Here is a 129273-nt window from a genome sequence, read left to right as displayed (position 1 = left end):
AACCAAACTCAGTATAGACAAGCCTAAGGTAATGTCCTCTGGGAAGAATAAGTATAGTCAAAAATTGGCCCTGGTTTTATATAAGATGTAGTGGATAAGGAAAGGACATGTTATAAATGTTCATATTTACATGGTTTTGCAAAACTTTTGTCAGTGTTTAACAGCTGCATTAGGGCACTGCAGTGAAAAATTAAGGCACACAATTACTGCTGCTTCCTGACTTGGCATAAAATGTTTCCTGTGGTGCTTTTTAATATAGATTGATTTCTGCAAAGGTCCCACAGTATGTATCTTGAGAGAAGCTAACACTGTGCTCATGAAGACTTTGAAAATCTTTAATGCTAGTGTGTCTAGTTTCTAACCATATCTCTTTTTCACTTGCAAAGGTAGAAGTATATATTCAAAAGTCAAATCACAGTTTCAAGGTCTCTTTACACTTCTGATACTCAAGTCACCTAATACATAGAGTTTAAATTCAACACACCTTTGCAGTGGAAGGAAAGTAGGAGCATTCATAGGAGGGGTTGACACCAACAGGTAGTTTTGGTTTGCTGCTTAAACTGTTCTGAGCAGTCTTTCCAAAACTATTCAGTTCTCTATTAGAAAATCATTTAAGTAAAGCAGAAAGAAAAAACTTCAGAAGAGCCTTTTCTTTGAAATGGGAGTTTAGAGCATTGCATATTTAGCTGTGTTTCAATCAAATCCACTAATTTGCCTCTTTTTAGTTCAATAATACGTTGGGGGTTTTCCCTCCCCTTTTCCCTATCAGTCAAACAAGTCTTATATGCCTGACCTATTTCCTTCAAGTATGTTTTTTCATCTTCAGGAAAGTCAAACTTGTATAAAATGAGTATATTAACCTACTGATAGTGGAGTTAGCTTTCATTTTAATTGCTCCCGTGCAGGGATTCTCAAAATAACATGTGTTTGCCCAGTGAAATAACCCTGATTCCATTGACAACCATGATCTTTAGAATCCCTTGAGAGAAGACAGCAAATGTAGATGTTTGAAGGTATCTGTTGGCTATTTCAGTTTTCTTAGACAATATTTTTTCTGCAGAGTTAACCATTCAGCTGGTTTAGTTGAGCTTGAAGCAATGAGTTGATTTCAAGCTACTCTGTCCTCTTCTACCTCTCTGTTTCCTCTTGGGAATGTTTTATAAGCACCCATTCTATATAGGGTTCTGTGGCAATGTTTACTAAGTATTGCAGTTGAGCTAGAACGGCTGTTTAGAGAAAAATTGTTGGAGAAGATTTCATGTTTTATGTTTCATAATTAATTGTCTCACACTAACTCTAGTGCTGGGGATTTAGTATTTGTTTGCAATGAAGTAAGTGCACTCCTGAAACACATTTTCAGGTTTATTTTTATCCAAATCACATTCTCTAAGTCCTCTCTGTGATGTCAGCTGAAGTGCAGTTGGTGGGAAGTTTCTGCAGAAGCACACTCCTCATCCTGCATCGTGGTAAATACATGTCCTGTGGTATTGTAGAAGTCACTGTAAGATGTTCTGCTAGGACAGGGAGGGTAAAAAGTCCAAATGTATCTTTCCTAATTAAAGTAAAGAGTCAAAAGGTGGAGAGGTACCCTTACCCCTTGCTGTTGCTCACTGAAGAAAAGGAAGCAGAAACAATGATCCTTTATTTAGAATACATTATTAATTTGTGCCTTAGACGCAAAATCTCTCTTGTCATTCTTGTATATTAGTGCACCTGGCCTACTGCAGATCCCAACTACAACATATGTATCGGACATAGCATCTCCTGGAAAGACTCCCTCACCTTTAGAGATAAAACATCAACTTCACAGTGAATTACTTGCAAAAATTCAACAAAAACATTTATATACTTGAGACATTTATTTTTCCAGCTAGTTAGTTGTAGGCAAATTTGACAGTAGCTGCAAGAAGAATGTCAGTGTATTCAAAATGTATTCAAAATGTATTCAGTGTAGTCAAAAGCCTTGGAAGGACCCAGACATCTCTTATCTTTTCTAAAGTCTCTTATGTAGTGGGACTTTACCGTTAGCATCAGCCAGTTTTGGGAAAAATGCTGCAGCAAAACTGTGGTCATATGTAACATTAATTTATCTGCTTAAAGCTTTTGTGTTTTGGTTTGAATTTTTTTAGCTCACTTGGCTGTGAAAGAACTTGTTAAATATTGAATTCCCAATGATGCTTTTTATCACATAGTCCTGTCCAGGTGACGGCTGAAGTAATGGAAAATTCTCTTTATTATCACAAAAGCTTCTGCTCTGATTCTCACTGTCTTTTCTGTGATTCTGTTGGTTGTGCTAATGGTCATATTGTGGAAGGTTTGACAGGTAAGTATTTATTCTGTCAATAAGAAATTCTACCTGCAGTAGTCCCATATTATTATGGAAATGGAAGATTCACTGATCATTTAATTGTAGGCAGCAGCCTTGGTGTCACAATTATTTTAAATAAAACCAAATGCACCGGTAAAGTAAACAGTTTAACACCTGGGAAGATGTTCTGCCAGTGTTGTAAATTGCTGTCACAGAACACTGTGACTGGAGATTACCACTCTACAGGAGTGGTCTCGTGCTGCCTGTGGACATAAAATTAAGCACCGAGCTTAATGTCTGTTGTGCTGTCGTGCTCTCTGCATTCCAGCATGGCTGTGAGACGGGAACAAATCTGTGCCACACCAGAGGGCTCAATCAGTTCCAGATGTGCTACATTTGCTGTATCTGCAAGATGAAATGTCATGACAAGGGTTGCAGAACAAAAATCCTTAAAAGTTATTAAATGTTTGGAAGTAACAGCATGCTTATAAAGCTTGTGATAGCATGGTCTTAGCCTTGCTCATGCAGCTGACAGGAGCAGTCACACAGCTGAGTGTGATGGTAGCAGAAGGTAAGCCATCTGCTTCCTCAATACAATAGTGTAAAGACAAGTATGAGTCTAATTTGAGGGGTTACTGGATTAACCCTCCCAGGTGAGAAATAATAGCTTATGGCAGAGCAAGGTATTACCACATCTCTCTTGTGTCCTAAACCATTCTGAAACCAGATGCTCACAATTCAGGTGGGAACACAAAGCACAGAGAAGATACTGCATATACAGTGTCACTTGTCCCACGTGCTGTTGTATCTATTACTGCAATTCCTCCAGTTTCAGTTTGGCATGACTTCATTGTCATCCGTTGATATTAAATGATAGTCACATGCTGATAAAATTAATAGAACTTTGGTTTGAAATACTGCATGTATGCTCTCTGCTATCTTTGGTGAAAAGTTCTTTCCTAATGCCCCAGGATTTATAGAAAGGAATCATTAAACTAAATAAGAAGAAACTTATCAAAACAAGCCTACTCTCTGGCATTATTCAGAGCTTCTAGTGTAGGTGGTTTCTGGCTTCATTTACCCTATTTATCTTCATGCTTCCTCCCCTAAGCCACATCCCTTTCTGAGTAAAGTAAAACCTGTATGTTGAATGTTGTGAGACTGACTTTTTATTGTGACTGGAAACAGTTTGTCAAATATATTTGAAGAGTCTCTTCATGGTGTTTGCTGAATCAATAACAAAGATTTCAATAAGTGCCTCTTGAGTATTTAAGCCAAGATATCTATGAGTGGATTGGAGTTTGCTCTGCCCACACTTACTCCTTCATGCCTATCTGGCAGATGCTCCTACAGCAAGAATGGGAAAAAGAGAAATTTTCTCCTTAGGGTTGTAGGCCAGATGTAAACTGCGAGTGGCAGTGTGGCATCCATTATTTTTAGACAGTCCCAATTAACTTTCTCTTAGTAATATAACTGTTTGCACACCCCCAAAAAAACCTGTGGATATTCAGGGGGAAAAAAGCACTGGATGTGAATGACTAAACCCATTTTTGTCTCAGAGTTAGTGTCTTTGCTATGCATGCACACTGGCACGTGAGGAAGAAGGGCCTTGCTGCTTGGGAGACGATTACTGCTGGCACAATTGAGGCAACTGATCTAAACTCGGACACTCCTACCTTAAGTTCACCAACATGAACCCCCCTAGAAGGAAGCTGTAAAGTGGATTAGTTTACTGTGTACACTGTATGAGTACTGCAGGTTCTGTAGCATTGGTGTGACCTGTTGGGAAAGTATAATTTTGGTGTTTAATAACCATTGCGGAAATGGCCCAAGGATGTGCTGGGATTCTGAAGATCTTTAATATCTTAGAGGAAAAGCTGAGATAGTTGGGCTTGTTCAGCCTTGAGATGTCTGAAAGGGGGCTCATCAATGTCTATAAATATCTGCAGGGAGGTTGTCAAGAGGATGGAGCCAGGCATCTAGTCACACCTTTCTTCTTGGTGGTGCCAAGCACTAGGACAGGAGGCAATGGACAGAAACTGATGCGCAGGAAGTTCCACCTGAGCACAAGAAAGAACTTCTTTACTATGCAGGTGCACTGAACAGTGCCCAAAGAGGTTGTGGAGTCTCTCTCACTGGAAATATTCCAGAACCATGTGGACACAATCCTGTGCCATGTGCTCTGGGAGGACCCTGCTTCAGCAGGGAGATTGGAAGAGCTGACCCACTCTAGTCCCTGCCACCCTGACCCATTCTGTGATTCTTAAATTCAGATGTGTTGCTGATTTGTATGTGGGTTGTTCTGGCTCTCCTGAAGATGAAATGTGCTTTTTTGGGTGTCTTTTATCTAATGGCCTAATTCCTACAGAGATATTGTTAAAGTAAACTTCAGAGTTCCAAAATATCTGTGTAGCATAACAATATTGAAGTGGTGAGCTTTGCTGCCATTTTAATCAACTTGGCTTACCAGCATCACACACTGACAGTAGAAATTCCTTTTTTCTTCTTCAAGTAGAAACTTTTTTTCTTCTTCAAGCCAACCAAGTTCTGACTCAAAGGGTTTCACTCTAGTTTCTGCTTGACTTTGAGGAGGTGGGTTAGCTTGGGTGTGACTGTTGCCTTTATGGCTTATGAGCGTATTTCAGGAGATGATGAATGGCCTTTCAAGGGAGATCTCTGGGTGGCCTGAGAAAATTTAATGGATAGTGCAAGGTATTGGGGAGGATGTTTTACCTTTCTTTGGTTAAAAAAAAAAAAAGTCATTGCAGATGAGAATTTAATATTCCCTGTCATTTCATTGATTGTTTTGCTACAGCTTCATAGAAAGCAGCAAAATGTGCATCATCAAGGCCATTTTGGTGTATTGTTTTTAATCAGATTTGAGCCTTTGTTGTCTTCCTTGCAGTTTTTGTTCCTTTACTACGTCCTCTGCAAAATGAGTTTTGCTGTTTGGTTAAGCAAAGAAAATCTAAAAATATGTTTTACTTTTTATTTCCCTTTTGCTTTTGAGCAGGATGCCTAACTTTGAGCAGGATTCTTTGCCTCAGTTTCCTCACTATAAATGAGGCATATGAGACTTCATTACACAAATATTGGGAGGCTAAACTAACATTTACCAAGAATTTTGAGCCTTTTAGTTTAAAATGCCCTCACTTGGCACTGGGTTATAGTATTTCTTCCTGAAGTGTTCTTTTGATGATGCTTGTGGTGTAAGTAAACAGTGAAAAGTGCTGAAGGGCAGACAGTTCAGTATAGAGTAATAAATAATGCATCTAGTGAAAGCATCCGAGTTGTATGCTTCGCAGAAAGACATAGGCTGTTGATTTCTACTTTGATACTCTTTGTTGTGTTGCAAAATACTTGAAAATGCCTCTTAATCTTTGTCTCCTCCTTGCAGTGTGAGCATGAGGGCCTCTCCAAAGATCTAGTATCAAAACGAAGGGGAAAAAATAATTACTAAATTTCCTGAAAAGTAAACAGTTTGGTTGGCATTTGGGGTTTTTTCAGGGAGCTGGTCCCTCCATTCTTGGCCCTCTCACTGCTGGTGAGTATCTCGAGGATGGCACACACCTGCCTGCTGTTGTTGCGGGCTTCTCCCCGCACCCTACCTCCAAACCTAGCGGCCAGCGGAGAGAACTGGGAAGGTGCTGCTGGAGTGAAGCGGCGGTGGGGGAGCCGCTCGGGCTGTATGTGCGGGAAGGCGCTGCCCCAGGGCGGGGGGAGCCGCGGGGTCCCTGCGGGCCGGGGCGCAGTGCTCGGCGGCGGGCGCCAGGGGGCAGCGGCGGGCCGGGGGGCGCTGCGGGCGGGCCCGCAGGCGCGTCCAGCCGCGCTCCCGGGGCCGGCCCGGTGTGCCGCCCTCCCTATCCCGGCCCGGCCCGGCCCGGTGTGCCGCGCTCCCCATCCCGGCCCAGCCCCGTGTGCTGCGCTCACTATCCCGGCCCGGTGTGCCGCGCTCCCCATCCCGGCCCGGTGTGCTGCGCTCCCCATCCCGGCCCGGCCCGGTGTGCTGAGCTCCCCATCCCGCCCAGTCTGGTGTGCTGCGCTCCCCATCCCGGCCCGGTGTGCTGCGCTCGCCATCCCGGCACAGCCCGGTGTGCTGCCCTCCCTATCCCAGCCCGGTGTGCTGCGCTCCCCATCCCGGCACAGCTCCCTGCTTCCTCATGGCACGGGGCCGGGAACTACTTTTGCCTGTGTCCCGCTGCCCCAACCGGGACGAGGGAGTGGACTCTGGGTTCAAGGAGACTGTCAAGCTAGTCCTCCCGGCAATGGAGCCCGGCTCAGCCCGTATTGCGGGGTGAGTGCGGGAGTATCGCATGAGCCCTGTGCCGCGACAGTGCGCCGCTCTGCACAGGGGCTGGGCTGTGTTCCCTCGTAAGACTCTGGGCGCTCACCGCATCCTCCCAAAGGTTAAAAGCGAGCAGGAGGCGCGTCAAGGGCCTTTTTGAGCCCCTTAGCCTCTCTCTCCGCCCGTCTGGAACGGAGCTTGATTACTGCACGGAATGCAGCCCCAGCACTGAAGGCTATCCTGACATCTTCACATCCCGGAGGGCACTTTCCCTCAAACAGATTTTGGAGCAGAAACGGGCAGTCCCTGCTCCACTTTCGGGGTAGTGAAACCCCGCAAGGAAAAGGAGGCTGACTTGGTCCGTCCCTTTCCCGACGGTAATTCCACAGCATTTTCCTTCAGGCAAGCCGTAAGCTGGGGACGATTTCAGTGGCCGAGTGGTTTAAAAGAATATGTGAGGGGACTATGCAGATCTGCTTATCAGGGGTTATTTAGTCAGCGCTTCCCTCTTCCCTTAACGCGGAAAATACGAGACGAGCCGAAGGCTGGGCCGAGCCGTCGCCTCCGTAACGTGGGGAAAGAGGGAGAAGCGTGCTAACGATGCCCAGGAAAACCCTTTTTTTTTTGTTTCGAGAGTCGGCAATGGGAGCGATAGGGCAAAATACACCTGATGCTGCTAGCTGGAGAACAGAATGAACGTACCGGCAGATAAAAACGTCTGCCCGCCGTTTTATTGCAGTACGAGCTCCCATATACAACCTTTTCCTCTTTCTTTCCTTTATTCGTTCCCCGCTACCTCCGAAATGAAAGCGGAGACGTGGGGTTTGGAAAGCCACGGCTGATCCTGCCCATGTACACCGACCTTGAGCCTCTCTCAGACTTGCGGGGCGGTGTTAAAGCTCGCGTTGGCCCTGCATCGCCTCGCCTCCGCAAGCCTCCAAACCCCGGCGGGGCAAGAGAGGTGATGGACGAGAGGGGCGAGTCCGGAGCTGCTGTCCTCCTTGGAGGCTCCAAGCCCGTGGGTGGGCAGAATTACACGCCTCCGTTCTCATCCACGGACTTTCAGGGAGGGCTTAAAGCAAGGCAATGATCGCCTTCATCCTGTTACCGGCAAAGCGAGCGTGTTTTGCTGAGGCAGGGAATAAATCTGTGAGTTCCCGAGCACTCCGTCATGTATTACTGCCCACAGTTTGAGCACTTTGGGATTAGCTAGAGGCAAAACTCCAGGTTCACGTGGAAGTGCCCCGGAGACAATGCGCGTGAGGCAAGCGGGGAATGCAACAGCGGCGAGCTGCAGTGCTCGCTCTTTCGAAGCGTCTCCACGGGAGACATTGCAGCAATTTCCATATAACGAAAACCAAGTTAGGAGGAGACAGAAAATAGAAACAATTAGTGAGTGAGTTGGTACGTTTCGAGAAATGAAGCCTTGCGCGTCTGACACCATTCCGTGAAGGGTGCCGTAGATAAATCCCGCTGCTTATTTTCTTTCTTGTCTCGGCAAAGGCTGGCGAGTCCCTCCGATCCCCTCGCGTTTTCGTCGGAGGCTCCGTGTTCTGGAGCCCGGGGCAATGCCAAGAGCGGGTAGCGCATCACTCCTGCGTCTCGGAGCAGCAGGTCTCTGTCCCTGCCCCCATGGTGGTCACCCCGAGCGGGGAGTCTACGCTTCCGTCTTCTCCCGAGGTCCCAGGGATCAGCCCCGCCGAGTATCTTTTCAACCTCTTTTATTCCTGTCGACTGAGGCTCATACATCACCGATTCCCCCAGTGCCTTGCAAACTCTCACCTGGCATTGTCGTATCCCAAATAAATTTTCTAAACAAGCATTTGCCTCCCAAATACGGATATAATTTTCACTGGCTTTCTTTTTAATGACTTCCATTGAATCGATGCGGCAAAACTCTTTATCCGTAGTGCAATGCAGAATGTGGCGTTGTACACATATGGTTTAGTTCTCCCCCCGCCCGCCCCCGATTCCTGCGAGCTGGGCAGCTTTCAGCAGGGAAAGGCGTATTTACACATATTTGACTCCTTGCACATTCTAATACACTGGAACGGTACAGGATGGTTTGGGAGATATGTTTGGGTAGAGAGATTAAGCTAAGTCTAGGCAAATGTACTTTTAAAGCCGATTCCTAAGAAGTGAGTATGTCCTTAAGACAGAGCTAAAAATGCCCTTTGATTGCTGTTGCTGGAAATAGGCTAAACACGGATCCATCAATTGCCATGACAAACGGATCAAGAATAAGAATGAAGATGATGGGGGTGGGGGGGGGGGAAGGATTTTTTATATATAAAGAAAAAAAAAAAAAAAAAAAAAAAAAAAAGAGAAGGAAGATACGTGTAGAGTCTCTCATACGGGAGGATGCGTGCCGGGCCGGGAGTGCTGTGGGCGTGGGTCTGGTGTGCGGCGCGTACCCTGAAGGGGTGAAGGCAGAGGGCAAGCGAAGGGGGGAATTGTCTGGCAGCCTGCCCGAAGAGAACCCCAGGTACGGCCTCCTCGGAGCCCTGGTGGAGCCGACGACTCCCCGCCTGGGGAGGCGTTTTTGGGAACCCCGCGGCCGACACAAATTGGCACTGCCGGGTCCCTGCAGCTTTCCCCTCTTTTCCGGTCCCGGGAAAGCAGCGGGGCTGCCTAGGCTCCCTAACTTATCCCAGCTTGGAGCCTGCACCCGGGGGCTCGCCTGCCTCTCCAGCCGCGTGTGTCGCTGTGTGAATGTGTGTGTATGGGGGAGCGTCCTCTGTGTGTGTGCGGAAGCGCTGGGCTGCCATGTCTGTGCCTGCTTTCTGTTTGAAGGCATCTACAAGTGTTGTTTCTGGTGTCCACAGGACCCGCTGTCAAAGCAGAGGGGGTGAGTATGAGCCCCTGGTTGTGACTCCTCTTTCTGCTGTGTCTGAGCTGCCAGACAGTCTAGTCTGGAGTGTGATCTTTATCTTCAGCTGAGGAGGAACAGTTTACAGCGCGTTCTTCTTCTTCCTCTGAACTTGACAGGGAAGTATAGGTGCAGTTTTGTTTCGATCAAAGCAATGCTTGCAAAAGCGATGTATAGTTCCATCCAAACAGATAAATCCTAGTGAACTCCACTCTCAACTGTGCCAGCCCTTTCCAGGCTGAACTCAAGCTCCTTTTCTGACTTACAAAATCTGTTCCTGTCCCTGCCCGTCTATCTTTCTTTGGGGTTGACCTTTCTGAGAGAGGCAACCCAGGTCGGATTGTCAAGTATGTGTCCAGCCCTGTCCAGTTTGTTTGGGGTGAGTTTGCCTTCAACCCTCTCTCTCCACGAATTCGATCTTATTTGAGTAATTAGACACGGAAAGTCTCATCACCCTCCTGAGCACCTAGGGCTCCCAACCCAAAACCCAATCACAGTACTCAAAAGTCAGAGGATTTCTCTCAAGAAAGTATATTTTTATTTATATACATGAACACATCCATAGAAAGCTGCGAGCTGCACCAGCGTAAGTACTCCTAGGCATATTTGAGATAGGTTACCGGTTTATTGTTGGTTGGTTTGTTGTTTCGGGATCTTTTTCTCAGGAAATAAACATGAACTGATTTCTGAAATCGTTTTTCCCCCTGGGATTTCCCCCTGTTCTGTGATGTATGTGCCATTGCAAACGGGAGATCAGCAATTTCTAAATCTGGAATCAGGCTTAGAGGACCAGAAGAGTTAATGCCGCCAACCCAGTTCTCTTTCTAGACACACATGTTTTGGAATATGGCAATACGCTGACGAAAAGGTGCTTTCCGAAAGGACGAGCCTCTCGGTTTGTCCGGGGAACACTGTAGAAGGGAAACTGTAGCTGCGCAGATCCCGATCCGACAAGTTTGTTCTGTAGCTCTTTACAATGATTATTTCTAGGGGGTGCATGAAAACTGGAGGAGTCGAGCTCTTGCAGTTCCGCACGGGTTTACGGCCGCAAAACGTAAGGGACGGATCTGAAAAGCTCCCAAGAGCTGGTGACACATCAGATTTTCGTGTTTCTTGCGATGCCCCTGAGGTGTCTTCTCTCCAACGAGGTTTTAGGGCTTGTGCGCTCTGACGGTCCCTCGGGGGGAGAGAAGTATTTGCTAAGTTTGTTTTCCAATGCCGACGTTAAAACAAAAACGCGGCCTTTGAAGCGTCGCTTTTAAACCGCGCCGTGCAGACCTGGAAACCAATTCGCCGGGGATCAGTCGTGAAACCTAAAGAGGGAATGGGGAGCCTGCAAATCTTTGCAGCCGCAAAGAGAATTAATCGCATAACACCGGCTAGACGGCGTCCACCCGAGCCGTGAGTTTAAAAATCAAAAGAGGGAATAAAAGCCCGATGCGAAAACCAGAGAAGATGCAGCTACAATAAAAACGAGTCAGTAAAGCCTACTCTGCGCAAGCCGACCCGCATGCCCGGTGTCAGGGCGGAGGGAGAAAGTGTGACCCCGAGGTGTCACATCTGTCGGCAGGGCCTTCGCCGGGGTCCCCCGGGCAGGGGAGGCGGCGGGCGAGGCCGCGGCCACGAAGCGGAGCTGAGATTCGCTCAGCCCCACCGCTGGTGCAGCAGGCATGCGAGGGGAAGGAACGCCTTTAGACCTGCGGCTAAAGGCCCAGAGCCCCTGCCCCGGTCGTGACCGGTTTTTTGGCTTCTGCTAACTCAGCTCGGCCTTTTTAGCTGGTGGACGGGAGATGCCCGGCTTCTCTTGCTTTTCCGAACAGCGATTTCTCTTCCGCGGCTCTTTGGGTGATTCCTTCTCCCTCTTTGCTTTCTTACGCTTGTCCATTAACTTGAAAAACTTGGCGAAGGTTTCTGTTCTGGGGGCTCCAGATACATCTCCTGACACGCAAGAGCAGCGGTCGGATTTTCCCTTTCTCAGGAAACTGCCCTGCCAAAGGGGATTTCTTCTCTGCTCCAAGTTCAAAGGCACAGTCCTGAAGTAGTTAAGGGGGCAAAAGGGACAAGTGTGGGGGAGGCAGCGGGTCAGGGGCGCAGGGTCGAAGCCATTAGAGCACCCGCCTCTGTGTGCTTGCCCTTTACAGCCTCAGCATTTTGCTGCGGGCACCGTCCCCATGCATAGAACGAAGGGGCTTGAGGGACACCGGGTGGGGAAGGGAAATATCTTGGTGCTTCTTTTTGGAAACGCTAAAGGGATGGATGGCACTGAGGGCTGCCGAGCCCAAAGGAGTGACCCCGGCGGAGAGCGGGGTTTGAGAAGAGCGCGATTTTCCCACCCGCCCTGCTGCCTTCTTGGGATCCACGATCACTGGGGTACCGGGGCAGGCATATCCTACTAATGAATGGAATAATAATTTCTCTGCCGCTCCCGGTACCTGCTTCTCTCCGTCCACTACATCCCCTGTCAGCCCGAGGGTGTCTGCTGGTGAAATCTCTCCGCTGCCCTCTCCTCCTTCCCTGAAAGTTATTGGGTTACACTCGGCTGCTGTTATACGGGGCATGTGCTGGGTTGTTAGAAACCTCTATAAAAGAATAAAGACTTAGTGGCAGCTTGCGCCTGAAACTCGTTTACCTACACGTTAAAACACAGTCCTCAGGCACCGTTTAGAAGGGACGGGATTTGGGCTTGTAGAAAGACGAGTCTCCCACTATTTCTATTTGATCGAAGGAAAACCGTGTAAGGTGTTTCCTGTCTGCATGAGATTTTGAGCGGCACTTTAGGCAGGTTATTTCTCTGGAAAACAGCCATGGAGCCCATTGTCTTTATCTGATGCTTGAAAGATTGGGGAGGAGAGGAAGAAGAAAAATCATTGTTAAAAAACACTTTGAAGTTGTGCAACTGTTGCTGCTCAAATTTTTTTCTCCAGTTTCCAGATGCACCAGAAATCGTTACTTTGATCTCACAAAGCAGCAATTTATATTTTTTAATTTTTGAAAAAAATATGGTTGGGTAACTCAAAGCGTAATGGCAAACATGCCGGGGATGAGGTCATCGGGCCGCGCGGGGAGGCCCGGCAGGCGGGAGCGAGCGAGCGCCGAGAGCGCAGGAATGAGGCTGCGGGCAAGGACGGGGCTTTCTCTCCGGACGAGCCTGGCCGCCGGAACATCTGCTCAGGGCTTATCTTACATCCCCGCTCGTTCACAAGGGAGAAGTTCTGCCAGTGCACAAGGGGCTGACTGAGCGTGCGGTGGGACCTTCCCTCCCCTTTATGCTCTTGCCCGGGGTTGGCAGAGGGGCGCGATGCCACGGAGAGAGGCGCACACACATCGGGTTGCAAGGAGCCCAGGAACTTTTAAAAACCGCTGCTGGAGCCGTGGCGAGGGCCAGGACACGGCTTGGCAAATGGTCGCGACCCAATTTCGTCAGAGCGGGAAGGAGATTATAGAACCATATAATATACTAACTTGGAAGGGACCCGCAAGGATCATCGAAGTCCAGTTCCTGGCCCTGCACACGGCAGCCCCATGAATCACACCATGTGCCTGACAATGTTGTCCAAACGCATCTTGAACTCTGTGAGGTGCTGTGACTAGTTCCGTGGGTAGAACATTCCTGTCAGTGCCCAACCGCCCTCTGGGTGAAGAACTTTTTCCTAATATCCGTCCTAAACATACCCTCACAGCTTCAGGCCATTCCCTCGGGTCCTGTCACTGGTCACCACAGAGAAGAGATCAGTGCCTGCCTCTCCGAGGTGTGAGAGCCCTCTGCTTTCACTGGTGCATGGCCAACTCTCTTTGAGCGTTCCTCAAAGATTAGTTGCCCTTATAAAACCAGGAGCCTCGTGTTTGTCTCAGTGCTCCCAGCTCAGGGATACGATGCATAGGCTGGAGTTACCAAAGCCAACCCGACCCTTTTCCTGAGCCCGCCAGGGCGACTCGCTCTCTTCTGCTCCCTCCTTGCCCGGAGAAGCCTGGACGGGCATTCCTGTCCCCAGGGTCACGGCCGCCGGGCCCATGCTGATGGCAGGGACAGCGCTAAGATCGGCCGGACGGAAGCAGCAGATGACAGCTGCCTCCCTCGGGCCTCCCCCTCCCTGACCGAGCCACAGCCACCTGCCTAATGGCTTGAATCCCGGGAGGCACCCACCCGTGAGGAGGTCAGGAGTTTATTTTGCTAAGGAAAATCAAATGTGAGGAAGGGTAAGGGGAGTGTGTTTGTGTGGTGTACCCAAGAGACGCTGACCCCATCACTCTCCCACTGAAAACACAAGCCCGTGTTGAATCAGCGGCGTTGACTGCTCGTCATTGTCTTGCTGGGCAATCACTGCCGCTGCTGCCTGGATTTTCTATTCCAAAGATACCGACCCGGATCAGGTTGCTGACTCGACAGGCCACGCAAAGAATGAAGTGGCGTTCTTGGGAGCCCGTCGTACCCCGTGGGGATGTTTGCAGAGCTCTCCGGGTGCCCGCCCTGGGGGAAGCTCAACCCGAGCTCTGCTTCTGCCGTGCCTGGCGGCTCCCCGATCGCGCTGCGCGGAGGCTGCGCCCTTCTCCCTCAGCGCGGGTGGAAGCGGCTCCGCAGCAGCCGCAGGCGAGCGGCATTTCGTTGTAAAGGCCGCCTGGACCCACGCGAGCCGCTGGCAACAGAAAACTGGCTCTGATTCCCCTGCTGCCAAGGGGCGAGAGGGCCCGGGCAGCGGGTGACACACTTCCCGCAGGGTGGCTCCCCGGGCTGGTGTGTCACCGCCCGGGCTGCCCGGCAGTGGAGGCTCCGGTGCTGCCGCAGTCCCCGCTCCCCTGAGGCTGATCGCTGCCTCCCCCGCTGCGGGGAGGGGTGCGGGGAGAGCAGCACACGCCAGCGGAAGGGCGAGGTGCCCGTGGGGGACAGGAGACCTGCCGGCTGGCGGCCAGGCACAGGGCCGCCCCCACTGCAGCCTGCGGGCAGGGAAATACGTGGTCGCCAGGGTAGGGGACAGCCCCGTACTGCTGGAAGTGGCCCTCCCCTGGGAAATGGAACCGAAGTGACTCGAGGGTGAGGTGGTGGGATCTGTTGCATCCGTTCAAAACCCTTATTTTTAAAAGGGAAGAAATGCGGGGGGAGGAGGAAGAAGCGATAGAAATGAGATGCTGGCACTTAGAAGTCGCGGGGAGACATCAACAATCGGTGCCTATAGACCACATCAAAGCACTGCAGAGCAACAATAAAATGCCTTGAAATACTTCTTAATACAATGTTTGCATTGGGCGAGTCCGCAGATGACGCCGAATTTGCCATCACAAGAGAAAGAAAGCAGCAGATGAGGTTTAACCAATATTTCTCTGAAACCCGACTGTAGAGGGAAAAGAGAGGAAGGGAGAGGGAGAGATTTTTATAATCCTGAAAGGCAAGAGGAGAAACCACATCAACGCAGAGTGAGTAAAATGCGGCAGGGCAGGATTACCAAGGCACAGGGAGATCTTAACAAATAGACCAGTATGCCACAAAACATCTGTAAGGAAGACAACTTCCAGTCAGGATTGCTACGGAGGCACTTTTTACTCAGACGCTGTTTCTGGCCTTGCTATTTTGGAAGAGGCCATACTTGTCGCCCTTGCGCCCCCATTCCCCGGGCGACATGGAGGCACACACAACCTCAGTTTTGTCCCGATAGTTGGAGAGCTTTTCTGGGTGGGACGCCTCTCGCACGGATGGTGAAGAAGAAAAACGGGGGCGAATGTGTGTGCTGGCAAGGGGAAAGCCTCCTGGTTCCGGTCAGTCTCTGCCAAACAAACAAGCAGTCACACTCAGATGAGAGCTTAATTGCTATTGTGTTTTTGTTTTCCAAAGGCAGAACTCCTATTCCCCGAGCGCGGCTGCAGTGTGGCACAGGCTGGCTTTGTCTGGTTGCTGTGCGGCCGCTCTCGTCATGCTGGCCCCGCCTGACTGCAGCCCAAAGCCAGGAATACCTATTTAGCCTCCTGCCACCCACGCACGAGAGAACGGCTGGATGCAGTCGGCTGAAAACCCCTCTGCCCTGCGGCCAGTCTCCCTCCCTCGCTGACTGCTCATTCCCGAAGAGATGAAGCCCCGATCTGTGCTGAACTGTCAGATCCCGCTCTCGATTTCCTTCGTTGCCTTCCCCCGTGGGCGAGCTGCTGTCCGCTCTGAATTTGGCTCTCCCACCTCACTTGCCGGCCGGCCGTGGCAGGCGAGAGCCGGCGCCGGCTGCCGGCGCTGTCTTTCCCTAAGCCGGAGCCCGTCGCGGCTGAGCTTCCCGTGCTGGTTTCACGCGGAACCTCCCGGTTGCTGTACCCACCCCGGGGCTGCCTGCCCTAGGTCCGGCTGGCCGGGGGCTCCGCTCTCCCCTGCTAAGGAGATGTCCCTGCGGCTCGGCCAGCTGGCTGCTGCCCACCTCCCGCCTCAAAATATTGTTCTGCGGGAGCCTGAAAGGCGGCATTGCGGCCCTCGGGCTCCTCCTCCGAGTGTGCCACACGCCGCTCCTTGACCCGGGGCTACTCCGTGCCTACTGCCACAGGGCCGAGCGCAAGGCAGGGAGCGAGGCCTTGTGGCGGGGGAAGCATCGCACACGCTGCCGGGCTCGCTGCTTCGTGGTCGTGTCTGCCCAGGGGATGGAGGGAGAAGATAATTTCACTTGTATGGACCACGATAGAACGTGACCCTGACAGGAATGCGGCACCGAGGCGGGAGCCGGGGGGATATCTCTAGGCTTCTGCGGCTTTGCGGGGAATTAGCGGATTGGGCTAGGGGGAGCCGAGAAACCTGCACTGAGGGAGAATAAACGTTCAGCTGTATAAGGAGGTATCCCACAGCTTAATCGCTCGTCGCCCTCCTTTCGATTCGAAGGTTTCTATCTTCCAGGTAGGAGAAATCGCTGCGAGGCGTGCAGGTCACACAGCAAAAAAAGGGACCGCAGATACCAGGAGAAATTCCTCCCGCCAGCCCAAAATTTCGCCCTGAGAAAGCCCAGTCCCCGGCAGCTTTCTTGTTACTAGAAACTAATAAAAACAGTATTAGAAGCTAATAAAAGCTTGCTTAATAATAAATCTGGGTGAATTCCGGGCGCGGAGCAAGAGCAGGTGAGGTTTGAGATGCAGAAAGGGAGCCTGGGTCGGAGTCCGGTGGGTCACGACCATTTTCGAGGGGCTTGGAGCCGCCTGTCTGGCGTGCCTGCCTTACACAGCAGTCGTGTTTCACGTGGGTCAAAATAAGCCGTGTTTGAAGTCCCCAGTTTGTTCCACGAACGTATCTTGTGTGGAGGCCGGGGATCACTCTCCTGCTTCCGTAGTGGTGCACGCTGACAGCGCGGGAGGATAAACTTCTGTTTGTCGTAGTGGGACGGTTACATCCGGCGGCCACAGATCTTTTGAATAGTCCCATTAAGGTCTGCTTCGTTTTAGGTTCGGCCCTAAACGGGATTGTTTACAGTGTAACACATAATGTATGAGGTAGGGGAGCGCAGAGACGTCTCTTGGTTCAAAGAGCCGTGCCTTGAAGAGAAAAAAAAATATTCCCCTTATATATATATATATATATATATATATATATATATATATATTTTTTTTTTTTTTTTTTTTTTTTTTTTTTTTTTTACCGAACACACATTGAAATGTTGTGCGCATTCCTGCTTTCCTCCCTGGAAAACCGGGCTTTGGATCCCGTCTCTGTAACAAGGGGCCGGTTGTCCGCCTGCAGCGCCCCGTATGAGAACTATTGTGCACAAGACCCACAGCGTTTTCTGGGAAACGCCATTTTTTCGGAATGTGTAGGGCTTGGGGACAAGAGCGGGACAAGGGACAACGTGGCTGCCGGGTGAGTCCTGCCCGGACCTTGGGGAGGATAAAGCGTCCTTGGCTTCTCCCTCTCCTCTTCCCCGGAGGCAGCTCAGGCTGAGACTGCTGCAAGGTACCACAGGCCCCGTGCCTCCAGATCTCTCCACTCATCGCACTCAGTCCTGTGGATGTGGGAGCCGAGGGTTGCATTGTGCCTGGAAAATTAATCCAACAAAAAGGAAACAAATGTTATAACTGCCCCAAGTTATAACAGCAGCAATTATCTGCGAAGAAGAAGCTCTTCAACGTGCTGCTGTCAAAATGCTGTTTGCTACCAGCTTTAAACGGATTTATTTTACTTTCACGATGGAAAAGTAGTCAGTCTCCCTGCAAGAACAGTCACCTTTCTGACTGAAATCTCCCACGCCCGATCCTGTCCCGGCTTTTTCTGGTGCTCCTCGTGCGCTGATAAGGTCGGAACCATAGGAGTGCTGAGCCACGGCAGGTGGAGATGCTTGGCCGGTGACCTTCTCGGGACCAGTTCTTTGCCCAAACTTTAACAATGGATCTGGTTAAAGTTCTTGTCCTGGAGTTTGTCTAGATACAGCTTCACTGGCAGCTTTCCCCCGCTCCTCCCGAGGCCTCCTAACCCTCTAGAACTCCGAAATTCCCTAAGGGTCATTTATGTATAGGGGAAAAAAACCCAAACCCGGCCAACAAACAAACAAAAAACCCAACCTAGACCTATGAATCTCTTTGAAATCTCTCTCGGTCCCATCTCTCCGGCTAACACCACTCCAGAGTCCACCTGCAAAGAGGGGCAGGGGCAGGAAGAAGGAGGCCCCGAGGAAACCTCAGTGCGGATGGGGCCGGGGGAACGCGCAGGGGGGGCAGCGGAGCCCAGGAGCCCAGCTGCACCTTCTCCTCGGCACCACCACCTTGTGTGAGCGACTTAGGCTGGCTTTGCCACCTCTTCTCGGGGGTGTGAGTGTGTGCGTGCAAATAAGGTTGTCAGGAAGGTAATGTAGCGGGTGGCATGGCTGATTAGGCACCTCTGTCTCTCACTCTGAGTCCAGCGGTTCAGAGTTCTGTTTTGTTTTGCTTTTTTTTTTTTTTTTTTTTTTTTTGGGGGGGGGGGGGGGGTCAGCCCTGCTTTCCGGTGGTCTTGCCAGCCTCTGCCCTCCTTGGAGCTGCCTCCTGCCTCTCGCGATCCGAGAGCTGCAGCCAGGAGGATTCACCTGTCAGCAGAGACCTCAGCACAAGGCAGGGAGAAAATCGGCAGAAGAGGGAGGAAAAATAAATATCTTACAAAAAAGCTGGCGGTAGGAGCAGCTGGGATTGGGTCCGGGGCGCCCGTGGGTGTGAAGCCGAGTGTCCCGGGCGGGCGCGCCCCCAGGCTGTGCCCAGGGGCTGCAGCGCACAGGGAGCGCGGAGCAGACCAGCCCGCCCGTGTGTGTCTGCGGGTTTCACGCAAGCAGCGAGAGCAGAAAGCTGCAGAAACTCCACGAGCCTGCTGACAAGCAGGCAAAGCGGGTCTGTAGTCTGCAAATGAAGAGAGAGATCATCTAGTCCCCCGATTACCGTTCCGGGTTGTTCTGAAGTTTGGCGTGGTAAATACAAAGTGCATGGCTTTTAATCCTGCCTGTGTTGTTCCAAGTCAGTAGCTGAGAAGGCAGAAGGGTCTCTAGCCAGGACTTTGGTCTTTGTTTGCGAGGGGAACCTGTTTTGTGTGAATTATTCATCATAATTGCCTATTTCTAAACAGCTCCGCGGGGAGGCTCCGAAATGCAGTAGGGTCTGACTGGTGGCTGGAGAAAAGTGACTCCCGGAGCTGGTGGAAGTTCAGGGACAATTTTAAGTCCCCGATTCTCCTCCCCACCGGGAACACGGGGGCCAGGATGGGGCTGAATGGGGGGAGAGGCCTGGGGACAAGGGGCATGTTGTTGCCTTAAGCGCAGGAAACGTGCCGATGCGTTTCTGCTCTGTCTGATCTCCTTCTGCCGCCCCGAAAACAGCAGAGACAAAAATAATAGACATGCCGAAACAAACAGGGGAGAAGTCCTGTTAAATGGAGGGAAAGTAGTGGCTGTTTTTTATAGTCCAAGTGTATAATCGAATTTTTTTTTCTGTCCTGATAGAAAGCAGATAAATTTAGGAAGGGAGAGCTAAGAGAATAATTACAGGGTGAAGGTAGTTAAATTTTATTTCGAGTCCCAAAGGCAAAACCTGACATTTTATTGCAAACATCTGGCAGGCTTAAGAGACTGGCATGGTGTTTGTTTAAACACTAATAGAGATTTTTATTCTGTAAAACACAAACAAAGCCCATTTAAAAACACTTGAAACTGTAAATATTTTGCGGTGGTTCAATTCTCAAAGCCTGAGAAAACCGGGGGAAGGGGAGGGGGGAACGAATCGACAGCATAATAGGGGTATAATTATGAATTAGTTAATATACGCAACAATACCGTTTGTGCAGACTATAAAAATAAATTGCAGGCGTATTTTTTTCCCCAGTCATAATAACTGACCCCGCGCAGCACGGGAACATCACCTCGCTCGTGTTTCCAAGCGGCGACTTGTGCTTGCTTTAAACTTGCCTCTTACTAGATAGCCAGCTTCGAAATCCTCCGATCCGTTAAAAGATAATCGGCGCTGTATTAAAGCCCTGTAAACTGCTCGCTCACGTTATCAGACAGCCTTCGGCCCGCACTCACTGACTCGTTCTAACCTTGTTTTCAATTACTAACTTTTTTAAAAAAGAGAAATAATAATAAATCCACCGGCTAGATCTGAATGTAGTACCTTCGGAAAGGTTTTTCTTGCTGTGGAGCAGGGTTTGAAACTGGCCCTGCCCCTGCAAACAGCACATCTGGACAGCACTCCCACCCAGCAGCCGGCTCCCCTTATTTCTTTTTTTTTCCCAAATATTTCCATACATAAACAAATATTTTTCAGTCTCTCTCCACGACAACTAGAAAGCAGAAGTGAATGATTTCTTTATAAACCCCGAGGCCTGGCCCTGCGACCCTTGCTCCTGCCACTTTATTCCAGGGAGCAGTTTCCTGGATTTAATGGGAGCTACCCCTGCGAGTAAGAGTCTGGAATAAAGACCAGGCAAAGGGACGCATTAATCTCTGGCGGCCGGAGGTCGGAGTCGGATCTGAATCCAGATTAAGGCCAGGCCTTAATAGACTCGAGGTTTACACAGCTCGCCGCGGTGAGAGGGGACCCTGGCGTCGCTGCCACTGCGACTGAGATGAGTCCCGGGATCCGGGTGCTGGCCGCGCTGCGAGGATGCGTTTTGCTCAGTCAGATTTTGGTGCAAAGGCTCAACCTTTCCCATCCCCCGGCTCTGAGTGAACTCTCTCAGCGCGGAGGGTAGCGAACCCTGCGAGGGGGCAGCGTTGGCTCTGTGTCCCTCCCGCCCCCCTCATCCCTCCCCTTTCCCCCCGCACATCCAGCGGGGCCGCAAGGTCGCTGCAGGGTCTGCCCTCTCCCTCCGCTCGCACGGCGCAGCAGCAATGCCTTTGCGTTTACCGCTTTTGCACCGCCCGGCGCGGACGGGCATAGGGAGGGCGAGCTGTCCTAAACCTCCCGGGCACCAGGATAGGGCCAAGGAACGGGGAGAGGAGCAGTCGTCGGGGCCGTGAATCCCCGCGGTCCTGGGAGCGGTGTCTGGGTCCGCGGGGAGCTGCTCTCTCGCCCCTGGCAAAAGGGTCTGCTCCCTAGGGTTTGAGAGTTAAAGGCCGTATTGGCTTGGAGACTGCGCTGTGTTTCTTGTCCTTGCTGCAGAGGCTGTGCTCGGCCGCCAAAGCCGGGCAAAGCAGTGCTCGGGCACAGCTCGCAGACCTCGGGTGGCACAGGAGAGAGCCCCAAGGTAAGAGACCCAAAAGGGGTCGGGGCTGCTTTAAACTGTCCACCAGTAAAACCACACTTAGTGCTCTGGAAAACATATTTCTGAGTTCTTACATCAGTTCCTAAAATTCGCTTAAAATCTCCCTGCCTTTCCAGCACCATTTCTTTTCACTAAAACGCTAAAAATAATCGACTGTTTTCTTGGGCTCTTTTGCTAAAATCTCCCTCCAGCTTCTTTAAAAGCCTTCCTCAGTGCCTGCTTCGCAGACAAGCGTTTCCGAGGTTTTTGGAAAGAGGGGAAAATAATTGTTTTGGTGGGGTTTTTTGAGGGGAATTTTTGGGGGAATGTTCTGGGGTTTTTTTTTTGTTGTTTTGGTTTTGGGGTTTTTTTGCTTTGTTTTGTTTTGTTTTTTGAAACATTCCTTCGCCTGGAAAAAGACATACAGCTGTGAGACCCGCTGGAAATATATGTGTACTCCTCCGAGTCCCCGCTCTCACTGTCGGCTTCCTCCAAGCCCCTGTCTCGGTTGCCCCCTTCTTGTTGCTACTCCTACCGGCACGGCTCCCCGCCGAGCCAGGGAGCGGGCAGTGCCAACGTGGGGAATACACGACATCCATCCCGTGGGGCAGCGCCGCTGTGCCCGTCGCTGAGACCGCGGAGAGTGACCTGTCAAAGAGGTGTACTGGAGAGGAGGGGAAAGGAGCGACGGCGAGAGGGATGAGGGGTGTAGGGCGCGTGATGGAGACGTACAAAACCTGCTTCTCGGCCTAGACAACAATATTTAGCTTTTCCCGGATTTGTAGAAGCAATGGCTTCTTTCCTGCTTTTCATGTGAAATCAGTTCGTGGGAACCCCGGCGAGCTGTTGTCAATCGGCGCTTTAAGCCGGGGAGAGAGGGCTGAAGGGTTCCGCCGTACCACGCTGACGTGGGGCACCATGGATTCACTCTGGAAGCAAAAGGAGGTGTCTTTTTACCCTACACTCTCACACATGCCCCCTTCACTTGTTTCCGGCCCCATAGGAAAAAGCCGTCTGTGAAAAACCTGCCCTAAGCAGCTCTGCACCTTCGGGGAGCAACTGAGAAACAGTGGACAAATATAATCCCTTCCTGAAAATTTGTGTGTCTCCTTGCCCGCTTTTCTACCGTGGCTCTGTCCACGGTCCATGGCTAATCCTCTCTCGTACTTTATAATTATTTATATTTTATTTTGAACTTGTATCGAATTAAACCCCCGCGGCTTTTCCCGCTGTATTTTCTGTGTACAGAGTTTCGCTTGACTTCACCTATTTTTCCACGGTCCCACCAGCTAATGAAAACACACGCTTCTGTCACCTTCTCAAAAGCAGCCCTTGCTGTTTTCACTGCGAGGCCTCCCGCGCCACGCGTGACCGAGGGGCGTGGGAGCATCTACGGACCCGCCTCAGCCGGAGGATGTCAGGGCAGAGTGAACGAGAAAGCAGAAATAAAATGCTGACTATTATTCAGGCTGCCAGCCGGGATACGTACCTAGCGGCTTTGTTTTCGCAGTAGCTAGAGTAGCAAAAAGAAGCGGGAAAGGGAAAAAAAAAAAAAAAAAAAGTTTTTATTTAGATAAAAAACCCTTCCCAAAAAGAAGGCGCTCCCCATGCCCGGGGGTGTCTGGGTCTCCCAGTCAGCCCACGAGGCCCGCTCAGCCCCGCCGCTCCACGGAAACGCGTCGTTTTGAAGTGGAATTTCAACCCTCTCGGGACGTAGCTTCTGCTTCTGCCAAACACCGGTTGTGCTGGCAAGGGCAAGTAATACATAGCATAAATGAAGTTTTGAAAACACCCTGTTATCCGGCACCGCTGGGTGGTAAAGTACCTCTCGGGTACTTTGCGTGGGGATTAGCCAGCAGCAGCGTTTGGGAGACCTGGGTGCGGCGGAGAGAAGCGCGGGAGTTGTTACCTTTCGGTGTTTGGAGTTACGGGTTTCCTACTGGCTCCCCGTTCTTCAAACAGTTAATTCTCCCGGCCGGTGTTCCAGGACTCAGATGGCCAAAATTCCTCTCCCTCAAGCCCGAGTCCCCCTCCCCTCCCTATTGGGTCGCAGCTTTTGGGTCTCTCCCGAGCTCTCCCTCCTATTGGCCGGGGACTTCTTTTTTTTTCCTTCTTTTTTTTTTTTTTTTTTTTTTTTTTGACAGGCGCACGCAGCCTGCCTAACTCTTGGAGAAAAAAAAAAAATCCCAGAAGTTTGGATCAATCAGAGAGAGACAGAAGGAAAGGGGAGAAGGAAAAAAAAAAAAAAAAAAAAAAAGAAATCCAGCCTGCAGCCCCTCTGAGCAAGTGCTGGGACCTGGGTTGAGCACACCCTCCTGGCTCTGCCTGCGGAGTATCTGCAGCCTCATGTAGTGCCTTCAGGAGACTGAGGGCTGGTTCTTCTGGGGGTGCAGCTGGGGAGGGGTGGCGGGGGAGAAAGAGGCAAGAGGCTCTGCCTCTGGTCCCCGAGCTGTGTGCTCCCAGCCACTGGTCGCTCCTCTGCCCAAGGGTCTGGGCTGGGGGATAAGATGAGTGAGAGGCGAAGATCGGCGGTGGCCCTCAGCTCCCGAGCGCACGCTTTCTCGGTAGAAGCCTTGATCGGGACAAATAAAAAGAGGAAACTGCGAGACTGGGAGGACAAGGGGCTGGATTTGTCCATGGAAAGCCTCAGCCCTAATGGCCAGCTGGGGGACAATGAAGACCCGACTCAGTGCCTGGACCTCAACCCCGGTTAGTGCGACTCCTTACTCTTCGGGACCCCCCGCTCCTGCCCATTCCCTCCCAGCCTTTTGCCCTGAGTCCTGCCGGGAGCTGCCCGCCGGGCAGAGCGTCCCGGAAAACATCCGAGACTGGGAGTACAGAAAAAAAGAAGCGGGAATTTTGCGGAGATTTCTTTTGTTGTTGTTGTTGGTTTTGTGAGGTCTTTTAGTTTGCTTTTTTTGTTTGTTTGTTTGTTTGTTTGTTTGTTTGTTTTGTTTTGTTTTTTCCTTTCAGTTTATGGGGATTTTCTCTTACTCGCTGCGTCTCTTCCCACCACCCCCCTCTAAACATAGCTCCATGATCTCCCGCGAGGGACAGCATGCCCCCTCTGCTTCCTTTTTATCCCTCTCTCCTTCCACTCCCTCCGTGCCTGTCGATCGCGTAGTCCTTCCCGGGTGTCTCGGGACACGCGTTTTGTTTTGCCCTAGAGTTTGCTGAGCCCTGATCGTGGAGTTGCCGGGTGGGTCGGGGGCAAAGGAGTGCGGTGCGAGATGCACCCCACTCCTCTTTTCCGAGTCACCGGCCACCCCTCGTGTCCTCCTGACGGAGACAGTGCCGCCCTAAGCCGAGGTTTCGGAGTAGGAGCAGGATGTGGGCACCCAGGATCAGCTCTGCTCTGGGGCGAGGGTCACTGGCTCCTTGGAGCGATGGGGACCCGCTGTGTACTACCGCAGCTCGGGATCCTCCTCCCGGGATCGGACCCGCGGGGTTCCGGACGGCGCGGCCTCATTCCGTTCCCGGGACGCAAGCGGAGGAGCGGGGGGATGCGGAGAGGGACCAACCCTCTCCGGAGCCAAAACGCTCCCGGCAGGGAAAAGGACCTTAGCGGATCAGGGGCACTGCCAGGAGCCCAACTCCGCTCCCGAGCCTGGCTCCTCCCAGGAGCCGCGGCGTACGGACCAGCGCCCGGCCCGCCGTCCCAAGGCCGGCGGGACAGGGCTAGGGGAGAGGGAGCACAACACTTCCTTCCTGGGGTCTGTACTTTAAATTTTAAACTCTCGTTTGTTTATTTTTATTTAAAAGGGATCCAGTAGCTCGCAACTATAATTTGGCTCGAGCCAGACCCGCGGTCTCCCCTTGTCCCCCCGGCCGCGTCTCTCCGGCCTAAAACGACGGTTCCGCAAACGCAGCCGCGGATCCGCGACGAGCCCGAGGGTGAAAACGCGCTGGATCTCGCTCCCCGAGCTGTTCCTGTGCCCTTCTCGCTGTCCCCACGCCCCACTCCCCAGGGCTTTAACAAGGGACGGAGGCAGCGGCCCCTGTCTCAAAATTATAGTGTGGGGAGAACGTGAATTTTAGGTGATTTGCCTTTGCTTTTAATGTTCGGACGGGGCAAAGAGTCAAACGATTTTTTAGCGCAGCCCCTAAGAAGAAGGGCAGAAATATCCTCCACTCCTGCCAAGTCCATTCCGCTGCACTTGGAATAGCAAACACCTTATAAAATTTGTTTTTAATAATTTTGCATGACGTTCCCTGAGCTATCAATCAGCATAAGCTGCCAAAACTCAGAGTAAAAAAAACCAAGCCAACAAAACAAAACAAAACAAAACAAAAGCAAAAGTAGGGGAAAAGAAGAAAAAGAATTTTAGATCGAGGTATCAAAAATATTTGCTGTAAAAAAAAAAGATTAAAGTGTTTTTGAAGGGAGCTAAAGACCATTAAGACCTCGCCCCTCTACGCCGTCAAGGAACCGCATTTAAATTTGCTTTTAACAGCAGCAGACTTTTCTGGTGCGGATCCTGAGAAGTAGGTAAAATCTGCTGCCAGGGTCGTCTCTCTCAACGGAGAGGGGACAGCAGCGATCAACCAGTCAAAAAGTAGCCTACCGTTTCAGAGGCTTTCCTGCTAAAAAGAGTAAATACGCGACCAAAGACAAAAATCTTTCTATTAACAGCGTATCTGTGCACCAGTCTTCTTTTTTTCTAACTTTTTTTTTTTTTTTTTTTTTTTTTTAACTGTTTCTCATAAACTTTTAGCCGCTATGGGATATATTTTTGTACGGTCTAAAAGTTTAATTTGCCTATTTTCTCCGTGAATTCGGATTGGAAAATTGGAAAGCTCTCCGTGAGCCAGATTGGAGAGCGGGAGAGAATGGCTGCTGATGCCTGAAACCTCAGAAAGTAAATGTGATGTTTTTCATAAAGCAAAGGAAATCAAGAACATTTTTAGGAGGTTGATAGACTCTAAATAAAGTCCGCGACTATAATTTGCACAGTCACTTCATTAAACCTTATTCCTCCGCGGTGTACTTTTGCTGCTGGGTGAAAATTGATTAGCGGCTCTATAATGACCACAAATTCCATCTTTACAAGACCTAATTAAGAACAAACTTTACACCTAACGTATTTTAAACTCGCCAAATCTCCAGTGATATAGAAAAAAAAAAAATTAGAAAAGGGAATTTTTATAGCGTCCCAAAGGTTCAACGCTTAAAGCCGCTGCCCCCGAGTAGCAATGGGCTGGTACGGAGAGGCCACCAGTCGTACAGTACGAGCTGGGAAATTATGTCTTGATTTTCGTGGGATAACCTAAATCGGTCTAGCCCCATTTATCCATCTTTTCGCCTAAATTGCCTCTATTTCAACGCGGGAGGGCCTGAAAACCGTTCAGTGCGGGGAGCTAAACGCGACCACGAGTAGAGTAAGGCTTCGCTCTCCTTCTCCCAGATCTTTTGCGTGCAGGCGAGTGTGAGGATTTCTCTCCCAAGCGCGGGACGTCCTCCTGCAGGGTGAGAGGAGGCGGCGGGGCGGCCCTGCTTCACTCCCCGCTTCGGTGCGGATCTGGGCTGGACCTGTACAAACTGCAGCCTGGGGGGCAACGCTGCTTGTTTTCCCCGTTTTGGCGGAATCCCTGACCCCTTACGTGCCTTCTGACAGCCGTGCCCAAACTCTTCGGTGACGGTATTGGGGAGACCGAGTCTCCCCGAGAGACCTGCCCTCCCTCCGGGGCCGCATCTTCCTAGGAGAAGCGAGGTGGCAGGCTGGGAGGTGCTGGGTTGGGCTGTGGTGTGGGCAAAGGTGAAAAAAGGAAGCGGATAAATTCCCCAGGTTTGTATAAAACATCTCCCGAGCATCCGAGTTATTTATGTCTCAGCCACGAATTTTGTAGCCAGAGTTAATGTGCTTTTTTTACGAGACTCATTTAAAAGGGGGATAAATCTGGATTTTGATCATGTGCGGATTCAACCACGAAGTTATGAAAAGGAATTCGGGATTACAGCGGCTCTCACCTTCTCTCCCCCAGCCCGTGCATTCGGGCGCGCCGTGCGTGGGGCCGCGGCCGGGCCGGAGGAGGCAGAGCTCGCCCAGGGGCTCCGGAAAGCCTCCCCCGCCGCTCCGTGGCCCACGGCCGCGCTCCCACATCCTCCCTCGGCACTCCGTTCTCGCCGCCAACAGGCCAAAGGAGGAGGAGGAGGAGGAGAAGGGTGGCGGGATGCCCCTCCGTCGCCTTGGCAGGTTCGGTTTCAGGGGGCAGGAAAACAATGGGCTCGGATGTCTTCTGGGTATTTATAGATTTAACCTGAGCGGCGAAAAGGTCACGGGGGCCCCAGGCGTTGCCTCCTTGATGTATATATTGTTTACCGTCGTTTACGGCAGTGGCTTTCGTTGGCCCGTCCCTTTGCCCCCCCGAGGGCGCAGGGACAGACCGAGGCAGAGCCGAGAGCGCTCCCTTCCTCGTCGAAAGTTTAAGATTTTTCTGATTTTTTGGAGAGGGTGGGTGGGAACAAGGACGTATTTGCCTTCACAAAAATACATCTACTCCTTCAGGCGGTCAGGATCTCTTCATGGTGAGACGAGCGCAGGCTCTTCAGAGGCAGAACAAAAAGGTGCGGCGGCTAAATAGATAAACTTTTTCGGCTTTGGGACCTGCCTTTTCCTCACGAAGAAATACACAAGCGATTTTGTAAACGAATTTTACTGCCAGTGCAGTCTTTGTATTACACGTCGGTCCCATCGGTATTTTTGCTTGCGTATATTAAAAGTGCACCTCCTGGTTAAAAACATCCCTAAATCACCCGAAAACAAACAAACAACCCCCAAACAACAAATTGAGCAGAAGAAAAAAAGGCATTTTTAATTTTTAACGATTCATTCCTTATATTTATCTGAATCTACACTTGCGAACTACTGCGAGCCTCTGCAAAGGCAGAAAAAACACGGCACACATTTTAAGACCAACAATGTGTTTATTACATATGCTTATCCTTAAGATTAATATCCGGGAGTTTGACAAAGCCTTCAGTGGCTGACAAAACTTTCAGCTCTTTTAGCGCGGCGTGTTGTTTTTCTGTGTCTCCCGGGAGTTAGGGTCGATGTCCATCCCAAGCCCGTTCCGCCGCCGCGGGATTCCTGCTGCTCCTTGCCCACGGGCAAACCCCCTACACCGGCGGGGACGCGGGAGCCACGCGGCCCGCCCACCTTCCTGAGAGGTAAAGAGATTTTAAGAGCAGGAGAAAATGCGATTGACCCTTCTACGTACCCTTTGTATTTTTTTTTTTTTTTTTTTTTTTTTTTTTTTTTTTTTTTTTTAAATACCCTCGCTTCTGAATGCTTATATTGATGAAGTCCGTTCTTTGAGCAGTGGCTGTTAAACCCGTGAAGAGGGAGAGACTTAATTTGGTTTCTCACTTCAACTTTTGTTTGAGTGCTCGGTGGATGTGGCTAGGATTTCAAGAGATGGCAGAGCAATTTTTCTCGTCTCTTTCCTGAGGCAGAGCACCTTGGCAAACATCGTCCTTTGCATGTTCCTTGAGGCTCACAGATGAGCTGTGCTCTGTGATAACGAGATGTAAGACAGAGTGTCAGCTTTGCCTTTGCCTTGGGGCTGGGCATTACTGATTCGTCTTTCTAACGAATTTGTGTGTGACTGGGATGTAGGAATTCATTCCACCTGTTGTATCATCAGTTTGCCTCTTTGAGACAGGATACGGAGCTCAGATCCGTTGCTCCTTTGTGTACGTGATGGAAGGAAATACGAAAACTTGCCCATCCCAATACTTCTGTTCCCTCCTTACCCCAGCAGCAGAGCTCATGCTCTCGTCTTTTCCAGAGGAGACAATTGCAGGAGGCAGATGGAATTGTCCAGATGAGAGCCAGGAGAGCGAGGCCCTGTGGGGGGCTCGGGAAAGGATTGTCTTCATTAAGTTCATACACCTCTGACCTTGGAGCCCGAGGAGACAGAGAGCAAGGATTTGTTCCTGTGGTAATATGCGTCTTACTGGATTGGGGAACTCCTGCTGCTGGGTTTGTGAAACTCCTCCTGCGGAGAGGTGAATTACTCACGCTGTATTAAGAGGGCAGGTAATAGAATAATAGAGGCAAACCTTAAAGAACAGCAGAGCATTAGAAAAAATGCAGTACATAAATTTTTTCCTTTCTTTTATATGTATTTTAAATCTGCAGCATTTTTTACACAGGTTTATTCCATCTGCTGGTAAGGGGAAAGCTGCTGTTTCAAAAGATGTTTCTTGTCTTTGACAAGAACTTTGGGAGAATCCAAAAAGCTTCTGTTACAAGCAAAAGTCAAGTAATTCCTTACAAACCATCAATCACTTCTCCCTCCTCCCATTTGGGACTGAGCACTTATATCACATATCAGCCCAGCTAGCCTCTCCTCAGGCAGAAGTGTCCTGCTTTATGTGTATCTATCTTTTAGGAAAACTGATGCTTTTTTCAGATGGAAAAGTTTAAAGATGCCTTCCATGAGAGCTGCATTCAGGAAAGAGCATTTACATTGTTTTGCAATGCAGTTGGTGCCATTTGAGTCGCTTCTATCCACAAAGATCACTGTTCCTATTGTAATCCATTGATTCCTGAATGGATCTTTGCTTGTAGTCTTAGGTCTTCAAAGATCAAAATTTCTTCTTTTTTTTTTTTTTTTTTTTTTTTAATGTTTCTTTTTCCTGCCTTCTGGTTTAGATTAATAAGGTTACAATAGCTTGAATAATGCACTAAAACCAGTCTGAGAGTACTGGAAAAATTCCTGAATATATTGAGAGAGGATCAGATGGCATTTATGTTGTGCTTTTTGTAAAATTAGTAAAATCCATTCAGGTGTGATTTAAATAATCCCAAGTGTCCATGTTGACATCTGTAGTTTACGCTGGTGATGTGAAATCAAATTCAGTGAAAGAAACTTACATTTTCTAAACCTGTCAATGTTTCAGAGATCAACAGAGTTTCCCAGAGAGGCTGAACGTGCTAGTGCCTGTTGATGGAGTTGGAGGATTTTGTGCTCTTAGTTCTCTGACATTCTTTTAAATAATGTGATTAGTTGGCAGTAATGGGATGGGACCTTCTGTATAAATCCTGACAGAGAAGGCATCGTGGGTATACACACATATGGGCAATGTCTGTCAGCCTGGGAGCCGTGTGGGTCCTTTGGGAAGAGCAGCAGTGGGCACCTGTGTGTAGGGAAAATGCAGGCAAGTGGGATCTTCCCAGTTCTCCATTCCTAATCCTGTACAGTGCAGCTCTGTATAGCAGGACATAAAAAGATTTTGCTTCTATGGCTTTTTATTCAAACTACAGTTTTCTCAGAGAGTACCATGCAGCAATGCTGAGAATTTTTTTTTTTCCAGAGGGGGAAAAACCCCAGAGGTGTAGCTTTCTGCTGCTTATTTCCAATATCATTGAAAATAGGTTACAATTGCAACGTTTACACCTGCAAAGCATCTATTGTCTCAAAATACAACGCCATTGCATTCCCAGTGCTAAAAGCTGTAGTGTGATCTAGTGAGAAGTGCTGGGGAGAGATAACATAGTGGTACGGTAAAATTAAATTGAAATATCTTTGAAAGCAGATTGAGAATTTTTGAAACTAAGAAGAAATGGGTGCCAGTTGAAATTCTAGTAGCAATTTACATCCTGGGGGAATCTTTTAATTGCATATTCTTCAAGGTCAGAAAACAATGAATCAGTAAATCAATACCAGAAGTGATAAAAGCACTTGTTACAATAATATTTACAATAATATTTTCATATACCCTTTGCTTAATTGAGCTATTGATCTGAGAGCATTGTGAAGATGGTGAAAGGATTGTCTGAGTCAGAACCCTGTGGCAATGGGCTGTCCACTGTTTGCTGTGTACTTGCAAATGCAGCCTTGCAGCTGTTAGAGAGAGGAAGGATTCACCTAGTGAGTGATTTAGGCCCACACATTCTGATTCACAGCTATGGAGGAAGTCCGAGGAGGATTTTCATTTTGGGACTCAGCAGAAAAAAAGTGAAGATTCGTGAGGATTCACTTAGATTTAGCTTAGTAAAAGCTTTTTAAAAATTTTTACTTTATGGAGAATCTTTATGGAAAACTTAGGATTTGGCCAGTCTTTGAGTATTTATTTTTTTATTATCAAAACACCTAAGGTTTTGAAGTTGTATAACCATTTTAGAAATAGGTCCCTAGCCTCCTTGTTTCAATTAATTGAAAAGTAGTTTTAAAATAGATCATAGAATGAATTAGCAAATAAAGAATAAGCTTTTTTTTTTTTTTTTTTTTTTTTTTTTTTTTTTTTTTTTTTTTAATATAACACTCAAATCAAGCATTTGGACCCTTGTGCTTCTCGTTTTTTCTTTTCCCAGAAGTCAAAACTCTTTGGCAAATTCTGCAGGATTTAATGAAGTTTTCATTTCTTCTAAGCTGTATTTTCTTGGTTAATTTTATACATATACATATACATATACATATACATATACATATACATATACATATACATATACATATACATACATATATAAAAGAAGTTCAGTTAAACTCTTGCATGATAGAACTCAGTTCCTGTCATAGCAGATGGCTTCACTTCACTTCACTGCCACTGCACCTGTTCATTCTTCTCAAGGCTTTTGCTTTTTGGGAAAGAAATCTTCCAGTATTGTTAAATGGACATTTTCAACTATGTTCACATATGTAGCTCTTGGAAAGGAGCTTGGAAAGAAATTATTGCAAACCACCTTTGAAAGAATCAATTTAAAGTTTCTAAAGAGTACTTAACCAACTGGTTAAAAGCTGGCACGAATCATATTAAAAATCAGCACATTTATATGAATGCAGCCACAGCAAAAATTGTTTTAAAATCAGTGGGCCAGAGCACACAGAATAGTTATGAATGACTTACAGTTCTTTGACTTCACTCAGGGGCTGAATGCACTCTTGGCTAACACTGACATTTTTCCATGACCAATGAATTAACAAATGCGAGCTTCAGCTTTTAGGAGCATCAGGAAATAGAGAATTCCCTGATCAGAAATCTCCCCCAAAACCAAGGAGAAAGTTGAAGTGTCTTTGCTTTTAATAAGAATGAAGAACCGTGCATCACAGACTTCTTAAGAAGCTGCAGTAGTAATAGCAGCATCCCTAAATAAGATATCAGAAGTGCTGTTTTCTTGTGATACCAGCGTCTGTGTGGATACCTATGCAGAGAAAACAATTCCAATGAGAACATACATTTAGAAATGTATGGTGCATATGATGTGTAGGTTAGGGAGGCTTTACAAATAGGTTCTTGATTTACCCCTGAAATTACTGCAGGTCAGTTCTATAAGTCTGAGTTTAGTGAGGAAGAAGGAAATTTGGGAATAGATGGAGATTCACAGATAGAATTTTTATTTTTCACCCAATCACCATGCTGGATTTTCCTCAATCCTGCTCTGAAGATCCTGTTGAAAGGTCAATTATTAAATGTTCATAGGTGTTATTGTAAACATATTTAATGGCTTTTACAATAATCACTTTATTTGATGAAGAAATGAACCTGGTTCTGCCTGTCAGCACCCTCTTTCAGCTTTGCACTTTACACAGAAAAAATGCAAATGAATTTTAATTGTGCTCTAAGCAGCCTTTCTCACCAGAGTGAAAAAATAGTGGAAGAAGACCTATTGAATATTCCCTTGTACCCTCTCAGACTTAATGTAAACACTCTCACTGGCTTTTTAAAAAACAAACTTCAGCCTTTGGGTTGTGCTGCAGTCTGCTGCTGCCTTAACTTGTAATTAAATACCATGCAAGAATTGGGACAAGCAATACTAAATTTTCAGTTGCTGTATCCTAAGTGTGAAGGCTGTGTGGAAGCACTGCTAAAGGAGGGCCTGGGTCTTTGACATGCCAAGTATTGCACTTCAGAGGACTATATGGTGCTCATTTTCAAGGGTGCAACTTCTGTGACCTTATTTTCAGTGGTATTAAGAATGTGTAATTGCCATGGAGATCTTAACCTCTCCCTTGACTTCTGCTCTGAGATACCCTAAACAGGCTGTGATAGACAGAAAGTAGGCTCCTTCTCAGCACAACAGTAGGGATTGGAAGAATTCTGGGGGGGATTCCTTTTTCTTCTGCTTCAATACCATGTCAGTCTGTAGGAGTTAAATAATCATGTCAGTGAGGTTAATACCTGGGTGATCATTTTATCCTACAGCTGGATCATGTTTGCTCTTCAGACAAATGCCTGATAGTGTGAAAACAGTCAGATTGGATCAGATGCAGGTTTCTGGATTGTGCCTGTCTTTGCAATTTCTAAGTGCTCCTGCCATTTAATTGTGTAATATAATAATACAGTGCTCCATACAAGGCAACGAGGCTATTATTTTTACACTGAGAAGTTGTTTTTTTGCTTCATAAAGCTTAATCTTTTTATGCAGAAGACTGTAGCAAGCTATGAAAATACAGAATTCAGCCCATGACTGTGGGTGCTTAATGGTTTTTCTTTTGCTCTGGAATTTAAAAGATAAACAGAAGATTTATTATCATAGGATTTGGGGGTTTCCTGTGCCAAGCTCTTTGGAGCAAATAAAAAAAAAAGTCTTCATTTACCATCAAACAAGCCTAGCAAAGTCTCCATGTGCCTAGTGGCAAGGCAGTCACATTATTCACCTCAATGCTGGGGAGTGTTAGCCACATAAACTGTAACATCACAGGGCTGTTATGCAGGTCCCTGCAAAGCTGATGGAGCAGCAGAAAGCCCACACTGCCCCATTAGAGACTCCTTGGATTATTCTGGACAGTGCAATTCTGTTTACTCCGTAACTCAGGAAATTGTGCCTGAGCAGGGCAGCTCTGGAAATGCCTAGCAGTGTGCTCTTACAGAAATGGACAATAATTAATAGCTTTTGTGAAAATATAGCAAGTATAATGCAACTTCAGGGAAAAAAAAGCAAAACACCTCAGTCTGCTTCTCAGAATAAAAGATTTGATTGTGAATTGGCTGGTTATTAAGAACATTTTAAGACTGTTTACTCAAGTTACATTAAGGTGCTGAGCATCATTTATCCAGGGTAATGCTGCAATAATTTAGAAAAAAATGAAAAGAAGTTGGGTTGAGTACATACAGCGCACATAAGAAAGCAATCCAGTATGGTTACAGCCTTCCACAGAAAAGCAGTTCAGCCCCAAAGGGGAAGGGAAAATGTCTGGGACATTTTTTGCCTCTGTTCTGTTGCAGTGTCAGATGCCCTGCTCCTGCTTGTGCTCTCAGACACCTGCAAGACTGGAATGGCTTCTGTAGGTGCTGACTTGTCCTTGGGCTGAGAAATGGTAGAAAAATAGCAAATCAAGAATAATAGTGCTGTAGCCTAGCTGGATGAGGACTGGGTGTCCTGAACCCTTCTGAGGAGCTCAGACTTGGCCAGGACAAGGGATGCAATGCAACAGGGAATGAACTGAGTCACCATTGTGTCCATACTGAGTCACAGGTGAGCGTTATCCTCCTGGGAATGAAATGATGCTGAAATCAGGAAGATATGAGTCAATAGTGGCAAAGGAGTAGAAAACCAGCAAACTGATAGAAAACCAGAGAGAGGGATCACTGTTGGGAAGGAAGAAGAGAATGAGGTGGGAAAGGGAGCAGTTCAGGGCTTAATTTCCTACTCACCAGCTGCTCTCAGCATGAGAAGAAATTAGAAACTATTTTCAGACTTTCTCCCTGCATCTGGGCACCTTCCTGTGTTGTTTCTATTTTTTTTTTTCCAGAATAATGAATAGCATGGTTCCTATACATTAAATAAACTATTCAAAATGGTTTCTGAAAACAACTTAGGACATTATATGAGCAAATGTAAAAATTTGGTATAGTTTAGGTATGTAAGAGAGAGGAAAGGGAAGATCTCTCAATTAAGCAGAAACTTTCATGAAGAACAGCAGGTTTCTTCTCCATGGTTTAATGCAAAAAAGTTAGAAGTTTCAGGAAAAGTTAAAAAGACTCTTCCAGAGGAAATATTTTCTCTTATAGTCAATCCACAGGATTTTTTGGAATAATATTTAAAATCCTTTTTGCAACTTTTTCTATTTTATTTGTGTCTTTGGCCTTTCTATAATCAATAGATGTTACACATGGAGTTCAGTCTATTTTATTGTGCAGTTGCACTGGCTGAACATTTTGGATTTTCATTGAATATAAACCATGTATTTCACTGCTTTATAGTATTAATATTTAAATTATCAGTATACAGAAGATTTTTATGTGCCAGAGAGACTATGTTAGACTCATTGCAGCGAGTGTAGTTATTTATTCTATAGGTATTCCTAGAGGCAATTTCTAATTGCTAATTAAATTACACATAACACATTTCAGATGGATAAGATCATAACTAAACTCAATTTATAATAATCAGCTACTTCAGATAATTTAGTCATCCCCTTCTACTCAAAATTTGTACTTGCTATATTGTTTATTTGTGTGTTTTTCCTGGGGGCATGGCTGGAATGAAGAGGGACCAGCTTTTCTGCACGGCAACAGAAGTTTTTTGAAATGCCATTCTGGCTAGGACCCACAAACTTAAATGAAGAATTATGAATTATTTGCAGCTGAATGAGAATACATGTTTGGGAACTGACTCTCAATCATTTTATTCGTGAATATTCAAAAATTACTGAGTATTCATGATGATGCTTGACAGTCCTGAATTCAAGAATAAATAATTATGTCTCAGATAGTTGCTATTTGCTGTACCATTTACAATGATGTTTGCTGTGCAGACAAATGGGAAGAAAAAGATTATTATTATGGTCATCTAATGAAGTGTGTAATATTTATTTTGCACTTTTTTTCCTGAAAATTAAACATCTCTTTTTTAGTCTTCTCCCTGCCACCCTGCCCCATTTCTGCTACCTTTTTTTTCTTTATTCCACATTCACACTTGCATTATTTTTGACCTGTCTGAGTCGTGACTTTTCTCCTGTAAGTCAGGCATTTGTCCAACTCTGTTTCTAAAGCAGGAGGTGATTCATTGTTAGCATTTGGCTCTTTGCACATACTTCAAATGGTGACTCCTGGTGACAACCCAGAGCTGTCCTTTGCTCACATTTAACAGCACAGCAGAGCATCAGTTCACATCCAGGGCCTCAGGACATTGCAGCTATACAGAGACTAATATTTTGAAGGTGTTGTTGGTCAGTCACCCTCCTTTAATAAGACACCAACTCTTTACACTCTGATTGGCTAAATTTTTTCCCATGTACGTACTAAGATGTGAATCTTCATTGCATGTGCCAGAATTGCCTCTTTGAGCAGAGCAGGTCAAATGCTCCCAATTTTTCCCTGATATCTCCGTCATGAGGGGACTTCAACCAGGATTTGTCATTATTTTACTTGTAGTCTGAGTTTGATAAAATTTAATTCTAAATTCATAAAAATAGTTGATGATATTTGAGTAGGAAATCAAATCTCAGTACAGGGGAAACCCTAAATACAATGAAGAAATAATAACAGTAGAGTTTTGTGAAATAGAACAGAGGTATCGAGGGTTTTGGTTCGTTGTTTATTTGTTTGTTTTTTCATTGCACAATGAATTACAGGTGAGATATCTATTCATAAAGGGATATTCTGTGGAAAAATCCCTAGAAATTCCTGAACTATGTTTCCTCTTTTTTCTAAGATATTGTAAAAATTCCCCTTTATTCTTTTATATCTCAATAATAAACAAGGGAATAGGTAGCAGTAATTTCTCATTTGTGAGGGTAGAGCAATCTGAAGCTGTAGGTCTAGTTTGCAAAGTTTGTAGATCAATTAAACGCATCAGGATTCCCAGATCAAATTGTTGGCTCAAAATGCATCCTGATTTAATAAGGAAGGAAGAGGAATAATCAGTGATTGAGTTCCTTGCACAAGGTATTTGCCAAACTGGAGATCTAACAGTTTCATTTTCTTCAATCACATTTTGACTACCCTGACACAGGTTATTTTTTTATGAGGACAGGACTTTTAAAAGTTATTATAATATATTTGTTTGTTTGATTTTCTTCAGAAGAGTCTTTAGATACTCATTTGGGGCCAAATTCAGCAAGCCACTGGGTGCTCTAGTTTACCCATTTCCTGTGTTTAAACAGAAGCATAACAGCGGTGATGATTTGTAATTAATATTCCCCATTTTTAGTGAATATAGTTCTCCCTCTCTTTTTTTGCTTTTGTTCTAGGATTTTTTTAAGAACTGAGGATTTTTTTTTTTCAGTGAAGACATTCCAGCTGCTCTTACCAACTCAAAAAAAGTGGCTGTTTAATATTGGACAGAGTTTGAATCTCATTTTACTTACTATATACTTTATCCACATCATGTGCATATATAAGTCTCTCCCTCTCTAGATAGATCTAAAATATATACATGTATATATTATATATAATTTAAATTATTGTTTTATGCCTATATAATATATTCCTAGTATTGTATATAATATTATATATATATGCCTAGTATTATATATAATACTAGTATTTTGATATGGTTTTTATGTAGGAATGTAGTATAATATTTTTCTAGGAACACTAAAACACCGTATTTAAACATTTAACATATCTTAGGTATTATAGAAATACCATTCTTCTCCATTCCCTTCTTGCACTTACTTTTTTTTTATGGCAGCAAGTGTTAGATACTAGTGTTACATTTGATGGCTAAAAGTAAGAGAACTGTGCTTTGAAAGAGAGGCTTCATGCATTTGGTTGTGAAAGCTACTTTCATTTTGCCATGGAATTTTCACACATGTTTTTGTATACAGCAGCAAAAAAAAAAGGCCTTGCTTTTAATGGGAGAAGCATTTCTTTATGTATAGATTTGTCCAGTTAAGTTTGCAGCAAGTAGATAATGTTTGGGACTTGAAAGTAGAACTACCTTCTGTCTTTGAGAATCACTCAACAAGAGCATTCCCCTTTTTCCAGCAGATATATTTGTGGCAGCATGGGTTTCCCTCCAGGCAAAAGTGGATGTGAAATCTTCTTTTAAAAGGCAATTCAAAAAATTCGCTGTGTTAAACAGAAGTGCAAAAAACTCTTTTAATGGAAGACAGATTGAAAGTATTTGCCTAAGATTATCACTCTGCTAAACTGAAGCAGAGCAGCCGAAATTCCTGCATCATTTACATCCCGTGAGCAAGGCAAGGGCAAAAGCTGGAGGGAAAATATTTGATAATGTGCGAGCAAACAGCTGTGAGGAAGAAAAAGCTGCACTTTCAGTCACTGAATCTCTTGGCAAAAGAAAACATTAGTTTAGTCAATGCCAAATGAAGCAAGCCCTCGGCTGTGCCATGCCATAAATCCTTAAAGGGACACACTCTACTTGGATTAGAAAAAAAAAAACAACAGTTCTGATGTCCTTCAGTTTCTTCTCCTTTTAAATACTCTGTCTGGCAGCTTATAAGTGTATAAAACTTTGATTTCTGTTCATAGGATCTTTCCCTTTTTTATGTTTGCAAAGGTGGTTTCTGTTAACCTGTTTCCTCCTTGCTATCTGAGGCCCTGATCCTGCCAAAATGTATTCATGTCCTTTATTGAAGTGGGTCTCCCATCCAAATCCCTCCCAGCAGGAAAGGTGAGCTCACATTTATGTGTTTGTAGGAGCAGCGCCTAATTGTAGGAGAAATGGAAACTACAGAGAGTTCTGTCTGTGGCACAAAATAAACAGAGACTATGGAGACATTTCTTTAATATTTCAATTATAGATGTGCTAGATGTGATGTGTAACTTTAGTAAGTCCCTTCTGAGAGGATTGTAGTATTTCATCTTCTAAGAACGTAGTTTTAAGCTGAAATATCTATTAAAATAGTATATATTGAAATTATTTCAGTTGTGAGGTGAAGAATCAGATTCTTTATTTTCATCATATGTTTTCATTTGAATGTAAAACTGTCAAGTCTTTTTGTTGCTTGCCATGGAACTCCAGTGAGACTTTGATTTTATTTCCCTCATGCATGGTCTTGTTTTGCACATTAAGCAGTTCTGATGTTGGAACTTTAGGTAAGTCCATTCAGAAATTGCAGTATTTATTAAACCACCTTGTATGGTGTCAACAGAAGACAGAATGTTAAACAAAATTATTTTTGACTCCTTATATGGCCTTATTCAGAAAAATAGTCTCACTGAAGTCACTGGGAGCTGCAAAATACATCAGATGCATTTTAAGCATTTACTTGAACCTAAGAGCCTAAAATGCATTTGAAAATGTGTGTGGGAGAAAAAGTGTGCTTAAATTATTTACTTGCCTTCAAAGGTACATCAGGTTTTAAATGGCATTGGTGTGCATGACCATCACTGAGAAATCCAGGCTAGCCTTAAGAGGCTACCTCTACCTTGTGCTAAAGGTGGATGAGACAGACTGCAAACCTGTTGTCATCCTACAGAGCTTGGTAAAGTCACTGCACAAACAGTTAGACCCAACATGAAGAATGGGAGTGATAGAGCACTCAGCTGTTAGGTGAGAAATAAATTTTCATTTTTCTTTCCTTTTCCTTTTCCTTTTCCTTTTCCTTTTCCTTTTCCTTTTCCTTTTCCTTTTCCTTTTCCTTTTCCTTTTCCTTTTCCTTTTCCTTTTCCTTTTCCTTTTCCTTTTCCTTTTCCTTTTCCTTTTCCTTTTCCTTTTCCTTTTCCTTTTCCTTTTCCTTTTCCTTTTCCTTTTCCTTTTCCTTTTCCTTTTCCTTTCCCTTTCCCTTTCCCTTTCCCTTTCCCTTTCCCTTTCCCTTTCCCTTTCCCTTTCCCTTTCCCTTTCCCTTTCCCTTTCCCTTTCCCTTTCCCTTTCCCTTTCCCTTTCCCTTTCCCTTTCCCTTTCCCTTTCCCTTTCCCTTTCCCTTTCCCTTTCCTTTCCCTTTTCCTCCTTTCCCTTTCCTTTCCCTTTCCTTTCCTTTCCTTTCCTTTCCTTTCCTTTCCTTTCCTTTCCTTTCCTTTCCTTTCCTTTCCTTTCCTTTCCTTTCCTTTCCTTTCCTTTCCTTTCCTTTCCTTTCCTTTCTTCTTCTTTCTTCTTTCTTCTTTCTTCTTTCTTCTTTCTTCTTTCTTCTTTCTTCTTTCTTCTTTCTTCTTTCTTCTTTCTTCTTTCTTCTTTCTTTTCTTTCTTTCTCATTCTTTCTCTCTTTCTCTCTCTCTTTCTTTCTCTCTGTCTTTCTCTTTCTCTCTCTTTCTCTCTCTCTTTCTTTCTCTCTGTCTTTCTCTCTTTCTTTCTTTCTCTCTCTCTCTCTCTCTCTCTCTCTCTCTCTCTCTCTCTCTTTTTCTTTTTTCCTAAAAGTTGGGTGAAGGTGTTTTGCTATTACTCAGTTTTTGGACTTCAGTTGCAGGAAAGTTATGCAGAAGAGAGGTAATCTTTATTTCTCATTCTTTCTTCGTGCACAGTGGTGCAGCTATTTTACTGGAAGTTGTTTGCAGAGCACAGGCAAGATGTCATTATTTAGATCTTGTAAAATAAAATATGAACAAGCACATACCAGCACTTCAGGAAGATTGTATAAGCATTTTCCACCACAAAAGCCTCGTTTTGCTGTTCTCCTGGGCCCTGAACTCTTGAAGACTTTTAAAGGGTATTTCTGTGAAAGAAACAGGCCTCTTGCAAGCAGCTGAACAAATGATTTGCATCATTTTCTGATGTCACCAGAAATATTAGTTCATCTAGTTCATCTTGCCCCTTCCCCAGTGACTGTATTCTGTTGTTTACCAATATTTTCAGCTCCCCATACATTTCCCTGAACATCTCACAGCATCCCAGGTGCAGGTGAATGTTTTCTTCATCTGGCTTCTGTCTGAGGAGTTCTCCTGGGCTCAGCACATAGAGCAAGTAATCAAGAGAGCCTCTTCAGTGAAGGTGCTAATTTGTTTTTGATTTTCCCAAAATGTGTGGAGTTGTAATTAATTTGACACTGCTGTCCTTCTGTCAAAGTTGTTAAAAGCTAACTAGTGAGTCAGTTTGGATCAGTGGTTGAGAATATTAAGGGGAAAAGGAAGATTTAACAACTGTAAACACAACTGTTTCTGTGAGCCCAAATTCCTAAGAAGTACAGCTAAAATGTTTGATATGTAGACAGGCAATCTGTCCTCTTATTTTACAACACAATGTTCAAAAGAGATGCTTTAGGCTAGAGTTATTTTATGTGCTTATGAAAAGATGATGAAAAAGTAATGTTCCACACTTTCACACATTTTTTGTCATTTGTATAGCTTAATTCTTCAACTTTCAGTTCTGAGTGCCACTTCAGGAAACAAACCCAAACTGCAAAAAGCTTGTGAACATGCTGTTAAGAGATGTTGATTCTCTGTGCCACTTTATTCCTGTCATAAGTCTTTTAAACATTTCTTCTTTCCCAAAATACATATAAGGAGGTAGCTAACAAAAATCAGTATATCACCATTAGCAAACAAATTATAACCTGCAGGTATAAACAGAATATTGAACCTCAAAACTGCTGGTTTTGAGACTGCAGAGTCACACAGACATCCATAGAGTGGTTTGGCAACTTGGTTTAAAGGATGTTGCACTTCATTTTTCCAGAAGGAGATTTGAGTTGCTGCACATTCAGCTCATGTACTGTAACATTACTTTAATTCTGACTATGTCAAACTATCCAGGAGCATTTAATTGCTGTACCTCAGCTACTTACTGCCCCTTTTCTTGGGCTGTTTTAGAAGCCCTTACAACTCATAATGAAATGTTACCCCTTATTTAGTAAATGGTAACATATTAATAATATAAATGAATAGAATTAATTAATAATTAATACCCAATTAACCTCTCATAATTTTTTTCAACGTCTTGAAATAAATAGTTACACTCTCTGAGTAAAGATTTGCCTGTTAGGGAACTCAGATTAAGAACCCATTTACCAAATAAGACTAATTAAAACCCCATAATAAGAGTTCAGTATAGTTAGTTGGCTCTTGTGTGGAGCACTGGATATGAATTTCATCAGAATATTTATAGATACAACATTCCTCCTTTGTATCACCATCTGCTCACCACCTCTGATTCTCTAGCTGAGCTTCAGGGTCTGTACCAATGTCAGCGGAAGCTTTAAAATCTGCCATTAAAATAGAAACAACAGAAGAGATCTGCTGTTAAAATAATAGCAACAATATCCCTCTGTGGGATGCTGGGGAACACACAACTATGGACAGGCCTGATCCAGCATTCCTTTCCTGCCCTGGGAGATCTTTTGGGGGGGTAAAAATAAGAAAAGAAAGAATGCACAGGCTCAGCCTGTTTGTGCACAGATAGATGGAAATATGGAACTACTTTCTCCCATTGTCCTTCTAGCTGAACACTGGGGAGAGATTGGAACAATGCATGGAAAAGCCATGGAGGGAATGTAAAGAGATGCTCAGCAGATGAATTCAATATAAACAGAGCTAAAACCACTGATAAAGTTAATTTATACGTTTTCCAAATGTCTCTCCATGTAATTGTGACTAGGCCAGCTTTTCTGCATCTTACAGTCAATGGCAGCAGGATTGCAATTAATAGGAGCAGTGCTTATACTGGATTGTAGTGGGACTGAACTTAGGGGTCATCTATGACATGCTCTGAAAACACACACAAGTAGAGCTGTGAGCAAGAAAACAATGTTTGAAAATGAAAGTAGTGAATAAACATTGGCTTTGCTGTCTGGCAAATATTTAGTTGATTGTAAGCGAAAACCACTGAGCAGAGTAATTCGATTTGGTCTGTTGGTTGTTCTTTTTTTTCAAATGGTATGGTTGAGACATTCATGGAGAGCATCTCAGAAGACACACATGTCTAATGAATTCATATCATGTTCATCAGCACAACTTCTCAGCATATCTTCATGTGTTATGCTAGCAGAACTTCAGACACAATGTAATTCCTGACAAGAAGATACCATTGTGGTGGCTAGTTTGAAGAAAAAGATGATCACAGTGATCAGTAGTATATGTTAAGAGGCTTTACTTTTTGTATTTTGATGCTACTTTGGTAAAAAAAAATCGTCTGAAATGTAACATTTGTGTAAGCTTTTTGTAACAGAGAGAAAGTAAGGGCTTTAAAAATTACCTATTTCAACAGAAGAATAATTTAGGATAAGCAAATAAAGCTAACCATAACAAAAGGATAAAAAAGGACAAATCCTCAATATAGAAAGTGCCTTTATATGACTTCTTATGCAGAAAAAAGAATGTGAGTACCATTTGCAATAGATGTTAACAGTGTAAAATCAGTGGGGCAGTTTAGGTGCTTGGAGTGGGATAGGACAAAGTGCACCTCTAGTGCAACAAAACCTGTGAATTCTCATCCTTCACTAAACAAAATTACTGTAGTTAATTTGCATACAGAAGCAGGTTTGCTGATTTTGATGCAATTACCTGCTGAAGAGCTAGGCAGAAAGACAATTCTGTGTTTTGTGGTGCAATCACTGTGAAGTGCATCACACTTTCTGGAGGAAGTATGAGGAATGCAGTCTGGAGGACGTGGCTGTTATTAAGTATCAGCAATATGTCAATGAAGTGACTGTGCTGAATATATTAGTGATAATTGATAACTCATCAGAACAGCAATATCATTAAAAGTAAAATGTTCGATCTCTAAAACACTCAAGATCCTGGTCAGCTATTGCAGGGTGCAAATGAACGCTTGCAGCTTCATGGCCCAGGAAATGTACACACAAAATTAATTAACAAAGACTAACACAAAATGGCAGCATGATAAACAATCAATTAATGTTTCAACAATGTTGAAGTGTAGTGGGAGTACAATCTTTGTACACAAATCTATTTCCTCTTATACTATGTAGGATTTTTTGTCTTGCTTCCCTTGTGCATTCAGAGAGTGCTGTTGGTTAAGTGAACATCAGATGAAGGTGCAAACTGCCTGTCTCGCTGTCAGAGGGGAAAAGGCTGTGTATTTTGTTTTAATCTAAACTGTGTGAGTCTGTCAGCAAGACTGCGTGGAAATGAACAGGAGACCAAAACAGGAGGGCAAAATAAGAGATCTCCATGAGATAAGGGAACCCAATTTATTATTTTTAATGACAGGCATATGGAAGAGACGTGTATACCACAGTAGTAACAAGAAACAGCCTACCATTTAATAACAGGAGAAGATAGCATTCATTTTTATGGCAGGTCAAGAGCCCAATCCACAAAACAGATGAAACTTTGCTTTCATGAGCTCAGCAGGCCAAACCCGTACCACGCAAGCCACGACTGCAGTTGGACCGGCCTTTGAAGTTAGTTGTATCTGCCTTTGCAGTATCAGGCACATGAAACCCTGGAACGTTACAGGAAAAGCCTTTAAAATTACTGTGAAGGGGAAGTAGCATAAAGGGGGAAAAAAAAGTAAAAATCCACATTCTTGTGGGTATAGATCAGTTCCAGTGTCCTGAGGGAATTTTCCCTTGTTGATACTATATGAGGCTGACCCAGCAAGACAGAAGTTTGAATACAGTAGCCAATTGGGCAGAACTCCAGTGAGATAAGCATTATCTGTGTAATCTGAGATAAATTAATTTTATTTTTTTCAATAAAGGTAAAAATTACACAGTGCAAACCATACAGATGTCAGACTGGTCTGCACCTTTGCTGTGTGCCTGTCAGTAATCTGCAAGAGTTTGAGGCATGGGCTCAAGGCTTGAATTTGATTTCACACATCTATAGACTTTTAATTCCTTGGTCTGTAAAGACACTGTAGGATTTCTCCCAGTCACTCTGGGTTTGCAGAGAAGATGAAAAGCACAGAAGAAAGTCTCTGCCTAGGGACACATTTTCTGTCAAGGATGTATCTACCTGAGTCAAAGTAATAACACTTTATTTGGTTACATCAACCCTGCTCCTCCTTGCTTCTTCCTGGCTGCTTTCAGCTTCTTTCTGTTCAGTTGATTTTTTACTATCTCTTCGCCAAATATCCAGCTTCTCCCTTTTGTTTCAGAATCCTTTTTCTTTGCTTTTCCCTAAAAAACTCACCATGCTCATTCTTTTAACCCATCTTGTCTACAGGAACATTACTGCTAATAATTCTCCTCAGATGTTGTCTGGCATATGATCATAAGGCCAGACACTTCCTAAGCTATTTACCTTCCATTAAATAAATAATTAAAAAAAAAACAACAACAAAACAAACAAGCCCAAACCAAAAAGAAAGATGATTTTCTGTTTAGACAACTAAAAAGCACCAGCTCAAATGAAGCTAGAACATGCAGAATTTGCAAAACAAGATACTCAAGATTCACAACTTAAGATTTAACTTAATGGAAGTATTATGCCTGTTAACAAATTTAAAGAAAAGTAGTATGTGAATGTATATGTGCAATATGTAAATAATCAATATTCCTGATAAAAATATCATGCCTAGGAATTTGGGCTTAGTGCCTGCTGAATTTCTGCCTTCTGTGTGAGTAAAGAATACAAGTGAAATTTAAAGACACTTTTTCATCTTCTGACTGATTTCTAGAAATGTGAACTGATGGGCTTGTCCATCTGGTGGCAAGGTGTCCCAGAATTAGCAAGCTTTAAGGAGGAAAGGAGAGGGCGGTTCAAGGAAGAGACTTGATATCTTCCAGGTTTGATCATTCCACATGTAGGGTCTCACAGCAAGAGGGATATCCTCTCTTCCTTCTGCTCCAAGTGAGCTCCACAAGAGGGGCAGGCAGTGGGCAGCCCAGCAGATCCAAGGGGATGCTATGAGGACCAGGGCTATGGCCAAGTCCACCCAGAACATTTCTGTCATCCCAGCTCCCTGGTGTAACCAGGATGACAGGAAAGCAGCTTGCATCTCAAGAGGTTGTCCGGGAGGAAATGTCACCCCACAGATTATACAATGAATTGCTACAGAGGCAGATATATAGATAGAAATATTATTTTAATAATGTTGGTTTTGACTAAATCACATCTGGAAGGTGGGTAGCATACATGTTCTCTCTCTCATTCCCTATGCTGAGGTATCTATTTCTCTTTAAAATTACATGCATTTTAGAAATTATTCCATTTTTCCTTGAGTCCATCCACATCAGTTGCTAAAAAGTGCAACAAGGTGAGATGAGAGTTTTTATACAATTGTTGCTGATTGCTGCTGCTGATAGAAGAGAGGACTTCTTGATTCATTATCACAAATTTTTAAATATTTGATTCCCTCCTTCAAAAGGGTTAATCTAAATGGATGACAGCTGTTGTAATGCAAAGAGAAATACAGATTGGATTGAGTGAAGAATTCTTTATTTTTAACCAAGATGGTAGAGAGAGAAAGATGAAGAGAAAAGAGTATTTTTCTATTTATCTCAAAGAAGGCCAAGCAAAGAAGTAACTGTAATTTTAATTTCTTTTTCTTTCTTAATCCTTTTCTTATGCAGTACTCATCTCAGAAATTTTCTCACACCATTCTCATTCTGTATTAGTCTACAAATATGGCTTTGTCCTCAAGTATAAAGCATCCTTCAGCTGAGTTTCTTATTTCAGCTGAGCTCTGTAACAATGTGCTACCCTTTCAGCCATGTAAGATTTCCCATTGTGGGAGGCCTTAATAGTATGGAACTGTTGGGTTTTGGCTTTGTTTATTGCCAGATGAAATTAATGACAACAGCTTTTCAAGTCTTTAAAGTGCTGTCTGGTACACACACAAGTATGGGGTGAAACAGGAAAAGAATGTGAGGGAGTATATTCTTTTTAACAATTTTTTTTACTCCATCTGAGAAATCGTTGTTATTACTTAATTTCTTAAAGTTTCTGAGGACTTGAGACATGCAGGTATTTCATTGAATCGTTTTTTTTTGGTTTTTTTTTTTTTTTTTTTTTTGCAAATGCAGAAATCTGACATCTTCCTATTCTCTGATCTGATAATTTTTAGTGTGGAAGCTGAGCAATATAAGGCATCCTGTACGCAATGTTTCCCAGAGTTATTGCAAGTCTTGCCTCTGATCTGTCCCTCACTTGCTCAGTTTTGAGAATTCTCCTTAATTTCTCATGGCCAAAATGAACAGCTGTCAGCTGTCAGCAGGGCTTCATCAACTATCTTCCACTTGAAGACATTCTATCCAACAATCCACAAACAGATGAGCTGTAGGACCTTTATAGAGCATAAGTGCCAGTCCTCGACATTTTTTCAAAATCATATTGTTTCTGCCATGACTATAAAGTCCAGTTTCTTAATTATTTCTACATCCAGAGGTAAGAAGTCCAATGCATACAATTTTCAGGCTTTGAAATTTCCTGGGTTATAAAATTTTACTGTGTTTATTTCTCAAAGAGAAAATACTGTTTTATTGAGCATGATCTTTATAAATAAGTCTAAGGACAGCATATTTGGTCATAAACCCATCTGTTCTGCTACCTTGTTTACATTCAAACTTTCTATGATAATACTTACTTCCTCCTTTGAAGTGTATTTACCAAGAATTCTCAGAGTATGCATTGATTGACTGATTGATTGATTGATTGATTTATATTTTCATTATGGTTCTGTGGGAAAGAAGCCCCTAAAGGAGTTTTAAAGTTGCTGGCTTTTGGAGAGTTGAGCAATAAATAAAACCTTTCAGTCTCAAATCACCCAACATCTCTTCTTAGCATATTACCACATATTGCTGTCCCTTTTGAAGAAACTGCCATATAATCTGCTTTTTCAAAAGCCTGCCCATCATTTTTCCTTTACATAATGCTTTGGTTTATGCATTTTTGGGTTGGTTCCGTTTGATAGACTTGCAGGAAATCCAGTCCAATCCCTGTGGATTTATGCATATTTTAACAAAGCCTTTAAGCAACTTTCTGTTTATCTCAGACTGAAAGGGATTTGCCAGGCATTTTCTTCACTGATTCTTGATTTTTTAAGATGGAAAGCTTTACCAGTACCTTTGCCTTTTGTCCTCACCTTTTAAGCAGCCTGCAGAGGTTTCTTATCCCAATGAATTTACTGGGTTTTTTTTTTAGATAACTCTGATAGGAGACACATCAGCGCCTGAATTTGCATCACATGGTTGACAACAGTAAGAGCATCACCCAAGTTAAGACCTTACTACCTCTTAAACATTACCAGCATCTAACAAGGTGATTAGCTTTAAACTAACTGCTGATCTGCAAATCCTCATCACTTTACCAAGGGCTGGATTCATGGACTGACTACAGTTTTCTCTTCTGTCCTAAATTTCATTAAAATTCTTTAAAAAAAGGGGGAAGTTATATGAAAGAAGCTTGTTCTTGTATGGAACTGTATGGAGTAGGTACTCTTTCAAGTTACTGTTTTAGAAGTCTTTGATCAGAATATATCTGCCATCTTCAAACAGCAAACTTTTCAGATGAAAAGGAGGTATTTGACTAATAAAACTGCTACCCCTTTTTCTGGTGGCCTGACAAGCAGTATGGTGTATATTCTCAAATAGCAGCTCAAGAAGCTTTCATTATTGGTTTACAAAGGGGCTTTTTGTAATTGCCAGTTGTGTTATTAATTTTTATTTTTTTAATTGCTTGTAGAACTTGTTGACCTAAGCTAGTCAATAATTTAACAGTTAAAGATATAATTTGAATTGGTTAATCTGTTCTCTTGGCTTTTCAGCTGCTGCTTTTCCAACAGTAAAACTTACAAGGTTTTATTCTAGTGCTTTTAGCTGATACTTTCATAAACAGATCAGTACTGCCTGTTGCAGTAGCCAGTATCCTCTTTCTTAATAGAGGAGATAACTTTTCAAAATTTCAGATAACTTTTCAGGCTTCATAATACCCTAATAATTTCTTTCTTGATATGTGCTTTATACTATGCCACTGCCCTAACATTTATTAACAATTCTGAATTTCTTCCATCTTAAACAGCTTACTGCTAGCCTTCTGAGTCTCAAAGGACACAAAGTGTCCTTTGCACAAATGCAACTTCAAGTGACCAGAAACTACCCATTAACAGAAGGCACTGATCAGTGCCTGGGAGGCATTTGCATGAGAAAGATGCTGGGAGAACAGGGAAGAAAGGACATCATTATTTTGAAAACTCTACTGGCCTGGCCAAGGGGGGTTAATTACTATCATCCCTGAGAGCCTACACAAAAAACAGCTGTTTGCCTGCCAATCTGTGCAAGCCACTCAAATCAAATGAAGAACAAGGTTTAAAACACTGCCCGAACCTGAGCAGAAATGCTCAAGATGGTTCTGTTCAAGACAGTGTCGTGCATGTTGTGCACCTACTGCCAAGACAATGGTGTCCACCAGGAGTTTTATTTCTTACATATGGAGGGGGCCTCACCATCTAGGGCAACTTGGCAGCACAAAAGTCCTTGGGTGTCCCCAAAGCTTTTGCTCTCTTTGAAAGTCAAGGCAAGGAAGGCACCCTGCCTCGCTGGAGAGATTTCTGCTACCCAGACGGGGGAAGTACTGTTTGTTATTAAGTCTCCTGAAACTGGGAGCAGTTGTGAAAGCATGTTTGAAAGCAGGATGTGCTCTACAGTGATATCCAGGGCTCATGAGAGATTTTAAAGGGCTTTAGAGAGGAAATCAGACCTGATCAAGAGAGCTTCAAGACAGTAATTTAACAGGGGAACTCTGTATAGTCTGAGGGTGTTGCTTTCCTGTGTATTGATTTTTCTGTGGTTCTGAACTGAAAAAAAGCATTAGGATATTAAAACCAGAACTTCTGGAGTAAGTTTGGTTGAAATCATGAAGTGGGAGAACGTGGCAAATTTGCCCCCACAAAGCCCAGTATAAGCTTTTCCTTAACAAGGCACATCAAAGCCATAAACATTGCAAGATGTAAAGCATGACTAATGTGCAAACAGAAATACATCTCCCTGTTCTTTCCTTTTGAGCCTACAGAGGAGAGTATAGGATGGGCCAGAACAGTTAACAATCCAGGATGCAAAAGGAAATAGCAAAGGAAACTAATTCGGTACCTAATGCAAACATTAGATTACTCTCACAAGCTGTGCTGCAAATTTACTGCAAATTCAAGAGCTGTTTAGTGTGGAAGTGGGTGCAGAAGTTACTTCTGATAATATCTCTCCTGTCAACAGAGATCCTCTGCATTCCTGCTACTGGCAGGGAAGGTGAAGGGAATTATGGAATTTGGCATTATGGAATTTGGCCCATCTGCACTGGAGAAAAAGGAAGCTGCTTTACTTTTTTTTTTTTTTTCAGCTTTACTTCTGATTCAAATTGCCTCTGCTTTTGAAGCTCAGAGGAGCTGAGTAGGGCAACTAACTGATCCCTCCTGTGATGTCTGCATCCTCTTTGTAGGGAAGTTTAATAAGTGCTTTTGGCTTTCTAGCTTTGATAACATTTTTTCCCAATAGAGACTTTTTTCAATAAATATAAACAGAAGTATTTGTACTTTAAGACTGCAGATCATCTTTTCCACTAGCAGTAGGGATATGCTGTAAACTACAAGGAGCACAGGCCGAATATCTTTCTGATTGGTCCTAGTGACCTTTGTAGGATTTTTCTCATGTTATGCTGATTAGCTATAATGTTTTACAGTTTCCTACCAATAAATAACATTAGCAGCTTGTATTTTGTTTTACAATATTAAGTGGTATTCACTGTTTTTACATTTGCTATTATATGATAAGGAAAAGACATAATGAGCTTCTATTTTTTTATTTAAATGTTAAGAGTGTCACACAGAAAAGGGGCTCTTTGAAGTCATCATCAGCATCATCATTATCCAAAGACAAAGCTCTTTCTTTGTTCAATGCTTTAACACAAAAGCCTCATAGTTCAATCCATGCAAGGACTAAAAAAGCTTTGTCTTAGAGAGATCACCTGAGATGCCTATAGGTTTATGTATCTTGGTGTGAGGTAAGGAACAGTCTTTGGCATAACAACATTTTTGCTGACTTTGATGAAAATCCATGGAGACCTGCCAACCTTCTAATTGTGATAAGGAGTTTAGATATATGGAATTTAAGGGCCAAAGAGACTCTAAGATTGCCTCATTACCTTTCCCTCTACCAGAGATTGCAGCATCTTATTCAGTCAACTTATTATTCAGCTAAAGAATATCTTCTAGAAAAGCACATAGGCTTCCTCTGAAAGGTCCAGAAACAGAATTCAGCACCACCTGAAGCAGGAGATATCCCACTGCTAGGAATATGAGTCTTCTTTCCCTCAGAAAGGAGCTTTGTCTTCTTGTATTGGTTCTTGTCAAGCCTTCCTCCAGGAAATTAAAGAATTGTCTTATATTTCATGTTTTATACTGTAAGCATATTCCTGCATTGTAATAAACTCACCCTACCTTCCTTTGGTATATGAAGCAGGCACAACTCCTTGCATCTTCCTCTGAAACACATTTTTCTCAGTATCAGTAGTAATTTTGCTGCTTCTTTTCTCTATCCCACTGAACTTTAAACCATGCTTTAGAAAATACATACACAGGACCATATACAGGAGTCGTACCTCTTCTTTAAAAGCTTTGAAAATCTAGATTTAAACTAGCTCAAGTCCCACTCAATACTCCCCAGTTTAAACACAGTTACTTGATTTTTCCAGGGCATTACACTGGAAGTTCACAAGGCATTCTTGTCACTGTGGCACCTTATCCCTTTTCAGGCACATCACTGTTTGAAACGCAAGCCTCAGTTTGTTGATTTGGCTCCCAGTCTTTGTTCCTAAATACACAACTTTGCATTTGCCTGCTTTAGCATGCCCAGTTTAACATGATTTATGTTCCATTGAAATATATGGTATGGCTTTATTCTTTATTCTTTGGCTTTTTTTATGAATGGGATCCCTTCCCAGCTTTTGTGTTTTTCTTGCCCAGAAGAAATATCAAGACTTGTCAGCAGAGCTCCTCTGTTCATCCTATTCACTTAACACTGACACTGTTCTAGTCTTTCAGTGTTCTCCTGCATTTCCAGCAAACATTCAAGACCATCACAGCAGGTCAGAGATCTCTTCAGCCAAGTCTCTTAGAATTGTTATGCACAAGTGGCCTTGGCCTGCCAAGTTGAATATGCTTACTCCTAGGGGACTGATCTGAATTTATGTAGCATCCTCCTCTGTTACTAATAAACATAAATGTTCTTCAGCTTTCTTACATGTTGCTGTCTTACTTCTGAGGCCTAGACATGAGTAATTGTTATTTTGTATTTATATTAATATATCTGAGTGCATTGATCTTGATAATTCAGCATTCTTGGTTTTATAGGCTACAAGCAAATATTTATTGCTGTTTGCTGATGAAGAGTTTTATGCCTGTAAATCCTTGATACTTTTAGCACTTACTAATGTAGACTTTCTTGCCGGTTTTGGCTTGACTCATTCAGATAATTTAAAACTGTCAGAATTGTCTCCTTTGCCCATTGCTTCCTGCATATTTTGTGTTCCTATGGACCCTTACTCCAAAATTGTGTTGGGACATTGAAATGGGTTGTTTCTAAATACAAATACCCGTGGACTTTTAATAAGCTTTTGGGTCAGGTTTGAGAACACATTTTGACCCTTAAACTGTTACCCACCAAAAGTGTTAATCTTCTGCCCCCACCACGCAAACTATTTTTATGAAAGCGATTATCTCTATGGAAGCACTCCCACCTGCTCTCAGGAAGCCTTGGTGTGTGCTAATAGTTTGCTGTAATATAAGAATTGCAGCTGCTTTAGGCATTCTGGGCCCTGCTGTCATTCATGCAGACACAGGGCTTTCACTATTTGTTCCTGTGACCTGGATTGGTGGCTACCAGGCCACTGCTGTTGTATTTCAGGGTGCTGCCTCCATCATCAGTCTCTGAAGGAGATCCTGGTGTTTGCTCTGTTCACAGAACAAAACGCAGTTTCCATATTTTTGAATTTTTCCTCAGCCTGCTCTTCCCACCCACAACTGGGAATCAGGGGACTGCTACAATTGCACACACTTGAATTTCTATGGAAGGGGAATAATTTTTCTTCAGGTCCGTGTGAGAAGAAAATAACAGGGGACAGCATTCACTTGTGTCACGGTGTGACTTGGGTTTGCCAATTTTAATATATTTAATTTCTTAATATAATTTCTTAATATAGAGATAGGATTTAGGGAGTAGAGACAAGGCAGGCTCAAAACTTAAAAGGGTATAAGAAGAAATTTATTAATAACACAAAAAGAATTCAGAATAACATTTCTAGATTATTCCCTCCTCCCTTCATTCCATATTTCTTAACAACATATGGAAAACACTTCAGTCAGTTAATTACTTAATTAATTTCAGTTCACTCTAGAGAGAAAAGTCCCTTTTTCTGGTTTAGGCTTAGGGGATGTTTCCACTCTCACAATTTGCATCCACCCGGACCTGCAAACTATGATTTTCTCTCATTCCCACAGTCCTTCCAGAGCCGTGTTGCGGGTTCTGATGCACACATGGGATACTACTTTTAAAGGCAGGCTGCTGAAAAACAAAATTCTCTTCGTCTCCTTCTCTATCAAATGTCTCTGTCCATATTTCAGTCCCAGAACAGAGAGAGCTCCATTTCCCTGAGGCAAAAAGTCTTCTTCTCAAGCAGCCAAACCTCCCCAAGTATATTTCACAGTTTAAAGGAATTTTAATGTAGTCACAGTCCCCTTATAGCCCCACAAAAAAGGTTTTCATCTACTCATCAGTTGCATCTTTTCAATCTCTTCCCATCAGGAACTTTATCTTCATTTTGCTGACTTCTGTAGTCTCCATGCTTCATTTCTTCTCATTCAGGGGAGCTCAGGAGATCGAGAATCTTTTCCAGGCATTAAAAAGAGATAAAATTACCCCGGCCAGAGCCACTTACCTCCGGAGGGACCGGAAGCCGAAAGAGACCTAGTTAACTTTATCCAATGTGATTTGTGAAAGCGAAATAACTTTTATTTGGTTTCCCGAGCTGTCCACTACTAAATCAGCTCTCTGATTGGTCCCAGCTCACAGGGAAAACCCTCAGATATGGGACAGTCCCTCCGTTCCCCAGCCTTGTGGTGCTTTCCCTGAGGCGACTCCACTCCTCTCCTAGAGCGTGAAACCAGCACAACTTGTAACCAACAACCACCTGAGGAACGCATGTTAATTTCTGCTCAGTTGTCATTGTACCCCTTCCCCCAAAAAAACCAAACCAAACCAACCAACCAACCAACCAACCAACCAACCAACCAACCAACCAACCAACAAAACCCCCAAATCCCCAAACTTGGTCATCCTAAATTATTTTTGACATACAAGGGTCCAGAGGCTGGGAGACTGAAAAATTACAACTAATCAGTGTAGAGAGAAAAGATAAATACAAAAAAATGAATAGGAGACTGAAGGCAAACTTTTGGTTCTAGCAATACAAAACCAGGAAGAAAAATTTAAGACCAAAATGCCTGGTGCATGTAGCAGAGATCACGAATGAAGTGAGGATTTCCGGGTGTGTCTGCTGTAAAAAGATCAAAACATGCAAAAAACACAGAATAGAGTTATGGTTCAAAATGTTGGCATGTGACTGTGTGAAATATCATATTGTATAAATAAACAGGTAGCACCATTATCTCTAATCCTGAACAGAAATCTCCTTCTTTTCCTGCAGGCCTGTAGGTTAGAACAAGAACTGGACAATTTGCAGAGAGATATTTCCATTCCACTCAGATTTGGTGCAAATTAATGCCAACTCATGTTCATTTAAGGTTTCTCTATGCTTGTCCCATGAACTCACTGCTTTGGTGGGCAGACTCCAGCTCTACAATTCCTTTACTGTGGCATGGAAACACCCTTGGGAAAATGCAGCAGCATTTCCCTTTTTCTAGGAGGAGGCAAGGACTGGAGAAGGAAAAAATGGGTACCAGAACTGCTTCTGCATTCTTTGGTATGAACTGGATATATGTCAGGGCATATGAATATACAAACATTTGCATTTGCACAGAACAGTGAAATATAGGGAAACAAGTGGATCTTCTGAGACTGTTTCCTGAAAAAGCATTAGCTAATTTATATGAAAATCCTGGGTATCTATTTTTTAGAAATGAAGTAAATGAAATCAGGTCAGTATCATCTTAATTCTCATTAGGGATTTCCCCTTAAGTACCTTAGAGCATTTTAGGAAATCCACTTTAAATTACCAGCTTTGTTGGTTTAGTATAGTTTACTTGTGTAGATAGTGTCCTGAAGAATTCCTGTAAAGGAATTTTAAAGTAGCATGGATATTTTTTCAGTTTCCTTAAGATTGTCTTAAAAAATAAGGTTACTTAAGGTAAAGTGAAATAATTTACCCTTTACCTAGCTTGAAGAGGTCACAGTAAGGTTTAGTGCTGGCTTACTTAGTATCATTGATTAAATAGTTATTTCTAATAGAATCTTTCTAAAGCCATAGGCAAACATAGACAACACCCAGGCAAGCTTCTGGTGATAAAATGGGTGCTAATTTAAGCAAGATGGGAATCTATCCAGACTGCATGAAGCTGGAGGGAGGAGGTCAAAGGAGACATGCTGCAGAATGTACTTGGCAATTAACTGCCCTGATAAAGGAGGCATGAAAACCACAGTACAGAAATTTTCACAGTGAAAAAAAAGGTCATCAGGGAAAGAAAAATGATGTTATCATAAAAATAGTGGAAACCTGGGTTGGGAAGATTGAAGAGCAAAACTGCTTCTGCATAAGGGAAGCATCAAAAAGGCATAATTCAGGTCACAGTGACTTGGTAGAAATGAATTACTGAGCAAACCCAAACTTGAGCTGGAACATTTACTGTACTAACTATTGCAGTGGATTCTGATGGCTCTAAATTGGAAGTCAGTTTTAGCTAATATATGGCTATTTTTTTCCTCATCTGTTAAAATGTTTTTCATTTTCTAGCATGCTGAAAATATCTCTGAATAGGACTTTACAAATATATGAACTTCTACCACAAACTGTGCAGGCGGTCATACAGAGAATGTTGGAGAAAATTGCTTTTGGCCTGCAGGACACACAAGACAATGAGAAGTTTCTTTAAAAAAACCCAAACCAATCTAGTTTGCATTTTGTTGTGGAGCAGATCATAGGACCTGGTTATGGGAATCATCCCACACAGAAACCCAGCCAGCATCTCATGTTAACGGATTTGCATTGTGCAGAGAATGATGAGCCCTTATACTCTGAGGCTTTGGGGGGGACGGGACAAGAAGTTTTAAGTGAATGGACTATCACATACTGCTCTACAAGAGGAGGACAGCTTCACTCCTTCAGCTTTCCAAGACAAAGTAAAATACTGAAATCTTTCTGTTCTCTAGAAGAGGAAAAAAAATCAAAGGAGAGCCTGCATATCACATTACAGCTAGGGAAAACACTGCCACATTGGAAAAAATAGGAAACTAGGGATCATAAGCCAGGCTATGAAGTATATTGCCCACACAGATTTTCAGAGCACAACACTTTTTGCCAGTGTTCACAGAAGAGCTATAATTGGCATTTAACAGGAGCAAAAGCTATCTGGAATAACTACTGTGTAGTAACTAAATGTGCAGTTAAACCCAGACTTCAGTTCCTGGTCTTAGCAGTCAGGTCAAGCAATATGCAGGGAAGTGGGCTAGGAGGAGTGGAGGGAAGGAAATCCTGGAAAGTATTTTGTACCTTCTCAACGCAGTCCCCACAGTTTATTTTGTACCAAACAGCATCTGAGCAGGCCCTGTGGGCATCACTGTCTCTGTTTATCCTCTTTGCCACCTCCATCTGCATTTCTACAAGGCCCCACGCAGTTCTGGGTAGTGCATGTCTCCCTTTGGCTCCTTCGCACTGAGCAAGGTCAGTGATGATACTGGCTGGGGATCTTTGTCCACCAGTGACATTGCCAGTGACATTTGGTCTTTGCTGGACCAAACATGACATTTACAATTCACCGAGTCTCTTTGCAATTAGATTTTTCCTTTCTGAATCTCTCTCATAGTATAGTTTCTTTTTGCTACTTTCTGCTCTCATTTTCTCTTTCTATTTGGTAACATCTCTCAAGCAGTGTCTTGTCAGCCTGGCTAACAATTCCTTTCTTTGTCTTCTGTATGTTCTAGGACTTAATCCAACACTTTATGTCTTTTGTTGGTTTTCATCCAGGTGTTCTCCAACATTTTATGAAAGGCGAACTCCCTATCTTGTATGCTCTAGCCATCATGCATAGTCCTGAAGCTTCTCTTTGGAGGTTGAAAATCTAGAAATGAGGGAAAAAACCCTCTTCAAAACCAACTTCCTCAATGAATAAATCAGGGCATACATTTTTTAATGCTACCTTTGGTGTTTTTGGAGGAAAACCTGAATTGCTCAGTGTGTGTATTTGCTTTGCATGGTCTTTAATGGAACTCTCAGTGTCTGCCTTAAAAAGGGAGTCTCAAATACTGTACAGGCAGAACACTGGTTAGATATTAAATCCTAATTTATGTCTGACTGCCTTTGGATGCAGTCAGATGAACTGCAATTACAAATAAATGTATGGCCACCACACTGTGCAATGCTCAGATTCCAGACCATGGTGTTTGCCTCTGAAATTGTCTTACTTCACAAAAAAAGAAAAAACCAGAAAAAGTAAAAGGTGAAGCTGTTGTTATGAATTGAACTGCTTTTTGTAAACTGTGCCATGTTTCTCTTCTGTCCTGGAGTCCATAAGTGCAGCTTCTAATGACACTGCTCCAGCTGCAGGAATCTGCTCAGTGAAAGAGGAGGAGGAGAAGGGGAATGGCTGCTGGCCATTTTTGTTTTCTAACGTGCATGGGTTGAAGAAAGAAGAATCCCTCATGGGATTTGATTTAGATGGTTTTGGCAGCTGTAAATTACTCACAGCATGCTGCAGAGTTTGTGCTACGAGATATTTTCAGTTCCGTTGAAATCTCATGCTAAAAAAAACCAGCCTCATGAAACTTGAACAAAAATAAGGCAGCAGGACAGAAGATTGCTGCAGATGACTTTCAGCTGGCTCATGCCTGCCTGCTCCATAGGAGGAGTTTTAAGGAGCTGGGTTCAACACTTAGGGAATCTGAAAAAACAGCCATGAATGACACTGAAATGTTGTTTTTCACCCTTAATGGCAAAGAAAGTGCTTTTTTTAGACTTTGGATTACATTTGGGTATACTTACTCTCTGTCTTAAGATAATGCTGCACAGGTTTTAGTAGAATTGAGTTAGTACTTTCTAAAACATTGTTTTCTTCTGTGGTTGTGTCCTGACATTTAAGAGTGAATCTTAGTCAGAGAGCAAAACTACTACTTATAAAATCCACCTCCACAAATAAACAAACAAACAAACAAAAGCCCGTGCTAAAATTAAAAAACACTTGCCATCTTCGAAGCACTGTGTGCAAATCTCTCTATTTTATGGAGAGCTGGTCTTAGAGGGAAGTGAGATTATTTTCTATTAAGAAAGGTGTTGCTGGAATTGAAAGAATAATGTATTTTTCAGTGGAAGGGAATGTCTTGGAAGTACTCATCTTAGGTTTCACATCCCAGGCTAGCTTGCAAGGTTAGACTTCTTGCAAAAACATTTGTGAAATTGTATGGATTTGACCCGGAGATGATTGAAGAGTTTGCAGCCCAAGGTGTCCTTGCCGACCCTTCAGTTTTTCAGAGCAGTTGTGCTTTGTCTGGACATTCCATGCTGTAAGAGGCGTGGGGTTGTACAGCCTTCCCACACCACATGGGGCCTGCAGCAGAGCAGGGCACCTGCAGAACTGAGCTGTGGAAAGGGAACAAGAGCTGCTCACCTCTGGCCGGATCATTCCACCATCTGCTCTTACAGAATTAGACATAGTTTCAGATATGAAACAATATTAACACCTCTTGGATGTGCTTCTACTTTCACAAAATAGCATTTTCTAAAAGAAAGCTGTTTCACCAGCAATTTTTGACCAGCTTCATAGTTTCATATTTCCATATTTTTCTCAGGTAGAATAGAACAACGAAGAGTCCAAAAAATGCTTTTATCTTGTGTTACTTAATTAGTGAATGTCCTGCCCTGTTGCAACCCTCCTCCTCTTGGTGGGTCCTTAGCTGCAGGAACAAATACACACATACCCACACCCAACCCTGAGGCTGAAGCTAGTCACCTTTAGGTTGATGACAAGAGCTTGGTCCATGTGCTCTCATGTCCACCTTCCGCCCTGTGCCCTCCCAGGCTGGCAGAGGAGCACTTCAGGAGGAATGCTGCTTGGCCCCTGCAGAGTCCTTCCCCAGGCTGAGCAAAAATCCAAAGAAGAAACTGCATGTCAGGTATTAATCCCACCATTTCCCTTTGGGGCCAGAGCCCCTTCCAAGGTTACTTTGGTACTCTGGGTTATGGTGGCTCTGCAAGGCGAACAGGGTCATTGTGGTCCTCGGGTCCGTGGCTCAGCACTGTGCTGAAGGTGTATGGATATATTAAGATCATTTTAGGAATCCTGAATGTTTCAGTCACCATCTGTGTTTTACAAAGGCTCCTAAATATTTCTGCTGCTGAGAGTCCCCGTATGGTGCAAGGTGGGATTATTGGAGGGGTCTTGGTTGCCCTGTGTCCTGGTAAAGCACCATGATTTTAAGCTCCTTGCAAGAAACTGATGTTACAGGAACATAGGACCCAGCCAAGTCTTCTGCTGGCAGCCATTCAACCTCCTTTGATCAAGAGGTATTGGTGGATGAGGAAATGGGAAAAACAACATGGATATAAATGCAGTAAGTTCTGTTGTTAATGCAGTAAATTCTGTTGTTAATACTCATTTTGTGTGAGGCATCTGGACCTGCCCTCTCTCTACTATCAGGGGAGTTTTGAAGGTTGTGCAAAATGTTTCCTCCTGTTCCTCTGCTGGATTAACAGCTGCAAAAACTGGACTAGCTCAGCAGTTTTAATCCCTGGGTTCCTGTGTGTACTTTCTGATTTCAGAGGCCTCTGTTGGTAGTGAAGTTTGGGGCCACATGATATGATAGTGGTTATGGGATGTCATCTGTTGTCTTGCACATAATCTTTGCATGTTTTCTCAATCAATCCATAATTGCTTCTATCTGAACTTCCTCAGAGTGGTGTGGAAAGACTTTGGCTGTCTATAAGTCTATTCCAAGGTCCTCAGCAAGAGCACTCTAATTTGAGATGGAGATGCAGGAGTGTTTTCTCTAGTATATTACACTCCAGAGCTTGTTCTCCTACATTTTGCTGTTTAAGCTATATCTGTGCAGAAAAAGAGCACAATAGAGAACCATTAAAAATCCCTAGTATTGCTGGAAATGAGGGAAAATGCCATTGTTGAAGTAGATAATGTAACTGTTGAGATTGAGGTGAGAGCTGGAATTCATTTGTACTGAATTAAAAGCACACAGAGAAATGCAGTAGTGGGTTAAGATTTGTTACTAGAGAAGTTTCATAGATTTTCTCTGTAATCCAGTTTATGTGGCTCTGCGCCCACTTGCATATGGTTGTCTGTTCCATGCAATGTGGGCATCTCACAGAGGAATATAAGTTATATCTGGGAGCACTGGTGAGGTGTTCAAACTCTTTAGCATGTCAGAATAATTTCTGAATTTCAGCTTGACTTGCATTTTCCATAATCTCTTTCCTCTTTTTATTTTTCTTTCAAGTTTTTATGCCTTTCTAATGTTCTTTTAATGTTTTTTTTTTGTTTATTTTGCGTTATTACTTGCACTATGCTTTTTTAAAGCCATGCTGCAATATGTATTTACTGTCTTTTTGTTTCCTAATCTTTTCTCCCACTGATTTCTTTAGCTGTTTCCCATTCTCCTTTTCCTGTGGTATCTCCCCCTTCTTACTACTGTAATCTACAGTTTCTACCTGTTTCCTCTGAAGACATTTGAACTCAGGATGGGCTGAAGAGTTTCATGGGTGGATAAGAGTCAACAGACCTTTTCGGGAAACTTACAGTCAAAGCCTTAATTTTAGTAAATAAAAAGATTGTAGCTTTCCCTGTGACTGGAGAGGTGGCTTCTGAATGTTTGCATCAGCTCCCAAGCCACATAGGAAATTCTTGAGAATGTTTCAGTGGTTTAATTTCTTGGTTACTATGTCTGCAGACACTGAATTATTTTGAGTATGTATGGGCAGATTTTATTTTTGCTTTATTTTTCCACTATTCCTTTATTTCATTAAGTCTTTGGCCTATTGTTTTTATTTTCCTTTCCTCTTCCATAAATTATTTCTCTCCCCATAACCTCACCACATCATCTTTTTCCATCTCTGTGTCTTTCCACGTCCTTTTCATCTTGCTTCTTGTACTCTTTTTCTCCTTGCATTCTTCTTGCTCCTGCTGTCCCTACAGATTTTATCTGCTCCATCTTAATTTGCTGGGAGCAGAGAGAACTATGCTTCTAAAGAAACAGGTTTCTATGATATTAAGAATTAAAACTTAAGAGTGCTTGGCTTAGGAGGTCAGAAGATTACATTTCCTGAGACAGCAACAGAATTGAACCCAAAATTCACCTGTGTTTCTCCTGTAATGTCCTCTGCTGGGTGCCCTGACTTTGGAAGCAGAGAAAGGAAACTGCCTGCGGTGTCTTTTCTTTGCTAAGCACTCAGGTAGAGTGCAGACTTAGAGAGTGCCAATGCTACCACTTGCCATTGCCTATGGCAATGAAAAATGGAAGACTAGGAAGGGATACAGGCTGGGAGAAAGGATATGCTGACCAGCTCCTCTTGCTGTAGCTGCCAGTCCTCAGGCACTGTCAGTGAGCCCAATTCTGGGTGAAGGTTTTGTATTTTTGCAGGAAGGAGCCTGCCCAGTGGTGAATGTTAATACATTGCTGCTGCTTTGAGATAGCAACTATGAATTAATCATGGACTCTATGAGGAAAGGGCTCAGGTTTGAGCAATTGTCATAAGTGTGATTCAGCTTAGTCCTTCCAAGCATGCTTTTAGCACAACTGAGCACAGGCACAGGGCAACATTCCTGGCAGGAGGTGGAGGACATTGTACGTAAGTAGATCTGTGTGTCTTCACTCTTTCACACTTGTAACCCTTGTGTAAATCCCCTCAAAACAACCTCGGTCTAAAATAAGTAAGAAATTGATTGAGCTCATTGAAAAAACTAGAATATAATACTTTTCTGTCAGAAATTCTGCATGAAATTGCTTTAAATTCAATGTGGAAAACAAAGCATTTATTGGGATATTGAGATCTGTACTAAAACAGTCTGTGCTACCACAGAGGTTTTTGCTTTCTGATGTTTTTTGCTGTTAAGACAACCATGCTGCCTTATAAACTTTAAAAGCTCGGCAGTCTTAGACTGTGCTGGCCTGTGTGAACGATTTGTATGAACTGTAGTACACTTTTTACTCAAAAGCTGTACATTTCTGGCATATTCTTTTGAGTGCTTTTCAAACCTTTGAAATAAGAAGCTGAGGAGTAAATAAATGGGAGGAAATCACATGCAGTAAATCACCAGCAGTGCATAGACTGTCTCAGGATTGTGAAAGAAATAAAGTGTGAAATAGCGACCATACTATAAAAGATACAATAAAATCAGAAAAGATCAGTGGGTCAGGTGCTAAGCAGCATGAAGGCTGCTTCGCTCTGCCCCAGCAGCTCATTATATCAGTTAAGCAAACATTTTATAGCTGGAAGTACAAGCACTCTAGTTCCGCAAGCTGGGTGCTGTGCCCCTCTCACTCTGAGGGTGAAAGAGCACACAGTCCTTACACTGACAATGTGCAGAACTCATTTAGTGGGTCAGTGAGTGGGAATGGGACAGAAGCAGTACTCATTGCTACTCATTGTAGATTTTTTGCTGTCAGAGCTCCTCTTTAGTTCCCTGCCAGCTCCCAAATTGCTCTAGCCAGTCCTGCTTACAGCAAGGGTGGGGGACCCCAAGTTTGTCCTTACAAGTGTTCAAAAATGTAACTGTGGCAAGATTGTGCTAAGATTCCAGAAAAAAAAGTGAACAACATAACAATATTGATAAATATTATAACTACTGGTAGTGATGAATCTTACAGCTCTATCATAAAAAAATCACAGGATTTGTTCATATTACATGAAATTGTTTAATTATCTTCTTGTCTAGTAATCACTAGTACCGTGTGTGACATATTTAAGAAGGGGAAAAAATATTGTGCAGAAGTAATTGTGGCCATGGAAGAGAGGAGTGAGAATATGTGAGAGAAACAATCATGCAGACACCAGGGCTGGTGGAGAAAAATGGGAAGAGGTGCTACAGGTGCTGGAGCTGAGATTAACAGGTAAAGGGGAGCAGACACCCACTTCTAGTAAATGGAGAACCCCATGTCAGAGCAAGAGGATACCTGGAAGAAGGCTGTGACCTTGTAGGAAATCCTTACAGGGACCTGTGGACCCATGGAGAATGGAGCCTGTGCTGGAGCAGGTTTACTGGCAGGACTTGTGACCCTGCAGGGGACCCATGCAGGAGCAGTCTTTACTTGAAAGCATGTGGAAAGGGACCCACACTGAAGCAGTTTGTGAGGAGCTGCAGCCTTTGGGAAGGACTCATGTTGGAGAAATTTGTGGGGAACTGTCTTCCATGGGAGGAACTCCATGTTAGAGCAGGGAAAGGGCTTCATCCCTGAGGAGGAAGCAGAAACAACATGTAATGAACTGACCTGAACCCCCATTCTCATCTCCCTGTGTCTCTGTATGGCAGAGAACCCCCGCTGGTGCATGAGGGGCTATGTGCAGGGTAGCAGGATGACAGCAGTGATGCAGCAAAACCAGCTGGGTGCAGGAGGCGTGTGCTGGTGCATGAACCCTGGGCTACATGCAGGAGAGAATGAGGGAAGCTCTTTGTCACAGCCTTTCCAGGACGAGGGGGTTGCTGTGCTCAGGTTACAGTGCAGGGGACAGCACGTGCCTCCTGGTTGTGCTGTGGAATGGGGCACAGTCTGCCACCTGTCCCTCCAGAGAGGGCTGCATGGCCTTTGCTGCTTGAAACACAAGGGACCTCAGAAGAACAAGCTCTGGGGGTGTGAGGCTGGATGAGTGTGATGAGGGCAGTGAGATACTATAGGTTATCCCAAAAATAGCTGGCACAGGACACTTGCCCTGTGCTCCAAGGGCTTCCCTGCACAAGAGGTTCTTACTGAATATATTTCTGATTGGCAATCGGTGGAAGGAATTTTTTATTCAAGAAAAAACACAAAGTTGTGTTTGCTGAGTAACCCTATAAGCTGACACAGAGATGCCTTCCTGGATTTAGAAATACCATAGTTATTAAACAAAGCATGTCCCATGGATGTGACTTTCTCAGCTCCTCCCACTTAATATACAGAGGAATTAGTTATTCTCAAGCTCTGGCTTCCTGTCAAAAAAGGCACACTTTTTAGAGTAAAATTCACAAGTTAGCTGTTTTTCTGTGAAATATTCAGTATAATGAGCTTATAAGGGTTTTGTCCTGGTTGCAGAGAAAGTTATGGAGAGACAGGGGATGCAATACATGCAATGTTAGTTTTGCTTTGCTGCCTTCTGGGGAAAGCCCTTTGCTCCTATTTCCAAGTGAGGCCAACAAATTTCATTAGGCCACCTTTCTGTAAATATCCTGACTTGTTTTTAGCAGCAGAAAGGTAACTATGGCTGCAAAATTGGCATTTTGCAAAGGTACCTTGAAATTCAGGCATGGAGATAGCCATTTAATTTCAGCCAGCTGCTTCTATTGTCTTTCCTTTCACTTTATTTCTTTATTTATTTGTTTGTTTTTGGGTTTTTGGTTTTTTTTTTGTTGTTGTTGTTGTTTTGTTTTGTTTTGTTTTTTGTTTGTTTGGTTGGTTTTTTGTTTGTTTTTTTAAATCTCTATTCCTCATTAGAACTTGCCTGCAACTGCTCTGTGCAAATGTGTGAAAGCATTTTAGGACTAGTTTCTTTACCCCTAAAGGCCATAAAATTGATGTAATAACCAGACTCTCAGGAGTCAAAACCAGAGTGCCAATCAGGATTCTGGGTGCTTTATGCAACAAAGAGTGTTCTGTTGAATCAACCCCATATTTCCCTAGTGTGTTCATGTTTTTCTCCGTCATGAAATGGTTGTGGACAAGAAAGCAGCTGAGATGGGTTAAGAAGTCCATCCTTATCTGATGCACACAGGAGGAAATTAGCTGATCTGCTTGAGCAGATGAGACCTGCAGCCAGCAGTACAAAGCCAGACTGACATGAGCTGTGAAAATGGAAGGGAAGAATCGTGTGGCATCGAGGACATTAGCCAGGCTCACTGGCATTCCTTCTGCTGGGGTGATTTGTGAGAAGGTGTAGTGCCTCCTGGACCATCCTCTCTTTACAGTATTTGGTGCCAAGAAGCCTCTAATCCCCAGCCTCTACCTTCTCCTTTCTTACCCTGTACATTTGTTGTACTTCTGTTTTAGCGTTGTCCTTTCCCTCCCTCTCTGCTTTCCATGGAACATCTCACTGAAGAGCAGCCCAGCTGCATCTCAGACCCTGCTGGGCTCCAGGCTGGAAGGGGTGGGTCAGAGTTTCACTTTGAAGCATCGCTGTGGGGCTTCCAAACTGTACTGGGAGAGGAAATTGCTGCCTCCTCCCTTAGCCACATGGTCAAACTCAGCAGCATCAGAGAAAAACCCAGGCTGCTTTTCACATCAATTTTTGCCACACAAGAAGAAGGTGACAGAGTATGATTGAAGGGAAGGTGGGGAGAGAGGGAGGAAAGTATATTCTGCTGAGACTATCTTTTCCTTCCCTTTTTCCTCATGAGAACTGGTGGATCCCTTACTAGTTCAGTGCTTCTCTCCAACCACTTCATGCTGTAGTATGGGAAGGGCTGGAAAGAAGTTTTAAGCCACTGATGGCAGCATTTCAGCAATAAGGAGTGCATGGGAGGATGAACAAGAGCACCAGAGATAATAAATTAAGTGATGAAATAGTATGTTTAGAAAACCAATAAGGAGTGTGCTATCTGGCTGCTTGCGCAAATTTGCCCCACTCCCAATGAAACCCCAACGACAAATTAATCTCTGCTTTTCCTCTGCATTCTTCTTGAACTGAGCAGTAAGATAAATCTGCAGCAGTGTCTGGGAAGGATGTGAAGAATCATCCGTATGTCAGAAAAGTCACACACTTTTTCATTAAGACCTTAGGGGAATATGCTAAATAGTAACAAGTACTGGTAGGACTGACAGGCGCTGAATTCTTGGTGTATTGGTGTCCATGGGGGTGTTTCCATCTCTGAGCCTTGGTTTGAGTGATTTTGACTTTCCATTCTCTGCATTTTCTGCAGTAGCACACCTTCAGCTTTCTCTGTGCCTGTTGTTTGTGATAGAAACCCCTAAGTGAGAGAGGAGTGTCTCAGCGAGAAAGCTCTGAAGCTGGATGGCAGTGAGGTTGAACAAGGCTTTTGGGGGACATGTGGAGAATGCAAATTCAATGTGCTATCTGTATATTTGTTGATGTTATTTTAAACTCATATCATGGAGACTAAAGTAGAAGTTAATGGTGATGTAAATTCTTGTTTTCTACTTCAAAAATATATGGAATATTTACCTTTTTAGTTGTAGTGGAGATTGAAAATGTTGAGAATTTTGTTGATTTTCCTTCCACATGAAAATATTCATCCTTCTTTTCTAAATGAAGAAATTCATTAGAATGCTTCATATTTCTTCTACTTCTTCTATTTCATGTGCAGTAAGATACAGCAAGCAATTCTTTCCACTGCCAAAAGGCCAACTTTTTTAGAGAAAAGATAGTTGGAAAAACCCTCAGCAAGCTCAAAATATGCATATAATTTTCCAAGTGTAGTACATGCTTTTAAAGGTTTTAAAAGAATGGGTTATGAAATAGTTTAGTTCTGCATGGTTGAAAATGTGTGGGTATTCATACACAGAAAATTACTAGCCCTGTTTTTGACATCCCTAAAGGGTACTATCTGAGGTCACAGAAACCAACCACTTTCTGAGGTCACCACTGATGCTTTGACATCACTGGTGGGAGAATCAGGCAAACCTGAGACCTTTGTGACTTCAGTGCTTCCAGACCCTGCACTTCCCAGAGAACATCACAGTGGGGCATCCTATTGTTTCTAGTGTGCTGAACTGAGAGTCACACAGGCATGAGCATTCTGAATTAAAATATTTTTCATGAAATACCAAACTACCAGAAGGTTTTGCCAACATTCTTCTTGAGTATATCTTTTATATTAGATGCGGATGAAAGAAACAAAGGAAAACAGACTGGAAATATCCAACATTCAGAAATGCTGAATTATGCCATCATCTGTTTTAGTCTTAAGCAGCACGATGTTTAATAGCTATCTGGATATGATTCACCATTTCCTTTTATCAGTTTTATTCTGGCACAGCTTCTAACCAGAAAGTGGAAAAGTGAGCCTCACATATGTAAGGCATGTAGGCACAGGTACAGGTATGACTAAGAAATACAAAGGTGTATATTTAAAGTTATTGTATGCAACACCTGTAAAGTGTTTATGACAGAGCCATTCATGCCCTGTTTTCAGGAATAAATAAGTGTTTTTAGAGTAAGTACAAGTGATTGGTCATACTTCCCTCTGTGTGCCTGTAAATGCCACTTTAAAAGCCCATACTTCTTTCAGTGAAGTGAGAAAGGTTATGTGCCTCTTTAGTTGTACAAATGAAGTGTTTGTGAGTTCTGTAAAGATGAATGAAGTCCATGGAGTTTTTACAGTAAGCCTGTGATCACCAGATGTTGCAGTATGTGTGTGAATGCATGCTAGTTCATCTCTTGTTTGGATAATAGGATATAAAGATGTGAGACAACTGTGCAGTGTAGGTGTTATGACACTTGGGACCACGGCTTCAGCAGGCGTAAATCAGGGTGGCTCAGTGGAAGGAACAAAGTACAGCAGTGTACACTTCCTGGAATGAGTGTGTGTGATGGCATGTAGGGACTTGGACATGTGGGATTGTGGTTGGCAGAGTGTGTTAGGATGTGACTTAGGGAGCTTCAGCTAAAGACAGTTGCTAAAAGAAAAGAGAAAAAACCAAGCCACAAATACACATCTAAGGAGCACGAATGTTGAGGGAAAAGGAGAGAATGCACTCACTGAGGCTAATCCCTCAGGCTAAGTCACCAGTTTTGTGCTGCTTTTCCTCCGTGGAAGTACATGGGAGCTGTGGGATTTTAGAAAAATTCTGAGGGGAATTCAATTTATGCCTTGGCATGTGCATGTGATATTTCAAATTTCAAATTAAATTGTGTTTATATGACACAGTTGCTTTCCACAACAAAGGCTTGATTGAAGTTCCTAACACATCTCTTCCAGGTCCATTCATCATCCTGTTGTAATACAGCCCTGTAACCTATTCAGTCACTTGTGATTCCGTTCCCCATGAACTCATACCAACTCCATCCCCATGCTGTTACTTTTAAAAATAATTTGTTTTGCTCCTAGCTTGGTCTTGAAACACTAGAAGCTATTAAAATCAGAACTGTGCTCAGGTTCTTCTGGAGAATCTTTTCTCTCAATCCTATCTGCACGGCTACATAGAAAATTGGGTGGTTTGGATGCAAGTCAGTTGTATGTGAAGGAAATAAAAGGAAGAATATGTTTATCATTTGTGAAAATTCCCCAGTTATTGCTTAGGAAAACATCTGGTCACTCTGCTGAGGTGATCAAAACAGCAAACAGAACATTACATTGCAAGAAACTTCCCAATGGAAAGTACCACTGAAAATATGGTAATTTCTGCTGTGTGAGCCACTGGCAGATCACTGATTTAAACCCCAAATATATTTCTAGTAACTCAATCCTATACATACGTTAATGTGGCTTTGTGTGTGTGCACCCATGTATGTAAAAAAAAAAAAAAGGACAGACTGAGCAAGCTAGCAATTGGAGTGTTTAGAGTCAAGGAGAAGTTTTGTTATGAATGAAATCTGAAAGGATTTGGATTACAGTCAAGAAGTTTAGATAGAGGGCAATCTAAATTGTACAAGGGCAGATAGTCTTCCAAAGTTTGGCTCAGAAAAGGATGTGGGAGGTCTGAAAGACAGCTTGGCTAATGCAGTGTGTAGATGAAAAAAATGCACTTTAATGATTTGTTGAACTATTACAAACCCAAACATCAGTTCAACAGGACTAGCCTGATAATTACTGTTTTCCCAAAAGAAAATTGTAGATTGTGAATGAAAAGAACAACTAAAACTTAAAACTTCAGCTTAATGGAGCTGCATTTTTCTTGTGAAACCATTCCCATGGAAATTTCCTAATGATTTTCTTTTGAAATAGTCTCATTTAGAAAGGAAATACATAGTGTGGCATATATCTCGTTACAGCACTGCAGAAAATGGACAGTCATACTGTCAATTAAAAAGTACTCTTTCTCTTCTTGTGTGCACAGTTACATGGTGGGACTCACTGCTGTGTGACAGCAGTGCCAAGAGTTCAAAAGGACTAAGGGAAATGTAGGACCTTTCTTGTTATTAAGATACCATCTGGTCCCTGATACTACTGTCATGATAACCACCATGGTAAAGGGAAGCATATATAGTGTGTGTCCTGGTTTGAAGGACAGGTGTCTGCCAAGAAAGGCAGGAGCTTCTCTTTGAAATAGAGAATGTAAACCCCCTCCCTCCGAATTCTTATAATTTTGAAATTAAGGGGCTCTCAGGCAAAGATATGGGAATAAGGAATAACAGTTCTTGACTAGGAAAATTAAAATAGAAACACAGTATTACAAAGAACAAAATTCAAAACACTGACAGAGTCAGAATACAGCCTCACACCCTGTCAGTCAGGGTGTTGTTAGCAGTCCAATTAAATGGTGGCTGCAGTTCTCTTGGAGTGACAGATGTGGTTCAGTTAAAGCAGTGCTCCTGTAGAAGGGTGCAGTTTTCCTCTGAAGGTCAAGTGATGATATGGAAAGGTCTGGTTTTCCTCTGGAATCCAGTGGAAAGAAGGTATCTTGGTGTTCAAAATCTCAGTTTTTATCTAGGTAGGAAAGGCTTGGCTCCTCCCCCTGGCTGGAGCATCTCCCAGTAGGATGATGTAATTTTATCAGTCATACAGTGGGACTCAATGGCCCATTAGCAGATGGTATCTTCCTGGAGGGAGGATGGGTTGTGGGAAAGATAAAGATGGTTGCCCCATCTTATCTTAAAGATGGCCCATTAGCAGATGATATGTGCCACGGAGATAAGGATCACTGCCCCACCCGGCTTCAACTGATGGTAATAGAATACACATTTCTGGTCACATCCTATATTGCAACCCATGACACCAGGGTTTGTAGGCCAACAAATGTTAGTTTGCAAATATTTAAAATGTTAAGCTTCATCAGTTTGAGCTGTGTTTATGCCTAGAAAAATGTTAATATTTTCTGGACTTCATAGTCATTTTAAATTTCCCAGGGATTTCAGGGAGAATGGATACCTCTGCAGCCTTAATCTTGTGTCATGTTTTCCTTTTTTTTTTTTTTTTAAGGATTTTTCTTTTCCTGTCTGGCAGAGAGTAGTCCAAACCGCAGAATCCAGAAAAGGACTGTCCCAGAATTGGTGCCCCTTTCCACCAGGGAAAGGGATGCCACAGAGCTGGGATCTAGTTTCAAACTCCTGCACAATTTGTGGTTATTTAGAGCCAACATTTTGGTTTGAGTAGGTCTCTAAATATTTATTGTATGGCGTTATTTATAAGAATAATGACTCTATGTTTACAGGCTACAGCATATAATATATCTAATGCTTGGTCTCTTTTTTTTTTTTCAGCTTGCTCTAACTTTCAAGTGCATTTCCACTCTTTAATTTTACACAAACTCTTGGACATTGGCCAGACAAATTCTTTGTAGTCTGTACAGTTCAGGATCTTGGCCAGATTAAAGTTGTCATCAATTTCACCTCCCTCTTCTTTTAATAACATCCCACTTTTCTCCGTTGTATCTCTCATGTTTTTAAAGGTTGCCATTCTCTGCATTCTACTTTATTTTCTTCAATGTTATACTGTTTTATTTTTTCTTCTGATTTAACTGAATCTTACTTTTCTGCATGCTCTTTTAAAGCCCTGTATATTTTAAATATGGTCATTATAAATATTCACTACTCAGCAGTCTTTTTGTGAGGTTGTACTAGTAATTCCTTGTCCTAAATCCAATTTGAATGACAGCTGCAGAGAGTCTCCTCAGGGAATTTTAGGAATCTCTTGGTTTCTTCTATGCTGAAATTTCAAATTCCATTTTCCTCAAAGCTAGTCTGACATACTGAAGGCCCAAGCTATTCTTGCTTTCCAGAAGACAATAATACAACATCAAACCCTGAGTCCAACTCTTGCTAGTTCAGAGGATTTTGTTCTTCTGAAATATGATTGTCAGAAGCCTCTGCTTGGAAAAAATTATGCTTATAAAATTATTTTAAACAAACAAGATACCACCATCCACAGATGGGAAGGTTTATAGAACAGGTTTCTGGTTGACATCTATTTGATGAGGTATTTTTAGTTGTGATAGATAGTCTAAAGCATGGATTGATGAATTGCAGGCAGGTTTACTCAATGAATATGATGGGATTTGGCATGAAGTCTATGAAGAAAGCCTACGCTGTTATAATACTCAGAACAATCTTGGTCAACAAGCTTATGCTTCTGTAATGAGAATTTGTACTTGCCAAGGATGAGTTCAGAGCCCAGTGGTCAGCATCTCCATCTTCAGCTGATGCAATTCAAACCTGGAGCTCATGTCTTGGATGTCTGGTCCTAAAACTGAATGCGGGTGTAACGTATACATTTTCTTTTTCTCAGCTTTCTTTGAAAAATTACAATAGATTGTGAGATAAAAATCCACTTTAAAGTTTAAATGTGGCTGATATTCTTTCTTCTGGCTGGAGCAAAAGTTAACTTTTAAGGGCAAACCCCCAGGGCTGAATATACTAGTAAACTCCAGCTGCTTTGTACTTCTTTGCCAATGCTGAGGAGTCATAAACCCAATTGCACTTTCTGGTTAAACCAGGTTTACAGCTGTTTTGCATTGCTGGAGTGGAGCATAGCAGCTGGAGCATACCTCTGAATCAGGGTGATTTTTTCTTTGCTGAGTCTTGTCTCTTTGTTCAGTCTTACATGGAATAAAACACGACAGAGGTAGTCAGCTCTTGGGAGTGCACAGTCAAATTGATGCAAGACTTGCATTTAGAGCCAAAGCCACCATGGATCTTTTTGTGTCTTTCTATTTGGTTTTATATTCTACTAGCTGTGTTTTGTCATGGGGATTTAGATGTGTGATAACTGTACTGGCCTTAAACTCAATTTTGGTAAGGGCAGCATTTTTGAGTGGGTTTTGCATGTTTTGTTGGCTCAAGTTATCTTACAAAAACGCCTTATAGCACTATGTATCAGGAGGATGAAGAAGATTTTGATGTTAAAATGCCAGAGGAATTCTTCACTTCAGAATCAGCTTGTCTCTATTGGTACCACTTGTGATGGTATCAGGTTGTTCCATTTGTCTGTGCCACATTTCTCCATCTCTGCAACATCTTCCAGTTTTGTCTTTTTGAATCTTGCTGATATGAATGCCATTTTGTCTTGTCATGGTTTCATGGTTTTAGGCTAAAAATGAGCTACTTGAATGCTTCTTTTGGCTACCTGAGATTTGCAATGGAGCACGAATATAGATGGAGTTCTTGGTTTGGACAGGTCGGTACTGTCATCAGTAAATCCTGATGTTGGTTGCAACTTAAAGTCACGAACGGAATAAGTATTACTGAGGGATACACTAGATGAACTTTAAAAGGTTCCTTTCAGCAAAAAATCATTCTATGACTCTATTATCAGTAATAAACAGGTTATAAATTCTAGATGTATGTAGTCAATAATGGGCTAATGCTGGAAGAAGGGATAATTAATGCAGTAGAGCCTGTGAGTGAATGGAAAAGTTCGGGGGATAAGATAATCTATAAGAACACCTGCAGAACTATCTTTGTGTTATTTGTTGTGTGCAGTATGTCCATATGGTTACAATCACCAAGTGTTTAGAAACCTTTGCCTAGAGCAAGAGCAATTGCCGGATCAGCTGTGCAAAATACACCGTGCTAATTTGAACGTCTCTGTTGAACTCCAGACTGCTTCACCTCTGCTGCTCCTGCTGCCTTTGTCACAGCCAGACTTCTTGTGTGTTTTTGAAGTTACCAAGGTCTTTGATTTAGTTTTGGTTTAGCTCTCCCCAAGTATTTGTTATCAGGGAAAACAGCTGTGTACCTGAAGTAGTTGCAACAGCAGCTGCCACACCACAGCCAGATAAATTTCCACTCTTACAAACTATTTGTGTGCTGTACGACAGAAACTTAGTTTCTGTTCTTTCACTGTTATGGGGTTGTGACATTTTGTTTCTACATTCCAGTAATGTCACACTGCTTTATGCATGGTTCTTAGGCTGCTGATTTTGTGGGGTGGCAGTAGCCAGTTTGAAAATCATAAATCTAAAAAGAGCCATGAGATCAGTCTGCAACCAGCAGCAAAAGCAAGGTGTCCATTCTACTAATTTCAGCTGAGCTCATAGGAAAAAAGTAAAAGCAACAACAACAAAAAGGTTCCCCAGATTGTCTTGGTCCATACATGTCCTATATTTTGTACCTTCTTTGCAGTCTGCAGGTCCTAATGGCCAGCAAATCAACTGCAGGCGAGAGGGAAAGACCACCTGTTGCACTAAATATTCACAAACCCTGCAAACAAAAATAAACAGTAAAAGACCAAACCCTTAACAGCTTGTAACAGCTGCCACATTCCACCCAAGAGAAATCTTTATGCTAATGGAATCTGACAGGGTCTACATTAGATGTTTACACATACAGGGAAAAAAAACCCCTAAAAATAAAAAAGGAGGGGAAAAAAGAAGAAAAAATAATGAAAGAAAGGGAATAAGTCTGTTAAGCTCCTCTGAGTAGGTGATGTTTTATGTATGTAAATCTTTTGTCATTGTTCCCACTCCTGTAGTTTACATTTTTCATAGTTTGAAGTTAAACATTTGTTGAGTGCGTGAGCTGCATGATATGGCCAAGGACTAAACAGAGCTCTATTTCTTTTATTGGTTAAGTAAGGGGAGTGGTATCCCTGATGTGCTCCAACCGCAGAAAAAATTCTGCTGAAGATTCATCTATGAAGATGCATAGAAAATAGTCTTTTAATATCTCACATACCAGTTTGCCTCTTGTACCAAACTGATGAAAACCCAGGAAATTTACATGAGAAATACTAGCCAGCTGAGTCATAGGAAGAAGTCAGGCAGTAGCACCTTTCTGATTTGTGTGGGATGACTCTGATCCCAGGACACTGGTGCTGGAAACTGGTGTTGGTTTGGGTTATTGTATATCATCTTGGGGCACTCAGTGCAGATGCTGACCTCAGAGTCACCATGCTTGTCAGAATGGTGTTTTCCTTTCTGTCTGACAACAAGAAGCCTGGGGATTTGAGGATCAGAAAAAATTATAAATTGAGGATTTCTAGGGTAATACAGAGACAGTAGAAATGCAAAAGGCATTTAAAAAGAAAAAAAAATCTGAACTACTTTATGTTATTCTTTAAACTCAGAAATGGCCAAAGGTATCTCTGGAAGCTTTGAAAGTGACCCTCTGGTCTGGTTAGGCTCAAAGGTTGTTGAAAGTGCTGAGAAAATTTCTCTCCTCCAATTCTATTAAACTTCAGTAAGTAGCTGGATGCATGGTCAGTGTGGTAAGAAGGGATGGTTGGAGGCCAGCCAACAGGGCAGTAGAAAAAGGAACTGTATGCACAATGACAGTGAGAGAGACTTATGCTTCAGGCCTTAGAGAATTTTTTTGCACATTAGAACCCATCAAATTTTTTTTCCATAAAATTTACAGTATTTTCCCATTAGATAGTTTCAACCTCCTTGAAATGCAGTTCTTGCAATAGCCTGTCTGGCTTTGACAGATCAGTCCAGGTCCCATGGTAAAAACCACTTGGTCAGTCTGTTTGTCCAGCAAGTTGCCTGTGAAAAGGACAGTGCTTTAGTAATTCCTCTGTATTATCTGTAGGGAAAAGCCTATTCTTGAAGAGTTAAGCATTGGCATTTCTCTGTGGTTACTATGTCTGCCTTCACAAAGACTGAAATGTTAGTGTTTTTTTTCTGGCTACACATCACTTCATAGAACAGCAAATATAATTGGTGGAAACATCAGGAAAAAAAGCCATAAAGAATAAGCAAGAATAGAAATGGTTAGTTTTAGAAGAGATTTGAAAGAATAGGGAAATGACGGAGGCAGATTGAAACTAACTGTGCAGTCAGCAGTAGCTTTGGAGACGTTCACCTCCATAGCTATGGTGCAAGAGGAAGGCCCCTGCTTCAAGAGAGGTGAGAGGAACGATCTTGTAAAGAAAAACAGTTAAGATCAGAAAGTGCAAGTTTGGGTTCCTGTAAAAGCACTAAGGAACATTTTGACCTGAGACAGTCCCAACTGAAAGTCCAGTGGAATACTGTAGGGTTAGTAATCTCAGTTGCATCTACTCCCACTTTTGTTAGTGGTCAGTGATGGATGAGCTGGTTGTGAAGTATTTCTCAAGGATTGTAACCTAGCAAGAGAAAACCATGAAACTACTTTAATTGCTGCTTAACTTATGTCTAAAGTGGCACGGATTACAAATTCACCAGGGTTGAAAGAGACCTTCAAAATCATCTACAACAGTCAAACTATCACCACCATAATCACCCCTGAACTATATCCTATGTGCCACATCCAGGCACAGTAGGATTGCTGCCTAATATAGTGCAAGAGAGGCAGCATTCCTGGGGCATTATTTTGAGTAGGTCTCCTAACTTTGAAAGGAAGCCAAGTCATGGGGGATCTGCATTTCCCTCTGATGGGACCTTGAGTTCAGAATGTGGGCTTTTGCATAAGGCACCTCTTAAAGGAGAAACAAATACTCTTATCTTACTTTGGAGGTGGAAGAAACTACATGTAGCTTATCTTCCTCAGAAATCCTTCTGTTTGTCCTTCAGTCATACACAATATGTAGTACCAGCCCCAGCCTGCATTTCTGGGTGCTCACAGGAGCTATTGCCTGCTTTCCCTCTGCTCACACCAATCTAAAGTAAAAGTAATTTCTTTGAGTTCAGCAAAGTTGCACCCCACTGAAGCTTGTGTGTGAAGAAATCAAGTTCCCAGTTTGAAGGCCAGAAGAATATTCAGATCTTCTTCCTGATTGTTTCATTGTGAGCAAGTATGTGCACAGAGTGGCTTGAGGTGGGCTAGCTGCAAGTTGGCACAATTAATTACTACATATGGAGACTGGTTCACCCTGCATCCCTCTAAATATTGCTCATTTACAGATGTTCACACCTGTCTCTTGATTAAATCAAAATCCTAGCACATGGAGACAATTCTAATTAAAAGTCACAGAATCTTATAGACCTGGCTGTCACTCGGGTTGAATTTCATATGTCAGATGCACTCAACTTTCCCTGAATTCCCAGGGTCTGGACTAAGCATCTCCAACTGGGTGACAACATTCAGATGAGCTTAGCTCAGGAAAAGCTGAAGAAAACACAGAACATGTCTCAGTGCCTATCAAGTCTAAACTAAGAACAACAACACTAGTGACTCTCCATTTCCAAAATTAGAAGGAGAGATAGTTACTGTTCTGTGCACTAAGGGGTACTAACAGTTCATAACTCCAGACACAAAGTAGTATCCCTGGGGAAAAAAGAGTTCTATTCTCCTTTGAGTGGTACCACCTGTTTGGGTAGATACTGGCTTATCAGTAATTTGTGGACTTCTTTTGCAATTTTTGATTTGTGCCAGCATGGAAAATTATATGCAAGGTTATGGCTCTCCTTTGACTTCCATAATTAAGGCCCCTCCACAAGTCTGTAAAGTCAGTGGGATGATATCAGTCTGAATCAGTGAGAAGGGGCTTAAGCCTCTGATACTTAATATTTTGCTATTCCAGTTAATTGCCAGGGATTCCCAAAGCTCCAGCCACATGCCCAGTTTGAAAAGTTGTGCAGGAAATGCTGGAATGAAGTGGTAACAGCACCTAGCCAAGTGCCATCTGTTGGCCATTTACCATACTGCCTCAGAGGACAGTTTCTGAGTGCCTGAACCAAGCACAGATAATGTGGTCTAGTCTCATTGAATTCAGACCTACAGTTTAGTACCTCATTTCAGAAGGAGGGCTTTGCTTTTCCCTATATCCAGTCCCTTCAGATTCCCAGCGTAGTTTATCTTTAAGTTGGACATTGGGAAGAATTTATTCACAGAAAGGGTGATTAGACATTGGAATGGGCTGCCCAGGGAGGTGATGGACTCACTGTCCCTGTTTAAGGAAAGGCTGGATGTGGCACTTAGAGCCATGGTCTGGTTACCATGGTGGTATTCAGTCATAGATTGGACTAGATGATCTCAGAGGTCTTTTCCAGCTCAATTGATTCTGTGATTCTGCAATCTGAGAGAAGATGTAAGACTTCTGGTTAATGGTTTAAGACATGAGCAGGTATACAAACAGATCTTACTGTGATTTGTGAAGTATCCTCTCTCTTTTTGTTGAAGGACAAATTGATTAGCTGTGCCTAGGGAGACCTAAGCATAGTGACCCCTACTCATGCTTAGTTCTCCAATGCTTTGAGGTAGAATAATTTGAGCTAGAAGTTAAGATTTGCTCCTGTGTCACCAGGATAGTGAAGTAGGGTCAAATGTCTGAGCCCCCTCTGTACTCTCAGATTGATTATTTGTCCTGTGGCCACAGAACCCCAGAAGATTATCCCAAATGATCTTGAATCACCTTGTGTGTAGGATATTAGTTTTGGATGTTCTCCATGTAACAGTCCTCTATGCATGAGTTTGTGCTACTCCTTTAGAAGGACCTAATATTGCTTCAGCCTAACTGGGAAGTCTATGGGAGATGTAAAGAAATCTTTTTTCAAAATGGATTTGGAGCAATAAGTGAACTGAACCTTTCTCTTGTCCTGCAGAACTTCTACATTATACTGGCAGATTGTCTAAATAACTGACAAAGCTTACTGAAAACACCCTCTCAAACAAAATGTCTGGTGCCCAGTGATATCATCTAAGGCTCTCATAAAAGAGAAATGCTTCCTGATGGCACTTAGGGCTGGAAGTTTCTCATAAACCATCAGTCAAACACATTATGTCCATACCACAGCAAAATGGATTTTCCAGAAATATTTCCATGTAGCAGGAGGTGAGGATGGTGGTTCTGTGAATGGTATCTTCACTGCCTCCTTCTTCTTTACTGTAGCCCTCTGCACTGATGTGCAGGCTGCTCCAGGAGACACTGTCTCTCAGAAACACTGTAAACCTCAGACTCAGCCTACATGACTTCAGGGTTGTTAAAGAGTTTCTGGTATTTTCTTGGTAAGGAAGGAATTTTATATGCCATGATTTAATCATGTTTTTAGCACAGATTTTTACTTTTTGTCTCCTTAGATTTCCTTTGCAGAGACAGTAATACCTCTTTCTTTCTTCAAGTGCAGAGTAAGCAGCTGTTTTGTTCATTCACTGGAATGCTTTTACTGGTGTGATCAATGAGGATACTCTAAAATATTGCTTCTGTGTGCTCTTTGAAATCCCCAGAGCTCTTTCTGAGCCATTTGATGAAGTGTTTTTATTCTTTTTTTATTCTTTTATTCTTTTCATATTCATATTTTTATTCTTTTCCTAATCATCTATATAATACTAGTGCAAATTTAATAAAAATAAGGTTCAAAACATTAGCACATTGCTTTGCAGAATATTGTTTTACATTGATGAACTAATGAATGAATGTTGAATTCATTAATGAATGAATTATTTTGATGAAATGTGGGTGTGAAACACTGCTATTTGCAAAATTTCATCTTAACCTTCTGTATGAAAATGAGGACTGAATATATGCAGCATATTTACCTAATAAATACATTAAATATTTTTGCAAAGAAATGGCCACCTGACTCAACATGCCAGCCCAGAATTTTAAACTAGTTGAACCTCACTTTTTTGTTTGTTTGTTTTTTTAGCAAACCTCCTTCTTCTCCTCTATAAAGATAATTGTGTCATGTGATCTTTTCTGCACTTTTTCTCAGTTGTTTCCTTAGTAATATATTCCATATGTTTCCTATCACTTTTTTTTGTTCTTTAGTAGCCTAGAGCATTTTCCTCACCACAAGTTTCATGGATATCTTTCCAGGAAATATCGTTGTTCAAAAAGAGTTTTATAGAAGCAAGTAAAACACATTTCCAGAATACTGCTGCCAAATAGCAAAAAAAAAAAAAAAAAAAAAAGTTAATTTTTTGATGATGAAGATATTAAAGGGAATAAAAAGTGTGTTTTTTAAAAATAACCAACTCTTAACAGTACTGCAGGAGAATATTCAATTATATGGAATGCAGTTTTCCACTAAGGCCATCTCATCTTAGCTTGAAATGACAGATTGAATTAACTTTTTTTTCATTTCTGTTTTTCATTTTTACATTGTTCTCCCGCCATTGCTTGCTACTATTTATATTTTATGTTCAGGGTCTTTTTTACAGCTGTTTCTAAAATTTTACAGAAGAAGCCAGATATCATGTTGGAAAGTCAAAGTTCCAAGTCAGGCTATAAATCATAAAACCCCATACATATGCCATATAAAAGGCCATCATACTATTCTTTAGCACTTCCTGTGTTGACTTTCCCCCTCTTCCCTTCTCTTACCCCTCACAGTTGGAAGAACTGAGGGGTCTTACCTGGCTTCTTTACTTTGCAGACTCAGAACAGAGCACTGGGTCAGACACAGAGGTGCTGGCAGAAAGGACATCCTGCTCATTTGGCTCCCATTCTGACCTTACATCTGGTGGCTCAGGCCCTCAGCCTCCTCCACCTTCATCCATGGAAGAGATCCAGGTAGAGCTGCAGTGTGCGGACCTCTGGAAAAGATTTCATGACATTGGGACAGAGATGATCATCACAAAAGCAGGCAGGTAAGACACATCTGGCTTTCTGTCTAGTTAAAAAAGAAATCATAACCAAACAAACAATTTTTTATTTAATTGTGTTTTTTAAGAAACTTTTTTTTTTTTTCCCTTCTTGATAATCCAAAGGGAAAAATATGCAGGAAAAATTAAACTGCTGAGTTTCTCAGCTGTATCTCCTGTTAGTTTTCTTAAGACAAGTGAAGTTTCATATGACTGTTTGAATAAGTGGCTCCAAAGGAAAACTGGCAGCTGCAGGAAACCATTGAGGATAGTTGTTCCTTTGAGGAAATAAATCAGGAGACAATCATTGTACTGTTGGCTGTACTGAATTTGAGATGAACTATGAATTTGGGGGTAAGCCATTTGAGTTTCCTTTCAAGTTTCCATAGCACTTCATAAGATTATTGATTTAATCTCAAATACAGTGAAATTCAAATTCACCTTTGCACCAAATGAATGTCTTCCTGCAGCTCTAAATAGATGCAGTGTTAATTACTTCCTGTATGAAAAATGTGCAAGCCTAATGTTTTCCTTTGCTGTTGCAGTGATATCAGGACAGCTGAGGTTAGAAAGAACCACAAATTAGCAAGACTTTTTAAAAAGGAAACCTCACCATGACAGGTTAGCCAAGGGGAAGATCTTCACTGCTATTCACTACTATTTTAAAATGCCTAAGAGTCTGTTTGCAGGCACAACCTAGAGGTAGTTGTATATTTCTAGATGTCCCAAACTAGGATTTTTAGGCATTAACAGGCCGTTTGCATTAACAGGCCGTTTCTTACCTCCACCAAATGGGTTTTTAATTCCAATTGACGCGGAGAAGGAGGGCATCAGCACCACGGACAGAGCCCGTCAAGGCACGCAAGCTGCGGGAGTGGCCCAGGAGCTGTCCCGACTGTGCCGCAGAGATGAGGCAGGGAAATTTTAGCCTAGTTTTGGGGAAAACCCACGGTGCTCTATTGCTTACAGCGTTGTTTCATATCTGTGCTCAAAATTTTCTAGAACAGGCCGACTTGTTGCTTTACATTCTTGTGAAGTGAGTGCTATTGCTCTCTAGTCCCAGAAAGTCCAGATAATTCAAGGAAAGTTACACTGGAAAAATAACCTAGATAATCCCTGAAAAAGATTATCAGAGCCAGATTAGCTCCCAGTTTTAGAATTCAGTGACAAAGGAAGCATATTTCATCAGTACAGAGTGGGCTGCTGGTTTTCACCTTCTGCCTCAATTGCAAGAGGCAAAGTGACAGGAATGATATCATTTGCTATTGTGCAACAACGAGTTCTCTGCAGATGTTAAAGTAGACACAGAGAAAATCATTATTATCCTCTTTTCATAGGTGGTGACATATATTCATTATAATCCGAAATAATATTCTTTCTTCTGGAAAGGAAATGCTTGTAATTATTTGAATCCTGATGCCCAACTGTCACATTACCACCCACAGAAAATCCGTGTAATTACTAAATAGATGTGTTTTCTTCTGCTTGATTATATTCTTCTCCAGAAGTGATGTTAACAGTATTGGAGGGCTGCTGGCTTTTTATTTTTTTATTGACTACGTTTGTTGGTTAATCATTGCAAAGTATAATGAAGAGCTGGGCATTTTCTTTAGGTAATACACCTATTCATTGAGGGTGGTGCTTACAGGTGTGATAGAATTTGCAAATTAAATGGTTAAGCAGTTCAAGAGGTTAAACAGTTTTCTCTCAGAGAAGATGTGTCTGTGATGGGTGAGAGCTGGGTCCAGCTGTCCTGCATGATACATGATGCATCCCAAAGATTAGGTTTTCTTATTTCTGGCATAAATAGCAGAACTGGTGTTATTCCCTGAAGATTTCCTACTACTTATTCAAATTGTTAGAGACACACAGAGTAATTTGCATCTGCTTCCTTCCCCACAGAAGATTTTGTTCTTATTGCTTTCTCATTGGAAACCCTGAATCCCATAAGGCCTTCTTTTTTTGAAAGCCATTATAATTACAGACTACAGTTGCCTATAACTACAGCTGCTTCCTTAATTTTCTATGACTTGTAAAGCCCAGTTCCTGCCTGTCCCCACAATGTCTCTCTGCTCTTGCTGTGTAATGCTAATTTCTAACCTAAGTTCTCATTTCAAACATATTTCTGAGGCTATATCCTGCCTATGTCAGGCACACTGCACTTTTTGACTTTCAGACTCCTACTCTCGCTTCTAATTCTGCTTTGTTGTTTTTCTTTTCTTGATGCTATATTTTATAGATGTCTTCTTTTCTTCGTTGTGGTCTGTTTCCATAAATTTTCTCCAGTCCTCTTATAACTCTTCCTTCTTCCTTTCCATCAAAACATTGTTATTTAGATTTTAATCAGATGCTTATAAAAAGACACTTTTTTTCTTTGTGTAAAATATGCAAATGACTGTCAGCCACAGTCATTCAAACTTGCAATTTACCTTTATCTCTTTTTTGTTTGAAAGGCAGCCTTGGACTATGTACAAAATAAAATAAGTTTATCTTAAGCTCCAGGTCATACTGACTTGAACAACTAGTCCTAAAATAATTTTTAACTCTTTTTCTCTATGCCCCTTTACTAACAGTGATCATACTGGCAGCATCAGTGGAGGAATTTGAAACCTACCCCACATTCCTACAATCCCTATTTAATGTCCATGGTCACCTGAGCTGCAGGGGTAATTGTTTATCAACGGATGCACAGAAATGCTGCTCAAAGTAGGGAAAAAAATGTAGCTTATTCCTGGGGGAATACACTATAGGGAGTGCTTGGAGTCCTCCTCTGGAAGGGAACAGCTGCCTACTGTTTATGGAAGTGGTTTTATGAGTGCTACCATGCATACCAGCATACCCAAGAGGCTTTGTTCTGGGAACACAGGTTCTACCTGTAACAGAGCCGGGATCTCATCTCAACAATAGGGGAAATTATCTCATCTGTCATATCACAGTTATCATATCTGTGCTGCAGGATGGCTCAAACCAAAATGCTGATGGCCAGGATTCATAGTAAGACTGGAAAAGCCATCAGTGAGTGAAACAGTTGACCTTGTCCTCTCCTGACTTCTCTGTCCCTCCTGAAAGGTTAAGTGTTACTTTGCAGTCTCTTTGCCTCCCTGAAATCATGAGTCTGAGTTGTCTGTAGCATGAACTTAGGGCTGTTTACATTGCCAGGTGTTACTTTTTCTTTCCAGTGGAAAGAAGGTCCCAAAGTGCTCCTCAGCTAGAGAGAGCAGCAGAGATTTTGTAATCAAGCTCTGTTGATGCTGAAGGGGCCATGGAGAGGACTTCTCAGAGCAAGGGCTGGCAGGCCACAGCTACCAAACTGATTTTTAGAGTTGCTTGCTCCAGCTTCTGGAAGAATGTCCCCTTTGGAAGCAACTGAGAAGATCTGCTGGTCTCCCTCTCCTTCATACACTGCTATCAAGCCCTGCCCTTGGCTTTTTGTCTCAAAACACACATCTCTACATGATCCCATGCTGCAGAGGGAAACAGTAGGGCACTCCTCTGTCGACTTTCCTTTCCTTGCCTTGCCTTCCTTTTCTTCGCTCCTTACACATTTGTTTCTCTAATGAAATACACATTTTGCATCAGTCTTAAATGCAAGGAAATATGAGATATGAAATAACAAGGATAACTTCAGGTTGCACTGTAAACTCACACTTTGTAAAAACTGTGCATACTTATTCTGCAGACCTAAATCAGATTGTTTTGCAGTTTCTCAATTTGATTATTTTCATGCCTGGGAAATGACTATTCTGTCTATTTCTTTTGCTACAGTTGAAGAGCACATCCCTTTATTTAAGGGTTTGCATTTAATAGATGTCACCCTTATACAAACCTACTCTTATCTAAGTTCTTAACTTAAGGGTAAGAAACAGAAGCTTTATTCTGTTGGGAAAAAGAATCCAGTTTGGGGATATACCTGTGATTCTCCTACTACCAGTTTTCACAAAGTAAAATTAAACTATATTTTAAAAGAAAATCTTAAATATCACCATGAAAAGATACGGTGTTAGCTGCCACAACCCAACCATTTTTTTTCTCTTTGGTTGAAAATTCCAAAACATGGTTCTTAATATGAGTACACTCCTGTGCTGGCAAATAATTTTTAACTAAGTCCTAGGCCATTTATCTACCATTAGTTTTCTTCACATTTGATGTTCATAAACTTCTATCTCATTATGGAGGAAAACAGAAATTGAGTAGACTGTAGCACATGGTTGTTACTAAAATGCTTTTTGAAACACTTCTAAGTGGTCCTAAAGCTGTTCTAATAATTTATTTCATATCACGTATTTTCCCTAAAGGATACCGTAAGTTCAGAGTCTAAGTTTAGGAAGACTGTTTTCCTGCTGAGTGGTAAAGCTAACATATAAATAACTTGATCATCCAAAACTGCTGCTGGTATAAAACCTCCTCCTAAAATATATTAGATGTTATCACATGTTCCCTATGAAAACAGACAGCCTTCGTGTCTGTAGCTGTTGATTATGAAGCTGATACCTTTCTAGATGAAAGATTCTTGACTCTTTATTAATACAGCCATATCCAAATGGCCTGATTTCTTTCAAACCTTTGAGCCTATTGCTTTGTATAAGGCTGGTGCCTCTGGGCAACCAAGAGCCAGCCAAGAGGAAATGCAGAGAGCAGGGACTTTACCAGGATTATACACAAGCACATCCCTAAGTCTCCACCATTAGCCTCTGCCTTTTCCATTTCCCTCTTGCCACACAGCAGTGCTGCCATAGACCTGTTATGATGGTTGCAGGCCACACCTTTATGGCAAAGAAACCTAAGATACTTTTATACCCATAAAAAAAGAAAAACAGTAATAATTTGAAAAACTTTAAAACTACACTTAAATCTTAGAGAAAGTAGTGGGATCAGCTGACCTCTCTCCAATAATTTTAGGGATTAGTCTCTAAGCCTGCTGAATGGTCTGTGGTAATCTTTTACAAGGTATTTCATAAGTAAACAACCCCACAGTCTATACTGCAACTTTACACGGGGCTGCAGATTTGGAGAGAGCTTCTTGGGACACAAGGCACATTCAATTTTCCCAACACAGTGCACAGACTTAGACCCAAAGAGACTCTGATTTAATCCTGGATTCCTCATCAACCCTCTGAAACATGACCTACCTCTTTAGCTGCTCCCAAGTCACCTCTCTCTAATTAAAGAGAGCTGGACTGTAAAATGCCACATCCTGTACCCATTTGGCTTGGCAGATTTAATGAGCCATTGTGGCAGAAATAAGGTAATGCCCTCAAGACACTGAAGACTAATCCATTATTTCTTCCCCACCTCCTCTCTAGTCATTCTACTAGCAAACTCACACCGTCAGTTGCACAAATTGCTCTCTCCTTGAAGGGTTTCTGCAGACGATTTTTCTGACAGTTTTACATCTCTCATTGCTCATGTTAGCTCTGCTGGGGCAGCTGTGGGGTGGTGCTCTCCCCACCCCCCACGATAAATGCCCTTTTCCAAAGAAGATGCAGTTACTAATAGGTCAGATCTTATCTTCTCAGTGTGGCCTGAAATAAAAGCGCTGTGGGTAGGGCAAAGGCTGAGCATCAACCTCCTCCTTCTTCCCACCCTCCTCTGCAAGTGGCTTTATGTGGCTTGGCTGGGAAAGAATGAAGTAGATTCTCATGATCACATCCCTGTCATGCAAGGTGTGAGAGACATGTCTGGAGATGCTGACACAAGCTTTTCTGTTTTCTTCCTCCTCCAGGCTGTGTTCACTAGCAATACTTTGAGAAACAATAATGTTGAAAAGAGAACTAAATCTTCTTTCTGACATTTCACTGCTTCTCACTAAATAGAATGGAAAGTGTCACAATGGTTTGTAGGGATGGCTCCTAGAAACGTTTCTTTCCTACTATTTTGGCATCGTGTTTTTAAATTGCCCTTTAATATCCTCCCTACATCCACATACTTCCATCCTGCAAGGATATGTCTACTTATCAGAGAAGCAGAATATGATTTTCTATAAACATCCAGTACTTTAGGGGTTTCTCCTACCAAAGCTCTGTATTTTCTAGGCAAAAGTCATTTAGTTGAGTAACACCATCCTATAGGACCTCAGCTTAAATTTCTCTCAGATAAAGGCTGAGTAGTCCCTCATGTAGAGCTCAGGTCTGAGTTAACAGTCAGTGAAACAATGCAGGATTTCTTTCAGTTCTCTGCTCTAATTTCAGTGTTGCTCAATTCCTTCTGCACTTCATTCAGTTCAGCTCCTCAGATTTTATGAAGGTATAAAAATACCACATTAGTTGCAAATATAATATGGCATAAGTAATTCCCTCAGCATGCTCTTTGAGGGTGGTGTAGAATAGAAATTGGTCTACTGGCCACTATAAAATTTTTAAGAAGAAGAAATTATACAATAGCCACACTAACACTGGTATGCTTTAAGGTTAAAATTGTTCTGATCTGTTTTCTTCTGAAATAATTGCTACAAACACTTCCACAACAGTGACTGTGTTTAGCAGAGCTTAACTTGTGCTCAGACAAGAAGAAAAAGACTGGGAATTGTTTCTTTTTGGTGTGGAGTTCCATGCCTTTTCTGTCAGGAGAAAATGCTTAAGATAGGTCTGGATCATACGGCACAAAAAAGACAACATCTATTACAAAGTTTGCACAAAACACTACCAGGACTTAAAGGAAACCATGATAATAATGCCACTGTTTCTATTGAATGTGAAATACATTCCTAATAAGCAGATTAATTCGAGGGATGTTTTTTTTCCTAAATAACTGTAAAATGAGAGTGAGAGGAACTTTCAGGATGTTGTATTTGCTTTAAATATTACCTCAGTAATGCCAAACTCTATACTGAAATGGATAGTCTCAAAAAAAAAAAAAAAAAAAGAATTGAATTAAAGTGCTTCTGCATTTAATGGAATGTGAGAGAAGAATTATAGATGGAAGGCCAGTGGGAAAAACACAAGGTAAAAGGCACACGGCCCATTATAGAAATGCCTCAGAGAGGACAATTTGTGTGAAGCATATCAAAACTGTCTGCTAGGAACTGGGAACAGAGTGCTTGACTGTGAGTATTTTATCATTACTTACAGGTTATTATCCTGTTACCCCTTTTTCTGAGTGGGAAAAATTTGAAGATTCAAACCACTACCAGCACAGTCTTTTCTACCCACACCAAGCCAGAGGAGTCATGCCAAGGACTGGGCTGTGTAAAGTAGCATGCTCCTGGTGCCAGAGCGAGGTACAAGGATCCTCTTCAGTTTCCTTATTCACCATTTTCTTCCTTATTTCTACTCTTATTTTCCTAGGAGAATGTTTCCAGCCATGAGGGTGAAAATTACAGGCTTGGATCCCCACCAGCAGTATTATATTGCCATGGACATTGTCCCTGTGGATAACAAGAGATACAGGTAAGCTTTTCACAGGCACAGCTGGGAATCTTGTAAGAGCTTACTGTCAATGATAGTGTAGGAAAGACACCCACCATTAAACACCATTGCAAAGGTGTGCTGGAGGAGACCCTGTTGATTTACACCAACATAATTGATTTGACCAGAATCTTTAAAACCCAGAGTTTTAATACAGTCTCTTGCACTTTTGGGATGAAACCTTTCTCTTTTCAAGCATCAGTTTTTAATTGAGGAGATCTCTGTCATGCATTTTCTGATTGACACGATTAGTAATGGCTGTCTGAGGGAAATGATAACTGGAGTTATCAACGGGGGGTCTGTAGCCCCTAAAACTACTTCCTCAAGAAAGGAATAGTCTAGGAGCAGCTGAACTAATCCAGGCCCCTCAGGTCTGGCCTGAATGGGATTGGGTAATTTCTGTTTCAAAAGTGCTCACTGTCCTGCACAGTTGCCTCAGTGAATATTGGTCCCTGACCTACAGTATGGAGTCACTGAGAAACTTTCCACTGCTGAGCTAAAGACAGGAATCCTCTGCATCCCAGAAAACTCTCCAGACTGACATGATACATATATTCTTATTAAAAGACCCCTGAGAGCATGTCTTTTCTCCAAAGAATTTTGACTGGACCGCATTTCAAGGATTCAGAATTGAACCTCTGCTTCAAAGGTTAAATACCACATTTTTGCTCCCAAATTGTACAGAGTTTTTCTTAAGAAAATGCTTTTTCTGGGAAGCAGCAAGATAGTGTCTGATACTCAGCTGAATGCATTTCCTCTTTCTAAGAGTGTGGTTCTAACAACATTGACATTGAAAATACATTTATTTTCTTACTCTTTGTTTCTGTCCTGGTTAGCTTGTGCAGACACATATGGAAAACTAACAGGAAAGGAGAAGAGTCCTCTTCTTCTTCTCTTTTTTTTCTCTTCCTCCCCACCCCCCCAATTTTTTGCAAAAATACAGGCAATGAGTCACTGTAGGTAAAGACAGGAACATTTTACTAGATCTGAGTAGGGATCCAACGAGGGGCAGCATAGAGCAGAAGTCAGAGCTGTCAGTGGATCTGCTTGTGAAATGCTTTAGAGGGAAGGAGCTGCAGGGCAGGAGAAAAAAAGTGTCTAGGCAAAACTGTGATAGAAAAATTTATGGTGTATATAGAATGGCCAGATTAGGAACACAAAAAAATCACAAAAGACCAGGAACACAAAAATAATTTTTTCCTCTAATCCCAATGTATGTAACACTATATGGAATTTCCTGTTTTGCAGCATTTCAAACCAGAAATTCTGTCTTATCAATTATTTTACTGGTATTCATTGGCTATTGCCCTTTCTGGGTGAAGCCACATGTGTTTTCCAAAGCCTGGTATGATATATAATCCAGATTTCCAGAAATTGCAGGGTAATTATTGATATTTTCAGAGAGGACTTTGTTTACCCATATTTTCCAGCCTCTTACTTTGGCTCAGAGAGGGTTAAGGAGCTGAGAAGTCACATGTGGCAGAGTTTTACAGGGAAAATAACTGCAAGGTGGTTTTAATAAGGAATCAAGTCTGAACAAGTGGCTCAGGGGTAATCTGGCTTTCATTTAGAAGGTAGGAGGTTGCAATAAAGGACATTCTGCCCTGACTGCAAATGAGAGCTTGGGGTGCATGAGGGTGGAGATGGGGGGGAACCTGGACATAATCCTACAGTGAGTGAGTAACAACCTGCCTCAGCCACCTACCCTTCCTCTTTTAGGTATGTGTATCACAGCTCCAAGTGGATGGTGGCTGGCAATGCTGACTCCCCAGTGCCCCCAAGGGTTTACATCCACCCTGACTCCCTGGCTTCTGGAGACACCTGGATGAGGCAGGTGGTCAGTTTTGACAAGCTCAAGCTGACCAACAACGAGCTTGATGATCAAGGCCATGTAAGTTAGAAGTTAATCCTGGTGCCTGCTGTCCCAGCCTTGCTCCTCTCAGACTTGAAAGGGTACTGCTGCAGCTTTGATGCTTCTGTGTCCTGTTGGGCACACGTGTCTGTGTCTGCTTCCAGATTTATGGAGCTTTTTTTGCTATTTTGGTGCTTTTCCACAAAATATTGCCTGACCCTGTGTAGCACCTTTCTCTTTGCTCACAGCACAAACTTTGTCTCATACATGCTTGTAAGAAAAGGATACTTTTCTCCATATTTGCTTTTACTCCATCCCTGTTTTCTTGTACATCTGGATGTCGTGTGAAATATTTTGGGGGCAAAAAAAAGCCCTTTTCCTTTTGTTTTCTCTTCAGATAATCTTACACTCAATGCATAAGTATCAGCCCCGTGTTCACGTCATCCGCAAGGATTTCAGCAGCGATCTTTCTCCTACAAAGCCAGTTCCTTCAGGAGATGGGGTGAAAACCTTCAACTTCCCTGAGACTGTTTTCACCACAGTGACAGCCTACCAAAATCAACAGGTAAATCCTTCATGCTCCGTTTTATGTTGTATATTCATAAAAATATCAGTGTGCTCTTTGTGACTGAGACACTAACTTCTCTGAAAAATATAGGAAAGTTAACACTTTACAGGCTAGAAAAGAAAATGCTTGCTCTGAGGTATTGTGTAGACATGAAGTATCTAGCCAGGAAACCACATGGAAGATAAGATGGCTGTAACTTTTTCTGTAAAATAAGTAACTAAGATCAACTGTAAGGAGGTGTGTTGTGTTCAAATTTCCTTGCTACCTCATGGTACAAAACTAGAGTATCCTATCCTCTCTATAATTTGAAGGCAGTACAGCTACTCTAGATCAGTTGTCTCAGAGACAAGGTAGTTGGTTATTTTTATAGCAGTGAGGGAAAAAGTTTTGAAGAAGTGCAATCTCATCAGTTTGTTGATGAAATAAGCCTTTGAATGCATGTATTGCATGTAAACTGAAATTCTCATGCATGGATGTCCTGAGGGATAGGGGTGGGATAAGGAATCAAGTCATAAATCTGAAATTTAGGAAAGTAAACTTCCAGTTCTTCAAGGAAATGGTCAATAGGATCTCCTGGGAGCCTGCCCTTAGGCACAAGGTATAGAACAGAGATGGCAGACCTTTAAGGTAGTCTTCTATACAGGCCAGGAGCCAGAATTCAGACAAGGAATTCAAGAGACAAGCATGGCTGAATAGAAACCTGGTGGGCAAACCAAAGGGACAGAGACAAGTGCACAGGCAGTGGAAACAAAGACAGGTACCCTGTGTAGAGATTGAGTGAGGAAGGTCATGGCAAAACTAGACCTGGTAAGGGATGCAAAGAATAACAAGAAGGGCTTCTACAGGTAAGGAAGGTTAAAGAAGGTGCACCTCCCCTGATAAACAATGCTGGAAAACTGGTACAACTGATGAGAAGGCTGAGGTACTTAACAACTCTTTTGCCTTAGTCCTCAAATGAATGAGTCCTCTCCTCTCCTACATTTTGAGCGGATGGACAGCAGGATGGAGACTGGGTAAGCAAAATGCTTCCTATTGTAAGTAAGGATCAGAAGAGAAGGCTTTGGGGTGACCTAATTGCAGCCTTCCAGTACCAGAAGGGAGCCTACAAGAAAGCTGGACAGACTTTTTACAAGGGCACATAGTGACAGGATAAGGAGGAATGGCTTAAAAGTGGAAGAAAGTAGGTTTAGACTAGATATTACAAAGGAATTCTTTACTGTGACAATGGTGAGTCACTGGCATAGTTGCCCGGAGAAACTGTGGATGCCTAGCAGTGTTCAAGGCCAGGCTGGATGGGGCTTTGAGCAACCTGATTTAGAGGGTGTCTCTGCTCATGGCAAGTGGGTTTGACAAAAACATGATCTTTTTGGCCCCTTCCAACCCAAACCATTCTGTGATTTTATGATCATTTGTGTTTGATTCAGGTCTTGCATAGTTCCCAGTGATGAGACTTAGTATTGACTTTAGATACCATAAGGAAAAGACGTTGCTGCAGCAGGATTGCAACATTTAACAAATTTTTAACAATCATGAATTCTAACAATTTACTGAAGTGTTATAGTTTTTTTTTATTTTGCAATGCAGAAGAGAGCACATGTGCAGATAGTGCTCCCATGACTGCTTCTTTTTCTTCCTATGACTCCCAACTTTTTTTTATCAGTGTGGTCCCCTTGAACTGATTTAAGTAAGGATCCAAAATAGATCAAAAATACTACAACATACTAGTGGGTTTGCTATCATTGCAGTATGGAAAATTTCCTTCCCTCTTGCCCAAATGCAGATACTCCACAAATCTTTACTGAAGATCAGACAAGGAAAGAGGATAGGGAAAGGAGAAGAAATTAAAGGAAATAAACCTGTCATTCTTCCTTAATGATCAGACTTATAAGACATAATTGCACAGGGAGGGAGGTGCTAAGGGAGGGATCCCTGTCAGGGATTGGTACTATAAGCTGCCTCATAGTAAAGAAACACTGAGATTTGTCTCTCTGAATTGCAAATGTCTGGGGATTTTGTTCAAAATAACTTGGGGGGCACAATCACATTTTTATAATATCAGTAAGCTGATTCTGGTGGGCTGAAGAAACCTTTTCATTAAAACCAAATTTCAGTCCACTGAATCTGCCTGCATGCCCTCCAGTGGCTGCAGAACTTTGCCTTACTGGGGGAAGCGTCTCTGGAAACAATTGTAAAATGTTAGCAAATCCACCACAGGGATTCCCTCTGCTGTAATTCCATCCTCCACAGAACATATCTGTCTCTGTACACACAAGTCCCAGGACAGCTGCAAAGTCAGGCTAGCGGAAATTAAGTTCACAAATTAAGCTTCTGCAAAAATAGGAGCTGCATTCCAGATCTGAGGTTAATATTCAGAGTAAGGGCTTGGTTCTGACAGAAGCAAAACACCTGCAAATCCCCTTCCGATCAGACTGTATTAAACTAGTCCCTTTTGAGCAGTTTCAGCAAAACCACCTCAAATTTGGTAGGATCTGGAGATCTCACTCTCATTCCAAACACAGAATCTCTAAGACAAGCTGGGGCTGGCAGAGGGAAGCCCTTGTGCCACACCAGGTTGTGAAATAGCCAACAGGGAGTATAATGCCATGGGCTGCAAGGTCAAAAATCCCTGTGTTCTATTCCATATTTATCAACATGGAATTCATGCTTAAAAGAAAAAAGCAGGAAGGAAGATTTCCCCAAAGCACTCCATCTGACTGCTACCTCCTTTATTTAGAGGAGGACAAAAACAATTTCCAGATCAGAAAACTCTTGAAGGCCACCCAGAGGCTGACCAGAACAACAGCAACTTGTATGTGTGACTGGGTGGCCACCTGACATCTTTGGGGGCTGTAGCCTGTGCTTTGGCCTTTTCTCTTCAGCATTGTTTGAAGGTCCATGAGTTGCATCCAGCTGCTGGATATCTGGGGCATTGAGGCTGAGGTAACACAGCAGCCAAACTTGAGCAGAGTGCCTGCTTCCCAAACCACATGGCCATTGATAAATTCCAGCTCCTGGGGTTTTGCACCTGGTGTGCTTCTACTTCAGGAACAACTTTTCAGCCCCAGCACTGTGCCAGGTTTCTAAATGCTACAGTGATTTCTGTCCCTGGTGCCATTTTTTGATAAGCAGACTATCTGTTAATGGATAATGGAAGGGTAAATTTAACAGAGGTCTGGGGAAGTAAGTATGAACATTGTAGAAGTGGCTTAGGCAAGAATGGTAATTAATTATGGTAATCAATCATCCATAATTTTCATTTGTTGAAAGAAAAAAATTGAAGATATCAACTAATTCTCTTATTCTTGCTTTTAGATCACCAGATTAAAAATTGACAGAAACCCCTTTGCCAAAGGTTTCAGAGATTCTGGGAGAAACAGGTAACAGAAGCCTCTTTGTGTTTCCTCACTGATCTCTTCCTTTCCCTGATGAGTGCACAAGTCATATGACTAAGGCTGAGAAAGTATTTATTTATTTATTTATTTATTTATTTATTTAAAATTTTAATTAAAGTGAAGAACGAAGATAGAAAAATGGTGGATTGCAGATTGTAAAACAGACAAATAGGTCACAGCCTAACACTGTGCAAAATAATTAGTCTTTATTACACGTAGGGTTGGTGGAAGGGCATTTTTGGATTTTTTATTTTCACAGGAAATGCCAAAACTTGGAGTGCAAATGCTTGCTTTATGTTACAAGAAAAAATGAGTTTCTCATAGGTGTGCAGGATAAAAAGTACTTGTTTCAAATAATTTCTATTTTTCTCCAGCAATTGCCAATTGTTTCACTTTGACTATGTTGCTTAATTTGATCATGATTGTTATGGAAAAATTAAGTAGAACACTTTAAATATTATTTAGAAGAGAAATATTTTAACAGCACAGTAGTTAAAATGGAGCTTTAATCAATCCCCCCATTATATTAGTGAAAGATATTACAGAGTTATCAAAAAAGAGTAAGAAAATCCAAAAAGTTTCAGCTTTTTCTGCCATGCATGAGTCCTACAGCAGAATGTGCAGCAGATCTAAATATTTCAGATCAGAATGATGTAGGTATCCTTTAAATCAGTGTAAAAAAGGCTTTAAACCTTAATTATGCAATTATACATATGACTACATTACAAGAAGCCTAGGGTTGTAAAGCAAAGCTCTGAGTGTGCAGACCAGAGTAAAAGTTGTGTGCATAGCCCTCATTTGCTGTCCCCATGGGCACTGTAATTCAGTTTTACTTGCATGCTCCTGTTGTGTGTGTTTACCAGGACTGCTGTCTCCTTTGTAAGGTCAGTGTTCATGAATGGGCAACTGCCCTGTATTTTCCACCACTCACTTCAGTGCTATGCTCTCCATGATCACATAGAAGACATTTAACTGACCTAGAGACTTCCTAGCTCAGCTCCTCTGCTCTCATCTTACTGAAATTATGTGTAAAGATGTTGCCACTCTCATTTGATCCCCGCTGTGATCATCAGTTCTCCTTGAGGCATAAGTGACTTTTATTCTGCTCTCCTCTGGTGCGTGGGGAAAGCAGTGTGTGTCCTGGGTACGAGATCTTCCCCATGCACATGGATACAGCTGCACTGGGGGCTGGGCTGGGGAGACCCAACTGCATCAATCCAGTTCCAGGTACATGGTGGGCTATATTAATGTGGAAGGCATTAATAAGGTCCTAGCTCAGTGAATTTGGACAGTTTCCTGAAAAGGTTGGGAATTACTGATCTTTGTAGCTCATTGATTTAAGAAAGGGCAGGAAATTGCTACACGGCTGCAGCTGTGGGGAGGGCTCAGTAAGGCTCTCTGCTGATGTAAAGAGGAATTAAAATCTTTAAGGTATTACACATCAAAGGGAGCAGCCTCAGGCTTTAGGAAGAAAAAAACAGGCGAAGGTATTTGCAAGCATATATAGCAGTCAGGCGCCTGCCTCACAAGCAGGGGTCTGGCTGCAGTTGCACTGCTGTTGTCAGCTAGGGGAGGACACGAATGCTCAGCTGCCTCCTTCCCAAAGGACACATACACAGATATTCCCATAGGAGGGAGAAAAACATTAAAGTCCAAACTATGTGTGAAAGAACTCTCCATATGGGACTTTTCTTAACTGTGCTGGATGGCTTTTCTCTCCAGGACATCCTATTCCAGTGACATTGGATACTGAGTCAGATACATTGGTTAGGGTTTGCTAGCATATGATGGAGGAAAGACCTCCCAGGGGAAAAGCAGAGCATGGTGGAAGAAAAGGAACTCTTAAGCCACTTCTTTCCTAGGACATATCTTTTCTGCTTTATGTTGAGGCTCTTCTATTAAATGGAGATGGATATTTTCCCTCCATTTATTTATTGTTGTTTTTTTCACTGTTGTCTCCTGCTGCAGAAATTATGGAGGTGACTGTTGGTTTTAAAAGTAGCTTCCATTTTAGATTTTTCACTTCCATCAGCTTGCAGCCTCCCCCTTTATTTCCTTATGACTGTGGTCCCCATCAGTGCAAGAGACTGCTAAACCCTTCTGCTTGCTGATGTTTTGCAGTCTTTGAGCATTTTAATTAATGGTGTTCAGGAATCTAATCATCAGCCTTGTTGAATTGCAGAGGTAGCAGAGGTGTGTTTGAAGGCCAAGCCTTGGTTCCTGTTTATTAGAAATTCCCTCTACCTGGTTTTTGGCCCTTCTTCACTTTTTACAAAAGCACATAAAGTATCTATAGAAATGCAATAAGAGAAGTTCCTGATGTTGAAAGAGAAGTTTCCTGGTGGTGAAAGGATACCCACATAATGTATGAATAAGGCAGGTTATTACTTGATTGCTTTCCTGAACTTCAAGAGATTGAGAAACCAGTTTTTGACATATGGAGCTCAGCTAGCCAAATGTTTGGGTAGTGAGGGTGCAGGTTTAATGCCACAGAGACTATTTTTAGAGAATGGATAAAGTTCATCTGACAGTGGGATGCTTGCAGGAGCTCCTTATCCAGGAGGAAGCTAGAAAGAAAAACAGCCTGGAAACTCAACAGGGTGATAGAAGAAAAAAAACTCTAGGCTGAAGGAAAAAACAACACTTTCCTTTCAGATGTGGGCAGCTGAGGTGAATAAAAGTTGTTTGTGCTGGAAATGCTCTTTGAGCTTTGTCTAGGATAAGAGAGCCAGGAAGGCACAAACTTAGGCCAATAGTTTGGCTTCCCCAGCAAACAATGAAATGATGTCCTGAATCCTACATGCAGTGGGAATGGCAAGATCAGCCATATGGGATGGATTATGGAGGTGCACAGATAGCTCATTTCATTTTTCAGACAATGGAACTGTTTCATTTATTGCCTATTATTAAAAGTTTATAGCACTAAAAATAAAAGAAAGAATGAAAAAGAGAGAGCAAATTTTGGATACCTTTTAAAGGACTGACCTTATTAAAAAAATGCTGGCAGTGAGACCTCTTCTGATACTTTTTTTTTTCAAACTTCCTTCATAAAGATGGTGTGAGAGGGAAGGGTTTATGGCCTGATAGATAGTTTGAAGTTAATTTTTCAGTGCAGTTCTTTGGAAGAGAAAGTAGATGCCACATGGATAATGTTCAGCACACTTGGTATCAGCAACCCTCAGCAAAGGCCCTCCAAATTTCCTGACATTTCAGAAACACTGAAAACAATTATTTTTTTGGTCAACTTTCATTATTGTCCCAAAATGTCTCTTCATTGGCCAGGTGGGGATTCTTTTTCTTGTTAGGGGGTAGAACACACACACAGAATAGCACTCCAGTATTTCTGCTGACTAGGAGAGCACACAAATGTCATAAAATGCTACTGGGGAGACAGTTATTAGAGTTGACAGGGATTAAATTTCTTGATACCCACCTCATCACCTCAATATTTTCTTTCAAAAGTAGGAATATATTTCTGACAGAAGAAAGACTGGAGATAGGGTTGTAAAATCAGTACACAAAGGTTGTGTGCCTTCTCACCATGAGCTGTTTTTACTATGACTGCATGTTTTTCCTCTGCAAGACTCCATACATAGGGTGGTAGGTGCCTAGCAGGTTAGCACACAAAGCTGCTCTCTCATGGATCTTGTCTGATGCCTGGAAGGATGTAAAAATTCAGTAAGCATGTGTTCTGCTTAGAAGCTATTCCCAAAGCACCCACAGCATTTTTTTGTGCATGGAGAAAAAAAAGCCCCAAAACCCAGAAACAAAAGATTAAAAAAAAAAAAGGAAACCCATTAAAAAAAGGGAAAAAAGTTGGTCTAGTATATAGAGGCTTAAATTTGTGTGTAGGAGAAGTGGACATAAGTTTGAGCTCTGTCACCCACATGGTCAGAGAGGATGTTTTACACACATGTTCAACATATGCAAACTGGTGGGGAGTAAAGGACTCACACTTGGGGCAGGAAGACCCGGCTGTGGAGTTTTGACATTCATTCTTCAGGTACTTGGATGCCCTCAGCATTGCAGGGCAAGGCCAGACTGTTGCTGCCAGCAGTCAGTGTGGAAAGGGAAGGGTGACAGGAGCTGTGTTCACAGCACAGGGGCTGCTGTAGAACTACTCCCCTGGAGCAGGAGGAGGCAGGTCCCTGTTGGTGTTGGCATCTTTCCTTTCCCTGACATACAGGGCTGGAATAAAGCAGCTTTACAAGCTGCTCTGGCACTCTTAGTGCTGCCATTTACTGTCTATCAGCACACAGACACAGTTAAGTCCAACCCTCGAAAGCAGTATATTACTCCAGATTTACTGTTTTATTTCTTCTTTTTATTATGTCCTGGCTATTCTCTTTCTGTTCCTTTTCTTTTGGAAGTAGGAATTTTATGGTGCCTGTGAGAACTGTATTGATACAGGGGAAAGTGTTAGATGGAGAACTAGAAACTGAATCATAAGTCAATTGCTGAGCTGGTAATGATGTAGGCTTCAGGGAGAGGCAGGAGTAACAGCTTTCGTTTGATTTTAGTGTCTCTGTGAGCCACCTCCCCTTAGGGACTGGATTTTATTGGAAGGGAGTTGTGAGACCAGAGCTAGAAGCCCAGTGCTGGTACAGAGTGGGGTTGTGTACCTGGGGATCTAATGACTGAGCCAGACTGTGTGTCCACTCCTTTCAGTAATCTGGCCTCCCTGCTTCCCCACACGATCCTGTGGCAGACACAGAGCAGCTGGAGTAGCACAGCTGGAACTTTCAGTCTGCATTTCTGATATATTATGTGGTTCTAATCATCAAGGCAGGTCCTTTCAACAACAGGTCTGGTTGCATTGCAACTTGCTTAGCGCATTTTATGCCCCCTGGGTATACAGTACCAGAAAGTCTTCCCTCAGTGTTTGGGCTGGGGATCATTTCATGAGGCTGCAAAAAAGGTACCGTTCTCTTCCTGGCTGTGCGTGTCGAGAAGCGGATGGAGTCTGAACATGTGTGACTTTCACACCCAGGGAGCAGAGGAAATCCTGGGGGTGGTACCAGTAGTCAAAGGACAGCTTTTGCACACAGAGCCCAGCTTAGCTGATGGGTTCAAATTCTGCCCTGCCTTGTTGCCTCTGAGCTCCATGAGCTGGCAGAGGCCACTGTATTAACCAAATAGTTTTGTTGTAATGTGCTCAGCACTAGTGTGAGACTGCTATGCAGAGATGTCTTCTGTTTCTACTTCTAACAGCTTAGCAGCTAATAAACACCATGCAACAACCTCTCTTCTAAACCTCCTCTTAAAATACAGAGTTTGGTTTGCCAACTCCAGTGTATTTAAAGCATCCAAGCTTCCGGGGAGACTTTGGAAAGTTAACTGAGTGAGTGGGGCATGTGCAGAAAGACATTTTCAGAAGCAAAAGGCAGCTCCAGTGTCAGCTCAGCATCTGATGAGAGGCTCTGGGGATATTGTGCCTTTTGCATTGAAAGGGGATATGTTTTCGCATTTGATGAAGAATCTCTGCTGGTATTCAGTCAGTTCAAGGGCTGTAACCTTCTGTGGGAAAACAGGCTGGGGAAGGTGAGGAATGAGGAAGAGAGAGGTGTGCAGCTTCCACTGAGGAGAACTTTTCCTGGAAAGACACTCTAATGTGTTTGATAATACACCTATGTCCTCACTGAGCCTGTGGCACTGAGACTTCCAGCAGAGCTAGGAGTTTGTGGTGACAAGAACAAATCTGAAACCCCAGCCATTCAAGAAGAAAAATTCTCACTCAATTTTTGGCTTTTTCTCTTTGATATGTCTTTGTGGTGAGTTACGGACCCAAAGCAGATATTCCATAGATCTTTTAGAAAGAACAGCTTATGCATTTCCAGTCAGTCCAAAACCAAGACAATTCCCTTTTTGATGGCTTCTCGTCACACTTTGGAACAGTATCTGGAACTGCAAAGTGGCAGGGAAAGGCAATTTACAAAATCTCTCTGCTTCCACAGTCTGAATCCCAGTCCTCTTTTATTTACATAACAGCTTACATACAAAAATTATGGAGGGCCACTCAATGATAAATTGAGTATGCCTAGAGGAGCTGTCCCTAGAGGGACAATCGTGTGTCCCCTGGAAAGCAGACAGAAGGCTTAGATTCTAGAAAGGAAAAAGGCATTAAAAGTCTGTTAGGAGCTTTTGAAATCCTGAGTTGGGGAAACTCTGTTGTATGCTCATGCTCAGCACCTGAGCGGGAAGACTCACTGGAGGAATCCACAGGTGCCAAGGTGACCTTTCAGTGGTCGCTGGCAGCCTGCCAAGTAATGTCAGGGCCTTTTTTCTTTAGTGCCTGTATCCCCAGCTGATTGACGTTCTTATTTGCTCCTTGTTTTCTTTCCTTTGCACAGAACGGGGCTGGAGGCCATCATGGAGACCTATGCCTTCTGGAGGCCCCCTGTGCGCACTCTCACCTTTGAAGATTTCACCACCATGCAGAAGCAGCAAGGTGAGTGGACAAAGGGATTGCAAAGAGCTGTAGAAAGAGCGGGAGAAGAGGGCATAAAAGCAGCAATGCACTTTGCTGCGTGTCCAGTGGGGATGTCACACACATTGTTGAGCTCTTGGCTGAAGTGAGAGGACACAGAGCAGAGAGGGAATGGAAACAGTGGACAGGCAAGGCCTTATGAGGTGTAATGGAACTACTTGGGTTCTGTGGTCTCACTAGAGCTAGAGTCCTAAGAGCTAGAAGGAGGAGCAGGATGGACTGTAGGGTTGGGCAAACCAGCCCAAGTACACAACATGAGTTAAACATGAAGAGAGCACAGAAAGACTAAGGAAATGCTCAACCATGTCAGACATGTTTTTCTCCATTTATAGTTTACATTTGTTATTTGTATGCAAACACGGGGCAGGGGCGGTTGCCTCCTGGAAATTTTAGGAGACCAAGAATATATCTCCCTTCGGGGTCATGCTACCTTGATTTTAAAACACAGTGGCCTTGATGGAGACATTTTCTGCTAGTAAGAATCTGGGAGGAATTATTGGATAGGCCAAGTGTTCATGCTGTGTTTTTTCATAGCTTCTGCCCTTTACATATCTAATTTGTTAAGTAGGGCTTTCATCTCTAGTTTCAGGCTGTGTTGCTATTTTGCTTTTTGCAGGGGTAGGTCTTTTCCATTCACTTTAGTGCAGCTATTTCTAGTTAAAAACAGTGATCACTGAGAAAGAGATATCAATGCAGCAGCCTGACAGTTTTTTTTTCTCCAGCCTCTCACATTCAAGGTTGACATCACCCCCCCAAACTTTCCTCCAGATGGTGAATCCATCTGGGGATGGTGTGCTCTCCTTCAGATGCAGAGAAGCAGTGGTGGCTGTTGGGGCTGCTCATCACCAAGGCAGAATCAGAAGGGTATCCAGCAGAGGAATCTCTTCTTGCTTGCTGACTGTCCCCCATGCCAGTTCCACATGCAGCAGCCCAGGGCCCAGGTCATGCACTAAATAATTTTTCTGATGGCATGGCACAGGAGTAGGACAGAGCACACTCGAGTCAGCTCTGTTAGACTCCCCATGCATGGTCTTCACCTGACCACCCAACTCTTCTTGAATAGCAGAGCATGGGGCAGGAGAGATCTTGCACAAGCTCAGGGGAGCACTTGTGGTAGGGCACGTGGTCAGAGATGGGTTAAAGCAGGGATTTAGAAATGTTTTCATCACCCACCTAAATAGAAACATAGCAGCCTCTCCTCCTGGTCACAGTCACTGGAGCAGCCTCTCTCCAAAGTCTCACCCCCTATTCGGGCTTGCCTCCCTCCCTCCCCTCAGTTATCAGATAACGTCCTAGTGGCAAGTCCAACTATTGCTTACATGGTAAGGTAATATTAGGAAAGGAAAATATTTAATGTATTTTTAGCTTGTTATAATATAGTTTGGCATCTGGAAAACCAGGAAGCAAGCCAGTACTCTGTAACCTGCAAGCCCTGTGCAGACCACCACAGTGCACCAGAGACAATAAAGCTAGGGCAGCCCTTAACTGAAGCTGTGTTCACAGGTTGATCTCAAAACCTAACAACTCACTACAAATGGGTTTTTGAGCTCTGCATTTAGCCATGTGAAATAATAAACCAGAAATATTCCAACCCCCATAGTGCCCTTCTCTCCAGTAATTGCTGTAATGAGGTGATCCCTCGTCTCAAAAATAGGTGCAAAAAGTACAAACATTATGTATTTTAATTTCTGGCCGCTGGGACAGCCCCTAAAGGCAAGGACAAATATGCTGGTATGGAGTCCTTGGAATTGCTGGCAGAAAGAGAAAAAATTGCTGAAGTGGCTTTAAGCCACATGTGATTCCTCCCTCCAAATGTAAGACAACCAGGATATATCGTGCCCACACCTCTTTGTCTCCTTGCTTTTAAGTACATGAACTCGGTGACAGGTGAGCAAATCACTGCTGTTTAGGAGCAGACATCAGCATAAGCTATTGAACCTCAGATCCTCCAAGACACTACATGGCTGTTACTTGCCCCAGTGTTTCCTTCTCTCCCCATCTGGAGCTTCAGTGCTATGAGCTGCAGGGTGTCATCTCATACCATTGTATATTTATGAATTAGAAACTTTCAGGGTTTGTTTGTTTTTTGTTTTAATAAACTGATATTTTAATTCTAGATCCCTCTGCTTTCATCAAAGCTGGGTGAATATGTGACAATTCTGAATAAACATTTGAGAAAATGCAAGCTTTCCTCTTATTCCCTGCAATGTTTGTTGGGAAATCGTATGGGGGCTACAGGAGACTTTTGGGAGTAGATGTGTCCCCTGCAGCTACAGAGGAATGAGTGCTTACTGCAGAGAGACGAGAGCTACAAGAATGGCCTCATGCCTAGAACTGATGAGGAGCAAGCCATAGTTGTCCAGCCTGTGAGGAGAGAGAGCATAGATAATAGTATTATCTGTGGTGATAGGAAAAAATACAGTAAGTTCAAGTTACATTAAGCTTAAGGATGTGCTGTAACAGTTTCCTGTAGGAACTGTGGAATTCAGTTTTGATTTTCTAGAGATGGATCCATCCTACTGTGATAGGAAAAATTACATTTTCTGGGGCAAAATCTTGGGGCATCAGCAGCATAAATATAGTGTCTTCTTTGCTTTCAAGCAAGATGTTTCTGTGCTATGGATTTCTATAGATTTTTAGCTTTTCTTTTGTCACTTGGTAATTTTTTCATGAAATAAAAGTGCTATCTGACTTTTACAAGATGCTTTTTTCTAAGAAATCCAACTGAATTACTTGGCCAGGTTAGAGATCTGACTAATAAAAATAACTGTACAGATGTGATGATTTTTTGGAGAGTGTTTAATTTACTGCCACATGTGCCAGTTCAGAAAAGTTAGTGTGTATTTTGAAATGAGGAGCTGACTGATCTCAAAGCTGATAACTACAAATACGCGCTCCAGTAAGGGAAAACCCTGTATTTCTCTGCAGAGTCTGCTTCCAGCATTAACTTATCCAGAGCTAAATGAAATAGTGCAGTTCCTAAAAGGTACAAATCCCAAAAACCCTGTAGAGTGGTCAGTAGTGATGGGGATAAAGGTAGCAAGGGCAATAGAGATTGCCTGGTAACCTGCAAGCACACAAACAAGCTTCATTCAAGAGACATTCAAGTTTTCTGCTCTATTTTGTGGGGTGTTAAGAGCTAAGGACAAATTTCCCCTCATCCACCCTCTTCATACATTTAAGTGTTTTACAGTGTTTTATTTCCCCCTTCTGTGCCTCTCTAAGTGAATAGCACCAATCATTTAATTTCTCTTTTAGTGGGAACCTTTCCAGGTTCTTAATTGTTTATTTAAACACAAGTCTGCACAGGATATTCCAGATGCATCCATGTGATACAATTATCTAAATATATTACAATTTTTTCCAGATTATCCTTTGTGCCATTCAACCTGCATCCTAGTGCTTTGCTTATTTTTTTGGGCTGGGCTTTATGTGGAGCCACAATCACAGACACACCAAAATCAATACTTGGTGTGCTGGATGCAGCTGTTTCATGCAGGGATTGAATAACTTTCTAATCTGCACAATGATAGATTTCAGCTGCCATGCAAACTGGAGAGTTTGATGTCTCTCCCAGCTGCAAATGCCTGGTGCAGCTGAATCTCGTGGTCCATGAGCTTTAGTTGCACATGTTGCCATTGAAGGACAACACATCAGCAAGTCCCTGCAGGTCTGTGACTTGAGTGGTCACCATGCTGTCCTATCAAAGGAAAGAACACTCTGATTCTGTTAGTGAAATCCCCCGGCTTGGGAACAAAACCTCTCTTTTGGAGCACATAATCCTAAAGTATCCACAGCTTCACAAGAGTGAGCACCATGTTGGACACAATCAGAATAGATCTGCAGCCAGTTTTAAAACAAAGAAGTCGTCCCCCCCCCGGCCCCAGGAAAATCTTTGCACGAAATGCTCTGAAATGGCAGTCCAGGAGCAGCTGACCTTCTGGGGAATGGTATCACCCACACTGCAGTCTACTTACTGGTAGTGAGAAACGGCTTATTGAATGCATATGGCAGTGAGACGTGTGGAAAGCCAAGAATCTATTAAAGTCTTTAATTGGAATATATTTTCAAAATTTAGATTGAACCTCATCCAGATTCTCATTATTAAAAATTTGTGGCTCAGTTTCTTGATTTTAAAAGGGAATGAAAAAAAAAAAAAAAGAGGGAGAGGAAAAAAGAAAATCAGAGTTCCAGTAACTCTGCATTATGTCACTAAGAGTAAAAAGAACTATGTCTGGCTCATTTGTGATATCCAGTTTCCCACTGATTTTCCAGGATATTGTCATGAGCAGATCTTTGTCAATGACTGTAAGTTTTGTGAGACTAAAAAGGCACTGGGGCAATATTAGACGAGTGATCAGTATCTAATCCTACAAAATCTGAGTATTTATCAAGAAATGAAATCAAAGGTACCCTGGAAGTTAGTTGGAAGAAGTATCTTCTAAGCAGAATTTCAGGACCAATATGAGAGTTGCATTATATGATCTATCCCTGCAGCACATAAAAATTCACTTCATCATTAAATTACTATTTTGACACATGCATACCAAATTCGCAGGAGTCAAACATCTTAAACTTGACTGGTCAGCTCTCAAGACAGCTTTCTTTTCAAATGGGCTCTTTTCTTGAATAAGTAGTTTTGCCAGGAACTCCAAAGGGTAGACACAGTGGATTCAAACCCTTCCCCATTAACTTGAGCATCTGTATTGATCTTGGACTTGAGGTAGAGGGTCCACCTCTTAGAGGGTCTGCAAAATTGGTATTAATGGTTCTTGAGATTAGCATTGAAAATTGTTTACAAAGGGTACTGGAGGGAAAGAGGGGTGTGTTCCTCACTGGTAAGACAGTGGGTGCTATCTCTAGAGCAGCATGCATACACAAACTGATCGAGTGCAGGTCCTTCCAAGAGGGGAACAACTTAACTCTGCAGTCTTGTGTCAACAGGGATACACGCAAAAGGCTCCCTCTCCTCGGTGTGGAAGAGATTCAAACATCTCATTTACAGCTGTAAAGGAAAAATGTTTTCTTGAAGTAAAGATGTTTCCAGACAGACCCTAAGTCTGCACAGGCTATCAGCAGATGTGAGACAGATATCCCAAGCTGAGGTGTTGCTGCTTTTCCATCTTCTCTGTCTGTAAACATTACCCTTTCTGGGCAGGCATCACCTCTGTCTTGCCAAAGTTTGTCTGTACTGCCTGTAATTTATTCAGTATAATACTCTTCCCCCACGGGGGTGGTGCTCAAAGAGCTGCCCTGATTGCACCCATATGAAAACAAAATCCTGAATACACAAATGTGTACTGGTGTCAAGTGGAAGGAAGACTGAGCCCTTCAGAACCTCATCTGAAGGCATTGCAGGTGCCTGGAGGCAGAAAGAAGTAAATAACTGTTAAGATCCTTTTGGCTTTATCTGAGATCCTAGATCCCAAAAATAGTGTCTCCCAAAAGAGTGGAGCTGCTTACACCAAGGGAGCAAATTCATCTGATTGGCCCCTTGCCTCCTAAAGGCAGCCATCAGTTCTGTCAGCAATGCCACCAGGATCATCTGGATACTGCTTCCCTTTCGAAATCAATTGTAAACAGTCTAGGCTCTTGGCAACGGTCAGAGAGCTGGGTGTGGACTCAATTATCTACTTGATTCTTTTGACCTTGAAGATGAGATTGGAAACAGAGTGATTGTTGCCACAGTTACTGGGATCAAGTGCTGGTTTCTGCTGCATACTTAAAATGGCTCATAGATTGTCTCATTTAAACAAAGCACCAGGGAACAAACTGTTCCAGCTTCTTCTAGGTTGAGCTGCAGACAGTTTACCTTTAGAGAAGGGACAGTTTTGGTGCTTCACTGGAAAATTGAAATACTCTCCCAGATGAGACACAAGAAGCTGGAAGTCAAAGTCTGTGCCATTTCCTGATGTCCTGAAAGGAGCCTGAAGTGCTCTTGTTATCCAGAGAGGTGTTTACTCTGAGTTCCAGTGACGGGAGCCTGTCTCTGTTATCTGGTGAGTGGTGATTAGATTTCACATGAATGACTAGAAGTGGGCAATGATGCTTTAAAGATTTGCACAGTTTCCAAAGAGTAGCACACAATTTTCTCATGAATAGAAAATTATATGTTCCTTGAACTTGCCACAGTATTTCAATGTTTGTCCTCAGCTATCTTGGTGCTCTGGATATGGATGGGAATGGAAATCACATGTCCTAAATCATACCTTTTGTCCACATTAGAAAAAAGGGTTGGTTTTTGTCATTAGGTCTTGAAAATATTTTATCTTGGAAGATGACTGAGGCAAGTTCTATCCCTAATTTTCTGGCTGTTCTGTTTGCCTTGCAGAAATTTGTAAGATGTAAAGGGAAGTAAAGTATTATTCTGAGTTGTTGTAGATCTACCATTAATTCCAATGATTCTTGGAATTAATTTGTAATCTGAGGCAAACATATTTAAAAAGTCTTTCTCTGTAATTTGCTATCTTTAACGAAAATTTCCTTCCATTCCTCACTTTTGTGCCATACAGTACATACTTTCCCTCTTAAATCTATTGCTGCAATTACCTTTTTAAAAAATGTGCTCTGTGAGCTGTATCCCAAAGAACTACAAAGCACTCTTTATGTTTCCTCTACACCCCAGCAACTTGGCACACAATCGGTTTTGAGTCTCATTTGGGCCTTTTAAAGATTTTACCAGCGGATTCATAATTTGATAATTGGCCAAGGGCTCTAGAGAGAAAAAGTCTGTGAAGAAAGAAATGGCTCTCATTCCCATGAAAATGGGAAGTTTTCATTCCTAAAAATAGGGAAGGAGTAAAGAGAGAGTCCAGCATGTCGCAGACCAGGTGGCCCTGCCCTTTCTTGGTAAGAAGACAAGGAACAGGCAACGAAAACATTTAGTTTTCCAAAGTGGTGAAAAGGGAACACAGAGGGGTAGTAATGGTGATGAAGAACCATTCAGTCCTCCTGAAGATTTTAGGTTTGAGTTTTGGAAAGCTAGGAATGGGAACAGAGACCTTGGGCTGCCAGTTATACTTGCAAGGAAGAAGTTGCCGTGATAGGTGAGAGCAGGAGTGACACCTGATATTGTGGCATTTAGATGTCTGAAGCCATCAAGCAGGACTGAGGCATGTGCTGCTTGAAGCAGAAATGGATCCAGGTTTGTGCCACTCCTGGCTCCAAAAGGACATGAGATCAGATAGTTACAGTGGCACACTCTGACCTCCTAATCTATCTGTCAGACCACCTGGCAATCTGCACAAATCCTCCTTCCTGACCTCATTACTCCCTCAGATGCCCATCCCTGGGCAATTAAAAATTTTGATTTTTGTTCTGTGACCAAAGGTGAAGTAACTTGGAAGGCAGAGAGTAAATTTCATATGCCATACTTAGTGTACATGTATGTACAAGTGCACAGAATGGGAGTAGGATTTACCTTTTTGTTCAAATTTCTTTTCCTGCATGCATGTGTGCCATTACATTTATTTAATGTTGTGTCTGAGGACTGGATGCTGCAAAACATTGGGAAGAGTTGCTCTTTCCTGTGCTTTAGAAAGACCCTGCACATATGTATCCAAGACTGTAGAGTCATTGCAGAAACCAGATCTTTCAGAAATTACTTGGAGTACATCTGCATGGACAGGCTCCTCTGTGCTCTTTGCTGGCCAGACACATGCCAGCTCCTGGCCAGCTTCATTTAGAAAGCTGGAGAGTTGCATTATCATGGCTCAGTGCCCAAGTGAATATAAACTACCTCTCAGGAGAGCTTATTTACTCAAGTAAAGTGCCAGGAGGAGTGTTGTGAGCCAGGTGAATGACTTGTGGCCACAGTCCCTTTTTCCTGCACCCCCAGGTGCTTGGACACATGCCTATCAGATGATGAAGATGCCAACATTTTGGACAGGTGTCAGAAGAGGGGCTGTGGCTCCTCCAGGAGATGGATAGGTGAGGTTGTGCACCTATCAGTCCAAGCATATGTTCACATATGGAGGTGGAAGGAGATGGCCTGGCTGAGGCTGTGGGCTGGGCACTGTCCTGTGGTCTCTTCAAAGCCTGCAGCCCATGGGCTGGCCATGCTACCCCATGGTTTGTGTCTGGCCACGAGCTAAACTAGCTTATAGGTGGGTGTGGATTAAGCTGTCTGAGAAGCACTTGTACTCCAAGAATAACTTTGTGCTGCTTGACCCATCAAAACATAAAATCTTAAGATGAACTACCTTGCTGTTCCCATCCTTTTTAGAAAGTAAGGACACACAGCCACATCTGTTTGCAGTGTGACAGTGAATACCAGGTCACCCTGTGTGAGACCAGCCATGCTGAGAACTTGTCACGGTGTGACTTGGGTTTGCCCATTTTAATATATTTAGTTTCCTTTAGAGATAGGATTTAGGAGTAGAGACAAGGCAGGCTTAAAACTTAAAAGGGTATAAGAAGAAATTTATTAATAACACAAAAAGAATTCAGAATAAGATTTCTAGATTATTCCCTCCTCCCCCTTCCTTCATTCCACAGTTCTTAACAACAACATATAGAAAACACTTCTGTCAGTTGTCTACTTAAATAATCATTTCAGTTCACTCTAGAGAGAAAAGTCCCTTTTTTTGGTTTAGGCTTAGGGGGTGTCTCACTTTCATAAACTACATCTGCCTGGGAAATATTGCAGATTAAGACTCTCCTCCCATCTCCACAGTCCTTCCAGAGCTGTGCTATGGGTTATGTTACACACTTGGGGTACCACTTTTAAAGGCAGGCTGCTGAAAGACAAAATTCTCTTCATCTCTTTTTCTATTAAATGTCTCTGTCCATATATCCAGTCCCAAAACAGAGAGCCCCATTTCCTTGAGGCAAGAAGTCTTCCTTTCAAACACCCAACCTCCCCAAGTATATTTCATAGTTTAAAGGAATTTCAGTGTAGTCACAGTCCCCTCATAGCCCCACAAAAAAATGGTTTTCAGCTACTCATCAGTTGCATCTTTTCAATCTCTTCCCATCAGGAATTTTATCTTCATTTTGCTGACTTCTGTAGACTCCATGCTTCATTTCTTCTCATTCAGAGGAGTTCAGGAGATCGAGAATCTTATCCAGGCATTAAAAGACTCAAAGTTGCATCCACGTGGCCAGCTGGAGGCCTCTACTCTCAGAACGGGGGGAAGGGAGAGCCTTGGTGGCTCTCCCATCCCCCCGCTCGGCCATGCCGCATGGAAAGGGAAAGCCGGGCCGAGCCGAGACTGAAAAGCCGAGCCGCGGCCCCTCTGAGCCAAACCGGGCCGGGCCAGGGCCCCCACCAGGCCCCCGCAGAGCCGGGGCCGGGGCCCTGAGCCCCCAGAGCCCACCTCCCCTCCCGAGGCCGGAAGCCAAAAGAGAGTGATTTAGCGTTTTCCAATGTGATTTGTGAAAGCGAAATAACTTTTTTAATTGATTCCTTGGGCTGTCAACTACTAAATCAGCTCTCTGATAGGTCCCCGCAGCTCGCAGGGGAAGCCCCCAGAGACGGGACAGCCCCTCCTGTTCCCCAGCCTTGCGCTGTTCCCTCAGGCGGCTCCACTCCTCCCCCTTCCATGTGGAACCAGCACAGAACTGCAGGCTGTGACCAAGTTGCCCAAACTTCTCTAAAGCTCTGGTCTGCCTGGTGAGACTCTGCCATTGCACTGGGTATGGCATTCACGTTCAGGCATGCTGTGCTGACAGCAGCTCTGCACTCAGCAAGGACCAAGAAGTTTGTGGAGGCACTGCAGGTGATGGTAGCATCCAATGCCTGGAAACATTAGTGAGGAAAATATGCTGCAGTGGAGTCCAAAGTTTGATTTATGTGCACCTTTCAGATAAAGGAGGTTGGGATAAGTTGTGGGTCAAGTGAATAGTATGGTGTCATTTGTAAGAGAGATCCCAGAAAATTTTCCGCGCACAATTGCTTCAGACTCCTTTGGCACTGATGCTCTCCCCACTATTTTGCTGTTGCCAGAAAGCTCCTTTGGCTAATGCTGGCTGCTGGCAGACGTGTTTTCCATCTACACTGCAGTGTTAGAAATTTTCTACGTGACCTGCCTTCTGTGGAAGAGGTCCCTGTAGCATTTCAGATGCCCTGGCACGCTGAATGTTTCCAAAATACTTCAACCCTTCATTTTAAGGCACATCATATCTATGGATTATGTATATTTGGGCTGAAGTTTGCTCTGAAATTGTCCTTAACACAAGCTCAATCTAGGTAAAAGCAAAAGCAAGTGTTTATTTGGAACATACAGGAAGACAGCACCATTACTGAGGCTTGGATGGACACACATGACAGGAAGGAAACACCAGTTATAAGCTACTTGAGAAGATATTTTAATGGCAGTTCTTGATGCCCAGAGGAAAAGCTGCAATTTCTTCCATAAGCCTTGTGGGCATCTATTGAGCCTGGTGCACAGACAGCATTTCTATTTGGTGTCACAAGAGGAAATGCTGTGAAGAAGAGGAAGGTTTGCCTTTATATCCCATCCTTTCCACATAGTCTCCCTGTCTTCCACCATGATTTCATTCTTCTTTTTCCATACTTCTCAGTCCCACTTGGCAAATTTTGACTTCCTGCACTTGATCGTACTCCCGTTCCCCTCATTGAAAATGCTTCTGTCCTTTTGATAAGGTCAACTTTGTTATCACTTGTATGCTGTGAGAACAAGCTCCTTTCAGAGTGACAGCATTGCTTGGCTAAGCCCTGGGCAGAATAGCAGGACACTGTGAGGGCAGACACTTTCACCTGTCATATGAGGCAGGCTTCAGATACAAAGAAGGGGCCTTTGAAATTCTGAACCTTCTATTTTATACAAATGTGATGCACATATGTGGAAACAATGTCTGCTGAGACAGAAAAATTGTCTTCTGGGGGCTGCTCAAAATAGTACTTAAGCACTCTGGTATCATGGTAAGTGCACAGGTGAGAGATACTGTAACATTGCTGGTAAATGCTTTTGGTGTTGGAAACTATTTCCAGGGGAAATGGTGGGTAGAGAAAAGGAACAGAGGACAACTATTGAGAGATTAATTTTATTCTTGCTTAAATGTGGTCTTAGTAGACTTAAACCAGACCTAACATAGTTTTGTGTATCAGTTTAACTATATTGGTCTGTATCCGTGCCTTCCATTAAAATGACACACGCATCTGTTTTTCCAAGACTGTGGTATGGTGTGGATATATTTGCTGGGCTGGCTGCCATCTCTAGGGGTATTTGGCTGACTTTGTATCAACTACAGGCCAAGTTATAACTTCACAAAAGTCAAGGTTGTGTATGGCCCATACTTAGGGCTGCCAGCAAAGATGGCTAAGAAATGCCCTTTGGAGCAGAGCAGAGCTGGTCCAAAGAGAATGAGCTGAGACAAGCTTTGCATTGTATTATTTCCTGTTTCACTTTTTAGGTGTAAAGATTACTCTGCAAATGATTAGGAACTTCCTGCTTCTGTATTATGCTCTGTTGCAGCAGAAGTGTGGTGTGTCCTATGCTTGTGGTTGGCATTGGTAGCAAAGAATTCTTGAAAGAGAGTTGTCAGGTTTGGCATTTGCTCCTGTTGATGGATCCCTTATCTCCTCATCATTTTTAAGTTGCAGAGAAAAAGAAAAATCTTTTTTACTCTGTTTCCTAACTATTGTGTTGCTACTTCAGGGTTTTCCTGTTGTCCTGCAAATAGGGATTATTCAAAGCAGAATCACTCAATCCCTCTTTGGAGGTGATCTTAAATGTCTTATTCTCACTTTTGGAACCATTAAACAATCCTTGAAACTGCTAACAAGCAAAACTTACTCTGTGTAGCCAAAGCCTCAGTTATGGGTACGACTGAATTGTAGCTTCTCAGCAGATGAATAAAGAGCTAACTGGTGTGTGCACTTTTCTTATACTGAGTTGATAAAATTTAGCTCTGGGGCAAAGGAAGACTAAAATTAAAGCATCGTATTTAGGAATTTATTCTATGTATTTTATTTCAAACAGGTCATTAAACACTCATACATATATACATATATATTTTTACTTACTTTCCAGACACAATGTCAGCAAGGGAGTCACTTTCTGCAATTTGTTCATGAAATAAATGGTGTAAAGAATCAAAAGCAGGATTACTGTGTGTTAAATACATCTTACTTTATGCTGTATTTGTTTTGTGATTATTTGACCTCTGTATTTCAAGCTTTGATAACTAGAAGATGATACATGAATTCAGCTGTCTGTCTGTTCTCTTTGTTAGAGGTTGTGCTTTTAACAACAGGGCTAATAAAAAAATGGTGTCTGTAGTTGTGTTCAGTCTCACCTTTATTGGCAATTTCAACTAAAACCAGATAGCAATGGAACTACTTGTGTAGAGGCCAGCCTTCCCTTATGCTGATCTTACTGCAGTATTGACAACCTGTAACAGAGACACAGGGAGAAAGGCTGGAAGAGGTACCATCATTACTTACCATAGCCAAAATAGCCCTAGGTTGTCTGACAGACATTAAATGAACCAGGGAAGTGTAGCCTTTAAAATAAATGCTAAATTAGAAACTTACACAACAAGCCTTTGAACTCTGGAGCTAAAATACATGAGCAAGTTTGAGCATTGGAGAATTGGCAAGAAGTGAAAGCAGAGTCAAATTTCTCTCATTTACTTTAATGGAGATTTGACGCAATGATTCTCTTTTACACTTGTGAATGAATGACAAAAGGAGTCAGTGGCTCAGCAATAACTGGTAAGCATTCTTCCCCATGGCTGGTAATGGGAATGACTGCTTTGATTTAGCAACAAAGAAATTTGCCTTTTTGTAGTGTTGCCTGGGTGAACAGCAATCGCTCCAGGCTATGCTTACCTAGTGCTGTTTTTCTTCTTATTTTTGGAATCTAGGTTAAAAAAGAATTAAAAAATAACAAATATTATTAATTTCTCAAGGTTACATTTTCACTCCCCATTCTGTTTCGCCCTAGATATGTCAGAAGAAGTCATATATAATCTTGCTTTCATTCTCACCATCATATACTGACACAGAACATGTCTTTCTAGTGCAACTCTTAACAGCTAGCATGCTCTCTTTTCATCAAGCAACACTGCATTAAGTTCTTCCCTGTTTTTTATTTTTTGAGGTTTGGTGGTTTGGTTTGGTTTGGTTTGGTTTGGTTTGGTTTGGTTTGGTTTGGTTTGGTTTGGTTTTTTAGCAGATCTAGACTGGTCTCAAAATCCTGCTGAATTTTTTTCCATAAGGTGTTACAAGAAAAAGTTGTCCCTTATTTTTGGTCCTCAGTGTGCAGTCTCTGCCTTGGTGAAATTTTATCTTCCCATTCAAACACTATCTTTTCAAATCCTTTTGCCTCTCATCTGTAATCTTTTACCTTGTTGTAAATGATGCCTCTCAGTTCCTCTGGGTCTGTTTATTCCCTGGTCAAATTTTTTCTTCAGCACTTCTTTGTTCTTTTTACAAGAGTCTCCAGTGTTGGCTGCCCTAATGCAGAAAGGGAGTCTTGTAAAAAGAAAATAATCAAATGGAAATAAAATGTTTCACATCAGGAAACTGAGTTCTTTTAAGCACAGAACTGATTTTCCTGGTTGTTCAAAGAAGCTTCCTCCATTTCAGAATATTGCCTATAAATAATCTCTTCTTAACCTCAAAATTGTGCCATCATCTTTTTCATAACACTTACTTTCTGTTTGCTACCATTATTGGTAGTATTACACAGTATTATTTTCCCAGGTCAGAACATGTGAGCATCCCTGCTGAGCAGAATGGTCAATTCCATCACTCACAGCATAAATATTATCAATGCACTGATAGTACTGACATGCGTATATATCAGTATTTTGTTAACATCAGTGCTACAACATATGGAATCCCTTTTAAGTTTTAGGCACATGATTGAAAATCCTGACACATCCCCTTTCTGTGCTCTGTGGAGCAGAATGTAGCTTGAAACTGTGTCCCTTCATTTTAGTGTTACTTCTGGCTTGAATCAGTACCTCTGCACCATGAGCCAGCTGACAAAAATGCTGAATGGCTCAGAATCCAACATGCTTTCAGCCACTTCCCACCGCAAGCCCTGAGCAGATGAGAAAGAGTGTTTGCAATGGGACCATACAGTTCACTGACTGGTGGTCTTCCTACAGACAAGGAAAGAGGAGAAATTACCTTCTTTTTACTTTTATTTTCTTATTTTTTTCCTTAGAAAGAATTAGATAAACATGCCTGCAAATGGCATATCTCTTAACTGATGGAGCCATCTTTCATTTCAGCTTTTCCCAGTGCCTTGGATTTGCTTCCCTCTGTGGCAGGTTTGCTTCCCTCTCCCATTTTAAAAAGGAATAAAATGTCTGTTGAAAAACAAAGTTGTAGCAAAAAAGCAGAAGGAAAGACCAATGGATGCTATTAATAAAGTGAGGGTCCTTGCCAAGAAAGGCTGAGTTTTCCAGTGCCCATTTTACCACACTTGCTTCTTTATTGAACTAAGTTGTTTTTCAATGGGGCTGTCTCATTTTGCAGATGTGGTTGTGGGTGCTGAACTTCCTACCATGTGTTTTGTTTTGCAGGAGGCAGCACAGGAACGTCCCCGACCACCTCCAGCACAGGGACCCCATCACCATCTGCGTCTTCTCACCTTCTCTCTCCATCCTGCTCTCCTCCAGCCTTCCATCTGGCTCCCAACACTTTCAATGTTGGCTGCCGGGAGAGTCAGCTTTGCAACCTCAACCTGTCTGATTATCCTCCTTGTGCCAGAAGCAACATGGCAGCACTGCAGAGCTACCCAGGGCTGAGCGACGGGGGCTACAACCGGCTACAGAGCAGCACCGCTGCCGCCTCGCAGCCCTCCGAAACCTTCATGCCTCAGAGGACTCCCTCCCTGATCTCAGGAATGCCGGCTCCTTCCTCCCTGCCCAGCAACAGCAAGATGGAGGCATACAGTGGCCAGCTGGGATCCTTCCCTGGCTCCCAGTTTCAGTATGTCATGCAAGCAGGCAACCCTGCCTCCACCTCCTCCTCTTCCCACATGTTTGGTGGTGGCCACATGCAGCAGAGCTCCTACAATGCCTTCTCCCTGCACAATCCCTACAACCTCTATGGATACAATTTCCCTGCTTCCCCCAGGCTGGCGGCAAGCCCAGAGAAACTCACCACCTCCCAAAGCACTTTACTCTGCTCTTCCCCATCCAGTGGGGCCTTTGGAGAGAGGCAATACCTTTCTACGGGGATGGATCACGGGATGCACATGATCAGCCCTCCCTCCAGCAACCAGCAGACGGCCGCCGCCTGTGACAACAGGCAGTATGGAGCGGTTCAGGGCTCCTCCTCACAGATGTCTGTGCACATGGTCTAACAAGCCATGCCTCTCCTTGGCATCAAAGGCAGACAGACCTTCATCGTTCCCAGGGGTGAACCCATCCCAGTACTATTTTGCATTCAAACTTATAGTGGAACTAGTATTGTAATGATAAACAAGAACATAAGTCATCTTGCTGTGTGCCCCAGAACCTTCTAGAGAGCCTCAGCTGACAGCCATTGCAGCTTGTAGCCCAGGGCCTCCAGATTAGCATGAGGCATCTGCTTTTTCTGGACATTGCAGAGAAGAGGGCACGATTTCAACAAGAAGCTGAAGAGAAGCAGCTGAAATTACTGTTTATGCATTAACTTTGAGCAGTGTGAGCTTTCAGTGTGGAGGGACCCATTTCCTGTGCTGTCTCCTCCAAGTATTGAAGAAGGGCAGTCTCCCAGGGCTTCATCCTCTGAAGCTGCACTGCCCATGGCTCTAAAGACCTCCCCCTTCCCAGTCAGCTCCTCGCTGCCAGAGCAGCTCAGCCCATTTCTGAAACCAGTGAGGCCTAAGGGTCCTTCTTCCAGTGTAGCATAGGAGCGGCGCTGCTGGGCTGGAGCTTCTTCTGAAGAGGTTTCTCATTTTCACCATTCATTTCTGCCCAACCAGCTGTTTCTTTATGAAGGTCGAGCTCACCAGCACCCATCCTGCAGATGGAAATGGGAGAGAGAGAGGAGAGAAAAGTTCTAGCTCACAAATGAGCCTCAGACAGAAGCGGGAATGTAACTTTGGAAAGATGAATGGGGGGAGGGGGCTCAGCTCCTGTTGACTTGACTGGAAGAAATGCAGCGAAACTGAATGGATGACAGCCTTTGTGGGGAATGTATGTGTCCCATAGCACTCATCCCAGTGGGAAGGAACTGCCCAGACTGAGCTCATGGGGAAGAGTGGTGAGAAAAGAGAGCTCTACGGGAGTGCAGCTGACCTTGCATGCGAGAGTTGCCGTAGAAAACCATTAGCATTTCAGAAACAGTGAGGTTGAGTATTTGCCAACCTTCTACCTGCCACATGGTGCCTGTTTTATCAAATAGATCATTGCCTTTTAACATCTTTCTTTTCAGTTTTTTTTTTCTCTTCTTCTTTTTTTTTCCTTTTTTCTCTTCAAATCCTTTAAAGATAAGAAAACAATTGTAGCTTGGTGCAAGCTATGCATTTAAGTTGTGTGAAAATGCAAATACCAAGTAACAGAATACAGATATTATTGAGAATTGTTTTGAGGTGTTGTAGATAAATGTATTTATATGCCTAGTGGGGTATTCAATATTATGAATATAAAAGAGGGCAATAAAAATGGTATGTAAAATATGTATGAAGAAAAAGCTGTATAAAGGTTTGCCCTATGCACGGAACTCTGTTTCTAAGTGCCAAGCACAGAAAGCGCTAAATAAATCTTTGCAATTGTTCTCTCTGTGTTCTTCTCTCTCTGTGATGCTTCCTCAGTGGTTTTCTAGAGACAGACATTTTAAAAATACTGTCACATGTGTTTGCACAACAGAGAGGGTGAAGATATGGTGCTAAATTGTGAAGTCCAGGCAATATTGCAATAAAAATAAAAATTCTGTCTTCTCAAGAAATTTTAAAAATTGAGTCCTTGGAATTTGTAAGTTGCCTTCTTCACAGAAAGTGTATCTCAAAACCAGCTAGAGTTGTTATTTTGGTTATTGAGGAAGCTCTTCAGAACAATTTTTCACAGTTGGTATAGTCAATGATACTTTAAAATAGCAATATAATTTATTTATAATTTAAAAATAATTTTAAAATGCAATTTAGGAGTGTGTGTCTGTTTTTTAGATTTGCCCTATGTTTCTAATATGAGAGTGAGACATTATCACCAAAAGCTGAGGTGATTATCACCAAAAGCTGAAGCCCCCTCAAGCCTGGCTGTAAGTTATGGCTTCAAAGTTTACAGCTTTCCCTGTATCAATAAACGTTTTTCTCCCTGAATTGAAAAAGCACCAGAAAGGTAGAAAGACCTTTAAAGATCAATTATGCAAGCATTTCTTTATTTTTGTTTTTACAAGGGAAGATAAATATACCAATGCCATTCCCAGCTCTCTGCCTAGTCTGTCTGACTGTGTTCTGGCTTTTACTGTGTCTAGTCTTGGGGTGCTGCTCTAAGGGGTAGGGGGGATTATGGATGGGGACAATCTGTCCTTCACCTTGTTGTCTATTGTTTACTCCTAATAATGAATCATTGGTTTAATCCTGACCAGGGAGTTTTACAGCCTTCTGAAATCCTTTCAGAATCTTTCAGAAATGTCCTTCAACCAGTACTTTGATGTTTGCTTTTGGGTTTAATTCAATTTTATGGCAACAATTTCTACAGGTTAATAGTATGTTGTGTGAACTAATATTTCCTTCTGCTGGCTCTTTGCATTAGATTGCTCTTTCTTATTTAATCAATTCAATTCTTTGTGAGTCGGTCTATATTTCAGCTAGAAGAAGAGACTCAACAAAATCAAGACCATTGTCTGTATCAAAATACATGTATCTAATCTGGGTTAAACAAACAAACAAAAAAAAGAATAAAAAATTGCCACTGGAAAAATAGCTCAAAAATGCAAACACATATGCAGGGCATAACTCCAGTATTAGTGTGAAGAACTGGTATCTAAGTTTCCATGCATTTTAGTAGGAAACCTTGGGTAAGAGCTTTGGAATGGTCACCCAGCCTCTTCAGCAGTGTGATCCTTCATGTTATTGAGTACTTTTTCCCTGATCCAGCCATATTCTTTTGAAAATCTAACTGCATCAGTATGAATTGAAGTTGCTTTTGGTATGAAGCATATTGACCCCAGGGTAAGCATTCATGGACCATATTTATAGACATATTTATTTAACTGTTATGATGCACATATATAAAATGAGAGTACTTAATTAGATAGATAATAGTTGTTCCTTAGTGTTTTGTTGCTGCAAGGTCAGAATAGTCAGCATCAGAACTGAAAAATGTAGGAAAAAAATGAGAGAGGCTTCTGTGTTCCAAGATGTAAAGTTGTAAGTACACAAATAGTGTATTCAGTGTAAAAAGTTACACTGCCAGTTTATGAGGATTAAAAACAAACTAATACTGAAATGGGCAAAAAATATTACACTTTTTCCTTGGCAGTCACTGTGCAAAGCAAAAGCAGAGCAGTGTTTGGGGGGCAGTATCAGAAATGACAGGACAGACCTGTTAAAATTATTTATTTAGTGCTCGTTTAGGTGCACAAGGTGCACTCCCCTGAGCAGATAGCCCACCCAGACCAGACAGGTGAGCCACAACTCCAGACAAGACACCACCCCACAAAGACGAGGTGAGTGTTGAATTTGAAGTGGACCCAGGTGTGACAGGAATCTCCTGCACAGCAGTGGCTCTTCTCTCCCTGCAGCCCACATACAGACACAAGGCCCTGAGCCATTTGCCACTTTTGCTGGGGCTTCCCAGAGAGAGGTGATGGCAGTGGAGAATGGGAGAGTTGCACTGGGATCAGTGGGAAATCAACCAGGGTCCAACTGGCCTGGTGGGCAGCCTGGGAGGCAGAACACACAGCAGCCTCCTTTTCCTTGGTGACTGCCCTAACCACAGGGCTTGAGAGCCCTCCCAGCATAGTCCTACTCTGATCCAGGAGCTCTTTGATTGCTCATTTGCTGAGCATGTGTGTGTGGGTGGCAGAGGCAGCAGTGCTGTGGTTCCTGTCCCCTTCCTTCCTTCCTTCCCTTCTTTACCACGAACTTTTTGCTTTGCCCAGCTTTAAGCAGCTTAGTGATGGAAGTTCTCACGTGCTTCTTTAGAAGAGACAGTGGAGAAGGGCAGGGACCTTATTAATTTTCCCAGTGTAGGGAAAGCCACTGTGTAACATCTCATTCAAAGAAGCCACACAAGGAACAGGTGTCCTGCATGCAAGCCCCCAGCGACAAGTTTCATCTGGCATAGGGATGTTATTAAACAACAGAAGATCTACCCAGAGCTGCAGAAGTCAGGGGTCTCAACTCTACCTCTCCTGGGCTGCCCCACTTGGCCTTAGCCTGTGTAGGCTTCTGGTTTCCAGTCCAGGAGAAAAGAAGGCTCTGTATCTTCCAGTTCAATGTTGCAAATTTAAAAGGTCAAATATCATGTACCTCTTTGAAGAAGTATCTTTTTTTTAAAAGCCAAATCCAAATCATAGAAAGAGTAGTGGAAATATCAATGACAGGAGATCCCTAATCTTACAGTACAGGCTGTTCCAAGTGTGAACCTGACAACTTGTTACAGAAATGAAAAGAATGGCACAAAAATAATCAGGGTGGGTTTGCAAGCACTACAGAATTTATTTAGCTTCATTCCTTAGCACACTGACAGGCACAGGACATAATATTACCACAGTCAGTGCAGATCAGCAATACCAGGACACTGCAAACCAGTGCAACATAGTGTTCCTGGAGGTAATGTCAGCACTATGTGCTAAAGCAAAATGTTCCAGGCACAAACATAAATACAAATTAAGTTGCACGGGCTGTGACATTCTCTGAAGTATGTGAGAGGCTGGAAGCATTGCTGGTTTGAAACATTCTGTGTGTGTGTGTGAGGGCTAAGGGCAGGTCTGGCCTTGCCCTCGGGGGCAATGCCGTGCCCTGCACACTCTATTCCTAGAGCCTGTATCCCAGACTGGCAGTGGCTGCCAATCCCTGGCACACCAGAGGCAATGCATTCATCTCTGGACCCCTAATGCAGCTCCTAAAATAACCAGAAAGCCCACATGGGGGAAGGGCCCATGAAAGCCAAAGGGTATTTAACCCACAATATGGAGTAAGGACATGTCTTAACCCTACGTCCTCTTGTAATTTAGATCAGTGGAGCACTGCAGGAACCAGGAGTGGTGGCTATAGTTGTCCTTTTCTATGTCTTTTCTGTCTTTCTTTCTTCTTCTAATTCCCTCTTATAGGAATTTTGAGTAACTTAAATTTGAGTTTGCTGAGATGAATTGGCCAAGTTAATGTTTTGCAAGTGTTTTATAGTTTTGAGGCCTTACAATACACTACAGCAAAAATTGCAGAAGATGGTCTGCTAGAGTGCCTCATTTATTGCATACTGGGTGAAGCTTTACTGAGGTGGGTTAGGGCTGACAGATGGCATCTGCCATTAAAAAAATTAAAAAGTCTTCAGGTTATTTTATCCCCAACTCAAATAGGTGCATCGACCTAGAGCACACATCCCATGTGAGATCAGCCCTAGCATATCATTTCTGCTGGATGCTGCTTGTTGGGCATCATTCTAAATGAAACAACAACATGAAAATGCAGCCAAGGGCTGGGCAGAGGAGTGCCTGAGCATGCCCATTGCATGCTACAAATGTAGAAGAAATGCAGTTATAAAAGCAATGATAAGACTTCATGAGGAGGGTGCTGGTGTAGTTGAGGGACAGTTTGCTATAAATAAGCAGTTCCTATCCAGGGACCATCTGACTCCTTCAGCACTTTTTCTTCTACAGAGAGACAGACTGCAGAAGTAGACATTTTGGCCAAGTCTGTAGCCCAGTGTTTTGAATCCACAGATGGGATCGTTTCCGAGAGCTTTTCTGTGGGTCAGCTGAGAGGGATTTCTGTTGCCTGATGCTGACCCACAAAACTTCTGCTGGAAAGTGACTCACTCCATTTTCTGACTGCTTCTTATAGCTTGTGTGTAATTGTTATTTAGGAAAGTGAATAGAATACAACTAAAATCTGTAGCGACCAGGGGGGTCCATGGAGGTCTGTTGCTCCTACTCGGGAAGCCACAACCTTCCCAGAGAGAGGGTCCTGCAAGGGATTGCCTTCTAAGGGGGTCTTCTGGCAGGTCTCCTCTGGCAGATAAACCTCAGCAAGCTGCAACCAGAGGCTGCTAGCCATCAGCTCTTAGTGATTTCAGCTCTGCTTGAGAGGCTGTCCCAGGCTGCCTCAGGGAGTTGTATGGTAAATTCCACAGAGGTTCCTTTATTATCCAGCAGGTCTGTGAAGGCAGCCAGGGACAGCAGCTCCCGACTGAACGGGGCAGATGCTGGAGTTTTTATGGGGAGAAGAAAGGGTGGTACCAAAGGGGGAAAGACCAGTGGGTTACAAAAGATTAACATGGGTACTAAGGCATGGTGGGATAACTGAAAATCTTGGGATAGCTCACCATGAGAAGGGAGGATATGCCCACCTAACTGGCATCTCTCCAGGGGAGGGTTGAAATAGGTGTTGATAATCACAGCCCATTGAAGGGATATCTTTCCAGGGTAGAGGTGTGGCCAGAGCCATAGCAGGCCTATCTGCCTCCACAAAAAAATCCATGTAGCTCCTTTCAAGAGTTACTCCTTCATGTCAGTCACTGTTGTATATCACCCCAGAGGTGGGTGTAATATGGCCACAAATTACAGGAGCAGTGTGTGGCTCTTCAAGTATCAGCTCCTTTCTAGTACAAAGACCTCCAGGAATTCTAGCCTGTCTGAACAGAGGACGAGGCTGGAAAAGGGCAGTTCCCATGGCTGCACATTGTTGTGTTCCGACAGCACATTGGTGAGCATGGCTTCTGTGCTAGAGAGTGGTTGGCACCAGCTGATTTTGGGAGGAGTGATAAACCTCCACAGTGGGGATAGTTGTGCAATAGCCCATCTCTGGAGCACTGAGCTTGTTTGTTTTCTGACTCAATGTGGAACTCACTGCGTGGGGGAGAAGAATTAGGAGCATGTAATTTTACCCTGGTTGAAGTTCCTACAGATGCTGTTCTTATTCCAGTAATGTTCTGAATTTGTTGAGCATTTTGGAAGCTCTGACATTGAGCTGGATAAAGCCCTTCTCTGCTGAGATAGAGTGACTTCTATGGGCTACCTCAGATGCTTCCAGGAGCAGTCCTAGGCTCTGTTTAGCTGGGTCTGTCCTTGAGCATCCAGCACTGTGCACAGTTCAGGGCACTGTTTTCCAGCTGACTGGGTGCAGCTGTACTGCAGAGACACAGAGCTGGCCCAAGTGGCACTGCCAGTAGAGACCATTGCCCTTCTTAGGATGACAGAGAGAGTGGTGCTGCTTCAGCCAAGAAGCTGGTTCAGCTGTTAATATACCTGGAGCTTTACTCATATAGTTATTCTCAGTGAAGGGGCCTGTCTCTGGGCTTTTCCCTCCAGACTACACTGATGACAGCCCTGGGGACATTCTGCAGCACCCACAGTCTTCCCAGTGTTTCCTTTGTAAGAATTAGGGGTGCCGAGCAACTTGCAGGAAGGTTGTCATGGCCTTGGGTTCTTTTCCTACCTAAGCTGGTAGGAAAACATTTCCCTTAATGTTCAATCAGGTAATTGCACATGAATACAGTTGCATTAAGTTGGTGCAACCAAGCCAAGAACAAACACGAGGGAAAACTGCAGTTGCTGAGCTATATTAAATAGGTGATGTGGTTTAGTGATTGGACACATGATGTCCTGCATCTGTATCTCTCAGCAAAGCTGGAACAAGTTTCAGTACAATTAACCCTGCATAAAATGGATTTATCCTGCCAGCTATCCAAGCCAAGACCAGCACTGTGCTCTGTGGTTATATTACACTGCCATGCAAAAATCCCTATACAGAAATACGAAGATTAGTTAGAAAAAAGCATGAATGCAGAGGGGTGTCTAAAAGCGCTAGACGAACAAGAGGGTGCAAAGAATGGCTTGTACTGATCGCTCAGGACAAGATCAATGGTAAGCTCTGAGGAAAGTTTTGCTTTCACCAAATTCACAGCATGGGTGACTCACCTGCAGAAGCCCTGCAGGCAGCACCAGGAGAGTGGCAGTGAGTGCAGTGCTGTGGCATTTCTCTTACTGTAACCCCAACAAGAAGTCTAGATTTGCTAGCAAGCCAGACAAAATGGGGAAGACGACAAATGCAGCAGTATCACCCAACATTTACAGTGGATAACTAACCAAAATTCAAAGGTTAAAGCTCAATACCTGTGACTCCTGAAATACATACAAGATCTGTTCAAATGCCAATATATTATCCCCAGTGAAAAGAAAGCCAGAAGATGAAGAAGTTTCACTGGCAATCACTCCAAAGTACTTGGAGAAATACATTTTGGAGTTTGTGAATTCCATGTGAGAATTGGCAGTGCCATATTTTTTTAGAAAACAAAACAAAAATCACTTCCACTTCTATACAATATGGCATTTTTTTACATGAGTTCCTACAGCTGTAGTATTATCCGTAAAGCACTCCATCTCCTAACTCTGTAAACATTAAAAAGTCAAGTTTTACAGAAGGCCAGAGGAAACCAAAACAAGAATTTTGTGAACTGAGGAAAGGAAAAAAACCCTAAATATTATGCAAAAGAAGGTTGATCTAACATGAAGAAATCTGGATTTAAAAAAAAGAGAGAATTGGTTATGTTTACACAGAAAAATTAACAGTATAGTCTGGAAAGATATTCTGTGAATAGCTCAGTTACCTTTAGATAATGAATAATAAGTTGCTTTCCTTCTTGAATGGATAATTAGACCTTATCTGACTGCACAGATAAAAATCTTATCAACAGAAAAATGAACCTTTGAAAGGAAACACATTCACATCTTCAATATGAAATGTGCTATATTAAATTTGTTGTTTACACTGTATACACTATTTCAGGCACTATTTATCACAACTAATCATTTAACAAAATTGTAAGCACTTATAACTGGTTGCATTGCCTCTACATCAACATAAATGGTTCTAAGCAAAGCCTAATTGTTCTTTCTTTATTTAGGGTGACAAAACCACGATGAAATGTTAGGAGTTATCTCAGCTGTCTGCCCTGGTAACTTGGAAGGATTTTTCCATCACTGCCATGATCTGGGAAGGAAACAATCTGATCCAAAGAATTTGTGGAGATAAAAATCTATTTCATAATCATTCTTGATTTATCATGCTTGGTTTCTGTCAAAAAAAGGAAGACCCTGAGTCCTGTTGCAGGCCTACTCATGCAAAAATCCAAACTGGGAAACTAAATATTTCTGTTTTCCGCCACACACGACATGGTAGGGAGGTCCTGTAATGCCGTAAGAGAAATATAAGGCTGGAAATATCTGCCTAATGTGACCATACTTCAAGCTGTCAACTCAGGCTTATAAATAGTACAAAGTGAAAGAGACAGAGAGGTGGAGCAAGGCTTAGCTGTCATATGGCCCTAGCTCTTTGGCTTCTCATTTCTAATATCTGGGCCATATTCCCTCTGTGAGGTCTGACTGTACCATGATACCTGATGTGAAGGGATCCCATGATGTCCATCTTTTTAAGGTCTAAGCTGTTAGACTATTCCATGTTCATTTTATTGGCACCAATGGGATATTTATAAGAAATGCAGTCACAGCCTTGTACAAATCCATGTGACTCACGTTCAGAGCATCCCTTTCAGCGCTCCATTCCAGCAGTGTTATACTTTTCATCTTATACAAGTTGTGAAGAGAAGATAGAACAATAGGAGGGAAATGCAAGTGGAATAATAAATAAAGTGGCTTTTCAAGCTGAATTTAGCTGTGGAACAGAGTTGCAGCTGTAAACCTTGGGGAGTCTATGGAATCAGTTGGTCCTGGGTGGGCTGTGGACCTGGGTGGACTGGATTCCCAGTACTAATGCTATTTTCCATTTCTAAGCCCAACAGTTCTGCAACGGAAGGAGCGACAGTATCCATGAGTTGCCCTTACAAGGCAAGTGGGCAATCTCAATTTCAATTGAGCATGAATCCAAACCTAAAAAATTCTCTGTGTTCATCCATTCATAATATCTATGGTTTTTTTCTCCCTTCATCTGTTGCCACAATTGTGCCACCGGGGGATTCCTTAAATGAGTTCTTCTCTGCTTTTACCCATGTTTCCCAGAATATTGGCAGCTGCAATATAACAAGATTATTTGTGATTTCTAAATATTGGCTTCTAATGTGTCTCCCAGACCAGCAAAGCAACCAGATCTGCCTGTAGCAATCCCAAGGTGTCCAGTCATTCATTTCCATTTCCTGGTTTCACTGGTTTCTCACTGCACTTTTTAGGATTTACTTCTGGACCTTTTTTTTTTTTTTTTTTTTTTAATTTTCACAGCAATAATGGAAAGAGAAATGTTATTGGCTGCTGATGTTCAATCCCAAAGAGTCATTGTAGACGGAACTTTGTTCCCAGGAATATTTTGGTACTGTATGGAGTAAAATGGAAACATTGTCCTGAGACATGGACAAAGTGTCCTGTACTCAGCAGCTCCTAAGAGAGAGTCTGCAGTGACATGAGTGGATGTGCTTCCAAAAGTGTCAGGTCTCAGCTGGCCAAGGCATTGTATCCCCATTTTACAGATAGTAAACTGAAAAAAGGAATTACTCTTGGCCATATGTGCCAATCTCTGCTGCATTATTGCAGAACTATTATCACTGGCAGAAGCGATGACAAAGTCTCCACCTTTGCCAATTTGGCACTATACAAAGGTAATGTAGCTCGATTTTTACTTTAGTATCTAAGTCAGATGGGGGGAAGAGCGTGCTGTGTGATGGCTGGCACCTCCTAGCACAGGTGTCAAGTCTGAGCTGTATTTCTCCCGGTGCTGTTGCAACACAACCCAGACACGCAGGCTTAGTGGGACCAAGCTTAGTATTTTACCACCGACCCATGGCAAGGTGGTGGTGGAAGAATTTCCAGCTGAGGCTGCAATGCACAGGCAGGAAAACTTCATCATTGCACGCTGCTCCAGAGCAGTCCTGCTGCTGGCCAGCAGAAATCTCCTGGATGCCCCTCCTGGCTCCTTACGAGGCTGTGGAGCCGAGAAGTGCACCCTGGAAACCCAGCACTAGTGCCATCAGTGCTCTGCAGTTTGGTTTGACTCTCCCTCTTGTGTGAGGATAAACACTGCCCCGTGCCAGCAGCCACGTGTAGGTGCACATGGAAAAAGAGCCAGTTGCTCCAACAATATGGAATGGAGGGCTGGAGAAAGGCACGTTGAAAATGTAAAGGACATTTATGTTAAAGGAAGGTGTGAGAGCTGCAGGAAGAGCCAAATTACAAAAAAAAAGTGAGTACTTCAAGCAGCCAAATTAAACAAGACACAATGGGGGCCAGCTTTGCCTCCCAGGCATTTCACAAGCCCACACCTCAGAGTGCAGGGATGCTGGGGGGAGAACCATATGTCCCTCCAGGCCTTATTTAACTTGGCCACATGTAAGGAACTTTAACTCTTTTGTGACTTGCTGATTTCTACAGCACATGATTATTACCCTTTTTTTCTTCTTTAATTCTGAGTACTTTTTATTGGAAAAGTTTAAAATCCTTCAGAAAATAAATAATTTATTTTGGTTAAAAAAATAATCATTGGAGGCAAAGTAATTTCAGTCATAGTATCTTGGAAGAAAATAGATACAGTGTTTTGGAAAGAATTTGAAATGAAAACACAAAGCCTGATGGGATTTAAATGTAGAAAACCAAAAATTCAGTCTTGCCTCCTCTTTTCCCTTCCCCTATCCATGAGGTCACCATTTCTCATCTCACAGACTATGGCATCTTGCCGAGATTCTGAGGCAGCCATCAGAAAAAATATTCTTGCTCCTGTGAGCACAACGCAGGATCAAATTGGCCAAGTGAAAATAAGCAGAATGGCTTATTTGAGGCTACAAAGAGAGAAACTTTATAGAACTAGCAAAAAAAAGACATCCAGGAAAGGCAGGCAACCTCTTTTATCCCTCAAAAATTTGTAGCATAAACATTTGAGGTGAAAACGTGTGAAATAGTGGATGCACACTGAAATTCAGCATTGCAAACAGCTTGATTGTGGAGGAGCTGTGTGTGTCAATGTGTGCAGGGGCATACAAAGAATGAGTGTGCAGGTCCCTGAGACATGGCAGACCTCAGCCAAACAAGTTTAATTTTAATCCTGCTTGGAAGCACTTCCCTGTGGCAGGCTGGCTTACTGAAAAGCAGGGCTTGACACTGATGACGTCTCAGCTCTACTGCTTCCAGGGAAAATGACTTGTTCTCTCTGTGGTCAGACCTAAGGCATTGCTCCTTTGCTCAGCCCTAGCATGGTATGAGCAGAAGCTAAGATTTGCATCCCTGTGACTCTCAGCCCACATGAAGAAGTGGCCACTCTCTGACACTCCAGTGGCCTCATTCAGCTGCAGGTATTTATCGTTTTTAGTAAACTGTGATGCCTTTGGGGGTAAATCAGGTGCATGAGGGGAGTACGGCCTGTGAATGTTCTTCTCCCCTTGCAAGTTTCTCTGCAGCAAAACACTGCAAATTCAAATTACCTCCTGGCAGTATTGATGGCTCCTATTTGCTCTGCCACAACTCAGAATACCTCAACTTGGAAGAGACCCATAAAGATCATCGATTCCAGCACCTGGCTCCTCTCAGGATAACTAAAACTAAATTATCTTACTGTCAGCATCATCCAGATGCTCTTTCTAGAGACCCAGTGCTGTGGTCACTTCCCTGGGGAGCCTCTTCTAGTGACTGACCACTTTCTCAGTGAAGAGCTTTTTCCTGACGTCCAACCGGAATTTCGCCCGATGCAGATTTATTCCATTCCAATAACATATATGCTAACAAATATGTCAACAGTCACGGCTCACATTAAAACTTCTCCATGAAAGCAGCAATCTGCTGGTCCCTGGTGTTTATTTCAGATTCCAAAAACTGTCTTAACATAGAATCATAGAGTGGTTTGAGTTGAAAGGGAACCTTAAAAGTAATCTAGTCCAACTCCCTCTAATAGGCAGGGACATCTTCAACCAGACCTGGGTGCTCAGAAACCTTTCAGACCTGACCTTGAATATTTCCAGGCATAGACTACCTCTTCTAGTGTTTCACCATCCTCACTGTAAAAAAAACAGATCTGCCATATATCTAGTGCATATCTACCCTCTTTTAGTTTAAAACCATTACCCCTCTTCACATCGCAACAGACCCTACTGAAATGTCTGTCCCCATCTTTCTTGTGGGTCCCCTTTAGATAGTAGAAGGCTGCTATAAGTAAGTTGTCGCTAGAGTCTTCTCTAGGATCAACAGCTCCAACTCCCTCAACCTTTCCTTACAGGAGAGATGTTCCATGCCTCTGAAAACACAACTGAGCTTCTGGGACAACAGTGGCAAAATGAATGCTTTAATTCTTACCAAAGTCAGGCTCAGTTATTTTCAGTGTTCGTTTTGGAGTTAGTTTGTTGCTACTTAAATCCAGTGCAGACTTGAGTTGAAGATCCAGTTAAAAAATGTGTCCTCATGACAATTCTCCAATGCAAGAAAGAAGGAGAACTTACTACAATGAAAAATTTGTGCCCATTAGAGAGACAGATTTGTTGAATTTTGACTCTGGATCTGAACTGTTTCCAAGGGAGACAGCATTAAGGCCATGAAGTCAGTTTGGCTAGATGAGATAGTCCTCTGGAATAGGGGAAATGTGCTCCTCATCAAGAACATTTCTAATATTCTATCCATACTATTATGGATATGCTAAAGGCAGCAGCCAATGCCAAAGCACATGAGGTGCCCAAGGGCATGAGGCAGCAGTGAGGAGCACAGCTCCTGCCTGGACACCTGCAGAGCCTGTCTGAACCCCATGTTCACTTTGCTGCACAGGACAACACAAGGTCCAGCTGTACCTGACAAATCTTCCAGCCTACCCCAGAGTTAATCCACACCATTCAGAATAATGCTGGGGGAAAGTCCTCTGAATTTTCCTGTCCAGTCTGAAAGCCCCCACCAACCATGTTCTTCTCAGCTCCTTGAGAGCAAACAAGTGTTCACTCCTGTGCAATGCCATGCAGCAACTTGGCTTGAAGCTGTCCCTCTACACCCCCTGACTGCACACCGGGGCATTCACCCAGGCCTGCAGTTCTCAAAGGCAAATGATTTGGGTTTTATTCTTTTCTCATCCTCTGTTGCTACTGGTGTCCTGGATCAGATGGAGCTCCTCTGGCTTGTAGTGACAGTTATTCTCCTTACACCACTTGCAGGAATGCAGGGATGAGCACAGAGTATCTGGCTCTGACACTGACAGATCTCATACTGCTCCCAGGGAGTTGCTCAAATGCTACAAAGATGAACCATATGGGCAGCCCCGGCGCTTGAGGCCATTAATAGGAATTTTTAAGCAACTGTGATTGATGAGGCAGCTCTTACAAGTCTGAGATCAATGAAAATGCAACTTGATCTTTTGAACCCAACTCCTTAATTTTTTTGTTCCTTTTTCTACAGAGAATCCCATAAAACCATTTCTGTGCAGACAAAAGCTGTCTGGGACACTTCATGTGGATTTGTCATGCATTTTCCTTTTTCTTCCCCCTCCACCCTGTTTGCAGTTTCATATGTAGTTTGTTTTTGAGTCTTTCTCCAAGATTCATACAGCTCAAGATCAGCTTTTTCTATAATTGTAAATGGATATTGTCTTGAGGGTGTTTTTTGAGACTCATTATTTTTCTTTTGTTTTCAATTTAGATAATTTATTCCTCATTATTATCTGAGCACCAGGGAGAAAACAGTGGTAAGGAAAAAGGAAAGCAAAAGTCATTAAGGAGAGAGGAAAGGCTGAGCAACCTTCAGAAGAAAGTAGAGAGCCCAAGCAAAGAACGAGAGAGGACCATGTCTAATGAGTCTTGAGTTATCCAATATTGATGTTTTCCCCTCAGGAT

General features: G+C 42.8%; 1 protein-coding gene across 1 annotated transcript; it reads left to right on the top strand.

The window, feature by feature from the left end:
• Window positions 1-23353: 23353 nt before the first annotated feature.
• On the top strand, window positions 23354-116096 carry TBX15 (T-box transcription factor 15). The gene is made up of 8 exons (XM_056488298.1): window positions 23354-23815; window positions 79496-79709; window positions 86987-87088; window positions 88826-88997; window positions 89356-89523; window positions 92839-92903; window positions 99269-99366; window positions 113908-116096. Exons 1-8 carry the CDS (start codon window positions 23614-23616, stop codon window positions 114690-114692), a joined length of 1806 nt encoding a protein of 601 aa, XP_056344273.1. The 5' UTR covers window positions 23354-23613; the 3' UTR covers window positions 114693-116096.
• The last annotated feature ends 13177 nt before the right edge of the window (window positions 116097-129273 follow it).

Source organism: Oenanthe melanoleuca, chromosome 1 (genome assembly GCF_029582105.1).
Source record: "Oenanthe melanoleuca isolate GR-GAL-2019-014 chromosome 1, OMel1.0, whole genome shotgun sequence".
In the NCBI taxonomy this organism is placed as follows: domain Eukaryota; kingdom Metazoa; phylum Chordata; class Aves; order Passeriformes; family Muscicapidae; genus Oenanthe; species Oenanthe melanoleuca.
The sequence above is the reverse complement of the archived record's forward strand: the minus strand, read 5'-3'. Positions and strand labels throughout refer to the sequence as shown.

Bases quoted from the DNA above. Each gene is read 5' to 3' on its own strand.
- TBX15 (XM_056488298.1), top strand. From the start codon at position 23,614: ATGAGTGAGAGGCGAAGATCGGCGGTGGCCCTCAGCTCCCGAGCGCAC. The intron at 79,710-86,986 runs GTAAGACACATC...TTATTTTCCTAG, and splicing joins ATCATCACAAAAGCAGGCAG to GAGAATGTTTCCAGCCATGA. The intron at 89,524-92,838 runs GTAAATCCTTCA...TCTTGCTTTTAG, and splicing joins CAGCCTACCAAAATCAACAG to ATCACCAGATTAAAAATTGA.